The following is a 144,179-nucleotide window of genomic DNA, read 5'->3' on the forward strand; positions in this document are numbered from 1 at the left end:
CAGATAGAAGATATAAGACTAACCACTTGTCAGAGTGGCCTTTAAACTTGAGTAAAAGAAGGCTAATTAAAGAGTTCCTCAATTTAGTATAAAAAGTACAATGAAGCAAAACATGAGACAAAAATTCAGGCCCTCCAGAGCTACACGGGCAGAGCCTTTTCTCAAGAGTCTGCCATAAAGGACCAAAGGCTGCTTGGGCACAGAAATGGCAGCACAAGGTGGAGGTCCTCTCTGCTGGGTGGTGGAGAGGAGTCCAGAGGTAGATCAACCGGGATTTGTACTCAAAACAGGATTTGATCCTTAGATGCAATAAACTGACTGTGGTTGCTGAACCCTGGCTAAAACAAACTGCAGTTTATCATGATGTCTGAATGCAAGTTTTATGTCTTCATGAATAGGATTGTCAAGAAATTTAATAAGCCTAATTGCAAACCAGGCCGGGCCATTCAATTAAGGCTTCACACAGTTTCTATGGCTACGCCCACCACTTGAAAGCTGTGTTGATTATTTCCAGTCTTCTATAGCATCTCTTTTATTTGAGATCAGCAAACGGGAGATTTGGCAGTCAGTCAACTTAATCAATCCAGACCGCATTCATTTATCATGACAGAGATCCACACTCCTTACATAAGGAAGTTCAAATGAGACGCTGAAGCCTGTGAATGATACAGAATCTCAGCTTGAAGGGAGGAAATGTAATAGAGACATGGTGCTTCAATCTGCCTGCAATAATTCAGTCAATCTTGGGCAGGATAGCAGCCATTTTGCCAGCATGTTTGTGGTTTCTTCAGCACTTTAAATGCTAACAGTCCCCCGAAAAATCAGCTCCCACCAGTTCACAACTGGAAAACCCTAAGGATGCAGTGACATATGCCCCCAAACCCCTGAAATCAGCAAAGAACAAGGAAAGAGAGCCTAATTAAAAAATGTGGTGAAATTACAGCCCACTTACAGCCCTCCGCCGCATATCCCCGCCCCCTCAGGAATCTTGCAATTTTTGTTGTTGCAGCAGTTGGCTACCTCTCTGACATTACACAGTTACCTGCAGACATCCCAAAGAGCCAACTACAGAAGGGCCACTATTACATTGCAGAAGATACGCTTTGCATGCAGACAATCCCAGGTTCAGTCTATGGCATTTCTGGTTATAAAAGGAAGACTACCTGAAACCCTGGAGAGCTGCTGCCAGTCAGAGCAGACACTACTGACCTTTATAAACAAATGAACTGACTCAACATAAGGCAGTTTCATGTGTTCAACTATCATAGTTTTCTATTGCCAAGCAAAATACCAGGAAGCAAAGCAACACAGGGAATTGAAGGAGCCATGGAGGCTTATTTTTTATTTTTATTTTTTGCCCAGCCCTTTGCCTCTCTGAAGGTTTCTGTTCCCACAAATTACTTTTGGCTGATAGCGAGTTACTATAGATTGGACTGTTAAGAGCCTACGCTTAATTTAATCCTTGCTTTATCAACTGAAAAGTGCAAAATATAAAGATGTCAGAGGGACATGGTAAATATCCCACAAGACTGCCTTATAATTAGATCAACAATGAAAAATCAATAGCAGAGCTAAGGAATGGGAAAACTCACGCCAGAAGGGAGGGACCGAGAGTTGCCTTCCAAGATCAGGTCTTGTCTATGAGTAATTACTGGAATGCATCGCTAAAACGACAGGAAATGGGAAATGTCATATGTAGTGTCAATGCAATGAATTAATATATCACTTCAGTGCAAGTTGCCCTGCATTGCCAACTATTGATTCCCAGGTATGAGGCAGGCTCCAATGGCAATAATAATCCATAATGAATTGGTGGTAGCAATGTTACAAATGCCTTTATAATGCATTGGAACCCACTTGGGAAAATGATATATATTTACTCTTTTGATCAGTGAGAAACCAAGGAGCTGCCAAAAACCAGACCTGTGTACGTAGACACAATGAAATGAGTAGAAAATACGAAGTTAGAATTGAACATATGAAGCTCCCTTATATCTGTTGAGAGCATTTGGCCATCTGTATTAAGAACATCAGAATGTAAGAATAGGCTTTCTGGGTCAACCAATAGGGTTGCAAGGTCCCTCTTCGCCAATGGGAGGTTTTTTGGGCAGAGCCTGAGGAGGGTGAGGTTTGGGAAGGGGAGGGGCTTCAATGCCATAGAGTCCAATTGTCAAAGTGGTCATTTTCTCCGTGTGAACGGATCTCAATTGGCTGGAGATTAGTTGTAATAGCAGGAGCTCTCCAGCTACTACATGGAGGTTGGCAACACTATCAACCAATGGTCCATCTAGTCCAGCACCCTGTTTGGCACAGTGGCCAATCAGCTTCCCTGGAGAACAATAAATGGCCGTAGAGGCCTAGGCCTCCCTCGAAGTTACCTCCTAACACTGCTAGTCAGACGTTTACTATTTATGCATTTATTTAAGCCTTTAAACTCTCCTTTTCTTCCCAGTGGGGGAATCAAAGAGGTTTACAGTTACAAAAAAATGCCATATAGCCATACAAACAGAAGGAGGACAAAGGGTTCAGACAGAGTGTAGGATAGGGCTTTATCTTTCTGTTTCCAGCATATCTTCCTTCCAGCTCTAGGTTATGACACCTATAGAGACAAAAGGCAAAGGTCAAGAGCCCCTTTGGTTTATGCCCTTTGGCTCAAAGCACAGGCAGCACCACTGGGTCATCTCAGACTTTAAAAGATTACCTGCAAGAAAAAGGCAGCACCAAGGCATTGGCTACAAGATCTGATGGCAGCTGTCCAGTTTTCCAAGATCGTCCCCTCTTCTATCTCTAGATGTGGAGGTTCTCTTTAATCTTTGTTAGTAGCCATTGATGGAACTATCCTCCATGCATCTGTCTAATCCACTTTTAAAGCCATCTGTGTTTGGGAATACCACTACGATCACTGGCAGTGAATCCTACAAATTAGTGCTTCCTTTTGTCCACCCTGAATCTATTGCCCATGAACTTCATTGGATGTCCCTGAGTTCTAGTATTAGGGGACAGATTCTGGTTGGCAGTGGCTGTCCAAGCTTTCAGGCAGAAAAAAGTCCTATTGCAGAAGAAGCTGTTTTATATCAAGTTAGATCATTACATCCATCTACTTTGTGGTATTGATTCTGACTGAGAGCCAGCATTAGGGTTTCCATGTCCCTCTTTGCAATTGGTGGGAGGTTTTGGGGGCGGAGCTTGAGGAGGGGTGTGTTTGGGGAGGGGAAGGACTTCAGTGCCAGAGTCCAATTGCCAAAGTGGCCATTTTCTCCACATTAACTGATCTCTGTTGGCTGGAGGTTGGCAACCCTAACCAGCGTGGTGTAGTGGTTAGGAGTAGTGGACTCTAATCTGGAGAACTGGGTTTGATTCTCCTCTCCGCCAAACGAGCAGTGGCCTCTAATCTGGTGAACCGGGTTGGTTTCCCCATTCCTATACAGGAAGCCAGCTAGTCACAGTTCTCTCAAAACTCTCTCATCCCCACCTACCTCACAGCCACACCTACCTGGGGAGAGGAAGGGAAGGAGATTGTAAGCCAGTTTGATTCATCTTAAAAGGTAGAGAAAGTCAGCATATAAAAACCAACTTCTTCTGATTGTGAATTTCCAGGGTCTTAGGCACAGACCTCCAGCCTCTGGTATCTGAGATCCTTCAACCAGAGATGCCAAGGACTGAATGTGGGACACCATGCATGCAAAACATATGCTGTACCATGCAGGCCCTCTCATTTCATGCACTTAAAGGCCTCAAGACATGCTCAGGTGCACATCTGGGGGCTTCAAAGAGCACATGCACACCATTAACTACCGAACTGGGAAACAGGCTTTGCGTATATCCCTGTTGTACACATGAAATTTTTTTTCCTTATGTTGCAGGGAGCTCCTTCTCCATACCTGCTGCACCCCAGCAACAAATTCTGGGGCCAAAAGAGAAAGGTCTAGAAATAAATATGCTAGGGATGTTGCTCCAGGTTGCTCAGCTCTGTCTGTGAATGTGGAGATCATCTTACAGCTTCAACTTTGCATTCATAACTGAAAGAGACAGCAATGCTCTGAGGCTCACTAATTATCTCTCCACTGAAATGTAATGATGGAGTTCAATTCATCTCTGTTGCCTCGCCAAGACCTGTTTTGCAGCATCAAAGAATTAAAGATCTTCTCTTCCATAGCTCTTAGCAAGAAAGGAACAGAAAGAAACAGATGCCCTGCAAATCTATGCCATAAGATAAAGATGCAGTTAACTGTAAAATTTCCCGAACGACAATAACAGATCCTGAGTCGTACTCTAATACCACAGCTGCTGTCTGAAAACTGGCTCATGAGCATCCTTCCCCGGTATGAACAAAAGGGTGATGTGGCCTATTCAAATGGCAATGTTAAGTTTTTGGAACAGTCCTAACAATACCAAGTCCCCCCTCCCAGTTGTCTAGGGTGCCAAGACTCTGCCCTCCACTCCCTTTGCCTGTTGCTGCTCTGAGTGATGGAAAGAAGACCCCGCCCCCCGCAATGCTGGCTGTGGTATCCTGGCACTTTCCATAAAACACCAGAAGTGATATAGGAATTGCCAGAAACTCTTATGTTTCAGGTCCTAGAGCTACTTATGTCACTTCAGTTTTAACCAGAAGTGATGAGACACTGCAGCTGGTGTTGCACTCCCCCCCATACCCCCATCTACAGTCCTCCTGCCAGTTGCCAGGTACTGCTTGTTCATTCACAGTGCTGTCTAAGCAGAATTACAACCATCTAATGCGGCTGAACTGGAATATCTGTTGTCTGATAGGGGTATTCTTCACGGAGATTTGCTGCTGTTCCGATGCTGATTTGCATCGGAGTCAAATTTTGGTTATTCACTGCAGATCCGTGGTTTCCCCCCCTTAGCAAAATAAGCCGGGTTAAAAGAGGCAATCCAAACCACTTTTGAAACTATCTTTCCTGTGGACACGTGTTTTCTTGCGCGGATGCCCATGAAAAAATGTTTGCTTCGCTCCCTGGGATGTCTCCTTTCTCCTCCCCCAAGAACGGTGATTGGCTGGGGGAGTTTTGCGCTCGGACAAGAATACCGTCCCTTTGGCTGCCTGCCTGCCTAGAATCCTGGCAGTTCTCTCCCTCGGTCCCCGCACGCCTTCCCCGCCCCTCGCCCGGGATGGGTCTTGGGGCTGGGCCCACACCTCCAAGCCCAGGGGGACGTTGGACGGACGGCTCCAGGGGGAGACTGGTGGGGCCACGCCATGTGCTCCTCGCGCGCTGGGGGTGGTGGTGGTGGCAGCTCAGTCTAGGGCAGTGGGGGTGATCTTCAAGAGAAGGGGCTGTTGGCCCTTCTGCCCCAAAGGGGAGGGGGGATTTTTGAGAAATCGGATGGGGAAAATGTGCATCCTGAGAGCGGAAAACCCAAGTCAAAACTCCCTCCCATCACTTTTCTGAAGAGGGGCGGCCAGCCTCCTCTTATCTCCCTCCTCTCTCTCGATGCACTGTGGCCGGATCATGGCCAGCGCGCAATCCAGGGGCCTTCTTTCCTCTCCCCCCCTCGCCATGCACACTGGCTGGATCGGGGCTGGCACACAAGCTAGGAGCCCTCCTATCTCTCACGATGCAATGTGGCCGGATCATGGCCAGCGCGCAATCCAGGGGCCTTTCCTCTCCCCCCCTCGCCATGCACACTGGCTGGATCGGGGCTAGCATGCAAGCTAGGAGCCCTCCTGTCTCTCACGATGCAATGTGGCCGGATCATCACCAGCGCGCAATCCAGGGGCCTTTCCTCTCCCCCCCTCGCCATGCACACTGGCTAGATCGGGGCTGGCACGCAAGCTAGGAGCCCTCCTGTCTCTCATGATGCAATGTGGCCAGATCATGGCCAGCGCGCAATCCAGGGGTCTTCTTTCCTCTCCCCCCCCCCCCCGCCATGCACACTGGCTAGATCGGGGCTGGCACGCAAGCTAGGAGCCCTCCTGTCTCTCACGATGCAATGTGGCCGGATCATGGCCAGCGCGCAATCCAGGGGCCTTCTTTCCTCTCCCCCCCCTCGCCATGCACACTGGCTGGATCGGGGCTGGCACGCAAGCTAGGAGCCCTCCTGTCTTTCACGATGCAATGTGACTGGATCATGGCCAGCGCGCAATCCAGGGGCCTTTCCTCTCCCCCCCTCACCATGCACACTGGCTGGATCAGGGTTGGCACGCAAGCTAGGAGCCCTCCTGTCTTTCACGATGCAATGTGGCTGGATCATGGCCAGCGCGCAATCCAGGGGCCTTCTTTCCTCTCCCCCCACCCCCCCATTCCCACTTTCAGCTAAACACTTCTCTGGGCACATGGATTCAATTCTTGCCCCCCCCCCCAATCCTGTCCATCATTAAAGGGCAATGGGTTCCACACCTATAGAAAATAGAGGGAAGCTTTGAGGAAAGCGCTGCCTTGCCCCCCCCCCAATTTAAAATCTGACTGTTCCAAAAGCAGAACAGAGGGAGGGTGGAAGAAAAATGGAGGAGACCAGAGGGACTGGGGCTTGTTTTTTGCGCTGGGGCTGGTGAACCGTACGAGGTAATCTGCTGGGTGGAGTTGGGGCGGAGCTGGGGGCAGGCATAAACAATGAGCCTGTTGGAAGGGGAGGGCTCCTGCAAAAGGGACAGACCAAACCGTTGTCAAATACAGCATGCTTTGTTCCCATGAAAAACCAAAACTACAGATAATTGATGGGGATAAATCGTGGCCATGAAAAAAATATTTAAATCGTGTTTTTCTTTAGTCCGTGGCAAAACGGAAGCAAAATCTACCATGAAGAATGCCCCATAGAAACCACAGGGTATCCAGACAAGTAGCCAATTCTGTCTAGGGATATGCAAGACATGGGGAAACGATATTAAAGCTGACACAAGTTTTAAACCCATTTGACTAGCTCAAATGTTTATGCAGCTATTTTTGTTGTTGTATTGAACGATTGTTGTTTTAATGATGTTTTAACTTTGTAATACTGGTCAAGGACTGCAATAAATTTTAATGAAATGAAATGAACCATTTAAGTTTATTAAAAAATTAGAAGTAGGATTGCCAGCTCTGGGTTGAGAAATTCTTAGATATTTTTGGGGGTGGAGCCCGGGGAGGACGGGGCTTGGGAAGGGACCTCAGCAGGGTATAATGACATAAAGTCTACCTTCTGAAGCTGCCATTTTCTCCATGGGAATTGATCTCTGTAGCCTGGAGATCAGACGTAATTTCAGACGATTTCCATCCTCCACCCTAGTTAGAAGGGTCTAAGTGTGCTTAGGATGATGGGAGTGTTAACAGTCACAGATGGCAGTCACAGATAAAACTGAAGGGGAACATCTCAGAACAATGCGGTCTGCCTATTGTGGACATCTCTCAATTTTCTTGCTCTCTGTGTTCCTTTCTGTTCAAGATCTGCCATATTTCCACAGGTAGGCCACAGGAGCGTCACATAGGGTTGCCAACCTCCATGTGGTGGCTGGAGATCTTCTGCTATTACAACTGATCTCCAGGTGACTGAGATCAATTCACTTGGAGCAAATGGCTGCTTTGGAACATGGACTCTATGGCACTATGCCCCATTGAAGTTCCTCCCCTTTCCAAACCCCACCCTCCTCAGTCTCCATGCCCAAAATCTCCAGGTATTTTCCAACCTGGAGCTGGCAACCCCAGCTTCACACCATCTCCAAGCAAGAACACTCATGGTGGATGATGAACACATGAAGGGGAGGGGCTGTGGCTCAGTGACAGAGCATCTGCTTGGCATGCAGAAGGTCCCAGGTTCAATCCCCGGTATCTCTAGTTAAAGGGGCCAGGAAAGCAGGTGATGTGAAAGACCTCTGCCTGAGACCCTGCAGAGCTGCTGCCAATCTGAGTAGACAATACTGACTTTGATGGACCAAGGGTCCGATTCAGTATAAGGCAGCTTCATGTGTTCATGTGTACTGAGTCAGACCATTGGTCTATTAAGTTTGGTATTGTTTGCACTGGCTGGCAACAGCTCTTTGGGGTCTCAGGTGGAGGTTTTTCATATCCCCTACTACCCAACCCCCCTTTTAAACTGGAGGTGACAGGAAGTGAATTGGGAAATTTCTGAATGCAAAGCTGATGTTCCACCACTGAGCCATGATTCCTCACCCCAGATTAGCCTGCCTTTGAATACCAGTTCTTTCTACCTGCCAAATAAATCTTGCTCCCCTACCTTTCTGCTTCTGTTGCCGTGTGTGTCTTGTCTTTTTAGTTTGTAAGCCTGTGGGTGCAGTCTGTCTCTCTTGATTGATGAGAGCTACTTTGGGAGACAATTGTCAGAAAAACAAGGCATAAAGATACTAACAGGCCTGGATTCCATTCTGCTCTCACCACTTAGCCAGCATGGAAGACAGTATTTTTTTTAAAAAAACAAATGTTTTTGAAACATTTGGTGGTATTGTTGACTACAGAAAATTTTCTGTATGTATCTTTCTTTATGACTGTTTTAATTCTTATATTAAAGTTCTTATTGGATTGTGAGCCTCAGTGGAGAATTTTTTATCTCATAAGTGAGCTGTAAATATAAATATGAGCACACCAAATGCAAAGCTGTTATTTGAGTGGGGAAAAAATCAGGATGCAGAAAAAGGGAGTAGCTCTTTCGTTGATTTTCTGTGGTGAGAGATGCCTGACATTCACTGCCACCAAAAGAAAAAAACCCGGTATTGGTAGTGCTGATTAGACAGTACTGGGGCTGGAATACCTGGGCCACCATATCTGTTACATTCTTCTGTATAGCACAGTTCATGCTCACCAGTAAGGAAAATTAGACCCTTTTTTTGGTGAAATTCCTGGAAAGATGGGGCTTGGGTTCCCAGACCTCTGTTGGGGTTGGGAAACCCACCGCTTAGGGGCCATCTCCCTGGCACCATTCAGCTGACCAGTGGGGTGACTTACCAGCAGCAAACTGAGCCCTAGGCCTCTGTCACCATTGATTTCACTTCCAGTACTCACTCGAAGTAATGCCATTACATTGCTGGTGATGTGTGGACGCTCTGGCATTTGGGGAAAGTACTCTATGGTAAAAATAGCTTCTACCATAGAGTTTTTGCTCAAATACCAGAGCGTCCCTATGTCACCAGCAACGTGATGATGTCACTTTCAGTGTGCACCAAAAATGACATCAACATGTTGCCAGTGACAGAGGCCTAGGCCTCAGTTTGCTGCCGATAAGTTCCCCCCTGTCCCCCATCCCCTGGGGCTGGGGTCAGTAGAGAGCAGGGTTTGAGGAGGGGAGGGATCTCAGCAGGGTATAATGCCACAAAAGCCATCTTCCAAAGCAGCCATTTTCTCCAGGGGAAGTTATCTCTGTTGTTTGGAGACCTTTTGCAATTCTGGAAGATCTCCAGGCTTCATCTGGAGATGGCAACTCTAGGTGTGCCTCTATGCTCCTTCAAGGGCTAATGCAGGTGAGAGCGTTTAATTCCTACATGAGGCCAAAGGTGAGTTCAATTTCAGCTTATAACCTCTTAGCAGGACACTTCATAGCATGGTGTCATCATGAGAACATCATGCCTGAACAGTATTCTCGTAAGACCCAGTTCATACTTGCTAACAGCAACCTGGTTCTGCTCGAGAGACATCCATAAGTAGGCAGTTCCCTAAAATAAGCTGTTTGCGTGAAGCGTGTCCCCGTGCAATTCCAGCCATGTCATAACAAAGCATGAAAAAGAAGATAGCTGGAGGCATCTTGTTACTGTTACAGAAAATCTTTGGCAGAAAATATTAACCCTTTAACCAGAAAGCATCGATTAGGGCTTCAGTGGAAAAGCATAAGAATAACAAATTCCCTCCCTCTAAATCAATTTTTCATTTCTTATATGGGTCTTATACAGTTGCCAACAAGCTTGGAGAAAAATGCCCTGTCCCTTTAACAGAGGCATAATGTGTGGGAATGGGCTTCTGAAGCTTTTTAGGGGAATGAAGATAAATAACATCCCATTAAGCGTCTATTAAAGGGACAAGGCTTTTTTTCCCTCCAAGAAGTCGGCAACCTTAAATTCTTAGGGCAGTTCATGTGTAGGTGAATTACAAAGGTGATAAGGTAAAGGTAAAGGTAGTCCCCTGTGCAAGCACCGGGTCATTCCTGACCCATGGGGTGACATCACATCCCGACGTTTACTAGGCAGACTTCGTTTACGAGGTGGTTTGCCAGTGCCTTTCCCAGTCATCTTCCCTTTACCCCCAGCAAGCTGGGTACTCGTTTTACCGACCTCGGAAGGATGGAAGGCTGAGTCAACCTTGAGCCGGCTACCTGAAACCAACTTCCATTGGGATCGAACTCAGGTCGTGAGCAGAGGTTGGATTGCAGAACTGCAGCTTAACACTCTGCACCACAGGGCTCCGACAAAAGTGGTAGGTTACAGTTTTAAAACAATAAAGACATGTTGGCTCTTTGTACGGGGAATACCCACCTGGTGCTCTGCCGGGGTCCTGTCCTAAACCACTGGGCTCTGCCCTTGATTCATTCAACACAGAGGGGCTGCCCCCTGCTCAGCTTTTGGTCCCTTGGCTCAATCTCTGGACCCAGGCAATTTTGCTCCTAGGAGAATCGATTTCAAGAGGTGGCAGCCCTAGATAGCAGGATAAGTTTGCAATTTCACAGCGATGGTTTCCTAAGGTTGAATTAGAACCCAGAAATGTAGGTTCCCATTTTGACCCACTCAGAAGATCTGCCAGAAACAATGAGTTATTTGTTGTGTACCAGGCATATAGTAACCTATGAAAAAGGCTATTTGGATTTTACATAGGAAACGTTTATCAGGAAAAAAAAGATTCAGATAGGTGGCAAGAGTGCAAGAATGTTGTGAGGCACCTTGTGAGGTAGATGAGGCTGAGAGAGTTCTGAGAGACTTGGGGCTAACCCAAGGTCACCCAGCAGGCTGCATGAGGAGGAGCGGGGAATTAAACCCAGTTCTCCAGATTAGAGTCCGCCGCTCTTAACCACTAGACAACGCTGGCTCTCGGAGCCATTGTGAACCAGATTGGAACTCAAATGAATCTGATGTAGGGAAAGCGTATGCGAGTGTTGTGAGTCCAGTTTTTCAGCTGCCACCAAGTGGATCTGGATAACATCTCCACTTCTAACTGTGGCTGACCTAATGTAGAATGCATATCATCTTGCATTCATCACCTTCACTGTTGCTTATATTGTTCAGGCTTATCTACAGGCCAGTTAAACAGTTTTAGGATTCAAGCCAGCTGAGTCTTGTCATTTTCAGTGGGGTTAAATTGGCTTATAGCTCATGGCTTTGGCTCTAGCGCTGAACGTATAAGAAATGGAACTGCTTCCACGAAGCCTTGTGTTGATCAATACAGTTCCTTGTATAGTGTCTTACCTGCAGTGTGTGTATTAGGGTAATTGAAGGGCTATTGCTGTCTCTGACAAATCTTTGTGTTGTTGAAAGTTCAGTTGACACTCTTTAAAAACACTCGGGGCCTAGCAGAAGTTCATAAAGAGCTTTCAGCACACACGGCAAAAATATGTTCATAATCTTGTGATTGTTGGTTGAATTTCATCAACCTAGCCATCCCAAAGCTGGTTCCACGGCTTTTTTTTTTTTTTTTCTGACAGAGAGGGAAGTCGATACAACAGAGTAATTTGGCTTGTGCCTACATTTGGTGCCAAGCTGTGTTTAGAAAGGAGAGCTTATTGGATGAAAAGCAACAGCAAGTACTATGTTTGAATATCATGCCACATTTCTGCTATGTATTTTCCTGGCTAGGGTCTCCTTGACTTTTTTGACCTTGATACACTGAACACTACACAATAGGTTTTTAAACTGTGCTTGTTTTATGTTTGAGAACAGCAGCAGATAGCTAGTGGAAGGCTGTTATTTGGCCCTTGAAAATGAGAAGAATATTTGTTTTTAATACCCCACTTTTCTCTACCTTAAAGAGTCTCCAATCAGTTTATAATCACAAACCCTTTCTCTCCCCACAACAAGCACCGTGTGAGGTAGGCAGGGCTAAGAGAGTTATAAGAACACAAGAAAGGCCATGCTGGATCAGACCAAGGTCCATCAAGTCCAGCAGTCTGTTCACACAGTGGCCAACCAGGTGCCTCTAGGAAGCCCACAAACAAGACAACTGCAGCAGCACCATTTTGCCTGTGTTCCACAGCACCTAATATAATAGGCATGCTCCTCTTATCCTGGAGAGAATAGGTATGCATCATGACTAGTGTCCATTTTGACTAATAGCCATGAATAGCCCTCTCCTCCATGAACATGTTCACTCCCCTCTTAAAACCTTCCAAGTTGGCAGCCAACACCACATCTTGGGGCAGGGAGTTCCACAATTTAACTATGCATTGTATGAAGAAATACCTTTTATCTGTTTTGAATCTCTCACCCTCCAGCTTCAGTAGATGATCCTGTGTTCTAGTATTATGAAAGAGGGAGAAAAGCTTCTCCCTGTCCACTCTTTCCATACCATGCATCATTTTATAGTTCTGAGAGAACTGTGACTGGCCCAAGTTCACCCAACGGGCTTCATGTGGATGAGTGGGGAATTGAACCCAGTTGTCCAGATCGGAGTCCACCACTCTTAACCATACACCACACTGGCTCTCTTGAGCTGAAGACTGATGTGTGTGTGTGTGTGTGTGTGTGGGGGTTCTCCTTTCCACACTCCAATTGGAGGCCTGGTGGGAGATCCACAATATATTTTCAGGGTACCAGATATTAGCCGCCTTTCTCCATTATGCAGCACAAGGTCGGCTCACAATAGGTCCAATTGGACCTATGGAGCCAAGAACATGGGAACAGCAGGTACAACTCCACTTCCTCCTCCGTCTACCTACTCAGTGAATGCTGTTTGTTATCCAAGTAGGGCTTTTGTCTTGTAATTGGTCATCCCCCATATTTTCAGGCCTTAACACAAGGCTTATATAGTCATTACAGATTCTTTCAGAAGAGCATGTGTAGGAAAAGGGGCAGGCTGGTGGACACAAAATCACAAATCACAAAATCACACAAGGTTAGAAGAGACCAGTCCAACCCCCTGCCATGCAGGATCCCACAATCAAAGCGCTCCCGACAGATGACCATCCAACCTCTGCTTAAAGACCTCCAAAGATGGGGACTCCACCACACTCTGAGGCAGCGCATTCCACCGTCTAACAGCCCTCACCATCAGAAAGTTCTTCCTAATGTTTAGGTTGAATCGCTTTTCTCTTAGTTTAAATCCATTACTCCGTGTCCTAGTCTCTGAAGCAACAGAGAACAAGTTTGTTCCCTCATTAACATGGCATCCCTTCAGATATTTAAACATGGCTATCATGTCACCCCTCAACCTTCTCTTCTCCAAACTAAACAAACCCAGCTCCTTAAGTCTCTCCTCATAGGGCATGGATTCCAGACCTTTGACCATTCTGGTCGCCCTCCTCTGGACACGCTCCAACTTGTCAACATCCTTCTTAAATTGCGGAGCCCAAAACTGGTCACAGTATTCCAAGTGAGGTCTTGGAATCCAGTTCCCCCTGAATACACTGCTTATTGCACACATAACATAGTGTAGTTATGTGGTATGTGCACATCACCTGCAATGTCTTCGCCTTTTGTCAATATCCCTTTGCTACTTTGGCATCAGACATGTGCCACGCACACCCCTGCATTCCAGAAGGCTTTCACAGTTGCGATGGCCATAAAAGCTGAAGAATGAATTGCCTTTTCTCAGTAGTGATATATTGTAATTGGTGCACTGGGAACATGGGATATCCCCAAAGCAGCAGTGTTTCCTTGAGAGGAGACATATGGATCTTCTGCCACAAGGGTGCATTTGTTGCACTCTAAATGAATTCTCTGGAAAGGCCTGTTGTGCTGCAAATACCAGTGAGGGTGGGATTTACAACCGAGAGAGGAAAAAATCGCCTTGATCCTCTTTGCTGCCGAGTTTCTCGATTTTGCTGCCAGCGATGACTGCACCTGCCTCTTTTCTGCTTTGACAGTGGGGATGCAATTTCGGGATAACATCTTTCTAATGCCACCGCTCTCTGAAATGGTCCTGGAGAGTGAGAGCAAATTTGCAGGGGCCTTTTCTTTGTTTTGTTAATAGATCTATTAGTCTTGATTGCCGCCTCTAAGGAGCTCATTGTGTTGGGATGAGATCTGTCTGTATGTCTCTCTTTTCTTCTGCTGAGCCGATGTGTCATTTCACTCTCTCCGTCAGCTTGCCCTAGAAGTTACAGCTGTTTTGCTCTTGCTAGGGTAGCTTCCCAGCTCTGCTGCGGAATTTCTCTATGGCCACTGTAATTGCCAGAAGCTTTTCATGTAACGCCAATGGATTTAACTCTTCCTATGCTCGATTCTCCTTTCTCAGGTGGTCAAAATTCAGTGCAATCTTAAGCAGAATTGTGACCATGGACTTGAATGAATTTAGAAGGGTGTAACTCTGCTTAGAATGGCACATCAGATCCCCACCTGCCTTGCAAACTGCTACTGCAAGCTGCCACCACACACTGTATAGTGAGTAGCCATGTTTACAAGTTACATTGAATACACATAGATCCTGCACATGCATGCATAGCTCTATGTGTAAGAAACAGCCAACATGCATTTGCTTTATAAATGAAACCGGGGACTAGAGTCATACAAAAAAAAAAAAAAAAGAAGTTCGGTAAATTTTGGGTTCAGGTTTATTGGGCCCCGTTTTTCCCGTAAACCCAGAATAGACAGAATACTCATACCGGTAAATATCAATATTCGGCTTATTTCTGGGTTGACCAAAAAACCAGGGACCATTATAGTCTATGGGGATTTTTTTGAAGCTCCTGGGGGAGCATTTTTGGAGGTAGAGTCTCTAAATTTGCAGCGTGGCTGCAAGGGACTCTCCTTTGATGGTCACCAAAGTTTGTTGAATTTTGGGTCAGGGGGTCCAATATTATGGTCCCACAAAGGGGTTGCCCCCATCCTCCAGGCACTTGCGAGCCAAGCTGTCCATCGGTTTTCAGGTTCAGAAGTCCAGCGTTGCTGAGGACTGGCTGAAAAAGCCAATTGGCAGGCTGGTGCCTCAAAGTCTGGGGGCTTTGTTAGTATCTGGGGCGCATAGCATGATGTCCATGCAAATTAGCTTCCAAACTGAGGAAAACAGCTTAAATGCAAGAAAAATAAGGCACAAAAATATTTCTTTTGGTGGCAAATGACATCCTGTGAACAGTCCTTTATTGTGGTCATCAAAAATCTGATTTCAAGAGATGGTCACGATGTGGGGAAATGAAGCTCTTCTCAGGGTGACCTTCAGTTTGACAGCAGGTTTTCATGGGGGTAGTGGTGGTGATATCAGAGCCAGCTGAAGTCTCGACCATGGGGGCTGTCTGAAGGAGATTGCTCATCTGCATAGGTGAGGAAGTCTCTTTTGGAAGCCTGGTGGTGTGAGCAGCTGTTGCAGCCGGTTCTTTTTAGTTGGGGGGTATATCCTTTAGGATGGGACTTGGTGAGTTCCGTCTTTTAAAAAACCCTTATGCTTGATCCATGGCTGGTCAGAACAAGTTGTCTCTGATTACACGACCCTGTCTTCAAAAGGGCCCCAACTAAGGGGCCCTAACAAAACCAATTTTTAAAAAAAGATAGAAAAATGGGAGAAAACACAGAACCGTGCCTCTGAGCAAAGGCAAATAGTCAAACCCGAAAAGCTTAATATTTATTTGGCTTTTTCGGGAATCACTTATTCGGTTTTAGGGAGATTCCCAGGTTTTGGCGTTCATTAAACCCAAAACCCGAATACTGCCGAAACAGCTAATTTCAGGTTTATTTCTGGTTCGGGTTTATTGATATGCACAACCCTACCGGGGAACAGTACCTGGATAAATGTGTGGTTTCAATCACATGTTCTACTGTATATGTGCTGAATGTAACCTGAGAATTACTTGTATGTGTAAATAAAAATAGAATGTACACTGTACACGAATTGTATGTGTGTTCTCTTTTGAAGAGGGCTAGTAGGTTGTGGGAGAGGAGAAATAAAGGAGTCTGTTGCCTCCCGTTTGACCTCCTTTAACTTACTGCCATGTTGCAAGGAAATGAATAATACTAATTCAATTGTCATTTATTTTTGTTATCTAAACAAATGAAAAAAAAATGGAGGACTTCTTGTTTTGGGGGGGATGGTGGTGGTGCAAGTGAATGCACAGCCTTAGTCCAGTTATTCCACCATGCACATTGATAAGAACCTCTGTATAGCCCCAACAATTTTGACAAAATGCCTACATTCATTCCCTCACATTTGGAACAGAAAAAAACAAAACGTGTCATATTTTTGACCTTTCTGATTCACCAACACCTCCTCCCTGGATTTTACACATTTATCCTTATGCATATATTTATATTTATGCATATCTTTACCAATAGGAGACCCACTGTTGTGACTTGACACATTCTGATGTGGAATTGGCTGCTGTCTGGCTGGGATTTAATGCCAAAATGCAGCAGTAATCTTAAAGCTGAACTAAGAAATGAAGCAGACAACTTTAGATTCCCCTGAAAATGCGTTGGCTGGTCGCAGCGTCCATAATCGGAAATTCGGAATGCCCATGAGAATAATGGTTCCTTGTGAATATGTTGCTTTCACCTTACTGGGAGTGAGTGATCGAAAGCAGTAATTGGAGGAAAAATTGGGGACCACGGGGAGGGAGGGCTTTGTTTAGGACTGCTTATAATTTGTCTCTAACAAACCCAACACTGCATGTATCATATTCACAGTTAATGCAAATCAATCAAATGGAACTAAATATGCTTATTTTGCATTAACAGGCTTGGGTTGTCACTCTGATATTTGAGCTCCTGCAAAAAGAGAATGGATTTAAAAAGTAATGATGGAAAGACAGGAAACAAAATATGGGTAGGTAATGGGAAGCAGGTGGTAATGAATATACATGGAACTTTTTTATATAGGATTGCTATATGGTCCTTCAGGGGTTTTTAGGGGAAAAATGTATATGAAACTTTTTTACAGCTCTAAGTGATGTACAAAATCATGATATATTTAGGGAGGAGCTGTTGTTCAGTGCCAGAGAATCTGGTTCACATGCAGAAGGTCCCAGGTTCAATACCCAGCATCTCCAGTTAAAAGGATCAAGTAGCAGCTGATGGGAAGAACTTCCATCTGAGACCCTGGGCAGCCACTGTCAGTCAGAACAAACAAAATTGACCTTGATAGACCAATGGTTTAACTCAATATAAAGCAGCTTTGTGTGTTCAAGTGATGTGTTCAAGTTACTAAAATAGGGTACAGTACAATTCATAGTGATTACATCCAGTATTCATAAAACCACATTAACCAAATGCCCGGCGGGAAAGAATACTTTCCATCCCTTATGAAAAGGTTGGAGGGATGATGCTTCCCAGACTTCTTCAGGAAGCAGAACCAGGAAGGTGATTGCTAAGTGTAGGTGCTACCACTGAAAATGCAATGCTGCAGTTGTTCTCAGATTTCGGAATGGCTGCACCCCCATTACAGAGAGATGTTTTTTAGGGCGTATGAGTCTCACACCTGAAGGGTGTGAAGGTTAAGAAAGACCTCAAATTGAACTTGGACGCATGTCATGCATATCATACATTTGCATTGCATTTATTTATTTATATCTTGTTTCACTCCCCACAGTTGGGACTCAAAGCAGCTTAGAATATTGTTATCCCCTGCTCTGTTTTCCACAACAACAACCTTGTGAAGTAGGTCAGGGTGAGCGTTTGTGATGGGCCGAAGGTCAGCCAGCAAGCTTCTATGGTAGAAGTTGGGATTCAAACCTGGCTCTTACAACCACTGGCAGTGGTGCAGATTGTGAAAATGTCACCATATGCCAGAATGTCATGTACGCCAGAAAAGATGGATGGCTCCAATATGCACCAGTTGATTTTTCCAAGGTGTTTTCGAGGGCAACTCAAAGTAGAATGTGGAACGTATTATGTTATGGAAGGTACAGAAGCATGTGAGACCATGTGAGACCATGAATATGCAGAGTTCTTTCATTTGGACCCAAACAGTCCCTTGAGTGACCATAGAGTCAGGCTGGCAGCCAAAATAAGCACTGACAGACTAGTGAGAAAACCATGACTTTATCCCCTCCAAAGGAACAAAATTTGTTGTATATATTTATCACATATCAAACACGTGAGTATTTTGGGCTGCATTAGGCTTTGGGTTATCATTAGAGAGAGAGGCAGGGTATCAATGACGTAAACAATTATAAAATCAACAAAAATGATAATGTTGACAGCAAAAGTAACAACAACATCCACATGAGAAAATGGAAAAAGTCCCATTCCATTGATGGCGTTCACTGCTGGATCCCTCTCCCTGCTTAGTACACACATTTTCAAAGTTATCTTGATCAATGTGAACTAGAAGCATGCTTTTAAAAAGAAATCTGAGGTTGTCATGTCAGTGTACTAGCAAACACATGGGTGCAATCTGCTTGCAAGAGTATGAATAGGGCTGCCAACCTCCAAGTAGTGTCTGGAGGTCTCCTGGGATTACAACTGATCTCCAGGTGACAGAGATCAGTTCACCTGGAGAAAATGGCCATTTTGAAAGTCAGACTCTATGGCATTATACCCCATGGCAGCCCCTCCCCTCCCAAACTCCTCCCTCCTCAGGCTCCACCCCCAAAATCTCCAGTTATTTCCCAACCCGGAGCTGGTAACTCTAAGTATAAAATATATAGAAGGAGAAGAAGAAGAAGAAGAAGAGTTGGTTTTTATATGCCAACTTTCTCTATCACTTAAGGGAGAATCAAACCGGTTTACAATCACCTTCCCTTCCCCTCCCCACACCAGACACCCTGTGAGGTAGGTGGGGCTGAGAGAGCTCTAGGAGAGCTGTGACTAGCCCAAGGTCACCCAGCTGACTTCATGTGTAGGAGTGGGGAAACCAACCTGGTTCACCAGATTAGTGTCCACTGCTTATGTGGAGGAGTGGAGAGTCAAAACCGGTTCTTTAGATCAGAGTCCACCGCTCCAAACCACCGCTCTTAACCACTACACCACGCTGGCTCCCAATCCCAATATACCGATCCTTCTGACAGTCTCTACTGGTTGCAGCTCTCCTGAAACTTCCTTTCTCTTGTCAGCACAGAGTTTTGGATTCTCACATCAAAATATGCAATCATTTTTTTTTATGTTGTTACAATCTCTCTCTCCACTTTCCATGCAAGATAAGGGAATCCTTTTGTTGTATGTTATCATTCAGGAGCTGTATTAAAAAGGAACAATCCAGGAAATTGATCGACAACATTAAACATCACAAGACACTTCATGTTTTACACAATTTCTAGTTACACCGACTTTGCTTTTATGCCTTCTGGTTAATAGCCTCTTCATTACTTGCAACAAGATTTCAATGGCTAATCAATAGTCCCGAGGGGTATCAGCACCAGTTCAGAACCTACTGGGGGACCAGGCTGTGAGGCCATGTCTGGTGTAAAGCTCGCATCGCTGTTAGCCGGGCTGATTTACACCACTGAAGACTTTGACCCCCTTCCTTGGTGTACAGAAACATCTATTAAAGTAATAGGCATGTGAGACCTGAGGCATGAAGTGAGCGCCAGCTAGCTCACAGTGTGTGGATAAATCGCACACAGTCCCAGCCAATAGGTTTGTACATCAGAATAGATTGTAATGAACGGCAGCAGGCAGGCAAGAGTACCACAAAAAGAAAAAAAGGAAAAAAAAGGAAAGTGCATTATAAATCTGCTCCTTATTGCCAACAGCTTTAGGCTGACTTAAAAATAAACTTTTATTAGCTGTGTATTAGAAGACATTTTAAAGATATTTGATTATTTTAGGGGGACATGTCAGAAATGCACATTTCCATATAGATAGAACTTCACTGTTTGTACAGCAGCTCTGCATTCTAAAGAGGGAAAAGGCAGTTCTCGTTGGGGGCGGCTGCAAGGAAGGTTTGCGCAGCGGTTCTTGCAGCGATAATCGAGGCTGCGATGAACTAATGGGGAAAGTCTGCCTAATATGTCCCAAATTCACAAGCAATTACGTAGGTTGCAACCCGGAATGACGGATACCGTAACTCATTAATTCCTAGTTTGCATGAGTTCAGGCTGCTTCTCTCCATCTGAGAGGGATTGTTCATGCAGCATCTGTAGGACATGGTTTCAAATCTGTTTTGGTTCTTGTTGGTTAGGCAGCCTGAGGATGCTTGATGGACTTTGGAGGGCTTAACAAGCAGTAATATTGTCCTCTGAGTTGGCAGTTCAGCTAAGACCATAGTCCGTGTGGTGTAGTGGGCCTGCTGCTTATCTCTAACAGTAGTTTCCTGCATCTAAGAATATTTTTTTTGGCAAAACAGGCTTTTAAAATTTGAGATGGCTATCACTTAAAGAATGAGAGAGTCTTTTAGAAACATAGAGGGGTGGGTTTTTTTGCAAAATGCTAGAGGGTCTCCTTGTATCACTTCCAGTTTAAACTAGAAGTGACATTGGAGCAGAAGAAGAAGAAGAAGAAGAAGAGTTGGTTTTTATATGCTGATTTTCTCTACCACTTAAGGAAGAATCAAACCGGCTTACAATCACCTTCCCTTCCCCTCCCCACAAGAGACACCCTGTGAGGTAGGTGGGGCTGAGAGTGTGTGACTAGTGCAAGGTCACCCAGCTGGCTTCATGTGTACGAGTGGGGAAACAAATTCAGTTCACCAGATTAGCCTCCGCCGCTCATATGGAGGAGTGGGGAATCAAACCCGCTTCTTCAGATCAGAGTCCACCACTCCAAACCGCTGCTTTTTACCACAACACCATGCTGGCTCTCATTACGGTTGCCAGGTCCCTCTTTGCCACCAGTGGGAGGTTTTGGGGCGGAGCTTGAGGATGGCGGGGTTTGGGGAAAGGAAGGACTTCAATGCCATAGAGTCCAATTGCCAAAGCGGCCATTTTCTCCAGGTGAACTGATCTCTATCTCTACTAGCTGGAGATCAGTTGTAATAACAGGAGATCTCCAGCTAGTACCTGGAGGTTGGCAACTCTAGCTCTCATGATGGCTGCACACCAGGCCCCACACCCAATTGCTCCTGGAGGTTGCAAGCTGCGGTCTGGCAACTCTACCTGTCAAAGGTGTGGGTCTAAAGACAACTTGCTGATCTGTTCTGAATTCAAATGTGGGCGTCCTTTCCCTTGTCTTTCTAGTGCGCAGATCACCACAACATGATGCCCTGTGGCAAACTTTTCAGGCTATGAGTGTTGCATAATGTGAGGCACTGCCCTTGAAACATAGGGAAGGAAGCTGGCAGGCAACAGAGCTGCATGAGGGAGCAGAGGAGAGAATGTCGCCCTCATTTTGAATGTTCCCGAGTCTCTAATGAGTGTGACTCGAGTCCTGCCATTTTCTCGAAATCATTTTCCCTCTGCAATAACTGCGAGCCTTCTCTGCCTTGAGATTTTCAGAGTGACAAGTGGAAAATTGCTCCATTAGCAGAACAAGGGGAAATTAATCCCTCCCAGCACTGATTTCTTTTTTTTATGGCCATGAAAACTTTGTATTGAATGTGCAATAATGAGGAGGAAAAAATTGATTAAAAAACCCCCCATACAGGACTCGAACTATTCCAAATTGACCCCTCCTACCCCCCACACATACACTTGACTCTTGGACTAATTTTTGCACCTATTTGATGCAGCTGGAAAGAGGTGATTTTGAATAGAAGTTAATTCCAGGAAAATATGCCAGCGGGGTCTGACTCAGGGAAGGTGCAATGAGCACAGGACATATTGAATGGGAATTTAGGACTGGGAGCTTGCTTTGAGTAGATTTTCATTGTTCGGAACTTAAATTCTCCCAACAGGGCCTTGTAATAACCAATTGTCACAATCCATGGTGGAGTTAAGTGGCTTTATGGTCACTGAAATCAGTTTAGGTCGGGGTAGAATTTAGGGTGGGCTTGACATACTTACTTATTTTGAAAGGTGGGCCCAGCCTGCCTGGTTATTATTATCTTGGGGGGAGTGTCACTGAACTGTTCACTTATGTTAGGTTCTCAGAGGTTAACCTTTTACTTGTGTTAGGTGAACAGGAAACAATTGAAAGGTGAAGAGAATTAAATTTCAGTTTACTTTTTATTTTGTTTTAACCAAAAGGCTATACCCACACACCATTAAATCGACTACAGAGTTATTGGCTGGGCATGTGTTTCTAGTTCTTGGGTTGGATCCACCCAACTTCTTTCTTGGAGAAAAAGGAAGGAAGGAAGGAAGGAAGGAAGGAAGGAAGGAAGGAAGGAAGGAAGGAAGGAAGGAAGGAAGGAAGGAAGGAAGGAAGGAGAAGAGTTGGTTTTTATATGCCGACTTTCTCTTCCATTTAAGGGAGAATCAAACTGGCTTACAATCACCTTCACTTCCCCTCCCCACAACAGACACCCTGTGAGGTAGGTGAGGCTGAGAGATTGTGACGCACCCAAGGTCACACAGCTGGCTTCATGTGTAGGAGTGGGGAAACAAATCCGGTTCACCAGATTAGCCTCCACCGCTCATGTGGAGGAGTAGGGAATCAAACCCGGTTGCTCCAAACCCCCGCTCTTAACCACTACACCACACTGGAAGGGTCCCATCTGACTGACCATCTGACAGAGTTCAGAGAGAATTGTGACTGGCCTAAGGTTACTCAGCAGGCTTCGTGTGGAGGAGTGAGGAACGAACCCAATGCTCCAGATTAGAATCTGCCGTTCAAATAGGGTTGCCAACCTCCAGGAACTAGCTGGAGATCTCCTTGTATTACAACTGATCTCCAGCCGATAGAGATCAGTTCTCATGAAGAAAATTGCTACTTTGGCAATTGGACTCTATGGCATTGAAGTCCCTCCCTTCCCCAAACCCCGCTCTCCTCAGGCTCTGCCCCAAAAAACTCCTGCCGGCGGCGAAGAGGGATCTGGAAACCCTACACTCAAACTATGTAAGTGAAATCACACCATTAGCAAGATGACACCAATAAGGAAAATTCCATCTGCAGCTAGATAACTAAGGCTGAACTCTGGCTTCAGGTTCCAAAGGTAAAACATGAACTATAGACTCCAGCTCCTAAAGCTAAATCTCACCTTAAATAACGTGGAAAAGATTGAGCATGGTAACATGGAAGACCAACTATTCAGATTTCAAGGGGGTGACGATCTATGGCTGTGCAGTTTTCACCCCTTGTTTGAATAATCTATATTGACATCAACTGAATTTCCTTTAATACTATTCACAAACCTGAGAGGCATGCACAATGGCATACGTATGCACACAGAGGCTGCTCACAGTCCACCCTCCCAGCAAAGAATCTCTGGACATGATCTGCCCAAATTAAGCACCTTTTGCCCTCTCATTTTCCACGGAGAACTTTAAGATGATCTTAACTCTCCCACAGGAATGTGCACAATTTATAGAATACATTTTGTCCTTGGCTTTGGAATGAAGATACAAAACACCAAAAGGTGGGTTAAACTAGATTTATTTACTGCTGATCTGCATCACTATAAACATCTCTTAAATTTTTTAGCACAGGTTACTCCCAACAGCAAGCCGGCTCTAGCTGCCAGAATTCGTGGCTTCAGCAAAAATCTGCCTGCCGAAGTAACTTTATATGGGGGGGGGGAATGGGGGTGCTGTGGTTTGAACAAAGTGGTCTGAACAGATGAGCAGAGCTCAGTCCTGTCCGTTTGCCTTACTTTACTGCATTTGGAGGATGAACATATTTTTTTCTTGCAGCCTGGTTGACGCTGGGTTTCAAATCCTGTGAGGAAGAGCAATGCTCACATCTTTCTACTGAACACAGTGTGGTAAGGCTTATGAGGTGGCAAGCCTTTGCTCTCCCAGAGCAGGTTTCTGAAGCGGTGGTATATGCATTTTATAGATAAATAAACAATGTACAAATAGAGAAAGCCCAATTTGAACCTGAATTAAAATGGCTGCCTGTCTTTCCCCACTTTCGCTGGCAAACAGTGCGAGCATTTTGAGGGTGGGGAGTGACACTGCGTGATGATGGGCAATGTCGAGGCATCACTTCTGGTTTGTACCTGGAAGTGACGCCATGATGCTCTAGGAATTCTAGGAACTAATCTCAATGGTCTTCTTGGTTATGGCACCAAAACTTTGGAACTCCCTCCCCAGGGAGATTCGTCTGTCTCCTTCTATCACGGTGTTCTGCCGGTAGTTAAATACTTTTTGTTTTGTTGGACATTCCCTCACTAACTCTTATTAGCCATATAGGGTTTTAAAGGTCAATACCAGCACTTTGAATTGAGCCTGGAAGCAAATTGGAAGCCCGTGTAAGTGGAACAAGACTGGAGTGGTATGGTCCCTACAACCTACTTCACTCAGCACTCTGGCCACAGCATTGTGTACCAACTGTATTTTCTAGACAGTCTTCAAGGGCAGGCCCGCATAAAGCACAATGCTCTAATCTAATCTAGATGCTACCAGGGCATTTGATTTATGTTACCAGAATCTGGCCAAATGAGATAGAGAGACTGATTTAATTTGTTGGGGAGTTCCTTTTTCTTCCTGCTGCCCATCAGAACTCTTCTGTTTTCCCCCACCCCTGAATTAAATGTGTGTGTTTATATGTGTAAAGTGCAGTCAAATTGCAGACAATTTATGGCAAGCAACCCAGTAGGGTTTTCAAGGTAAGAGACTAACAGAGGTGTTTTTCTATTGTCTTCCTCTGCGTGGCGACTCTAGTATTCCTTGGTGGTCTCCCATCCAAGTACTAACCAGGCTAGCTGGGCCATCCAGGCCAGGGCCCTGAATTACATACCTTACCCCAAATTCCCCACTTCCCTTTTTGGAATAGCAAAACTAGGCATGAGGTACCAGCCCTCAAGAAAGGTAAAAGGATTTGCGGTCAAAATCATGCCTCGTAGCTGGGATTTTTGTCCTCTGAAGTGCAACTGTTGCAGCAGTTCCGGTGTTCTGCTGCCTCCTGGTATCTCATATTCAACCAGTGTCTGCTTTTGACTGAGATTCAGTGTGATACAATGAGATGTTCTGTTGCTGTAACCAGCATGACTACAGTGCAGGGATGAAGAGGAGACCACAGTTTGGCAAAGTGCGCTGTGGCCTCATGCGGCGTATGCTGGTTCATCGGGAAGGAGGGCAATCTTCCAGGCAGTAAACAAAGCAGGGTGGGAGTTTATTTGGGTAAAAAAGGAGGGATTTGGCTTTCATATATAAATTGCCAGGGCCTTGTTAGACGTACATACAAAAGCCGTTTACGCGACAATCTTAGCTACCCTGCTAAGCTCATTGACTTCAGTGGATTTGTGTGTGTGTGTGTGTGTGTGTGTGTGTGTGTGTGTAAAGTGCCGTCAAATCGCAGCAGACTTATGGCGACCCCTTTTTGGTGTTTGCATGGCAAGAGACTAACAGAGGTGGTTTGCCAGTGCCTTCCTCTGCACAGCAAACCTGGTATTCCTTGGTGGTCTCCCATCCAAATACTAACCAGGGCTGAAGGGTGTAATTCTGCTCAGGATTGCACTGTCAATCTACAGTGTAACAGAAGGCATAATAAACAGGCACAAGTACACAGCCTATTAACCCTGGCTGCTCAGCTGTGCCACAGACTGCATAATAAAACTACAGGAATATGTCAGACTGAAGAAATCGTTGGGCACAGTTGCGTGGTGCTCCTCTGTGACTTGCACAGAAGACCTTTGGTGGATTCTGACAGTTGGCTTGGTCCTTCTGCAAGGCTCCCATTATTCAAGTTTCTTTTGGAGCTTCTTCAGACAGGAGCATCCCATTCTACATCACTTGCTGCCTCAGAGCTGAGCTGGGAGTAAGGAAAGCAGTAGCGCACCTTGAGTCTGGTTTCAAAAAAGGAGGGCTAAAAATGCTGTTATAAGAGCCCCATGGCGCAGAGTGGTAAGCTGCAGTACTGCAGTCCAAACTCTGCTCATGACCTGAGTTTGATCCCAACGGAAGTTGGTTTCAGGTAGCCGGCTCCAGGTTGACTCAGCCTTCCATCCTTCCGAGGTCGGTAAAACGAGTACCCAGCTTGCTGGGGGTAAAGGGAAGATGACTGGGAAAGGCACTGGCAAACCACCTCGTAAACGAAGTCTGCCTAGTAAACGTCAGGATGTGATGTCACCCCATGGGTCAGGAATGACCCGGTGCTTGCACAGGGGACTACCTTTACCTTTACCTTATCACCTTTGTAATTTGTAGTCCCTCATCGCAACTAGCAGGAGGATTTGGGGGTGGAGTTTAAGGAGGGCGGGGTTTGGGGAGGGGAGGGACTGCAATGCCATAGAGTCCAGTTGCCAAAGAGGCCATTTTCTCCAGATGAATTGATCTCTATCGGCTGGAGATCAGTTGTAATAGCAGGTGGTTGGCAACCCTAATCACGCCAGCTCTGTGGGCATTTGACCCCCCTTTAGGAAGGGGCTGTTAATCTCCAAAACCTTGTTCCTGTGGGTTAAGAGACCTTCATGAATAGCATGAAGGAGCAAAGTGGGGAGGGAAGAATCAGTGAAAATAGAAGTGCTCTTCTGCTGGTGGAAAACAGCGGTTGAATACAGCCATCCAAATGAAGTCCTGCTTTCTGTGCTCACTTCTGTAATCCAGTAACAGTTGCTTAAACTGTGCATTTGCAAATAAATAGGATTGTTAGAAAGGCATCAAAAGTCTCAAATACTCTCTTCTCCAAAGAAAAATTGACCCTGGAAAAGTTGCCTTGAACTCCCCAAACCTCAGGGAAGAGAAAGCAGGAGATACATTAAACCAATGCATTTTGAGTCCTGACAAAAAATCTTGTGCAAACATGTCTTCAGTGGCATTTGCTTTTTCAGTGAGCTATAATATATTTTCCTTCAGGTCAAATGTTTCTTCATGAATAAAAATGTAACCCTTTCAAATAAATGCAGTGTAGCATCATTTCCTATCCTGCAGAGTTCTGAGTGCAGAAAAGAGGAAGCAACGGGACCGTTAGAACTGATCATGAGTTTACAGGCAGGTATGAAAGGCAGGTAAGTAAAAAGGTGTTTCAGCAGTAGCTATAAGAACGGACCTGCCTTGTGCATTAACCCTGTGATCCAGAGAGACTTTCCCAGGCAAGTGGGAAATTATATTCAATTATGCTCCATGTTTTGGAAGTGTTGTTTAAGCTATGAAAGTAGGGGCAGGATTAGATTTACCAGGTCTCTCCTCTCCTCTGGTAGGAGGTTTTTTGGGTCATGGTGAGGTATGATCATGTACGTGCGCTCCAGCACCGACACGATCACGTCACTACTGGTTTACACCTGGAAGTGCCGCATCACAAGGGGCCTTTTCCACTCAAACTAGGAGTTTGAGTGGTAAACGGCCCCTCGCGATGTGGTGCATCCGGGTGTAAACCGGAAGTGACGCAGCACCGTGGGTAGGCGTGTGTGCATGCGTTGCCCGCCGACCTTCAGCTGGTCAGCGGGCAGCCAAGTTTGCCCACCACCACCTGGCACTTGGCAACCCTAGGCAGGATACTCACAGATGTTAGAGTGCCCCTATTTTGTAGAAACTGTTGGCTGTTATAGAATTTTTGGAAGAGGCAATGAGTATCACAACAAAATGGCTGCTATGGGAGCTGGGTCCAATCGCAAAATGTCTGCCCACATGAAGGATGTTTGGATTTGTCATGTGTATGGGTCTCATAGAAATCAAATCAATGAGAATGGAAACCTGGCATTCCTATTTTCAGTATCGAAGAGGAACTTAACAATCTCCTCTCCCTGCTTGTACTGATCCTCTGTGAGACTGTACAATTTCAGTAAAAGAACACATTTCGCAGTCTTCTAAATGGGTAACCTCTTCCTCCCCTTCTTCAGGTCCCTGATCCCTGCTTACTGCCTTCAAGAGATCTCAGTGGCTTTGTCCACAAATAAAGCAGTGAATTCATTTGGAGTGTGATATGTCTTTTAGGGTATACAGGGAGCATCACTGGATGCTTTTGAAGGCCCCACAAATCACATTACAATGGCTGCAGGGATTTAGTGACCTTCGCATGCATCAAACTGGGGGACAACCGTTGCTTAAAAGACTCAGTGATGCAGTAACTGGAAGACTTTTTGACTTAACCTTCCAGTTAAAACTTTGTTTTTTTTGTTCATTCTGTACACCATCTGGGAACAGCAGGAAGGTGCCTTGAGGTGAACACATAGCACAGATAACAGTGGGGACCTTCCCTTTCTTGTTTGTAGAATGGTACTGCTTTGTAGCCCATTTTCATATTCTTTCATGGTGTCTGTTGCTCCAAATGTATTTATCTACTCCTAGACCCCATCAGAAGGAGATTGAGACTGGAAAGGGCAGCCATGAAGGTAACCAAGATCAAGTTAATTCATGCCATCCTATTCCCTATTACTATGTATGGGTGTGAGAGTTGGACAATGAAGAAAGCTGATAGGGAGAAAGTAGATTCCTTTGAAATATGGTGTTGGAGGAGAGTGTTATGGATTGCCAAAAAACCAAATCAGTAGGTTATAGATCAAATCAAGCCTGAACAGACCCTAGAAGATAAAATGACTAAACTGAGGCTGTTGTACTTTGGTCATATAGTGAGAAGACAAGAGTCACTGGAAAAGACAATCATGCTAGGAAAAGTTGAAGGCAGCAGGAAAAGAGGAAGACCCAACAAGAGATGGATTGACTCTATAAAGGAAGCCACAGCTGTCAATTTGCAAGACCTGAGCAAGGCTGTTAAAGATAGGATGTTTTGGAGGACATTGATTCATAGGGTCGCCATGGGTTGGAAGCGACTTGATGGCACTTAAAACACACACAGAACCCATAATCTGCTATAATTTCCATCCTTCCAATTATTAATAACAGATATTCTATGGTGGCAAAATAATATGATCCAAGATGGACCTCTTGGGGGCTTCTGATAACATTGACCATGGTATCCTTCCGGATAGGGCTGTTGGGAAAAAAATTCGGTATAGTTCAGATTCGGCAAAATTCGGCCTGTTTTGATTCGGGCTGTACCGAGGTCCGAACTCGCCTGCTTCGGATCCCTGAAATTCGGGCGAGATCCAGAGTTCGGGGGAAAATTCGCCCCCCGCGTGCCTTCAGGGGGCTTCCCTGAAGGTGCGCGGGGGGCCCTTTAAACAGATCTGTGCCTCCCGGCCGGGAGGCACAGATCTGTTTAAAGACCCCTGCACTCCTTCAGGGGACTCCCCTGAAGGCGCGTGGAGGGCCTATTAAATAGATCTGGGTTGTTAAGCCCCTCTGCGCTGTCTGCGCAGGCAGGGCAGAGGGGTTTAAAGACCCCCACCCCTCTTCCCGGAACTCCCGGGAAGAGGAGGGATGGGTTGTGAAGCCCCTCTGCGCTGTCTGCGCAGGCAGTGCAGAGGGGTTTAAAGACCCCCGCCCCTCTTCCCAGGACTTCCCTGAAGGCGTGCGGGGGCCCCTTTAAATAGATATGTGCCTCCCGGCTGGGAGGCGCAGATCTCCCCACCCGCGCGCCTTCAGGGAGCTTCCCTGAAGGCGCGTGGGGGTCTTTAAACAGATATGTGCCTCCCAGCCGGGAGGCACAGATTTGTTTAAAGGGCCCCCCACGCGCCTTCCCTGAAGGCGCGGGGTGTGTGTGTGTGGAACAGATCTGTACCTCCCGGCCGGGAGGCACATATCTATTTAAAGGGCCCCCGAGCGCCTTCAGGGAAGCTCCCTGAAGGCGCGCACGCGCGGGGGGGGGGGGAAACAGATCTGCGCCCTCCAGCTGGAAGGCACAGATCTGTTTAAAGGGCCTGAATTCACCGAATTTATTCGGGAACACCCCAAACTCGCTGAATTCGGTTCCTTGTTTCCCCCCTTTTTTGAGTTCGGTTCAATCCGAACCGAAAAACCGCTGAATCGGGGGAAATTCGGCGGTTTTTCAATTTTGGCCAAACCGAATTGACAGCCCTACTTCCGGATAGCCTTTCAGGGTTGGGAGTGGGGGCCTGTTTTGCATTGGTTTTGCTCCTACCCTGAAAGTAAGTTTCAGAGTGTAGAGCCAGGGAACCGCTGCTCAAACCCTTGGCCTCTGGCCTGTGGGGTCCCACAAGGTTCCATCTTGTCCTTGTTATTCAGCTCTAGCTTGCACTTGCCGCAGATCTTAAGGAAGCTGTGGAAACTGTGAACAGCTGCCTGGAGGCAGTTTTGGGATGGATGAAAGCTAACAAGCTGAAACTGACAAAATGGAGCTACTACTGGTGTGGGGGGAAGGTTTTACCCAGGAATTGGGGTGTCTCCTGTTCTGGATAGACTTGCACTTCTCCTAAAGAGGAAAGTTTGTAGCCTGTGGGTGCTCTTGGGCCTGATCCTCCTGTTGGATAAATAGGTGGCAGTGGTGTCCAGAGGTGCCTTCCACCAGCTTCAGCTGGTGTGCCAGCTGTGGATCTCCCTAGGCAGGACAAATATTGCCACTGTGGTGAATGCCCTGGTAACATCCGTATTAGATCACTGCTACTCGTTGTATGTAGTGCTGCCCTTGAAGACTGTTTTGAAGAGACAGTTGGTACAGGATGCTGTAGCCAAAATGTTGACTTGAGTGGGTTATAGGGATTATATAATTCCAGTATTTGTTCTATCTTCCCAGTTTGCTTCTGGCCCTGATTCAAAGTGCTGGTATTTAATTTAGAGCCCTCTGTGGCTTGGGGCCAGCATAACGTAAGGACTGCCTACTCCCATAAGAACCTCCCCGACCACTGCAGTCATCTTCAGATGCCCTGCTTTGGGTTTCCTGACCATCTGAGGCCATAGGTGATCTTCCTGGTTGTGGGGCCAAAACCTTTGGAAATCCCTCCCCAGGGAGATTTGTTGGTATCCCTCTATTGTTGTCTTCACCAGCGAGTGAAGACTTTGTTTTGTTTGGTGTTAGAGTTGCAAACCTCCAGGTGGTGGCTGGAGGTCTCACGCTATTACAACTGATCTCCAGGTGATAGAAATCACTTCCCCTGGCTGATTTGGCAATGAAGAGTCCATAGAATAGAATCATAGAATCATAGAGTTGGAAGGGACCACTAGGGCCATCAAGTCCAACCCCCTGCACAATGCAGGAAATTCACAACTACTTCCCCAATTGGCACTGAAGTTCCTCCCCTCTCCAAACCCTGCCCTCTTCAGACTCCACCCCCAAAATCTCCAGGTATTTCCCAACCCAGAGCTGGCAACCCTATTTGGTGTTCCCTCATTAACTCTTATTAGTCCTCCTCCCTGTTTGCTTATGTATTTATGTATTTATTTGTTTTAAATAATTTATACATGTTTGTATTTCAAATACTGTTTTTAATGTTCTGAAATGGTTTTAAGGTTTGAAATGTTTTTTTTTTAACATTCCAGTGTCCCCCACCACGGGGACCCTCAATTAGGTGGAAAGGTGGCATAGAAATGTTTTAAATAAATAAATTGTAACATAACATGCCTGAGATCTCTGGAACTCCACAAAAGAGGTTTAGTCTTTCTGCAGTAGCTCCTCATCTTTTAAAAGGAGAGTGCTGATAATATTTATATCTCTTACAAATGAGTGGAGCTGGTATGGAATAATGCACGTGCCAAGCCCATGAATATATAAATGAAAGATTCTGCTCTTGAGGGTTGTCAGTCTGATGTGTCTTGTCAGCAACAGATTCACTGGAGAGGAAAGGAAGTAGATATCTGAGGGCAAACCTGCCCGTCACATGTACTTAGACTTATATTTTTCTCACTGCAATGGCTATTGGAGCGACACATTGATGCCTCTTGTCCTTTCTCACCATAGCGCATCCCGTTCTCATTTCCACTGGCTTCAGTTAATGCTTCTTCAGGGAGTCAAATCTAACCATCAGGTTTCTTCTCCGATGAGGTCTCTGAGCTGATGCTGTTCATCATTACCAGATGGCTTGAAAAAGGAGCATGAAAGGTGTTTCTCCTGACATTTTTACAAGCCCCTATAGTTAGTTTTTGAAACTGAGATTCAGCTTGCAGATGATCACTCGGATCAATAAATGCTGGTTTCGTGGCCTTCGCTCAGGTAAGACGTCTCTATAGCTGGGATGGCAGCACTGGCAAATGAGCCAGGGTTAGGCCTGGATGGTCCTGTTCATATGTCATAGTCTTGCTAGTTCTCCCACTATAGTGAGAGCTCCTGCCCAAGTAGGGTTGCCAACCTCCAGGTGGTAGCTGGAGATCTCCTGCTATGACAACTGATCTCCAGCCGATAAAGATCAGGTCACCTGGAGAAAATGGCTGCTTTGGCAATTGGATTCTATGGCATTGAAATCACTCCCCTCCCTAAACCCTGCCCTCCTCAGACTGTGCCCCCCAAGCCTCCTGCTGGTAGCTAAAAGGGACCTAGCAACCCTATGCCCAAGGCCCTGCTGGAGCAGAGGGAGCAAAACTTCAATGGAGCAGGAGGAAGCAAAACTGGGGCCAAAAATGGGTGGAAATTGGTGTCACCCCAATGACACAATGTCATTTCCAATGCAAACCTGGAAGTGATGCCATCATGTTAGAGCAGTGCTCTAGGATGCACCTGAAATGTCGAATCTTACAGTGTTACCCTGATGCAGTGACATCACTTTTGAGTTTGCACCAGTAGTGATATGATGGTATCAACACAACACTGATTGTCCAGAATCGGCCTCCCTTACTCTCTGGGGTTGCCAGCACTGGGCTGGCAACCCTGATATGCCATGGCTAGACAGGGGCTATGGAGCCACCCTTGAAATTGCTGTGGTGACTAGGCAGGCTGGTGGCAACTCCTTAGTAGGGAGGGGTGACTGGCATGGGGCTTACCTCAAGCTCTAGAGGGGAGACAGGCAGTGGGCTCAGCACCTGGGATGGCCTTCTACAAGAAAGCAGAGATGAGTGGCAGGTCTGCATCAACTTGATCTCAAGGCCAGACAAGTCAGTAATAGAGACTATGCTTCTGTAGTACAAAGGTGGCCGGAGACGGCAAAGGAGGGTGCCAGAATAGACTTGGCCACTGGGGGTGCAGGCCAACCTCAAGACTTTTCCTGGGTAGGGAGACAGCACAGGGGATTGGCTGGGCTCCTGCAAATCAGGGAAGGGCCTTGTAGGGACTATAAGGAGCTGATTAAGGTCTTCTAACCCAGAGCTGAGGAGGAGATGGTTGGGGCTGCTCCTGTCCCCTCACAGCTAGCACAGAGACAAGGGCAGGAGAACAAAGGGAGAGCCTCAGTGGGAGGAGACAGACCAGGGTGAACGTTCAACCCCCTTTCCCCCAAAGTCTGAAACCTCTGCAGTGGTGGAAGGTAATGCCAGTATGCTGTATAGTAACCCTATTGATGAGGAGGTTGAAAATCAGTGTCTACTTCACAAACCCATCAGCCGCAGATAGAGTTGCCAGGTCCCTCTTCACAACCGGCGAGAGGTTTTTGGGACGGAGCCTGAGGAGGGTGACATCTGGGGAGGGTATGGACTTCATTGCCATAGAGTCCAATTGCCAAAGCAGCCATTCCCTCCAGGGGAACTCTCTATTGGCTGGAGAACAGTTGTAATAGCAGGAGATCTCCAGCTAGGACCTGGTAGTTGGTAACCCTAGCCACAGACCTTCAGACAGCCACTGCTCCATGCTGCTAGTGCCGGTTAGGGATGTCAAAAAAAAAAAATCGGTACAGTTCGGATTCGGCCGAATTTGGCCCTTGTGGGTTCGGTACGTGCCGAAGTCCGAACTCCCCCACTTCAGATCCGTTCAATTCGGCGGGAATTCAAAGTTCGGAAACAAATTTGGCCGAATAAAGCCATTAAAAACATAACCGCGCCTTTCCGCGGCTCTGGGGGGGGCATTTTTGGGCTTAGAGGTCCCAAACTTTTGGCAGAGCTTCAAAGGACGTTTATTGAAAGACTCCCCAAGTTTTGTAAAGATTGGGTCAGGGGGGGCTGAGATATGGGCCCTGAAAGGGGTCCCCCCAACCCTTAATGTGCATCTCTCAGCAGAGCTTGCCGCCCACGCACAAAGCTCCCAGCCCCGACAACAGCGGAGAAATTAGCAAAACAACTGCAAACACAACCTTGTTAAACAACACCTTTGCATCACACAACTGAAACCTCCCCCCTCAAACCAGGGAGCGAGAGACTCGAGGGGGAACACACACCCCAGGCAGAACCGACGAAAGCCCCCTTTGGCTTCTCCCCCACCCACAGAAACTGCTCCCTCCCCACACACACACAGACTCTGCTTCCCCCCCCCCACACATACACAGGAGAAAAATTATAGATTAAAGCCCCCAAAGGGGTCTTACTGTGGCTGTCTTCTGTTCCATCAAGAGGGGCTGTAATCCAAGATGATTCCAATTAGGCTCGGAACGTTTTGCTCTGGAGAGGAGATGCACACAGGATCGGCTGCTCCATTCATCCCAATAGGGAAAAGGGGAAAGGGGAAAGGGGAAAGCCCATATCTCGGGACCCCCTGACCCAATGTTCACAAAACTTGGGGGGTATCTTAAGAACACTGGTCTGAAACTCCGCTCAAAGTTTGGGATCTGCACCCCCAAAAATGCGCCCCCTGCAGCCATGGAAAGAGAAAAGGGGGGAGGCGATATTTCTGCCCCCACTGAACCCATCTTTACAAAACTTGGGTAGTATCTTAAGAATAATTCACTGAAGCTATGCTAAAAGTTTGGGGGCTATATCCCCAAAAAAGCGCCCCCTGCAGCCACATAAATGGAAAAGGGGGGGAGGGAAAAGGGGGAGAGCCCATATCTCGAGACCCCCTGACCCAATGTTTACAAAACTTGGGGGGTATCTTAAGAACACTGGTCTGAAACTCCGCTCAAAGTTTGGGATCTGCACCCCCAAAAATGCGCCCCCTGCAGCCATGGAAAGAAAAAGAAGGGGAGCCCATATCTCGGGACCCCCTGACCCAATGTTTACAAAACTTGGGGGGTACCTTAAGAAGCTTCATCTGAAGTTCCAGTGAAAGTTTTGTGTCTGTACCCCAAAAAATGCACCCCCTGCAGCCACAGAAAGGAGCGAATGTGCACAAGCACCCCCCCACACACACACGAGGATTTCGCTCTCTCTCTCTCTCTCCCTGGCCGGGCCGCACATCAGCTGATTCCTCCAGTACTCAATCCTGACTGATTGGCCAGAAGAAGACCCAGCTTGGCCACCGATTGGCCAGGGGAGGAGAATGCTGCTTACTGACGGTTATGCTGCTTACTGATGGCCGAATTTGCCGAATTTATTTGCGAACTCCCGAACTCGCTGAATTCGGCCCCCCCGGTTGCCCGCCAGTTTTGAGTTCGGATCCGTCCGAACAGAAAAGCACCGAATCAGGGGAAATTCGGTTGATTTTCAGTTCGGGCCGAACCGAATTGACAGCCCTAGTGCCGGTCCACCTCCTCACACAGTTACCGCAGAGCTGGAAAAAGTACAGAAGAAGGCAATCAAGATGATTCAAGGTGGGTTGGAGCACCCACCTTCCTTATGAGGAACGGCTAAAGAGACTAGGACTTTTCAGTTTACAGAACAGGTGATTAAGGGGGGAGGTGAGAGGATTATAAAATTCTGCATGGGTTGGAAAAAGCAGGTAGAGGTTTTCTCTCTCCCTCTTCCATAGTTCTAGAACTGAGGATCGCCCAGTGAAGCTGATGGGCAATATGTTCAGGATGGACCAAAGGAATATATACAGAGGGGTAAACCTCTGTATACCACTGTTAGGAGGTGGCATTAGGGTCAGGCCTTGGCATCTATGACCTGCTTGTTGGCCCTCAAGGGCAACTGGTTGGCTGCTATGAGAAACAGGATGCTGGGCTAGATGGACCCTTCTTCTGATCCAGCAGGGCTTTCCTTGTGTCTTTATGTATTTGTCTTCCCGTTGAGATCAGCATTGTAGTTTCTGGTCTGTGTGACCCAGTCTGTTTATGATCTTATATTGTTTTAAATGGACACAATTTATTACTGATGTTATTAACTTTTGGTTGTTCTTTGTTTTTGGATGTTTTTTTTATTAGTTTTATTATGTTGTTATTTTATTTATTGTAAGCCACTTTAGATATATTTATGTAGAGGAGCAGGATCAATTAATGAATAAATATTGGTATGAAGTGCAGGATCAAGGAACTTGGTATGATGGACAGGAAGAGAGAGGAACTGATCTCTACTAATGACTGTCCTTAGCTGGGCGTTCAGACATGGAGACTGAGTGCATTCCAGAAGCTCTGGCTGGATAATTTGGCATGCTCCTAATCTTGAGATATAAAACTTCACATCATGGATACTTTCTACAGGACTTCAGTGACAAGTGCCAACACAGCGTGACGGATGTCAAGTTCTCTGAGAAAACCTGACCGCAGATGTCACGGGCTTCTGCCCGCGATCCAGTTCTTCTCTGCAAGCGAGTATTGAAGCCTTTCACAACATTGGCTTAAATGGCATATTCTCACTTTTTTCTTCTTCAAATTTATAGCCCGCCCTCATTCCCAGTCAAACCAGGCTCAGGGAGGGTAACAACCTCTAAAACCACATAAAACCATAAAACATCAAGAATAAAATACAACAATCATAACAGTTTTGATGTTTCTCCAATAAAACAGAATATTAGTACTCTTTGGAAATCATATAATAAGTGGAAAGAAGTAAAATAGAGGGGAGGTGGTGGGCTGACAGACAGACAGATGCATAACGGTGCAGGATGCAGACTTTTTTTTTGCATGGCAGTGTAGCTCAGCTTGCTTGATAAACAGTGCAGAGATATGTCATGAGTCCTGTCCTGGTCTCCACAATTCCCTGTTTTAATTAAGCTCTGAAATCAGGCAATCCCGTTGCTCAGTCTCTCTAGTAAGAACAGACTAGGATAGCAAATCATAAAGCCCCAGCTGAAAGGGTTTCTCCTTCAAAAGTGATCACGTGATTGGCTTAGCACCAGCCAGAGCAGGAAAAGAGCACCTATTCACGCAAAGTTGAAGAAGCTGGGTATGTTTAGCCTGGAGAGGAGACGACTGAGAGGTGATATGATAACCATCTTCAAGTACTTGAAGGGCTGTCATATAGAGGATGGTGCCGAGTTGTTTTCTGTTAGCCCCAGAAGGTCGGACCAGAACCAACGGGTTGAATTAAATCAAAAGAGTTTCTGTCGAAACATCAGGAAGAACTGTCTTAACAGTTAGAGCGGTTCCTCAGTGGAACAGGCTTTCTCAGGAGGTGGTGAGCTCTCCAGATGGCCATCTGTCAGCAATGCTGATTCTATGACCTTAGGCAGATTGTGGGAGGGAGAGCATCTTGGCCATCTTCTGGGCATGGAGTAGGGGTCACTGCGTGTGTGTGTGGGGTGGGAGGTAGTTGTGAATTTCCTGCATTGTGCAGGGGATTGGACTAGATGACCCTGGTTGTCCCTTCCAAATCTATGATTCTATGAGTTAGGAAGCAGGTTGGTCTGGTTGCACTTGCTTTCTGAATTTTTACTCTGTTGTGCCCTCTCCCATGTGTCCTTTCCTGTTTTTTTTTTTGTTCTTCCACTGCAAGGAATTGCATACACCTTCCTGTCTTACTCTGTTTCCCCAAAATAAAGTTAAAACTTGTGATAAGAGAGCCTGTGTCCAGATTGCTCAGGTATACAGTGACCAGTTTATGTGCAGGCCAACTCTGAAGTGAATCAGGCTGTGTTTGGTTGGACAAGGTGTGTATGTGGGGTGTGTGTGTGTGTGTGTGTGTGTGTGTGTGAGAGAGAGAGAGAGAGAGAGAGAGAGAGAGAGAGCTGTGGGCCTGTCACATTCTGCTTCAGGCCTTGAAGTGACAGGTGGTGGCAGCTACCTGGTGAGAGTATGTGGGCTATTGTTTCAGGGGCAAACAATAGCCTAAAGGCTTCAGGGAAGCTGGGGAAGCAGGGTCCTCCATCTCTGTTTTTACTCTCATACCTGCTATTTTTATCTGCAAAATCACCATTCCAATTTCACTCCTCCCTTGTGTAAATTAAACCCGATTATTTTTGCATCGCTTTCTGTTTTCTCACGCTGAATTTTTTCTCATAATGTTGCACATTTCCCAACTTTATTTGTGTAGTAATAAATCAGCATTATACATAATATCTCTGCGTAGGTGTTAGCTATTTCATTATCAAAGGCTGTGACTACAAGACAGGGGTACAAACTTTCCTTGCACCAGCTAGCAGCTAGCAGGGCAGGCAGAAGAGGTGGATAGAGGCAGAGGCAACAGACTCTCAAGGAGAAGCAGAGATCTGTGGACATTTCAACCAGTTTTTTTTTAATCACATATGGGAATCTAATTACACAAACACTCATATAGCATGTAAACATGAACAGATTCACAGGTTAGTAAGAATGTGGGAAGTGGCACTTCCTTTCTTGTATTCCCTATGAGAATATTCACTCTGGAAAGATTTAGGAAGAAGAAGAAGAGTTAGTTTTTATATGCTGACTTTCTTTACCACTTAAGGGAGACTCAAACCCGCCTTCAATCACCTTCCCTTCCCCTCTCCACAACAGATACCCTGTGAGGTAGGTGGGGCTGAGAGAGCTCTAACAGAGCTGTAACTTGCCCAAGGTCACCCAGCTGGCTTCATGTGTAGGAGTAGGGAAACAAATCCAGTTTGCCAGATTAGCCTCCGCCGCTCATGTGGAGGAGTGGGGAATCAAACCCGGTTCTCCAGCTCAGACTCCACCAACCCAAGTATGTTTTGAAGGAGTTGGAACAAGGGGTGGTGGTGGGTTGGCTTCCTTGATCACAGAAAGATACTCCATAGCTTGAAATGGGATAAAACAGGCTGATGGGAAGTCTGTTTGGAGATGTAAGGAGATTATATCATATATAAGGGGAGAGGCTATGCAGGTGAAGGGCTGTGACTTAGTGGCAGAGCATCTGCTTTGCATACATAAGGTCCCAGGATCAATCACTGGCATCTCCAGTTTTTTGAAGAAGGATTAGATGGTAGATGATGTGCAAGACTTCTGTCTGAGACCTTGGAGTGCTTCTGCCAGAGTAGCCAACACCAACCTTGATAGACCAGTGGTCTGACTCAGTATAAGGCAGATGTTTTAATCTATTTTGCATGTATATAGGACAAAACTCTAGGCCCATCTTATATGGCTTCAAATCTTCTGTCCCAAAGAGTCCTGTGCATCAAGGTGGATTCCAAGGTGGTCCATAAAGTGAGATGGCATATACTTCTGGACTGCCATCTAAGGAGCAAGAGTGCTCCATGGCCTTACTGAAAGGCAATGTGTGGCATCAGAAAAGAATGGGTGGCGTTCTGGATCAGCATCACACAAGCATACAGCCACCAATTGACCAGCAGCATTCAGTACAGGCACAGCCTGATGATGTCACTGGGCTGTGCCAGCATTGGAAGCTGCCATTCAGCAGCTGAGAATTTGTATTGTCCTGTCCCATTCATCCTTGCCTTTGCTGCTATCACTGACAAGTACAGTTGCCAACTTCCAGGTGGGACCTAGAGGTAGGGTTGCCAAGTGCCTGGTGGTGGCAGGTAAAATCCTGCCAAACCACCGGGCTGCCCGCTGACCACCTGAGGGCCGGCGGGCAACATATGCCCGTGCAACGCGCCCACATCACTTTCGGTTTTATCTGGAAGTGATGCAGCAACCTCCACCGAAAGCCGAGATTGATAGAGCATCCGCGTCGCTTCTGAGTAAACCCGGAAGCGATTTAGGTGTGTTGCGCAGGTCGTGCATGTGCATTGCGTGGGTTGTGTGCGTTGCCTGCTGCTGAAGAGCTCCTGCTGGTGGAGCAAAGGGACCTGGTAAGCCTACCTAGAAATCTCCCGGAATTATAATTGATTGCCAGACTACAGAGATCAGTTCCCCTTGAGGGTGGGCTCTATGGCATTATATCCTACTGAGGTCACTCCCCTCTCCACAACCCCCCCTCCCCAGGCTCCACCCCCCCCAAATCTCCAGGAATTTTTCAACCCGGAGTTGGCAGCCCTACACAAGGTGATGTGCTCCACCCCATTCGTTGCAGCCAGATACTACATGTCACCTCACTTTGGCAGTGGCCACAGCTGACATGCCAATAGAAAACCTCTGAATGTAAAAGCTAATTCTTGCTTCTCAGGATTTCTCCCCCCCACCCGTCCCCAAATTCTTTGCCTTCCAAGGGAGAAACAGTAATTGAAATTCATGCTCTTGGTTCTACAAACTATTCAGAAGAATAAAAGCGCTTAATCGTTTAATGAAATTATTGTCTCCACAAGCGTGAAAAGGGAAATGGGAAGAACATAAACTATTTTACAGGGAACCCTTTGAAAACACATTTCACTGATGTTGCCATCCTTTTGTGGACTTTGTAACTCAATATGTTCCTTTCTTTCACGCTTCTTTATACAAAGAGTGATTGCTAATGGTATTGATATATTTATCAGCTGTGCTATTCAGCAATCATATACTTCCCCAGGGCTACAATCTTGCATGCTAAGGAACTTTGCTCCAGCATACTTTTCAGCTGGGGGAAAAAATGGCACGTTCATTGGAAATTTGGCAACTTTTTTCATAATTCAAAACTTGGATTTTTCAATGTGAATTTTTATCTGTAACGTGGAAGTGAATTTTGCAAAGTCCTTCACACCCAAATCCATGTCAGCTTTTATCAGAATTCTGTGTGCAACATAATCATACCCCATTTTAAAATTTTACTTAACCATTTATATTCAGCGTGGCATAGTGGTTAAGAGGAGCAGACTCTAATCTGGAGAACTGATTTGATTCCCCACTTTTCCACATGAGCAGCAGACTCTAATCTGGTGAACCGGGTTGGTTTCCCCACTCCTTTACATGAAACCAGCTGAGTGATCTTGGGCTAGTCACAGTTCTCAGAAGTCTCTCAGCCTCACCTACCTCACAAGGTGTCTGATGTGGGGAGAGGAAGGGAAAGTGATTGTAAGCCGCTTTAAGACCCCTTAAAAGGTAGAGAAAAGTGGGGTATAAAAACCAACTCTTCTTCTCTCCCACAGGAATATGCACAATTCTTCTCCTTCTCCTTCTCCTCCACCTCCTCCTCCTCTTCTTCCTCTTCCTCCCCTTTAGTGGGGACCCAAAGTAGCTCATGGCATAAATCTACAAAGTAAGCAAACTAATGTAGGAGCGGGGAGGTTTAACCATAGAGTTTTGGGTGAATCCTAGAGTGTCACCCCAGCATGGAGCCTAACAATGGCATGATTTGCTATATATACGTGAGACCTCTGATCTTTGCTGGCTTCTTGCACCTTATACATCTGGGGCTCATGGCATGGGAATAATGAAAATCTGCATTCGTGATGCACAGCTATCAACCATTGCTGTGACAGCAGAGGTGCAACATATTTCAACAAATGGTGCTGTTTGGACAGCTCTCTTTCCTTGCTATAAAACTTTGAATGATGCTAACTGTACTGTGATAAGATCCCAAAGGGCAGTTAAGCTAACAAGGCTGAGATTGGCACATGCTTTCAAGTGATGCTATTATGAATGGTGGAATGTTTGGATCGAGGCAGGAGATGAGCAAGCAAAGAGATTGCTTCTTGTCGGTGTCTAAGAGCTCAGTGCTTCGAGAAGAGCCTGTCCTTATCTGATGGCCCAAGGCCAGAGGAAACATATTACAAATCCTCCAGGTGTTGAAGCTTTCCCTGCGAGCCCCTTTCATGTAACATTAAGCAGAAATTCTAATCTGCCGTAAAGTAGCTTTGATAAGTGTATAAGACCATTGAGAAAGACCAAATGGGGAAGAGAAGGAAGCGGGCAGATTTTATTTATTTATTGTATCAGTTTGATTCAATTTGTACACTGGCTTTCAGTCCCAAAGGGCACTGAACACAGCTCACAAAACATAGAAAATAATTACAACGTGTGAGAGAACGAGTGCAGTGTACCGTCTGTCGGTCCCTGATGCAGCAGCGTCACTGAAGCTAAGGTAGTGTGGATCTGATTGGTTCCTTGAATAAGAGACCACTGGGAACTCCAAGAAAGAATGGGATGGAACTGAAATCCATAAAGGTATAAAATGGGCAAAGGACACAGGTACGCATGTTGTGGATGGTGCCAGTTCACGGTTTTTCAAGGAATTGTACCTGTATGACTCTGCTTTTGTGTTGTGTGTGTTTTTAAAGGAAAGCACCAATACAGGAATTAGTGAGGGGTGAATATTCATTTCGTTCAAACGTAATTTGAAAGCAGATTGCCAGCAGCAGCCGTCAACACTAAAAAATAAATAAAAATGCTTGCAGTGTTGTAAACTTGATCACAAATAATTTGCGTGTAAAACATTCTTGCACTTCTCCTGTGATTTGTTTGTGGTGGAATGCACCTGTGAAGAAAAAAGCCACACGGCTTCCCAAGTTGTCTCACCCAGCCACCCATCCAACCCTAGGAATAATATTTACGGAAGAGAAGCTTCTTCTGTGGTGGTGTCTTGACTTGGTTATTTTACTTGCGTGTTCCTGCTGGGGCAGGGGAACCTTGGCTTGCTAGGGTTTTCTTTTTTTTGTTTGGTTTGCCCATTTTACTTACCAGCATGGTGTAGTGGTTAAGAGCGGTGGTTTGGAGCGGTGGAATCTTATCCAGAGAACTGGGTTTGATTCCCCTCTCCTCCACCTGAGTGGTGGAGGCTAATCTGGTGAACTGGATTTGTTTCCCCACTCCTACACACGAAGCCAGCTGGGTGACCTTGGGTTAGTCACGCTCTCTCAGCCTCACCTACCTCACAGGGTGTCTGTGGTAGGGAGGGGAAGGTGATTGTAAGCCGTTTTGAATCTCCCTTAAGTGGTAGAGAAAGTCGGCATGTAAAAACCAACTCTTCTTCTTCTTACCTGAGTGGTGATGTTGCCTGTGTAAGATGCCAGGCACTCAAACCCAGCCATTCCACAAGTGGCTTCTATGAGAACTGCAGCTTAGACCAGCTGAGCCGAGGCAGGTGACTGCGAGAGCCAATCAGGGCAAGGTCAGGCCTATATAAACTCAGCCACTAATTCGGCTCCTCAGTTCCAGCAACTTGGTTACTGGGACTCAGCTCTGCACTGATAGTTTACTAGACTTTAATTTCCTGCCTGAAACAACTACACTTCCTGCTACTGGCTAGCCACGGAGCTGGGGGAAGAAGCGTCCGAGGCAGGGGAGAGCGAGAGGGTGCGCCATGTGTGTTGGAGCCAGGCGCCAGTGGCTCTGGTGCCCACTGGTTTTCATGTTGTGCCGGCCTAGCTGGCTGGGCCACAGCGAGTTTGGGCGAGCTGGTGCAAAACATGAATGGGCAGCTCATTCCCACCACTGGCCTGGTGGGCGTGCTGATGTGGGAGGTGGCTGGGCTGGCCCTGCCGGAGAAGGAGTGGGAAGCTGCGTGGCGGAGGCGCTGCTGCAGCGAGGCTGCGCCTGGTGGCAGCCAACCCTGCCCGAGGCGCTTCAAGCTGCCTCTTCTCTGTAGCAGCCAGGCGGCAGCCACAGCCTCCGACCAATGAGTGCCACCGTGGCCCGTGCTGCCCCCTCTCTGCCACCGCCACCCCCTCTCCTCCCATGCCGGGGGTAACCGCTCCCCCCAGCCCCCTCTAGATCCAGCCCTGCTGCTGGTCCTACTGACCGCTTATTAGATGTGACCTCCTGGAACAGATAGACCTTTGAACTGATCCCATGTGGCTGTTCATAGAGGATGATGGTACTGTGTCTGGGTTAATATTTAACCTTACCCTAATTCTAGCATCTACAGATATTCATCTGTTTACTGCTCCACAGATATTATTGGAGAGAGAGAGAAATAAGAATATTTGCAGAATAAAGGTGGAGAGACTAAGGATTTACCTTGAAGGCAGTTTTCCCACTTAAAAGGTGGATGCCTAACAGCTCATCCCTGAGCCTTGCAGCAGCCAAGGATGGCGTGGCTGAGGCATTGCTGCCGTGCCTCCAAAGAGGTTTCCTAGCCACTGCAAGGTTTAAAACCCCCTTCAAAAGAACAAAAAATTTTAAAATGGGGAAAAGCCCCATCAAAAACAGCGATGCTGTGCCAGGAAAAACCTGACGCAGCAACGCTGTTGCTGGAGTGAGAGTCCCTGAGGAACTGCACAGCCCAGGAATGCCCCCCCCCATGCCACTGCCGCATTTCTTTTCTGGGATTTAGGTCCTGGAAAGACTGTGGCTTCGAAGGAGTGGCGTGCAGCTCTGCGGCACCCAGGCGCCAACAGAACTTCTCCTGCCACCAGTGTAAGTGCTTCTTTTCCGTGATAAGAGGCCACTTATGCTGGCGGCAGGGTCACGCCGCCTCCAGAACACTTTCAGCCCCCCCACCTCAGGAATGGGCTGTCGGTGTGGTAGTTTAATCATGTAAACGATGACCTAGAAGTTCAAATGTTAGTGCAATTGTCAATTGTTTTGTTTGTTAATTTATGCCTTTGGTCCAATGTAGTGTATTTTTATACATAGCTCTCTGTTATTTGCTTCTTTACTGAATTCTTACAGTTATAATGGTCAACGTTCTCTGAGTTTCATAGTATCATTCCTGCTTACAGCATTATTTCGATAGCAAATCTCAGCTCAGCCATAATCTCATTGGGTGGCTTAACAGAAGCCACTGTCTCACGATCCCTGTTTGCTATAACACGGGGTAATTATTCAGACCGAATTTAGAGGATGGTTGTAAGGATTACTGTGGAATTACTGTGGAATTCTATGGCTTCTTAGGAAAGTGCTATGGAAATGTTTAGGATTAGTCATAGACATAGACCATTCCCAGGAGGCAGATTGCCTTGCAGTAGCTCCATGGCAGAGTATATGCTTTGCATGCAGAAGATGCCTGGTTCTGTCCTTGGCACTGCCAACGACATTTATTTGTTTGTTTGTTTGTTTGTTCGTTTATGTATTTATTGTCTACCTTTCTTGTTGAGACTCAAGGCAGATTACAAAATTTTAAAACATTGTGATAAGAACAGTATAAAATATATATCAAACAATGTAACAAAATTGGATTGCAGGATTAAAAAATGATGCAATAAAAACATATATGAAAAAATGCAAAAACTGGAGTACAGAAATTAGAAAACAACAAGTGAGGACCCACAAGGAACTTGTTGGGGTGGGGCAACCCATTCCCTTGCTTTTCCTTCCTCCCCTCTCCCCTACTGCACCTCACCCTCACTGCTCTTCCCTATCACCCTTGCTGTTCTGCCTAACCAACCAATTCCCCCCATTGTTGGGGGACAAAGAAATAAAGAGCTGGGTGTCATCAGGATATTGATTACAGCCAACTCCAAAACCATGAATTATTTCTCCTAAGGGCTTTACATAGAAATTAAGTAGCATGGAGAATAAGACAAAGCCTTGTGGGACCTCATATGGCAAGTCCCACCCTGACAAAAACCGATCTCCAACAGCAACCCTCTGAGAAGTATCTAGGCAGGCTTCCTTGAAGGTCATGTTTAGATGTACATCCAAAAGCATGAAATATTAATGCTGTCCCTGAAAAGGGGAAGCTGTGCATTAAAGTAGATAAGTAGAAAAGCATTCTGATTGTATGGAAGGCCGGGGCTTCTCTGCCAATGGCTACTTGTTTGGCAATACAGGGGGAGTCAGAGGCCCTGAGGAACTGCACAGCATGTTGGGCAGACCTGGCTGGAAAGTTATGGTACTGACTCCTTAGGATAGTTTGCATCTCCCTACCTGGGCATATTAGAGACACATGGCTCTATCTTTTTCTTTTGCAACTGTCAAGGTCAAACTGATTCCAGGAGCTGGTGATAGCTGCCTTGGACATGATCAAAGTCACACAGTGTGTCTTGATGGTTTAAAAAAATAGCATGCCTTCACCGACACGTTAACCAGGAGTGCCTGAGCATCTGAGACACGCACTACTTGCTGAAGTCTTTGGGCACGGAATCAGAGAGACCTCAGCTGGCTGTATCTGGGGCCTCTTTGGAGGCCTTCGCCTTCCCCTCCCTGCACAAAAAGTGGAGAGCGCCATCTGTCAGTTATGCTCATTAGCTGTGCAAGTGTGACTGCCATTGCCTTGAAGGAAACAACAAAGCCCCTTTCATCATCCTTCACTGGCAACAGCAAGTCAGGGATTCGGGCAAAGCCAGAGAACAGCAGCTGGGCCTGCGATGGTCACACTTGCAGAAGCAATCGCTTGTCCACACCTTCCCAGGGGGGGGGGTCTTCAAAGTTTTGTTTTCTGGACCAAATCTGCTTGGCAAAAGACCGTTGTTTAAAAAGTACGTGGCTCGAAGATTAATTAATTATGGAAATAGATCTAGGAAGAAAATTCTCTTGCAAATTTTTCTCTAAGCTCCTTGAAAAAAATGTGATTTTGTTCCCAGTATTCTCCACGTATGCATACTTTTGGATTTAGTTTTTTGGGGTGTGTCTGTGCAAAGGATTGAATCTGATTTCTTTAACAGTCTTCAAAGTAATCATAGAATCATAGAGTTGGAAGGGACCACCAGGGACACCCACACCCCCAGTGACCTCTATTCCATGCCCAGAAGCGGCCAAGATGCCCTCCCTCTCGTGGTCTGCCTAAGGTCATAGAATCAGCATTGCTGACAAATGGCCATCTAAACCTCTGCTTAAACACGTCCAGGGGAGCTTACAACCTCCTGAGGAAGCCTATTCTACTGAGGAACCACTCTAACTGTTAGAAAATTCTTCCTAATGTCTAGACAGAAACTCTTTTGATTTAATTTCAGCCTGTTGGTTCTGGTCTGACCTTCTGGGGCAACAGAAAACAACTCGGCACCATCCTCTATATGACAACCCTTCAAGTACTTGAAGATGGTTATCATATCAATCATCAAATTCAATTAAACAAGTTAAATCTCACCTTTGGCTGGCTCCCTCAAAGCTGGCTCTCGGATGCAACCTCTTCAACATGTTAGGATTAAAATATACACCTTCTGAAATGCTACCACATTTTGAATTTGGGCAACATTCTATTCGTGAACTGGTGTAACATACCAGACTTTGAGAATGACGTACAATTGCAGAGGTCATTGGTTCTTGTAGGTTATCCGGGCTGTGTAACCGTGGTCTTGGTATTTTCTTTCCTGATGTTTTGCCAGCAGCTGTGGCAGGCATCTTCAGAGGAGTAACACTGAAGGACAGTGTCTCTCAGAGGTCCCTAACTTGCAGAGGTCCCTAACTTAAATCTCACTTCTGCTGCAGCCATTTTTGGCTCTTGAAAGTGTATGGGAGTGGGAAGAACCCCTCATCCCCTTGCGCCACAGTCCCTGGCAGGATTGGGTCCCCACTTTTAAAGTTTAAAAAAGGCTTTAAAATCCCCCCTGACCCCATGGCTCACTGAGGGATGCCATGTAGGTGGTCTCAGGCAAGCCACTCATTCTCAGTCACCTCCCTGGGAGGTGGGGAGATGATGACCTAAATCAGTAATAGAAATAAGATAAATTATAATACTGTTCAGGAGCAAGAGGATGAAAAGTCCAACAGACACCCAGCAGATTAAAATCAAGCACAGGAAAAAAAAATCACTAGGAAGAAGAGGGGCTTTGGTTCAGTTTGTAGAGCATCTGCTTGGCATGCAGAAGGTCCCAGGTTCAATCCCTGGCATCTCCAGTTAAAGGTCTAGGCAAGTACGTGATGTGAAAGACCTCTGCCTGAGACCTTGGAGAGCCGCTGCCGGTTTGAGTAGACAATACTGACTTTGATGGACCAGGGGTCTGATTCAGTATAAGGCAGCTTCATGTGTTCAAGACTGGAGGAGTAAGAATGTTGTGTCCTGGCACATGATCAGTCTAGTTGTCAGATGGATAGATGTGAACACATGAAGATGCTGTATAATAAATCAGACTCTCGATTCATCATAGTCAGCTCTCAAGTGTCTCTGGCAGAGGTTGTTCACATCATCTACTGCAAGACCCTTTTTAAAAAAATTGGAGATGGCAAGGATTGAACCTGAGACATTCTACATGCCAAGCAGACACTCTTCCACTGAACCACAGCCCCTCCCATGTGGTGAGGGACCTCCATAATGTGAGCGCCACTTCAGAAAAAAGTCCTATCTCCAGCACCCACATACCTTGCCTTTGAACATTGGGGCACATGGAGAAGGGTCTCCATGGAAGATCTTAATTGGTAGATGGGTTTGTATGAGATCAATTAATCTTGTACCTCACAGTGTAATCTTAAACCCATTGGCTCTGAAGGGTGTAAACATATTTGAGAATTTATTGTCCATCCATCCTATCCATCCATTCAAGATAATAAACTGAGAAAAAAAAAACAAAAAATAGAACCACACGCTGATTACTGGAGCCCTAAAGATAGCTTAAATACTCTGCTAAAATCCCAATTGGCTCGATTACTTCCTGAAGTCAGAGAACCATTCATGGACCTTGTTTAGCCCTTGAGAAATGCAATCAACTTTCTTAACAAATTTCACTTCAGAAGCCACTTTCTTTAACTGTCCTTTGAAACATTTCTTTTTAAGTACAGCGACCCTAAGGTCAGAGTGAGAGTTTCCAGGGAGATTGAAATGTTTCTTCTGTGGATGCAAAACCCTGCAGTTTTCTCAAGAGGCTGTGTCTCACTTTTCATCCTTGATATCCCTATACAGATAGTGATTTGAAAGATGTGTACATGAAAGCGTATATGTGTGGGACATGGAATCTACTGGCTGATACTTGACCTTCATGTGTTCGATGTCCCATCTGCCAAGGGGCCTACATACAAACAGCCTAAGGTGTGGTTGGTGTTAGGAATATGTAATTTTTAAATTTCTTTTCATTTTTATGCATAGCCAGGAAGTTTTTAGTATAAATGTATCTGCCTAAGGGGTAAACTCTTCATGCACCTGTTGAGTTATGATTCATGAAAACTTTTGCTGGAATAATGCTGCTGGACTCTTATTTTCCATTTTGTTTGTTCCTTTTATTGCATTTTATGCTCCTCTAGCAAATGTGATGTTGTGCATGGCTTGAATGTCAAGGTGGTAACAGGTAACTTGTATGCATTTGTATGTATCTGAGCTGCCCTCTGCAAACTTTCCCCTTGGCTGCTGATTGCCCAGAGTGGAGCAAAGGCAATGGACATGGGTGAGCATCAGCATCTGAACCATCACCTCACTCTCACTAATCAGCAGCTGAGGGGAAAGTTTGCAGAGGGCAGTTCAGGTGATGGTGCTATAGGTGGGCCGATAGGTGAGGAGGCCACTCAGGTGGCTGACCTGGAGGCGGCTGGCCTGGTCTCTGCCGCTCCTCGTCCTCCCCTTGCTACCAACATGAGGGGGGACACAACTGCTCCCTTTAAGTATTTGAAGGGCTGTCACTTAGAGGGGGGCAGGGAGCTGTCCCTGTTGGCAGCAGAGGATAGAACATGCAATGATGGGTTTAAATTGTGGGAGGAAAGGTAGCGGCAGGATATTAGGACTTTTTTTAAATGGTAAGAGTTGTCCGACAGTGAAATTGGCTACCTAGGGAGGTGGTGAGCTCCCCCTCACTGGCAGTCTTTAAGCAGAGGCTGGACAAACACTTGTCAGGGATGCTGTAGGCTGATCCTGCATTAAGCAGGGGGTTGGTCTAGATGATCTTTGTGGCCCCTTCCAACTCTATGATTCTATGAGATCTATGAACCTCTGCTCTTGGAAGTCACTGCTCCCCCCTCCCAGCACTGAGGAGACAGCCCAGGAGGTTGGTAGGTGAAAATGTGTGGGAGTCATTGCTCCCCCCCCCCCAAGTTCTGAGGTGGCAACACTAAAGGGGGTGGGGGGATGAAGAGCAGCCTGATCTATGGCAGCAGCCTAGTGAGTTGGGTAGAAATGACAGTGAAGCTGGGGAGGAAGAATGGGGGGAAGAGTTACAGAGAACTGTGGGGTAGAAAGAAAGGGAGTGTCAGGGAAAGGATGGGGGGAGGTGGAAGAGTGACTGAAGAGGTGGGGGAGGGGGATGAAGTAAAGATGGGAGAATGGTATTCTCTCTCCCCACAAGTTTGTTGTGGGTCCTCACTTGTGGATCTACCCATTGGGATGAGGAAGCATTCCTGATACAGACCCAGGCCTGGTGATGATTTTGCTGTATTTTAAAAACGCAGCTAACCAACAGCAACATTCCAGCACCTGCAGCATTTCTTGAGGCGAAAATCAAATGGTCCGAGTAGATATTCAGAACTTCCAAAGAAAAATACAAAAGGGCGGACGATGTTTGTGCAGCGCTCGGTAGTGAGTCGATTAGCATTTCAAAGACTCGGCCAAACAAAGGATGTTAGTTTGGGGAGAGGTTTGGATGGCCATTCTTGTTAGGAATCATAATCTTGTGGAGCTGCACATTCTATTACTTTCCCTCTGTTCAGACAGCAGGGTCTTTGTTCTGTGCACAGAACAGGGGAAAAGAGCAAGGCAGGGCCCCCATGTAAGTGGCCGTGAATTGCCCCCTAAGACCCGCGACCGAGAGTATTCTCGACCGCAGCCTAAGTAACAAGCTCTCCATTGGGATTCTGTAGCTGCAGGGGAAGGGAGCTCTGTTTTGTAAACCTCGGGCTAATGCTTTAAGCATACATGCTCTCCCATTCAGCCCCAAGTAATTGGAGGATGGACGTAGAAAGGCATGTGGCGGAGGGAACATTTGGCAGGGCTTTAACAGCACTCGAGCAGGGAAAGCTTCCCGGCGTTCTTATTATGCAAACTGTGTGCCGCTCGCAGTGAAAGAGAAATGTCAAGTGGATTCAAATCCATAAAAGCACAGGCGTTATTTGATGGGGAGAAAAAAATATTTTCTGGCCTCACCTTTAGACACCTTTAATGGAAGTACCTCAATAGCATCAAAAGGAAAGTATATCAAAGTTAAAAGAACTCGCGCCCCAGTCCTGTGGATCTGCTGGAATGGCAGAGGAGCAAGGACTGAGTCGAGCCGCTGCAGCTACAGTGCTGTGAAGATCAATGGGAGGGCTGCTTCTTGGGGTCTTTACCTTCAAAACATGTCACATGGCCAGCACCACAAAACAGGAGGATGAATGATAATTTTCCGGGTGCTGGGGACAAACGCATTATATAATAGTGTAGTTCTCAATCCATTGGGGGGAGGCCGTAGTGCACATTCTTTGCCGGCAGATGGTCCTAGGTTCAGTGTCTGGCAAATACAGTTAAAAAAAATGAGTAGTGGGTGATGTGAAAGACCTCTACCCAATGTCCCAGAAAGCTGCCGCCAGTCAGAATAGATAATGCTGACCTTATTGGCACACTGGTCTGACTCAGCTTCCTATATTCACATTTTGAGTCAATTAGTTCACCTTGTGACTCACCCCAAAATACACAAATAGTTAAGAACATAAGAAAAACCTGGATCAGACCAAGGCTCATCAATTCCAGCAGTCTGTTCACACAGTGGCGAACCAGGTGCTTCTAGGAACCCCACAAACATGACAACTTCAGCAGCATTATCCTGCCTGTGTTCCAAAGCACCTAATATATCTGGCATGCTCCTCTGATCCTGGAGTGAATAGGTATGCATCCTGACTAGTATCCATTTTATTAGTAGCCATTAGTAGTGTCTGCTCCAAAGTCATGGGTTAGGCGTTTCGTGAGTTCAGCCACCGAGGCCGTGGCCGAGGTTAGTCCTACAAACAGTACGGCCGTCCGGGGCGCCACATCCTGTGCTTCCTTCAAGCACAGGTTGGGATCAGGAGCGGTGGGGATCGGGGCCTCCTCCGGCCGCGTTCCCGCCATGGTCCGGGGCGGAGAGGAGCGGATCGGGGCCGCTACCGGCTCTAGTTGCTCCTCACGTACAGTTAGCCCCGCTAACAAATGGGTCAAGGCTGCTAAATCCTCCTGCGCACTTCTTCCACCAGACAGTCCAGTAGGCGGAGGTCGTGCTGGGCACTTTGATCTGCGTCGGGGTTTGCCAAGGGGGTCGTGTCAGCCAGGCGATGCCACTGAACTTGAATGAGTACAATCAGGCGATTGATCTCCGCATCTGTCCGCAGCGCCTCAGCAAGAATGTCATTCAGCAAGGAAGGGTCGTCGGGGTACTTGTCCGACGGTTTCAACGGAGGGTACCAAGGTTCAGTACCCTCCAGGGTTTCGGCCAGAAACCCTCTACCCTGGGAGTGCTGTTTCAACTCCCACCCGGGACCCAGGCGAACCCTCCGGAGCTCCAACCACAGGTAATTTACTTGGAGAGCACGTCCCCTGCTCCAATCTGAGACCCCGGTGAACCCTCCAGGGCTCCAGCCAGGCAGGTAAAAAATTGAGGAGGGATTCGTGCCAAGATGTGAGCACTTGTCCCTGTGGTAATCCCACAAACAGCATCCACAGACGAGGAGTCCAAAAGAGAGCTGATTTATTGGAAAACATACAGGTTTGCAGAGCTACAGGTAAATTGGCATGAATGGAAACTGGGAGCACAGTGCAGGGCCTATAAGGGAAAGTACTAGTCACAACGGGTCATGGCGAGGAGCCGTTCCCACGGGAGATAGCGCTTGAACAAGAATTCAGCAGTTAGCAAGTCTGACCTTGAGAGGCACCTGGTGGAATCGAAACTAAAACAGTCACAGTCTGACAGGCTGCTGAGAGCAGTGGAAAGCAGGCCTGACAGCCATGAATAGCCCTCTCTTCCATGAACATGTCCACTCCCTTCTTAAAATCTTCCACATTGGCAGCCATCACCACATCCTGGGGCAGGGAGTTCCACAATTTAACTATGTGTCGTTTGAAGTTAAACAACACTGCGTCCACATGAAAACTACGAATAAGACAGGAGATATTCACCTTTCTGCAAGACATCCAAAGCAGTTTTCAATTTACAATGAGAAGACACAACAATAAACAGTAGGAACTGACTCAGGCTATTTGTTGTCTTCTTGGGAGTTAATGGTATGGATTCCCTGGTTTGGGCATTTCTCTTACTTACCCCTAGGGTGCAGTAGCCCAGAGAAGGTAGAGAGAGGCTGTATGAGTAGGCTTCTCTCAGGCCCTTGGTGGTTCCTTCAGGGAACAGATAGCATGGGTTCCTTGAGGAGAGAGCTGCTCTCTTTCTTAAATTGTTACAATTTTCCTCCCTAGTGGTGGTGAAGTGAAGGGGAAAGATTTCCTCTCTTACTGAAATTTATATTGGTCTTAATAAAATAGGGAAAAATAAAATAACAATAGTATAGGGTCCACATAACCAATCCAACCTTCATCCACACCCTACCCCACCCAACAGCCTTATGGAGCTAATGTATGGTGTAGTGGTAAGAATGTTGGGCTAGAACTGGGAAGACCTGGGTTCATACCCTAATTCTCATGAAGAAGAAGAGTTGGCTTTTATATGCTGACTTTCTCTACCTTTTAAGGATAATGAAACCAGCTTACAATCTCCTTCCCTTCCTCTCCCCACATCAGACACCTTGTGAGGTAGGTGAGGTTGAGAGAGTCTGCTGCTCATGTGGAGGAGTGGGGAATAGTATCCGCCCCTCTTAACCACTCCACCACGCTGGCACTCCTAGAAACTTCTTGGATGACCCTGGGCCAGTCATTCTGAACGAGCTTCACAGGGTTGTTTGTGGACAAAACAGAAGATAGGAGAACCAAGAAACCCACCTAGAGCTCTTTGGAGGAAGAGAGTGATAAAAATGCATTTGAATAAAGGAATATTGGCATGGATATAAATGAGCACAGAGGGGGGATTAGTTGTGAATTTCTTGCATTGTGCAGGGGGTTGGACTAGATGACCCTGGTGGTATCTTCCAACTCTATGATTCTATGATTCTAAGTGAGATGCTGTGAAAATAATGAGTCCAAAAAAGGAGCCTGAGAGATTAGGCTGAGAGGTCTCTAACTTCCTGACCTCTTTTCCCAGGTGGATTTTTTTTGCTGGCTTCTAGGCTGACACACAAAGCTACATACAGCAGATCATGGTCTGATGTCAAGGCATATTTGCAAAGAACGTGGTGGTTCAATATCTGAGGATGTCCAGTTTTCCAAAGCCTGTTATCTCCTGTGGTTCATATATACTTCATTCTATACTTTAAGCCTCCAAGATGTTTTCCTGTCATGAAAGGTATGTTTCTTCACCCAGGACCTGACACTGGTTTTCTAGCATGTCCTGACAAAAATCAAAGCAGGTGGCAACTCTAGAGGGAGGTGCAAATGGCATGACATCCATTACGTTGCTACATGCTGCCATAGTGTTGCCAGTAATTAAAGAAGAAACTGTCTCTGAATCTCTAGGAGGCAGGCAAGCATCACCGCAAGAGACTTCTAACATTTTCAGAGTTGTTTTACTGAACAATCGATATGGCTATGAAAAACATTTCCCACCAATTCTTGTATTGACCTTATTGGAAAAAGAAGGGTGGAAAAAACTTGGTACATTTTGCAGAACACCTTTGCTTTTTCCTCCCATTCAGTTTCTATTACTTGAAAGTTTACCAAATGTTGCTTTCAAAATACTAGACCAAAAGAACAGTATTTCTGAACTATAAACCCAAGAGAATATACTATTAGGGCTGTCAATTTGGTTCGGCCCGAACTGAAAATCAGCCGAATTTCCCTTGATTCGGCGGTTTTTAGTTCGGGAGGAACCGAACTCAAAACTGGCGGGCAACCGGGCCCCCCGAATTCAGCGAGTTCGGGAGTTCGCGAATAAATTCGGCCAATTCGGGGCCGTCAGTAAGCAGCATAACCTTCAGTAAGCAGTATTCTCCTCCCCCGGCCAATCGGTGGCCAAGCTGGGTCTTCTTCTGGCCAATCAGTCAGGATTGAGTACTGGAGGAATCAGCTGATGTGCGGCTGGCCGGGGAAAGAGATAGAGAGAGGGAAATCCTCATGTGTGTGTGAGGGGGTGCTTGTGCACATTCGCTCCTTTCCGTGGCTGCAGGGGGTGCATTTTTTGGGGTACAGACCCCAAACTTTCCGGGGATATTCAGACAAGTTTTCTTAAGAGACCACCCAAGTTTTGTAAACATTGGGTCAGGGGGTCCCGAGATATGGGCTCCCCCCTTTTTCTTTCCATGGCTGCAGAGGGCGCATTTTTGGGTGTGCCAACCCCAAACTTTCAGCAGAGCATCAGACAAGGCTTCTTAAGATACCCCCCAAGTTTTGTAAACATTGGGTCAGGGGGTCCCGAGATATGGGCTCCACCCCTTTTTCCTCTCCCCCTTTTCCATTTTTGTGGCTGCAGGGGGCGCTTTTTTGGGGGTGCAGCCCCCAAACTTTTATCATAGCTTCAGAGAATCCCTCTTAAGAGACCACCCAAGTTTTGTAAAGATGGGTTCAGTGGGGGCTGAAATATCGGCTCCCCCCTTTTCTCTTTCCGTGGCTGCAGGGGGCGCATTTTTGGGTGTGCCGACCCCAAACTTTCAGCGGAGCTTCAGACAAGGCTTTTTAAGAGACCACCCAAGTTTTGTAAACATTGGGTCAGGGCCCCCCGAGATATGGGCTTTCCCCTTTTCCCTATTGGGATGAATGGATCACCCTCGAGAGATGCATACATATGGATCTTATATTGGATACAAATGGAATCATATTGGATTACCCAGCCTCCCAGCCCCTCCTGCTGGAACAGAAGACAGCCACAGTAAGACCCCTTTGGGGGCTTTAATCTATAATTTTTCTTTTCTGTGTGTGTGTGGGGGGCGGGGAAAGCAGAGTCTGTGTGTGTGTGTGGGGAGGGAGCAGTTTCTGTGGGTGGGGGGGGAAGCCAAAGGGGGCTTTTGCCGGTTCTGCCTGGGGTGTGTGTTCCCCCTCCAGTCTCTCTTTCCCTGGTTTGAGGGGGGGCTTCATTTTTATTCTTCAGGTTTTTCCTCATTCATAAGATCAGTTAGGTTATTTTGATGCTTGCTCAAAACTGGTTTTCAAATGGTGACTTAAAGAATGCATCTGCCTGGTCCCAAGTCCAATGCAAAAGGAGAAATTCCACCCCCTCCTGCTCATTATGCATAGCTAGCTGCCTCTGTCCCTTTCCATGGTATGCAATCTCCCAGGTGTCAGGTGTTGCTTTGCACTGTTGCAAAGGTGTTGCATTGCGTGCTTGTGTTGCTTTGCAGTTGTATTGGTTTGCAAAATTCTTCACACCTGCCCCGCCCTTTGCATGTTTGCAAAGGTGTTGCTTTTCAGTTGTGTTGCTTTGCAAAGTTCTTAGCACCTGCCCCGCCCTTGCTCTTTCACATCACCTACTTGCCTAGTCCCTTTAACTGGAAATGCCGGGGATTGAACCTGGGACCTTCTGCATGCCAAGCAGATGCTCTCCCACTGAGCCACAGCCCCTCCCACTTCCTGCAGTGCCCTAGAAGGTCATGGGTGAAGGTGACAGACATGACTATGGCTTTAGACTGCATTTGAGATAGGTCCCTTGCTGAGCCAGCAGGTGATCATTACACTGAGATCATGTGCCTCTTTCTTTATGACCCTTGGGTGCCTGGTGTGGGAAATGGCCCAGCAAAACTCATATATGGCTGTGTATATGAAGTCATAGGCTTGTTATTGCCCATATAGGATTATGATTTCAATCACTCCAACCTCTCTACAGTTTGTTTAGAGAAAAGAAGGGACTACACCCCAAAATAACATGTTGGGATGTGTTCAACGTTTAAACCAATAAATGTCACCAGATGTAAAGCATGAAGATTGATAATATAGCTCTTTGGTTTTAAAGTGTAAGCATTCTGAGCAAAGAGCACTGGAAATTCAATTCTTAGCCCCAGTTTGTTCTTGATGGAAGCTGACATGTCTTCTTGGACAATAGTATTTGTGACATAAGCAAAATAAATGCTTCACCAATCCCAATTTACATGAGCAGGCTGTACTCCTGGAACAAGATGTTTCCAGTTTGAATGCATCTCCCAACCTGCTGGTAGTTCTTGGCAGAACCAGAAATTCAGTAAGAAGTAAAATTTTGAGATCTTTTTTTGGGGAAAGTGTGAAAATATCCACAAAAGCATTCCAAACAAATACTCCTCCTTTCCCTAGGCAGTAGACCTATTTCACAGGTAAGGAAATGGAAAGGACCAAAGGTAGCTTAAACGGCAGCACTAATCAAACTACCTTTTTCAAGAATCCTTGGCGTTAGCCAGTGTAAGGGATGCTGAAAGAGATGCCCAATTTGTGAGTGGAGAAACTGGGAAAGAGGAAGTACTGACTTGGATATGTAGGCAAAGGATGGGGCTGCTACATTCTGGTTTTTTTTTCCCCTTGGCAGGAACTCTGCTTTGCAACAGCTGCCTGAATATGTACAAATTTAACAACCAAATATCTACCTACCTTGTTCATCACTGCACTTCCATGCCAGGAAGAGCTTTGTCCATTGAAACTCCATCTGTTACAAAGCTGTTGAAGACCCTTGCCCCCAGTTACCAAAGAGGCAACCGCAGGAAGAAAGTAATGTAGTTCTCTGGGTGGGTGGGTTGAGTGACAGCATGGCTAGGTCCAGTGGGGAGGAACAGACCCCCCCCCCACTAGAAACACAATGATCTTATGCATTCCTCGTGTCCAATCAACAAATCTGGAGTTTAATATCACATGAATGTCAGTCTCCAAGACTGAAGTATCATGGTGTGAACAAGCCATTTGCAGTTTGAATCCCACAGAATCTCAAACTCAATGGTATTAAACAGTGTCCATTCACTTAGTCTATTGAGAACCATCTAGTTTGGAAGAATCAGGTTTGAGAAATGGCGTGATCACGCATGTGAGAACAGTCTCTAAACATCCTTGAAATATCTGATGTAACAAAGTTAATGACAATATCACAAGGCAACACTTCCCCTTTATTTATATTTGTGTGATTATTCTCAGTTCCCACTTTTTCTTCATCCTTGTTGTTGTTTTTTCTGTAAAGGATAAGAGTAAAAATTGTGATGCCCCTTTTTGAGGACCCTGGTTCAGCTGCACTATTTGCAGTTTTATTTAATATTTATTTATTTCATTGCATTTTTACCCTGCCCTCCCCAACCCATATGGTCCGTGTTAAATATGGCAATGGAAAATTTCTGTGGTGCCCCCTTCCCTTGATGCCCTGAGCACGTGCTTATTTTGCTTAATGGTTAATCCAGCCCTGACTATGCCACTAAGTTCTTTTTTTTTTTTCTTGTTGCTGTCATGTTTAAATGAGACCTGAGAGTTGAGAGGCCAACGTTGATCATCAAATAGAGACATTGCTTCCAGGCCTTCAAGGTGTGTATTGTCCAGGTTCCCTAGGCAAAAGAGGGGACTTAACATGCTCTTCTGTTGTTGAGATCAAGCTCCAAGCAGCGAGACAGCCATACAAATGTGTTCCAATTCCCCCCCCCCCACACACACACACTGGTGCATATTGCACATTATGGCCAGGTTATTTTACAGTTCTAGGCCCCTGGCATTCACCCTTTTATTAGGAAGCCTAGGATGGATGTCAAAATGCCAGCACTCAGAACAAGAGGAGGAGGAGGAGGACTAGTTTGTGATTCAACTTTTGCTGTAAGCCGCTGCACAAACAACAGAGCCTTGGCCTTTGCAAGACCCTGTCTCCTCCAGTGCTGAACGATGTGTGGCTTTATTAAATATAATGGGCACCAATTGAGGAATATGCCCTTGACAGATAAAGTACCAATTTTATGAAGAGCTCTACTAGGTTGAGCCACAGGATAGCAGCCTCCTGCAGGCTGGTCGGCTAGGCTGTCCTTTCCCACTGGCGATAAGATGTCATTTCTGACGGTCTCTTTACACATTCATTTCTTAGTTCTACAGGCGGGAAAATCATCCTTTCAGAGTGCTGCTCTCTGTCTGTTTTGAGGGTTTTCCACCAATACCTGTGATGCGCATCAGTGGTGTGCACATATGCATCAGGTGAGAACAAGGGGGGTATTTCCACCAACAACTTAGTAACCGTGACACTTAAATGACCATATTAGCGAAGCAACTCTGCAAGGCTCCAGTTCATATCTCATTTCGGCTATCAACTCACTGAGTCGGGGACAGGATTGGAAAATTCCTGGAGATTTGGAGGGGGAGCCTGGGGATGGCAGAGTTTGGGAAGGTGGGGGGAGAGCTTAGCAGGGCACCGACCCCTCTGAAGCTGCCATTTTCTCCTGGGGAACTGATCTCTGCAGTCTTGAGATCAACTGTCATCCTGGAAGAACTTCAGGCCCCATCTGGAGGATGGCAACCCTAGTGGCACTGCATAATCCTTTTGTCACAAGAGCAGACATACTAACTGCCTTGAACATACTCTGATGAAGACCATGGGTCAATGAAGACCTTGGGTCGAAACAGGGTGATAACCTGGACCCCTGTAATACACCCTGGACTGTGAAATGTGTATGACCCCAACGACTCCATGATGCACCTCAAAAACAAGGCACCCAATTGCAACAACCTTGAAAGGATTATATATGGACAATGATTCCAAAGACATTAGTTCTAAAAAAGAATGCATAGCTTTTGTATATAGTTGTTTTGTTTAGATAACATCACTATATATATCTGTTCACTGTATTTGATCACTGCACATAGAATATAGCACACTTTGCATAGTATGATTATGTGTTTTGTTGTCTTATGCTGCTGTGTTTATAGGATTGCAACTAACATTACAGCAGGCTGATTACTTATTATCCACATGATTGCTGGCTGATTAATACAGTACAAACACATGGGAGCAAGTTAGGTTTGCCAGGTTTTTGGGGTGGAGCCTGAGGAGGGCAGGGTTTGGGAAGGGGAGGGACTTCAATGCCATAGAGTTCAATTGGCAAAGCGGTCATTTTCTCCAGGTGAATGGATCTCTGTTGGATGGAGATCAGTTCTAATAGCAGGAGACCCCCAGCCACCACCTGGAGGTTTAAACAAACAAAAAACCTGTGCTGACAATGTTGATTTAAACAATAATAACAGCACGAAAGCTCACATATATATCAAGTTACTGAAGTAGAATTCATAAAGTAACAGAATCAAAAATGATACTTCACGGAATAGTCCAAGAAAATCATATATTCCTAGGGTTCTAACCAACACAAATTTACAGGTTAATTCACCAATTAACAACAAAAATAAAGGATAAATACGAATTCTTCAACAGCAACAAGACAACACCTCTAGTTTGGTGGTCGTTTCGCATAAACAAAGCTTCTTCAGTTATTCTTCTTATACAATCAATACTTTTAATAAAGTCCAGTAATTCCAAAGTTAGGGGTGGGAGGCAAAGATTCCCCAGATATTTAATTTTTTAGTTCTGTTTTTATTTCCGATAAGAAAAACAAAGGGGTTCTTGGCACTCACTTGGATTTCGGAGGATGAGGCTTTCGTTTCTTTAAGGTGGTTGCTTAGATGGTATTGGGTGAGGGAGATCGAAGCCTTAAGCCAAAGATAACGCCATCGGTGAATGAAATCCCCTCAAGCCGGCGGCGCCAGCATCTGAGCCTCCGGGAGTCCTAAAAAGGCACTCTCAGAGAGCTCAGGAGTCTAACCGCTCTTCTTCGGCAGCAGGAGCTTTCCTGTATCCCGATTCACTATTTAGAATCGGGGGGGGGGGCAATTAAGCACCCCAATGTTGACGTTTCTTGGGTCTCCGACCGGGACAACCCAGGGAGACACAGCACTTCAGTCAGCAGCCTCACTGGAAGTCCTATTTTTTTTACAACCTCTCTCGAGGGCAGGAGAACCCGTCGGGTCTTTTTCTATTGAGATAAGGGTAAGCTTTGTTGCTCAGTTTCTCTGCCCATATGCTCTTCATTAGCATTTTTTGGCTGTTTATTAAATATGCTTTAATGTAATTACAGAGGCATTTTTGCCCCAAGGATTATATACTCACGTTGGAGGTGAACTCTTGTAATCTTATTTCATGGCAGTGGTAAGAATATTTCTAACTGACCATTACCACAGTATGTAAAAATTTTTGTGTATTAAATGTATTTTCATATATTTTTACAGAGGCTAGTATGCCCAATTGTATAAGAAGAATAACTGAAGAAGCTTTGTTTATGCGAAATGACCACCAAACTAGAGGTGTCGTCTTGTTGCTGTTGAAGAATTTGTATTTATCCTTTATTTTTGCTGTTAATTGGTGAATTAACCTGTAAATTTGTGTTGGTTAGAACCCTAGGAATATATGATTTTCTTGGACTATTCTGTGAAGTATCATTTTTGATTCTGTTACTTTATGAATTCTACTTCAGTAAATTGATATGTATGTGAGCTTTCGTGCTGTTATTATTGTTTAAACTACCTGGAGGTTGGCAACCATAGAGCAATTGTCCACATCTAGGCTCACTCCCCATGATGAGCAGTGCTGCTGTCTGAATGTTGCTTATCATGGGGAGGGGGAGAGAACACATGCAGCCACTTCCTCTATGTATTTGCACCATGCAGATGACCTTGCAAGCACTTGGAGGTGGGTGGGGCAGGGCTAAGGTCTATGTGTACAATCGCCATCCTCACACATTGAGTGAACACGCACAGGGCTGTCTGGATAGGGTATTGAGTCAGACCACTGGTTTACCAAGGCCAATACTGTCTAACTGGCATCAGCTACCAGGGTATCAAGTAGAGGTCTTTCATATCACCTCTTTTCTGGTCTCTTTAGCTGGAGAGGCTGGGGATTGAACTTGGGACCTTCTGCATGCAAAGCAGGTGCTCTGCTGCTGAGCCACAGCCCATCTCCTCCCTCCTTTTATCATCTTTGACCCAGGTCATCTTCACTACCAGAAGTTAATGGAACCAGGGAAGTCAGCACTCTTGTACCTAACTAGTACAGCCTCCAAGAGGAGTAGATTCTGTGAATACACTGTTGTGTGTATGCATCTTGTGGAAATAACTGCAATTCATCCCTGCTTGGCTAATGGCTCTCTTCCATTTTGCTCTCCCCTGTGGTTCGATTAAGAATTTCAGTGATTTGACATTGCAGGGTTCTTTCTTTTTTTGCTGCCTTTGTTTCTTCTCAGCACCCACACATTGGACTCCTTGCTCTGTCCTTGAGCGCAAACACTGCTCATCACAAGGGAGAGAAAGAGAGCTGTCAAGCAGCAGGCAGCTTGGACAAGAAGAGGCTGCAGGCTCCGAATACCCAAACATGTTTTCGTCGAGGCTAAAGCCGTTCAAATATCAGGGCGACTTGTGCTATGGGAGGAACAGAAGCCAGGGATCGGAGGTCACGGCAAACCTAATTACGAGGTACTGAAGTTATGCTACTGAAATCTGATTTGGCAGGTTGGCTGTACAATCTGTACTTTCTGTCTTCGGAAAAGTACAAGCAGGAGACCCGGCTCAGAGAGGAGCTGGGGAAGGGAGACTGAAAGAAAAGTGCACTTTTTAAAATTTTAAACAGTACAGACTGGATCTGTCTGCAGTTCACTCCCTAATGAGAGGACGCTGGCATTCTCTTTTCCTCTCCCCACTAGTAAAGCAAGAAGGAGCATTAAACAAAAGAAAAAGAAACCCACAACGAAGGTGGAAGGTCTAAGCTGTGCAGGGGATTTGGCTCTTCTTTGCAAGCACAATCTTCGTATGCTTGGGAAGCCCACAAGGATTTGTCATCTTGATGGCCTTGTTGAAGAGAAGGTCACACAAGAGTATGCACTGAGAAAAACAGATGCAGAGAAGAAGAGGAGTTGGTTTTTATACTCCGATTTTGTCTGCCTTTAAGGAGTCTCAAACCGGCTTACAATCGCCTTCCCTTCCTCCCCCCACAACAGACACCTTGTGAGGTAGGTGGGGCTGAGAGAGTTCGGAGGGAACTGTGACTAGCCCAAGGTCACCCAGCAGGCTCCATGTGGAGGAGTGGGGAATCAAGTGGTTCTCCAGATTAAATTCCACCGCTCTTAACCACTACACCACGCTGTCTCTCTTGCTATCCAAGCAACCCATAAAAATATGTTCCATACTATAAGGTAAAGGTAAAGGTTCCCTGTGCAAGCACCAGGTCATTCCTGACCCATGGGGTGATGTCACATCCCGACATTTACTAGGCAGACTTTGTCCACGGGAGGGTTTGCCATTGCCTTCCCCAATCATCTTCCCTTTACCCCCAGCAAGCTGGGTACTCATTTTACCGACCTCAGAAGGATGGAAGGCTGAGTCAACCTTGAGCCGGCTACCTGAAACCAACTTCTGTTGGGATCGAACTCTGGTCGTGAACAGAGCTTGGCCTGCAGTACTGCAGCTTATCACTCTGCACCACGGGGCTCTTGTTCCATACTATAGGCATTGTGAAAAGCCATATGTTCCACTCATTCCACTTCTTTTAATGGACAGCCAAAGAAACATGTCCATTTAATTTATTTCCTTAATCAGGGATCCTGAAAATCATATAATTTTAATCTATCAGAGTGGTGTAGCTGGGAAAGTGTTGAACTAGGACCAGAAAACCTAGATCCAAATCCTACTTTGTCATAGGGTTGCCAACCTCCAAGTACTAGCTGGAGATCTCCTGCTATTACAACTGATCTCCAGCCAATAGAGATCAGTTCACCTGGAGAAAATGGCCGCTTTGGCCATTGGACTCTATGATCATTTGCCTGCAATTCACTTCCTTTATTGGGGAAATCCGCCAAAAGAACCCCCCCCCCAAATGTGGCTGTGCCCTGCACTTGATTTCGGCACATATTCATTAGAGATCCTCAGCCCTGTTTTCAATGCCAACAGTCAGCCAAAGCTGTAACCAAAGGGAGGCCAGTCAGGATACACCCAGCCCGGAGCACATGTGTGTCCCACTTAAGCCTTTAAAAATACATGTTTTTAATTTTATACATTAAAATTTGATTTTATACATTATACATACAAATGACCCTATCTCTGGCAGTCTTCAAGCAGCAACTAGACAAACCCTTGTCAGGGATGCTCTAGGCTGATGCTGCATTGAGCAGGGGGTTGGCCTAGATGGCCTGTATGGCCCCTTCCAACTCTGTGGTTCTGTGACCCTGTATGTATAAATTCCATGGACACTGCATATCAAAACCATACAAGGTGGGCGCACAATATGAAGAAGTTGATAAATCCAACAGAGAAAAGCAGAGAGCAAAAAACATTAACCCCCCCCAAAAAGCAAGCAAATATCTAAAGAAATGAAATAACACACATTTGCTCATCTTCTTCTCTGAAGAACTTAGGGAAATTCCTGGAGTTTTGGAGGCAGGGCTTGTGGAAGGTGGGATTTGGGGAGGGACCTCAGTGGAGTATAATGCTATACAGTCCACCTTCCAAAGCAGCCATTGTCTTCAGGAGAACTGATCTCTGTAGTCTGGAGATCAGTTGTAATTCTGGGAGATTTCCAGGCCTTACCTGGAGCTTATACAAAAATTACCTCGTGCTAAGGGAAGGTTGTAAAGAAAACAAAGACAGCACTGATGGCTAACTGGACATATAATCAATACCCAAAGGCAATAAATGACAAGAATATGAAATGTACAAACACACAATCACAAAAGGCACAAAAAATGGTACACAAAGTCCCGAAAAATAAGTCCACACTCCTGGTGAAATGCTCAAGGCGAGGTGAGTGTAGCTCCGCTCCGGGTGTGAAGCATCCACCCGAGTTGTGGATCAGAGTGGAGTTGAAAACGTCCAACAGCGACTGGAATGGTGACAAGGATCACGGACGTTGTAATCATATTGAAGATTCCCCAAGATGGGAACCCGGTATGAATCCCATTTCGCTATTGCTTTGTCTATCGGGAATTAGTCGCAATGGATGACTGTCTATCACATTGCTTGGTGTATACACACGCTATATTCAAACAGAAGGCTTTTAGCCTGTCTTGATAGCTTTAACATGTGAATGATCAACGCTGCTCCATGGCCCCCTATGGTTTCATCATACCTTCCCTTCCTTTCTGCTGTGTTCCCCATTCTGATTAACATGTTTTCAAGCAATAAAACCCGATCAGTACCTTTCTGCAAGTCATACACATTTAAAGATCTAAGACACTGATATAGTGTCAGTTGAAATCCTATTAATTACCGTGGGTGCCAGACGTTTCCATATGCATTTGATTCAAAATAGCAGAGTGCAATTTTAGGTCGAACGTGGCTTCCCCACATTATTTTCCCGTGGAAAAGTTCCCAGTGCCTTTAAGGCCTTTCTAAAATTAATTGCCATTTTCAGAATCCATTCCATGTAGCTTTGAGGAGTCAGAGGGATGGACAGCTGCAAAGTATTAAGGAATTAATTAGTGCAGAACAAAATTGTTGCTCTCCTTTGGCAGCATCCCATGACTCTGCACCATCCAGAGTGCCAAACAAAGCCTTGGATCTGCTTGGGGTAAAGAAGAAACATTTATTTCTACTTTCTGGAGACGGAGGTTGCAATCCATCTCCCTCTGAAGTTAGCTGGAAAAATTCCCATCCATTCAAAAGGCAGCTGGAATCCCGAGAGCTCTTCTACTTAATTTTGCAAATAAGTTGAGGGGAAATCCTCTTTGCTTTATTGATCTGTGAATATTTTCTCTTCGTTGATTCTTACTCATCAAACATTTGAAATAGGAAATAACCCCTCCTGAACTGAAATTCACTGGCTGGGAAAACAACACAGAACCTCCCTCTTCATCCTTTCTTTCATGTGTTCCAGAACAAAATGGGACACAACTTTGGCTCATATGTGGACCGGTTGTCCATGGGATCACAGAGACAATGGGTGAAAACGCACGGTCGCTTTAGCCTCCTTTTTCCCCTGTTTCAGCCATGATTCAGCCAGGATCGAAGGCACGTTTGGTGAAACGCATGCGTTCAATCCTGGCTGAATCCTGGCTGAAACAGGGAATAAAGGAGGCTAAAGCGACCATGCGTTTTCGCCCAATGGCAAAGGGACAACCATGAATCCTCACATATACCTTTACAAGTGCATTCTGTACAGGCTGTTTCAAAAAGTGCAGCAGTAATCAGGAGAATCAAAACTGACACACATCTGGCCATTGGTAGGAATCAAGCCCTCCGGCTAAATCAGAATCAATTATCTGCATGTGTATTTCCAAGCTCGGTTGGTCTCCAAGAAATTGGATGTGGGAAGGAAAGGGGATTTAGAGCATTTATTGTGGTGGTAGAGAAATTAATGAGGTATCAAATTAAAGCATAGAATGTGTAGATTTGGAGAAAAACAGTGCTTTCCCCCCTTTACTCCTCTAAATCTGATAAAACTCAGCAAAATAAATAAAAGCTGAGATAAACGCAGGATACACATTTTGAAACCCCTGTTGCCATTGCCTGTAAGCCCTTTGCCTTCAGCATATGGAAATAAGAACTTGCAATTAGTTAGTTAGTTAGTTAATTAAACACAGTTCTATTAAGCACTGTCAAAAGGACCAGTGGATGGATCCGTGCCAAATGTCATGCATTCCATTGGGAATCACATAAAAACAAGACAGTATGGTAGAAGGGGGGAGGAGGAAAATGAGAGCTGAGATCCAATAATGGAGAATGGTGGTGGAAAGTGCCGTTGAGTCACAGCTGACACATGGCAACCCGGTAGGGTTTTCAAGGCAAGAGACGTTCAGAGGTGGTTTGCCATTGCCTGCCTCCATGTGGGCTGAGAGAGTTCTGAGAGAACTGTGATTGGCCCAAGGTCAGCCAGCAGGCTTCATGTGGAGGAGTAGAGAATCTAATCTGGTTCTCCAGATTAGAGTCCACTGCTCTTAGCCACTACACCATGCTGGCTAATGGAGAATGGTTGCAGCCCACAGTTTTAAGAAGCTTTGTATTAGAAGATTAAAAATAGTAGCCTCTCAATATGCCGGGCCTAGAGACAGAAAGGGTTAATATGGTATCTGGTTGAAACACATGCTGGAAAAAAATGAACCTTGCACTGTTATTGCAGCTCACTGATCTTCATGAATTGTGGCTTCTCAGAGTGAAGAGACCTTGAGCAATGACATGTGTGAGGTATGCTGTGAGAAGGGGGAATTGGTGGAAATTGCCAACTTAATCTGGATCCACCCCTCTGAGTGAACATTGGATGCAATAACAGGGTAGGCAAATGGTATATGTGAGAGTAGAATTGGTAAATTAAGTATTAACTATGAATAATTTGGGGGCAGAACTACACTCTAAATTTGGCTTCTAAACCCATGTTTGGGAAGAATGTACAAATGCAGCAGTGGGAGGCATTTTCACATGAACACGTGAAGCTGCCTTCTACGGAATCAGGCCCTTGGTCCATCAAAGTCAATATTGTCTACTCAGACCGGCAGCGGCTCTCCAGGATCTCAGGAAGAAGTCTTTCACTTCACCTACTTGCCTAGTCCCTTTAACTGAAGATGCCAGGGATTGAACCTGGGACCTTCTGCATACCAAGCAGATGCTCTACAAACTGAGCCACACCCCATCCCTCCATGAATGCTCTCATGGAAGCATTCATAAATGGTTAACCTTTATTTGACGTACTAATTACCTGTGCCCAAATTCCTTTCCCTGGATGTCCCCTGTAGCTAGGCATCTTCTCATCTCAGAGGCTGACTGGAGAGAAAAGAAGTAAAATAGCTTGGGGAAGATGACAGAGAATGGGTGGGTGGAGATCATGAAAGACTGAAGTGCCTTAATAAAGTAGCCTCTCACACAAGGACTGATGGTTCAAGAAAACGCTGTAATTGTGCAAACTGGATGGATCTAAATCCACTTGGGTGCATCTGAACAGCTTGCTGAATCATCAGCTCCCCATTCCTGTTTCCCACCAGCAAGGGGGAATTTAGCCAAACCAGCAGGAGCTTGAACATAATTAGTTGAGATTGCAGTAAAACTTTAAAGTTAAAGTCAGCAAGCAGCGTAGAATTTTAAGATCATAACCAGAAATCACCACTGTAGGGGTTGTGCTAGGTGGGAAGAGATCCAAATCCAAAATCAAACCTGCAACGAAAATCTCACCCAAAGGCAAATGATGCAAAAGCATCTTTGGGACTTGGGTGACAGTGAAGGTGCCAGGTGGACTTCTTGTAGAAGGGTATTCCAGAGACATAGAAAAAAGGCCCTCTATCTGGTCAACACCAGCCTCACCAGTTGAGAGGGGTACACAGAAAATAAAATCTCAGTCAACAATCAGGTTCATATACGAAGCGAGAGTGTTTGTTAAATTATTGAGTGCCCAAATAACTTGGGGGCATTCTCTCCTCCAGAGGCCCAGCTGCCAGTACATTAGTGTTATAAAGCAAATATGAGATCTTAGAATCTCACGTTTGCCTTGGGATATGTAACTCCATCCTCTTAGCATATGTCTCTCTCTCTCTCTGTGGCCATTTTTGCGTGGTCAATTTTGATGCTCACTCAAAGCTCTTTTTTTAAAATGCCTTTTCATTGTCCTGATGCAAAAGAAGTTCCACTCCCCCCACTCGCCTGCTCCTTTGTTCCTGCTTGCATAGCCATTAGCATCTGCATAGCTAACGCGCCTCCGTTGTTTTGCATTGTTCTTTGAGGGGGAATCTTAGCGGCAAACACCAAAGGTCACGTTAAGAGGGCTGTTTTGTAATGTGAAGCAGGTATGCGCCGACTTCACAGTCACTTCTGGAATGACGGCTAATTACCATGCAAAAATGGCCTGTGTGTATGGAGAAGTAACTGAAAGAAAAGGGAATGGATCCAAATCCAATAAAGTTATCATACTCCCCCCCCCCAAAAAAAATGAATCTGAGAACTTTCAGGTTCTCCTATGCAGACCAAATCTGACTGGAACGTTCAAATGGAAGGGGGTTGTCAGTGCACCTGTCAACAGGAGCATAGTCCTATAGTGGGGGAATGGCAAGACTTGCAGGGGGATTCCCCTTTCCCCCTCACTTGCTCAGATGATCTCTCACCAGACTGCCTGTTTGCCCTCCTGCAGTGCTGCCGACTCCACCTTCCTAGCTCAGACAGCTGCTATTGCTTTGGTGTTGGTGGCTGCAGCGGCTTGGGGAACAGCAGCTCCCATTCCCCTACATGCCTGCTTGCAGCATGCAGCTTTCACCCACCTTGCTCATGAAGAGGCAGGGATAGTGGCGGCTCTCATTCTTCCTCAACTTCCCGCATTAACCATGGCAGGGGGGCAGCAGCTCCTGCTCTTCTCTGCCTGTAGGGTTTTTGGGGTGGAGCCTTGGGAGGATGGGGTTTGGCGATGGGAGGGAGTTCAATGCCATCAGTCCAATTGCCAAAGCAGTCATTTTCTCCAGGTGAACTGATCTCTATTGGCTGGAGATCAGATGTAATAGGAGGAGATCTCCAGCTAGTACCTGGAGGTTGGCAACCCTACCTGCCCATGGCAGGTCTGCAGAAGAATATGCCCTATCTAAATCTGGTCTCATTGTCTGGATCCATTGATCTACCTGGGTGCCAGGTTCAGAATTAAATAGAGGACATCGCTGCCTGTATCAGAAAATCCCCATGCCTCCCTGTACCAGTGTTGGACACTCACGCCTTGTCTAAGCTGACAGAAGTTTCCACCTGCCTTCCCTTCTCGGCTGAAATTAAGAGACATGACAAAATAAATAAAGAAGCGCATTTGGGAAGGAGAGGAATGATAGAGTGCCTCTTGGTGGCAATTCAGCCAAAACAGGCCCATCTGTTCTTGAGACATGTGTGGCTGGGTCGTTTGCATAATCATTAATCTTGGAGGCCAGTGAAACACAAGTTGGGGGGGACTTCAAGAAATAATGACCTGCGAATATTGTCTTTGACAAAATGCTTTGCCCTTCCCCACCTGTCTGGCATGAAACTTTTCCATCGCCTGGTGCCTTACAAAGGCCTTGTTAAATGCCACTGAATAGCGAGGGGGAAATTCTAGGTTTTTGGGTCGCTTGCCTGCCTGGGTCTTGGCTTCCCAACTGGTGCAAAAGAAACAGCATACATTTCTCCTGTGCCTGGAACAGCTGCTTGGTATGCAGGAATCAGCAGGTGAAGCTTTTTTTATGGCCTGGAGAGCAGCATTATCACCTGCTAATGTCTGCCCATCAAGCTGCTGTTAAAAGCACAGGACAGAAGCCAGGCACCAAAGTTGGCAGCTTCAGCTGGTCTTCCTCCCTTTGTTACCTTTTTGCATCACCTGGCCAATTGTGTGCTGATTATAAGGGTGACAGAAGACTGTCCCACATTGTAACAGAAAATGTGCGCCCGCATAGGTCTTTTTATGCACGGGCACTTTGACTTACTTTCTCTGCTGGTCCAACTCGTTTTTTCGTCGGGGTTATGCATGAGTTTTCCATCTCTTAGAGATGACTTCACGCCCAGCCCACACAATGTCTGGGTCTTCCTGATCCTGTTGTAACATGATTCTTTGATCTCCCCTGAGATTAGCCTGGGTCAAATTGTCCCCATTTCCATGCATAAGCCAAAGTGTGGGAGAGGGGAGCTGGGGGGGTGGGGGATGTTTTTCTCACAGTAAGCACTACAGCCAATTACAAAACAGCGTTTTCAAGGGGCGGGGACTCAGATGCTTCCAGATTTCTGCTGGTGATTCTGCAGTACTCTGGAAACCCCAGGATTTTCTCCAGGGCAAACAACATGCATAGCATTTTTAGGCTTCGGAACAGAAAAGTGTGGGTCAAGAGAGCCTCGAACCCCAAGTAAAACTCCCATGCATAAAAGGCCATAGGAATCTTTATAGAATGGGATCTTCATTTTGAACATCTCAGTGTCACTCACAGGTAATGGGTGACCCCGTTTGAACTGCAGGGAGTTCCGCCGGCGCCATCACTTAAGAGGAAAGATTCCCTCTTCAGCAGAGGGAAGATTTGCAGAATGGGCTCCTCCCAGCTATCCTGGTGTTTCTTATATTAAATGGGTGGTGTGGGAAGGAGCACATTAGTGGCACCCATGCTGTCGTAAGGGGGATACAGTTAGTCTGGGTAAAGACTATAGCCCTGTTCACATGTTACAGTGGACACACACATATCTTGCATCCACCTCCATACATCTGTTTGGAAGAAAGAGTGAATGCACATTCACTTTGCAATGGAAACCAAAGACCAGCACCTGGATCAACGTGGGTTTTTTATCACACATTCAGCTGTACGTGTGCATTGAATGTAACATGAGAATTATTCAATGCATGTGTTAACAAAATAAAAAATATACTGTACACAGACTGTATGAGCATTCACTATAACTTGTGAACAGGGCTTATGATATACACGTGAATTGGTATTCAGGGTGACTCAATGGCCATTTTTGCATGGTCAGTTTTGATGCCCACTCACAGCTCTTTTTTAAAATGCGACTTTAAAATGCTTATTCACGGTCCCGGCACAAAAGGAGAAATTCCACCCCCGCTTGCTTGCTCCTTCATTCCTGTTTGCATACCCATTAGCATGTGTATAGCTAATGTACCACTATTGTTTTGCATGGTTCCTTGAGGGGGATTCTTCGTGGCGAACACCAAAGGTCACGTTAAATGGGGTCTTTAGTAATGTGTAGAAGGTATGCGCCGGCTTCGCAGTCACTTCTGGAATGACGGTTCAGCGTGAAAAATTCAAAAAAATATGCGGGGCAATTCAGCCTGGAACGCGCTTCTAATTACCATGCAAAAATGGCCTATATCTCATCTGCAGTCCTGTAATTTTTTTAAAAGGTTGTTTTCTGTTTCATTAACAACATATAACCTCTGTGATTAAGATTCGAAGGGGGAGACAGGTGCAGAAGTGCAGAGAGGCACAGCCAAAGCATCTACCACTTTCCCTATCAGGTTCCAATGAGCAGTCATTTAGACCCAGTAAATTCCAGTCGTGTGGCTGTGGTATTTGTCACAACACTGTTCCTGGCCCTGGCTTGTTATTTTAGACTGTCTTGAATTAATCACATGATAATCCACTTCAGAATTTACAGTGGACTGGACGGACAAAAAAAAAAGGAAGTTCTAGAAGCAAATTAAGTTAGTTGTCGCTGCATATTTTTGCAGAGGAGGAATGTTTTTAAAAATGAAACTTTGCACTTGTTTAAAACTGCTGCATCCTGATTTCCATCTTTGATGTTCTGGACGTAACAGTGGGAGGAAAATGAACGTTACTGAGAAAAGTTATGTCACCACTGGACTGCGGTTTCCTTGTATTGCAAGATTGTTTTGGGCAGATGGGCTTCCTTTGCACATTTATGGTTTAAATGAGTAATTGCCCTATCTGGGGTCCAGGAAGAATATTTTCTCTGTTCAGACTGGCAGGTGACTGACCACTTTGCGTAATTTAATTGACAAAGCCATCTGGATTAGCATTTACTAAGCTCAGTCCTTTCTCCAAAGCCATTTCAGTAATGGCTCTCTTCATTTGCTCCTGCCCTCTGCTCTGAATACTTATTTATGTTTCCATTGGCTACCATTTTTTAAAGAAAACAGGCTAATCTGCAAGGCCTATTTGGCTGTTGATGGCCTCGCCCCGACAGAGAGAGATGGATTAGATGACTTTTAAACTAATGTCTCCCGACGATGATTGGAAAAGATCACAGGATTCCCATCCTGACTAGACTTGGGTTGCTTGCCAATGAGTCTAGTCTGCCTGTGCAGCAGCAGCAGGATCACATAAAACAAACAAGTGAATAATGCCAATCTGAGCTAATCTTTGAAATGATCCTTAGTTGAGGGGGGGGGGGGGAAATCTATGACCTGCCATTTGGAATTTATATCAAAATACTCCAATTAGACTGGAGAAGAGTGCCAGTTGCAACTGACTTCCTGTGGAGATCTGAGAACTTCAGAATGTAGATGAGTAAGAATGTAAAGGAAGCAGGCAGATACTCAAGAGCTTCGAACATTAGATTTCTGACCCCATTCTTTAACCATTCACAATTTAGGGTCACAGGAACATAACTTTTAATTTCCCTGTACTTAGCAACTTTGAGAGTCAGCGTGGTGTAGTGAGAGCCAGCGTAGTGTAGTGGTTAAGGGCGGTGGTTTGGAGCGGTGGACTCTGATCTGGAGAACCGGGTTTGATTCCCCACTCCCCCACATGAGTGGCAGACGTTAATCTGGTGAACCGGGTTGGTTTCCCCACTCCTACACACGAAGCCAGCTGGGTGACCTTGGGCGAGTTACAGCTCTTAGAGCTCTGTCTACCCCACCTACCTCACAGGGTGTCTGTTGTGGGGAGGGGAAGGTGATTGTAAGCCGGTTTGAATCTCCCTTAAGTGGTAGAAAAGTCGGCATATAAAAACCACCTCTTCTTCTTCTTCTTCTTCTTCTTCTTCTTCTTCTTCTTCTTCTTCTTCTTCTTCTTCTTCTTCTTCTTCTTCTTCTTCTTCTTCTTCTTCTTCCAGATGATGAAGAGCAGATCCCAGTTACACACAGTCCTTCTAACCTTGATTGCATCTATGCTTTGCCCTTACCTATGACTTCCCTCTTTGTTTCCTGTTTCACACTAACCATAGTTTGCCATTACATCAGAACGGTCCATGTATTTTTAGCATTTGCCCTCCAAGCCAGAATCAGAAACCCATGAACTTAGCCAACCAGGATGGACAAAGCACAAAGGATATTCCTTACTACTCCAAGGTCCTTGCTGACATCCTTAGATAAAACATATTGAAACCTACCCCAGCAAAATGGTGTACTAGACACTGCTGCTACAATGAGTCTGTAGTGGAATTTAATGTCAATTACAATATGCAATGTAGTTTATATATGAATGCCTCTAGGTTTGCTCCCATTTGATTAATATCAGTAGGCTAGAACTTACTTTGGTTCTTAGGATTGCTTATGAGACTTCCTGCAAAAATTGCGAGCAGGCGTTCTTCTTATCAGTGTGCTACATTTAGCGTTGAACAAGATAACCAAGCTGAACTGTGTGAACTAGATCTATTGTTCACCGTTAAAATGAGTTATGAATAGTTCATTCTATGCCCAGATAAATCCCAGGAAAGAACAGTACACAATTGGCTACTTGTATTTAGCTGGGAAGTATCATTTGCATGCTTAGAGGAGCACCATGCTTTAGCAGGTAAAAATCAGGCCATGAAGTAGAGTCAATGTGTTTGCCTACATAAGCACGTTCTATAAAAGCTGGTCATGTGCGTGTGTGTAAAGTGCCGTCAAGTTGCGGCCGACTTATGGCACGCCAGTAGGGTTTTCAAGGCAAGAGACTAACAGAGGTGGTTTGCCATTGCCTTCCTCTGCATAGTGACCCTGGTATTCCTTGGTGGTCTCCCATCCAAGTACTAGCCAGGACCAATCTTGCTTAGCTTCTGACGACATCCGGCTAGCCTTGACCATCCAGGTCAGAGTACAAGTTGGTCATATATATTGAATCTCTCAGATCTGGAATTCAGTGAATCTGCTGCTTTATTTTTTTTCTGCAAAAGCTCTGGGTAAGAATCTTAGAGATATACATTTGTTCTTAAATTTAAATTTAGGTAGAGTAGGTGTGGTCTGAAGGTGAAAGGTGGAAGTCTCCACTTGTAAAAAAAACTGAAACCCTTGCACATACAAGTCTATCACATAAGAGAAATGGCTATCCTAGAACGTTCTTTTTGATATGCTTGCTCAGCATGTGGAAGGAGTATTTTTATAAGGGAGGGAATGTTCAGACATTTGACCCTCAACCTAACACCAACAGAGATATCCCGGAGGAGTTCACTGATCTAAATAAGCTCTGAGACTACAGAAACTGTGGCACAAACCTGCCGGGGCATTAAGGCATAGGGAGTTAAATCTATTTTTTCCTTTTTTGCATTATTTTCTTCCACATTGTATGTTAAAATTCTAAGGGCTGGATCCAGACTAGATTGTCCACCACTGGAATGGATCCTATGTCTCCAACTACAACTCACTGATCTCCACAAAATGTTGGATAGGAAACCCCAAGGAACATGGGGGGCATCTGCAGTGGGAAATCAGTAGAAATTGCCAATTTAGTCTGGATCCAAGACTAGTATTGACAAGGCTTGGAGATGTTACAGTGCAAGCCTTTGCAGAGGAACACCCCCATTGACTTCAATGGACTCAGAATAATAGAACCACCAGGGTCATCTAGTCTAGACTTGGAAGGGTGTAATTCTGCTTAGGATTCCACTGTTAGCCTCAGACAAGTGATCACATCAGGTGTTTCCTTCACACCTTACTCTGGTCCGAGATCTAGAGTCCTTCTTGGCCTTTCGGATCCAAGCTCCACAGTTTGATCATAGACTCAAAGTGTCCGGATGTCCCACTGGTTCAATGATTTTGATCCCGGATCTTCTCCCCCTCCTTTGCGAATTATTACCAGTCAAACATACAATATTCTGGCAGTTTTATCTTTTCCCTCAATCCACTCCAAACTCCTCCTTTCAGTTGTTAACTGGAGAAATAATTTCTCTAGGGAAAAATATCCAAATAATGAACAAGTCTGCTTCTGTTGGAAGCTGCAGTAATAGCCTTCCTGTTAATTTGGGATGATTGCACAGGTACAAGGATAAAATATACCCTGTGTTGGCTTGATAGATGTGATGAATCACTTACTCCTGTTTGAGAGGTCACTTTATTGCCTGATATGTTCAGGTGAGAAGAGATGGCTCCAAAGTGCAATAAGAGAACAATTTTCACCCATATACCCAGAGGACAGTATGTTGATTAAGTTCAATTATTCTTTCCGGGAGAGAGAATCATGCCAGGTAATTATGTGTCTCTTGCTTGGCGGTCCCTGAGAGGTCTTTTGACAGATAAGGTGCCAATTATATTGATGGATCAGCTCCTGGAAGTCTGGAGTGGCCAAACGTCTGCCTCCTCACATCCACCTGCCAGGCTAATCCTTTTAAAGCAAGGGGAAGCGAGAGCACCCCTAGAGAGACAAGGCAGAGGAGATAGAGCAAACAAGCTACCTTCCTAAACTACAGCAACTGGAATTTGGTTTTCATCCATTCCCCATTAACTGCATGGGATAAAGCGAGAAAGTTTTGAACAGAAAGTATCTGGAGAAAGGGTCAGACTGACAAATGGAAAAGGTGGTCTTGTTCAAAATATATAAAATAGGGCCCCTATGCCTCCAATGCCCTCACCTGGATGGCCCTGGCTAGCCTGATCTCGTCAGATCTCAGAAGCTAAGCAGGGTTGGCCCTGGTTAGTATTTGGATGGGAGACCACCAAGAAATACCAGGGTTGCTGTGCAGAGGAAGGCACTGGCAAACCACCTCTGTTAGTCTCTTGCGATGAAAACCCCAAAAGGGGTCGCCAAAAGTCGGCTGTGACTTGATAGCAGTTTACACACACCCACATGCCTCCAATAGAGAGCCAGCGTGGTGTAGTGGTTAAGGTGTTGGACTAGGATCTGGGAAACCCAGGTTCAAATCCCCACTCTGCCATGGAAACTTGCTGGGTGACCTTGGGTCAGTCACACACTCTCAGCATCAACCCTGGCTAGTATTTGGATGGGAGACCTCCAAAGACTACCAGGGTCGTGAAGCAGAGGCAGGTAATGGCAAACCACCTCTGAATGTCTCTTGCCTTGAAAACCATACGGGGTCACCATAAGTCAGCTGTGACTTGACAGCAAAAAATATATATGTCTCCAATAGCTGTGCTGTAGGGAGGCTTTTGAATGGGACCACCACATCTCCAAGCTTAGGTCCGCAGTCATGGGGAAAGCTGCCCTTGCTGAAATTCTCCTGTTTGTGCAAGTATTAAAGTTCCCAGTTCAAGTGTGGTGGGAAAGATGCCCCCCTTGACTGGGTCCATCTCCTTGCTGCAGCTCATGCCATGGGGATGGGCCCCAGAGGGGAGAGATGAGTGGTGGTTTGGAGCGGTGGTTTGGAGTGGTGGACTCTGATCTGGAGAACCAGGTTTGATTCCCCACTCCTCCACATGAGCGGTGGATGCTAATCAGGTGAACCAGGTTGGTTTCCCCACTCTGCCACATGAAGCCAGCTGGGTGACCTTGGGCTAGTCACAGCTCTTTTAGAGCTCTCTCAGCCCCACCTACCTCACAGGGTGTCTGTCGTGAGGAGGGGAAGGGAAGGTGATTGTAAGCTGGTTTGAGTCTTCCTTAAGTGGTGGAGAAAGTCGGCATATAAAAACCAACTCTTCTTCTTCTGGTAGATAGGGATCCTGAGAATTTCACTGCAAACACATTCAGTGGTTGGACTTACCATGTCTGAAGGTGGAGATCAGATGTGAGTCAATCACTCAGCTTGTTTAGTTTGTGCTGAGCAGCCGCAAATGCTCACTACATCAAGTGTTCTCAAGAACTGCCCATATGCAAAGCCACTGCTGGTTCTAATTAATTGGCAGCCATTAGTGTCACTAAAGACTACTTAACCGAACACTGAAGGGTAAGATTTTATTGAAACACAGCATTTATTGATGACGGGTTTATATGATTTGTGAGTGATCTAATTCCTTATTTAAACAATTATCTATTGAGTGGACCACTTATGCTGCAAGAATGGGGGGGGGGAGTAGAACTCAATTGGGCTGTGTAAGAATGCGCGTGCACAAAAAGCCATTTGTGCTATACAGCATGGTTTGTAAGGAATACAGTGAAGCCACCTGTAAAACACTCACAAGCAATTGACGAACTAGCGAACTGATAGTCGACAAATCAGGTCTCTGTTCGCAACTGGCAAACATGGCGTGAGCTGAACCGGGGTGGGTGGGAGTTGGGGTCTCTAGTGGTAGATATTCTAGTGGTAGATATTCCTTCGCTTCACTCCTGTTCCTGCTCACTTGCTCAAAGAGGGCAGGTGAGCCAGCAGCTACTGCAAAAAGGGAAAGCAGCAGGATCAAGGGACTGGCAGTTTAATGTATGGACACAGTTTCCGGTGAGCTGCTGCCCTGAAGGTAGGGTTGCCAGGTCCCTCTTCACCACCGGAGGCTTTTGGGGCAGAGCCTGATGAGGGCAGGGTTGGGGGAGGGGAGGGACTTCAATGCCATAAAGTCCAATTGCCAAAGCGGCCATTTTCTTCAGGTGAACGGATCTCTATTGGCTGGAGATCAGATGTAATAACAGGAGATCTCCAGTTAGTACCTGGTGGTTGGCAACCCTACCTGAAAGGCCCCTTGGCAGCCAGAAAGAAGCCTGGCCAAGATCAAGCAGCCCCACCAGTGCTGCAGGGGTTGCTTGGTGCAGATGCTTTGCAGCAACAATGTCAGTTCAATTATTGCCTCCTTCTGTACTATCATAAGACCATAAGAAAAGCCATGCTGGATCAGACCAAGGTCCATCAAGTCCAGCAGTCTGTTCACACAGTGGCCAACCAGGTGCCTCTAGGAAGCCCACAAACAAGACGGCTGTAGCAGCATTATCCTGCCTGTGTTCCACAGCACCTAATATAATAGGCATGCTCCTCTGATCCTGGAGAGAATAGGTAAGCATAATGACTGGTGTTGGAGGAGAGTGTTACTGATACCGTGGACTGCCAAAAAAACAAATTTTGGTCTCTGTTGCTCTAAATGTATTTATCTGCTCCTAGACCCCATCAGAAGGAGATTGAGACTAGAAAGGGCAGCCATGAAGGTAACCAAGATCAAGTTAGTTCATGCCATCCTATTCCCTATGACTATGTATGGGTGTGAGAGTTGGACAATGAAGAAAGCTGATAGGAAGAAAGTAGATTCCTTTGAAATGTGGTGTTGGAGGAGAGTGTTATGGATTGCCAAAAATCCAAATCAGTGGGTTATAGATCAAATCAAGCCTGAACTGACCCTAGAAGCTAAAATGGTTAAACTGAGGCTATCGTATTTTGTTCACATTGTGAGAAGACAAGAGTCACTAGAAAAGACAGTCATGCTAGGAAAAGTTGAGGACAGCAGGAAAAGAGGAAGACCCAACAAGGAATGGATTATTGACTCAATAAAGGAAGCCACAGCCTTCAATTTGCAAGACCTGAGCAAAACTGTCAAAGATAGGACATTTTTGAGGACATTAATTCATAGGGTTGCCATGAGTCAGAAGCGGCTTGACATCCCTTAACACACACAATGACTAGTATTCATTTTGACTAGTAGCCATGGATAGCTCTATCCTCCATAAGAAAAGCCCTGCTGGAGAAGACCAAGGCCCATCTAGTTCAGCAGTCTGTTCTTACAGTGGCCAACCAGTGCCTCTAGGAAGCCCCCAAACGACTGTAGCAGCATTATCCTATCTGTGTTCCACAGCACCTATAATATGCATGCTCCTCTGATCCTGGAGAGAATAGGTATGCATCATGACTAGTATTCATTTTGACTAGTAGCCACAGATAGCACTATCCTCAATGAACATGTCCACTCCCCTCTTAAAGCTTTCCAAGTTGGCAGCCATCACTGCATCCTGAGGCAGGGAGTTCCACAATTTAACTATGGATGCATCTCCTGACTTCATCAGCTGTGAGGGAGGGAGGCAACTATCCCAGGTAATCGGATCAGATGTTAAAGGGAGCGCTTGCACTGTCTGCCCAGTCATAAGGACATAAGAAAAGCCCTGCTGGATCAGACCAAGGCCCATCAAGTCCAGCATTCTGTTCACACAGTGGCCAACCAGGTGCCTCTAGGAAGCCCACAAACAAGATGGCTGCAGCAGCATTATCCTGCCTGTGTCCACAGCACCATCAGAGGAGGCAGTGGGTGAACTGGATGCCCATTGTCACCACAGTGGACTGGATCTGAGCCGAGCCTCCCCTTCAGTGCTGGCCTGCAGCTCCACGGGGATTGCTCAACTTGATTTCTTCCTGGGCCGCTTGAGCTTCTCAGTCCACCTCCGGCCTGGAGGCTCCAAGAGTTGGCAGCGGGTCCTCTGCAGGGGTGTGGGCATTGTGAAGGAACTTATGAGGCAAACCCTGGATAAGACTAAAAAATCTGACACTTAGATCTGGAAATCTTTCAGAAAATATGGGGCTGATTCATAAAATCTGTAAGCTCTTCGACTTGCGATGAATGCTGAATCAAGGAGCAGCCACCTGATCGCTTCATGGCCTGCTGAGAACATTAATAACCAATCACAACTCATCCCTGTTTCTGTGGGGCTTTTCAGGGCCTGTGCCAAAGCACCGATTTAATTCTTCAAAGCCGTGAAAGCCTGCATCCTGCTGAAAGGGGTGCATGAATCAATTCATACGGGATGGTCAATATGGGATCAAATTACATGAGAGTGGATCCATATGCCACATCCCTTGTTTTTTCAAAGTAGACCTGCACACTCTGTTAGAAGCATATGAAGCTGTCAAACCTTTGGATCCAGCTAGCTTAATATTGTCTGCCCAGGCTGACAATGGCTCTCTAGGGTCTCAGGCAGAGAAAGGTCTTTTTCAACATCTGCTGCTGGAGATCCTTTAACTGGGGATGCTGTAGGTTGTACCTGGGACCTTCTGCATGCAAAGCAGATGCTCTAACAATGAGCCATGCCCCCTCTCCATTTTTTATGTTGCAAAACCTGCAGGGTATTTTGATCATTTTGATCCTTGACTTTTTCTTGCATATTTTAAACCAGTCTGGCCTATTTTCATATTCATCCTATTCAAGTTAACGTTTGTTTTAACTGACAGTATGCTTAGGGGGTAGGTATTCCATTTCTCTACCTGCTTGCCCTGCTATTTCTTATTTGGTATTCCTGCTCTTTACTTTTTGCTCTAGATACCATTTTTTATGTAACACATAGAATGGATATAGCACAAATCTATCTGCCCAGGTATATATGAGCACAATGGCCAACACTGAGTCTAGATGTCACTCACATTAACTAGGACTGCACATTTTTTCTGTTACATTGCTTGAAATGATTTATGGCCCTTTGCAATTGCAAATATTTGCTTTTCATGTCCATTTCCCATTAATTTTTGTAAAAAACACATGATACAGCAACCTTTTTAAAAGTAAGTACCGGTAGGTGTGGGTCTGATCAGTGTCTGGATAACTGACCACTTGACCACTTCATGTCACCTTGAATTCCTTGATGGAAGCAAGGTGGAATGCAAAGTGAATAAATGTACAAACTAAGCATATTTGGATTGTTTTCACCTTTCATCTCGAAGAGAATTGTATTTGCAATATACAATGAGGAAACAAACCGGCCTCTCCATTTACAGTTGCAGTTCATGGCCATAAAGCATAGTTCATGACATCAGAGGCTATGCCTCTACTCCCTATCCCAAATATGAACTTCTTAATATAGACCTTCCAAACTGCATAACCTCAGTGTGACACTCAAAGAGAGAGAGAGAGAGAGAGAGAATAATACAGTCCTGAACCATATGAAATGTCACTCAATTGGGTAAAGAAGGAGCAAAAGAGTCCTCCAAGAGATTGTCTTTTTATAACGTGAATTTATATGATCTGACAGTCACACATTCCAAAACTGAATTAATAAATCATTTGCAGTCCTGGCTGGAATAGTTAATACACTTTTCGGTGCCCCAGCAGAGAGAAAAAATACCCTGCTTTCCTTAGCTTTATGACACATTATGCCTAAATAGAATTAATGATTAGGCACTCTAACCTTATTTACTACCGCAATGTACTCCTTCTCAAGGAAAGGTAAGTTAAAAGCAAAAAACATACAGCAGCAAACAGAATCTTCCCTCCCCACAGCTCATGGGATTTGGGTATCTTGGAATTACATTAGTGATTGTCATTGCTCTCTGTAGGATGGTTTGGAAGAAATAGATGGTGTTTTATGCTATGATTTCAGGTTCTTGGCAAGTTTTCATTTCATCACCTCTTCATCATAATGATCCGTCAAAGAGTGCCAAATCTCTGAAGGTTGATATGCTGATAGAAAATCTCTTTCTGGATAGCACATGGATTTTTTCGGCTGTCTTAGTAGCCCGACATCTTGCTGCAAGCCACCACAAGTAGTTTCCATAATTTAAGAAGCAGCAAATGCCCCCCTCTTTTGTTTCTTTTTATACTCATTCCTATTTTAGTCAAAAGATTTATGAGTTTTCGCTATTGGGTTTCATGGTTTCGTTTGTATTGTGTACATGTCATATGGATTTTATATGCTGTTTATACAGTAATGTATATATGTCGATCTATGTGGTTGATTTATTGATACAAAAATTCAATTGAAAAATGAATCCATTTTACAGGGGGAAAATTGTTGTGAGAAAAGAATAGGGTGAAAAAAAGACACATGGGTTTAACTTTAATCAGGGAGGAGCAAAATTGGAAGGGGTATTTGAGGGATGAAAGAGCAGGAATGAGAAACTCAAAATAATCACTGATGTAATTACCTAGTTCTGAAAAGGTGCAATGAGAGACTTCTCAGGAACGCAAGAATCTTTTAGGGCATCACCCCTGACAAACATGGGGGCTGAAAAGGCCTTATCAGCAAAGAGTGAAGCCTTCTCCTCAGCCTTCCTCCAATGGAAGGGGTTCTTCCAGAAAAGTTAGAACCACTTAAATTGGAGGAAATCTCTTTAGGCTGGAGGAAGGCTTCAAAATTTCCTGACTGGAGTGGTAGGATGCAGGCCAGTACATATAACTTGCCATGCTAAGTAAAGTCAATAGTAGGGATGTGCACAGAGATATTTATGGTCCATATATCTATATCTGTCTATATATACTTATTTGTATTTGTATATATCTATTTGGATATCCAGAGTGATATTCCGGTTTTCTGGAATACTGGTAATTGGGTCCCAATTTTTTTTGGATATATTTGTGAATGTTCGAGGCCAGGATTTTAAAGCACCCAGGCCTGTTTTTCTTCATTCCCAGACAACCAATAGGATCAGATGTTAAGGGAGCACTAAAATTGTCTGCTCAATGATGATGATTCTCTCACACCTCTCCATGGCTCTCTGAGCATGGGCAAACAAGATAAAAAGCAGGCCTGCAGCTTAACTCCGTTTCAGGGCTAGATTTTTTGGAGTGATGCTGCTTGCCGCTCTGGTCTCTGCCTTAGGTTTCTACTGCTGTTGCCTGCCTGGGAAAGTCTTCTTGTTCTGTGCCTGCTGCACATCTTCAGGACTAGTTTTCTCATTGTTGACTTTATTTTAAAATACTATTTCAAGTCTTTCTCTTCTTTTTGATATTGCTGGGGGTGGGTTGTAGTTGGGGAGAGGGAGTATTTTTTTCCTCTTTGTGGTTCTTTTAAAAATATTGTTCCTTAGTTTTGTTTTGTGCTGTTTTTAAAAGGATTTAAAAGGATTAAGAACATAAGAACATAAGAAAGGCCCTGCTGGATTAGACCCACCAAGTCCAGCAGTCTGTTCACACAGTGGCCAACCAGGTGCCTTTAGGAAGCCACAAACAAGACGACTGCAGCAGCACCATCCTGCCTGTGTTCCACCGCACCCAAAATAATAGGCATGCACCTCTGATACTAGAGAGAATAGGTATGCAGCATGACTAGTATCCATTCTAACTAATAGCCATGAATACCCCTCTCCTCCATGAATATGTCCACTCCCCTCTTAAAGCCCTCCAAGATGGCAGCCATCACCACATCCTGGGGCAGGGAGTTCCACAATTTAACTATGCGTTGTGTGAAAAAATACGCCCAACAGCCTAGATGCTACAGAAGGAGATTATAAACAGGACAAGATGATGAAATCTTTCCATGATTCCTGAAGCTAGTGACATTTATTCTATGGAAATGGAATTTGGGGGATGTTATCTCTTTCCTAAATGTTGTGCACTTTGAAGAAAGGGTATAGAAGCTTGATGAAGATTTTTTTTTTAAAACTGATGTTTTGGTTTTGATGGGAACCCCAAAGGTCTTTATCAACCTTTAGACTTGGCTGCAGGCAAATTGAATTGAACAGGAAAACAGGATGAAAGTAATGGACTTTGCACAGGTAATGAGGCCCAGAGGGACAGATTTGACTCTTAAAGTGTGTCACCACAAGCTGTTTTGTTCCCATTGATATGCCCCAGGACATACTGAGAACAGCTGGTAAAGTCCACACCTGGTTCTGGCTACACCTCTACGTTCTGTTTCAGGGAAGTCAGCTCTTTTAGGAAATATATTATGGTGTTTCTCGGGATGCCTGATCAGACATTGCAGCATTTTCCCCTGCAGTCTTGCTGCTTGGGGTACTTACTCGCAAGCTGATCAGTTTCTGCTTAACTGTACTAGCCTGCAGCTTGAAAAAGAACAGAGCAGTGCACTTTTCTAAGAGTAGATCAAATTATGAATCAGCACCCCAGCTTGCTGTATCGATTGTGTATTCGTGTGCTTGAACTTGCACATTTGGGCTGCAGATGTGCAAAGAATAGCAAAAGTACGTCCTGCTATTGATGATCAAATCAGAAAGGAAGGAGAGAGGCACACAGGGCTTTTCTGCACTGGATTTTTTTGCTGCAGCTTGGTTTCTGAACTGAATGGTTTCCCCTTTCCCTTACATGCAATATTGTTTTCCAACTATTACTCTCCTTGTTTTTCATTGAGTTTTCCCCATGTTTTTTCAGACCAGCTGTCATGGCCTCACCTGTGAGTGACTCAGAGGGGTCAGCTGTTCCAGCAATTCTGCTGACCCCTCTGAGTCACTCACAGGTGAGGTCATGACACCAGCTTTGCAGTGGTCTGAAGAAGCATGATCAAAACTAAAACAAACAAAAAACTGGGAGAACAATGACTTGTAAATGATACTGCAAGGTTGCCAGGAGGGAGGGAAGGTAACATGGTATAGAATGATCTCATCAGATCTTGGAAGCTAAGCAGGGTTGATACTTGGATGGGAGACCACTAAGAGATACTCTGCAGAGGAAGTCAGTGGCAAACCACCTCTGCTTCTCTCTTGTCTTGAAAGCCCCTTGCTGAGGTTGCCATCTGCGACTTGATACCACTTTACACACACATAGGTTTGCCAGGCCTCTGCTGCCAATGCCTGGGCGCTTTTTGTGGGTGGAGTCTGGGGAAGGAGTGCATCATGAATGTGTCGTATCACTAACAGTTGAGCAGCTAGAAGGGATGTCACCCTGTCCGTGACACTCTAGGATTTTCTCCAATCTCTGTGTTAAATATGTCCTGCCAATGTCTCCCTCATTTTCCCCTCCTGCTGCTCCATAGAGTGAGGGAAGGAGCTGGAGTATGGGGTGGTGGCCAGCCTGGCAATGGGGAGCAACTGATGTAGCTAAGAAGCCAACGGCTAGTATAGAAAAGCTCACAGAGTTGTAGTGCAGACCAAGTCATGTAGCCTAGTCTTATGTTGCCGGGCCTTACAGTGCAATCCTAAACACAGTTTCATTCTTCTAGATCCACTGAAGTTTATTGGCTCAAAAGGGTATAACTCTGTTTAGGATTGCACTCAGTCACAGGAGCATGAGACTGCAGCCCAGTACAAAGCAAAAGTATCCCAGATAATCAATAATTTATTATTTTCTCCAGCCACAAGAGATTTTATTTCATTTGTTTATTGACTATGCATTGCTAGGGTTGCCAGGTCCCTCTTCGCCACCGGCGGGAGGTTTTTTGGGCAGAGCCTGAGGAGGGTGGGGTTTTGGGAGGGGAGGGACATCAATGCCATAGATGCTAAAGGTGGACCTGCCATTGTTAAACCTGCTGGTGGTCAGAAAGGAGACACACAGTCTGGTCTTGTTGTAACTAGGGTTGTGAATATCAGTAAACCCGAACCGAAAATAAACCTGAAATTAACAATTTTGGTAATATTCAGGTTTAGTTTTGGCCAAATACCAAAACCTGGGAATCTGCCCGAAACCAAATAGGCTATTCCCGAAAAGCTGAATGGATATTCAGGTTTTTTTAGTTTCATCTATTCGCCTGTGCTCAGATGCGCAGCTCTGTACCTTCCCCCATTTTTCTATCTTTGACTGGTTTTGTTAGGCTGTGTAATTTTTGAAACCCACCAGAGTTAGCCTCCTGCTATGGGTGGAAGATAGTGAAGTGGTAGCACGGTGCTGAGAAAAATTGCTTTGAGGATTTGGCAGAGGTTCAGAATGAGGAGGGAATGGAAAGACAGCAGGAGTCCCATGGCTAATCTGGGTAGAGACACTGTGGTTATGGTTACCAGTGGTTTTGCATATCTGTAGAGAAGATACACTTTGGAAGTCAGCCATCAGACCTTTTCCTTGCAAGAGGTCCATTCTAATTCCCTGGCTTCCTACGGTGTTTCCATGGGAAACCAAGTCTGTGATTAAAGAGCAAAGGAAAGCAGCAATCTTTTTTAAACTACGTAAAGCAAATTTCAGAGTTTAATTCTCATCGTTCTCTAGGTCTGAAAATCTGGAGTTTGGTGTCTAGGGCTGGCAAAGGTCTCCCCACACTTTCCTTCAGCACTGGGGGCTAGCCACAGTGACTAAAGACAATCTCCACATCCAAAGGCAGTAAACCTCTGAATGCCAGTGCTAGGAGGCAACATCAAGGAAGGCTTTGGCCTTATCAGCTGGGACCTGGGGATCCCCTGGAATTACAGCTTATCTCCAGACTACAGAAATCAGTTCCCAGGAGAAAATGGATGCCTCGGAGGGTAGACTTTATGGCAGTGTACCCCGCTGAGGTCCCTGTCCCCCCCAGGTTCCATCCCCAAATCTCCAGAAGTTTCCTAACCTGGTGGCTGGGGTGACCTGGCAACCCTACCTCTAGGAAGAATACCAGCAAAGGAAGATCAACTGGGGCACAAAGGGATAAAAAGCCATTCTGATCTTGTCATACTGATCTTCCAGCTCATTTTCCTTCACCCCCCTTCCCATGTAAGTCTGTAAGCTTTTCAGCAAGGGGTGGGCTTCTTAAATGATGTGAACTGTTTGGGAGATAATTGCCTGGCAAGTGGGATACAAGTATAATATCATAAAAATATACAAAAGTGGTAATTATTAAACACACAAAAAGAAACTAGGGGTTTCAGTAAAATATTGTACTACTCTGTAGAGACTGCATTAGTCTGTTGTAGATGAACTGGGCTAGCTTATAAACTTGTATCAAGCTATGTTTAATGAGATGGCCTCTCCAAAATTTGTTTCACTCTATTGACAGGTCCGGCTCCAAAACGTGTATCTCCTTAATGAGTTGGACTACAACAGGGTGTCAGTCTTTTCCCATTTGGGCCTCTGGTATGATTGTGAAATGTACATCAAAGTGATGTACAGGGGCAAAGATACTATTCACAAGATGCCATACAATTAATGAATACAGTCCAAAACATGAATAATTATAGACACATCGAAATGACATCTCAAATAAAGCTGGAACAATGCATGTCACTTTCCTCAAGAATTTCAAATGTGGTAGAATTTGCATTATCAAAAACTCTCTCTGGAGCCAAATTACAAATATCTGCCAGATGGACATTTTCTTTAAATTTATATTAAAATATCTGCCTGTCTTTCTGAGCTAGCGTCACCTTTATCATTGTGACACAGCCACAAAATTACTGCCATATAATTAGGGTTGCCAGGTCCCTCTTAACCACCAGTGGGAGGTTTTTGGAGCAGAGCTTGAGGAAGGTGGGGTTTGGGGAGGGGCTTCAATGCCAAAAAGTCCAATTGCCAAAGTGGCCATTTTCTCCAGGTGAAGTGATCACCATCGGCTGGAGATCAGTTATAATAGCAGGAGATCTCCAGCTACTACCTGGAGGTTAGCAACCCTACATATAATGTCTGCTGCAGGAGGTGGAGTCAGCTACAAAATGGTTGCCCCAGCTTACCTTCAGTCACACAGTGAAGATCCTTGTACTGTGGTGACAGCTGCTGCTGAAGAAACATTTCTAAAAATCTGCATAGCCAATCAAATCTCCAATGGCTAATTAGAAGCCTTGCTGGTCAAAAGTTCCACCTGGTCTTGCCTACTTTCTAAAAACACTTGGCGAGTGCCAGAAAAGTTGTCAGTGGGTGCCATGGTGTCAGTAGGATGTGCAGTGGTGCATAGGATGTGCAAAGGTGTGATATAGCCCAGTCTCACCAGATCTCAGAAGCTAAGTGGAGTCGGCACTTGGATGGGAGACCACCAAGGAAAACTCTGCAGAGGAAGGCAATGGCAAACCATTTCTGCTTCTCACTTGTCTTGAAAGCCCCTTGCTATGGTTGACAAAAGTCAATTGCGATTTGATGGCACACACACAGTGATCTATAATCAAGTACATTCACAATGGACTGACTGAAATAACTCTGTGTAGGATTGCACTGTAAATAGCATAGCTACTGTGGTCATAACCCCAGTACACAGATGTTCTAAAGCCAATCAGTTACATAATATCAAACTTTCAAGCATTCAACACTTCACTTAAGATATTATTTAAAGATAGTCTTCCAATCAAAATATCCTTATTTCCAACAAGTGCCCAAATATGCATAATGATAGGCAGAGTTACAAGATATGCTGATAAGTGATCTTCATTTTTAAAATTCACAGTGTGAAAAATGACTGGTCAATGGACTCATAATGCTCCCGGCGACACAATACAATCAAGCATTCTGACATACAGTGACCCCTCCCCCGCAAAGATTCAGCAAGATCTAGGATGCAGTTCTCTTTTGTTTTGAAGAGTTTTACTTTGCATTTCCACCGTACATGATTTCATAAGATTCAAGGACACTTACAAAACCCATCACAAATACAACAGATTAGCTACGCCCTCCAGAAGCTGGTGGGCAGATGCTGTTTCAAAGTCATCTCTCCAGTTCTCAAGGTCTTCCTGCCACTGCTGCTATGATCAAATAAAAATACTCATCCTAATGGATTGAAATTCAGGCATGATCAGGGTTGCCAACCTCCAGGTACTAGCTGGAGATCTCCTGCTATTACAACTGATCTCCAGCTGATAGAGATCATTTCACCTGGAGAAAATGGCTGTTTTGGCTATTGGACTCTATGGCATTGAAGTCCCTCCCCTTCCCAAGCCCCACCCTTCTCAGGCTCTGCCCCCAAAACCTCCAACCAGTAGTGAAGAGGGGCCTGGCAACCCTAGGCATGATGGATGGTGCTCCCTGATGGTCTCAGCAAAGGAACATTTAGTGATTCGGTCTTCAAGTGGAACCACAGTTCCCTTGTGAATAAACTCTTTGAAGAAATGCCAATGGCTCCCCAGAATTTCTACTCATAGTCCAATGTAGTGGGTCTATACTACAGGGTTATTGTGAGGAAGCAAAGGTTGGTTGATATACCAGGGAAAATCAGCTTGGACTTGACTCATTTTATAGGCACAGAACAATTTGGTACCTTACAAATGCTAATGTCATAAGCTTGGGAGGACAGGGAGATACCAGCTCGCATCCCAGCTAGATAGTCCCACCTAGGAATACAGAGTTTAAATGACCAAAGGGTAGAGAGCATCTCTTCCCTTTGAACAAAAAGAGAAGGATGACCCACATAGAAGAAGTGCTTAGCTGCTCTTAGCCATTTTGTCTCTAGCTATAAAGGAAAAAGCCACCACAAAGGGAATTCATTTTGACCAAGTGTCAAGGGACAGTGGGAGAAGTCCTAGCTTTGAGGATTGAGGTAATGGAACTTGAGTGCAGCAGAACTGACCTTTCAGTAAACATGCATAGATACTGTCACATGAAGCTGCCTTATACTGAATCAGACCCTTGGTCCATCAAAGTCAGTATTGTCTACTCAGACCGGCAGCGGCTCTCCAGGGTCTCAGGCAGAGGTCTTTCACATCACCTACTTGCCTAGTCCCTTTAACTGGAGATGCTGGGGATTGAACCTGGGACCTTTTGCATGCCAAGCAGATGCTCTACCACTGAGCCACAGCCCCTCCCTCAATGCAATCCTAAGCAGAATTACACCCCCCAAAGCTGCTCTTTCCTCCAGGGAAACTGATCTATGTAGTCTGGAGACCAGTTGCAATTCCAGGAAAATTCCAGGCCCTAGCTTAAGGTTGGTGACTCAGCATATAGATAGAACATCCACATAGACTCACAGATACATTGTCTCTGAACATGGAAGTTCCATGGAGGAACACTCTTGGTTAACAGCCACTGAAACACCCAAATTCCAGGCTACATCTAGAGGTTGGTGACTCTAGCTGTTACTAGAGTTGCCAGCCTCCAGCTACTGGCAAGAAGGAAACAGTGCAGGCAATTGTATCACAAAACATATATTCATGAAAAAGTGCAAAACATCAAATGACAACAACAGTGCTTATACAAAGAGATAATCACAAATATACAACTATGTACAAGGCCATTCACAATGTGAAAAGCAGTATTTCAATAAAGCCCAATGGCTATCTTCCAACGTGACAAGTTCAAAAAACAAGTCCAAAATCACACTTCAAGAGTCAATGACTGCTGGAACACCTCTTGCTGCTCCAAAAAAGGTGACAGAGGGAACGCTATCCCGGATATTTGTAGTGCTTTCACCAATTATTTGGCTTCATCAGCCTCAGCAATAAGGTTTAAGCCCGCTAGTATATATTCCTTATAGGAGATTGTTCAGGTTGAATTCAACAGTTCTTCAACTTATTCCTTTTTTATCTATTACTTTTCTATTTCCTTGTTGGCTCCCAACAGAATGGGCTGCTGGAGATCTCCTGCTATTACAACTGATCTCCACTGGTAGAGATCAGTTCACCAGGAGAAAATGGCCGCGTTGGCAATTGGAGTCTACGGCATTGAAGTTCCTTCCCTCCCCAAACCCCTCCCTCCTCAGGCTCCGCCCCAAAAATCTCCAGGTATTTCCCAACCCAAAGCTGGCAATCCTACACATATGTGATTAGGGCTGTCAATTCGGTTCGGTCCGAACTGAAAATCAACCGAATTTCCCGATTCGGTGATTTTCTGTTCGGACGGATCCGAACTCAAAACTGGCGGGCAACCGGGGGGGCCGAATTCAGCGAGTTCGGGAGTTCGCGAATAAATCCGGCAAATTCGGCCCCCCTTCAGGGGAGCCCGCTGGAGAGGCTCGGGCTGTCATTTAAACTGATCTGCGCCCGAGCCTCTCCAGCGGAGCCCGCTGAAGGGGGGCGGGCTGCCCTTTAAACTGATCTGCGCCTCCCGGCCGGGAGGCACAGATCAGTTTAAATGACAGCCCGAGCCTCTCCAGCGGAGCCCGCTGAAGGGGGGCGGGCTGCCCTTTAAACTGATCTGTGCCTCCCGGCCGGGAGGCACATATCAGTTTAAAGGGCAGCCCGCGCCTCTCCAGCGGAGCCCGCTGAAGGGGGGCGGGCTGCCCTTTAAACTGATGTGCTCCTCCCGGCCGGGAGGCACAGATCAGTTTAAAGGGCAGCCCGCGCCTCTCCAGCGGAGCCCGCTGAAGGGGGGCGGGCTGTCCTTTAAACTGATCTGTGCCTCCCGGCTGGGAGGCTCAGATCAGTTTAAAGGGCCCCCGCGCGCCTTCAGGGAATCCCTCTGAAGGCGCGCTGGGGCCGAATTTTCCCCCGAACTCCGGATCCCCCCGAATTACCGGGGATCCAAAGTGGGGGAGTTCGGACTTCGGCACGTACCGAACCCACAAGGGTCAAATTCGGCCGAATCCGAACTGTACCGAATTTTTTTTTTTGACAGCCCTATATGTGATACTTAGCCTTGGGTCAAGTTAACTGATGGAAAGAGGCAGCTGAATTTTACCCATGGACACCAACAAAGCTTCAGTCCCCTTCTTTTTAGCAGAACCTATGAGAAAAAACCACATGCATTAAGTGGTCTGCTGGCAAAAAGCCATGGCAAGATCGGAGGGTTCAGCAATCTCTAATGGCCCCTAAAATGATCACACTTAATTCCCCCTGTAATTGAATTCTAGGCAGTTTTAGCACATCAACATTACACATGGGAAGGGCAGGATTTCTTTTAATGTCCACTTAACTTGAAAACAATCCCCTCTCCAAATAACTCTTTTTTAAATCTTGGTTTTAAAAACATATTTGTCACAGGGAGAAGAAGAATTATATGTTTCGCCGATGGCATTGTGCAAATATATCCATCTTCTTCAGTGTTTTGGCCTGCTTTTAATCAGGTTATTTTAAAAACATATACGCACATACAACCTTTTGCCAACTTTATTAATCCCTTTGAAGTTTCATCCTTGATCAATTTTCTTTCTTTCTCCCTAATGATGAACTAAACGCCAACCTGAGGAGCTTCTCCAATCCTTATCTCACCACTGAGGAACATTTATAAAGGGGGAAAAATGAACCTATTTAGGCCATAAATATTAGTTTAGAAAAATGGAGCAAGGAGAACACTTAGGCAAATGGAACAGCCACATCTAAAGTTGCAAATGATCTGCTCTGAAGTATGTTAGTGAGGTCTTGTTTTTATGCAGTGTGCAATAGTACTTGGGGGGGGGGCATCAATCAAGCATGCAACCAAAATGCACCACAATTAAGAACATAAGAGAAGCCATGCTGCATCAGACCAATAGTCCAGTCCAGCATCCTGTTTCTAACAGTGACTAGTTAGACATCACAAGGAAGCTGATAAGTAGGGCCCACAGACAACAGCTGTCACCTGCTGATGGCTCTCGAACGTCTGAGGTTCAATGTTATTCTGCCTCTGAACCCGGAGATCTCATTCTGCTGCCATGGCTAATATATAACAATAGACACCATAAATTTATGTAGAACTCCTTTCAAATCGATCTGAACAAGTGGCCTTTTATGCATGGGTTGTTTCCATGGCGATCACCCCCGACTACTTCGCAGCTTCATTTTCATTATGCAAGTCTTTCCTGACCATTAGAAGTCACCTCATTCTCTCCCCGCGTTTTCCCCACTTTTTCTGGATGCTGACAGAAACAGCATCCAGAAAATCCGGGGAAAACAAGGGGAGAGAGCAAAGTGATTTCTAAAGGTTAGAAAAGATGTGTATAATGATAATGAAGCCACGAAGTAGTCGGGGGGTGATTGTGATGGAAAAAACCCATGCATAAAAGGCCAGTGTTTCATGTTGTCCATCTTGAATCTGCTGCCAGTGTTTCAAGGGGCCTAGCATTATGGGACCGAGACAAAAGTTTCTTGCTATCCACTTTCTCCATACCATAAATACTTTCTCCATCTATCCTGTCAACTTTTAGTTACCTTTCTTCTAAACTAATAACTAGCATGAAGTTGGGGCCTATAGTATGAGTAGGGTTGCCAGCCCTGTGCTGGCAAATCCTGGGAGATTTTGGGGGGTAGTGCCTGGGAGGATGGAGTTTTAAGGGGTATGATGTCACATCCTCCATGGCCCTTTAGTAATTTCCTCAAACTCTATGGTGAATACCATAAAGATAGGGAAATTCCTAGAGTGTCAGGGAGGATGAGATGTCACTTATGAGTGGAGGTTTTTTTTTGGGGGGGGGTATGATATAGCTTCTGGGTGATGCTGTAGGAACCCCTCTAATCTCTATGGTCTTTATCAAAGAGTTTGGGGAAATTCCTAGAGCATCACTATTGAGGCCCACTCCTCAAACCATCAAGGGCAGAGGATTGAGGGTGGGGTGCTTGTGGGGTTGCCTGCTGTCAGCGAGCAAATGACAAGCCTAAGTATGAGTCCTCTTGGAAAGGTATTCATGACCCAGTATGATCTCATCAGATCTCAGAAGCTAAGCAGAGTTGGCCCTAGTTAGTACTTGGATGGGAGACCACCCAGGAATGCCAGGTCACTATGCAGAGGAAGGCAATGGCAAACCACCTCTGTTAGGATCTCGCCTTGAAAACCCTAGGGCCGTGTTGGAGAACCTATGGCACGCGTGCTGCAGCCGGCATGCCGAGCCCTCTCTGTGGGCACTCGCGGACCCATCGCGTCTGTTGCCGTGGTGAGGGCGCTGAGGGCAGTGCTCCTTCTCCCCAAGCCCATGCTCCCCAAGCCTGCGCTGGCGCCCTCCCTCTCCTTGCACCCGAGGCAAGACCATCCCTCTCTCTGTTAGAAGGCTCCTTGATTTTATGAAGGAAGGAGAGCCCAGTATTTGGGATGCCAAGTAGAATTTGACCCCCCTCGACTGTGCACCAGATCAGGGATTGAGGTAAGCCTATAAATATTATAATTAAAGAAATGAATACATAAATTGCAGCCTGTTTACCACATCTAAACTATGACAGATGTCAGAGTCCTTGCTTTCCTCACTTCTTAGAGTGTCTCTGCCTGAAGGGCAGTTTCCTGGTGAAAGAATGTTTCCAGCTTTCTCCCAAAGCAAGCACACTTGCCTGCCCTAGATAAACCTTTGGGTCTGTTTCCAACAAGACTCTATGGCTGCTTTTCTCAAAAGAGATTGGAGACTGATGGAGGAGAGGAAAAGAAAGACTCACATGTGAAATGAACACCAACATTAACCTTTGCAGAGTAAATTAAGCTGGAAAAACTGCACAAGGGGACGAGTTACCCCACCAGGGCTCAGTTCTTCCCCCAAACTCATGGAAGATCCCGATCATGGATCTTCTATGTCATGTCCTGCTTGGTCTTTTAAGAAACAAGGCAGGCTACAGAGGTGAAAGATTTGGTTCAGTTCTCATTTTCTCCCTCCCATTGAGTTCTATTAAATGGGCCACAATCTGGAACAGACTCAGGAACGAGTGGAAAACAACTTGTTACTCCAAGCTCCAGGATCACCAGAGCAGGGGAAGATTTTGCACCTGGTGATTCACAGTGGCTGTGCACGTCAAAGGAAACAGCCAAAACTGGATCTGCAGCTTTGGAAACTAACTCAGTTTGTTTCAGAGGGTCGCTGTGCTGGTTTGAGTACAGTAGCACCTTAGAGACCAACAAGATTTTGGGGGTTTAACCTTTCAAAAGTCAAAGCTGACTCTCAGATGAGGGGAGCTTTGACTCTCAAAAGCTTATACCCTGAAAATCTTGTTGGTCTCTGAGGTGCTACTGTAACTCAGTTTGAAATGTTATGCAGCACATCCTTTCAGAGGGCCTTCAACTATCTCTTTGTCTGTATGAAAAAATGCTTTTCTTTACTATTGCTCCATACTTGCCATTCATTGTGGGTAGATTCTCTTTTCTACAAGGCTGGTCTTAGTAATTTTGGGCCCCCAAGCAAAACTCAAAGATGAGGCCCCAGAATCACTCAGGTGGGAGTAGGTGATCAGCTGGTGGTCGGGGGCTTGACTGCCCTACAGTCAAGCTGTAGCCTGACAACCCTATAGCTCATTGCCCTTCCCTCTATGAAGGCTGCAAAGCAGTGGAATCTCCCAGCTGGAAAAGCTGCCCTGAATGCCCTTTGGCTAAGTCTGCCCCTGTCCACTGAGAAAAGCTAGGATTGGAAAGAAAGAGCAACTCCCATACTTATGACTGGGACCAAGGAGACTCCTGTGTTTGCAAAGAAGGCAAGAAAACTGGGTACAGCCAAGCAACAGAACTGCGAACACTTCGGTGTGATGTTAATTACCAATGCACAGTTAATAAGCGCCTGTAAGTTACCTTCCAGCATAAATTAAAGCATCACTCTTTGATAAACGACACATGTTTAGTAATCAATACAAAGCTCTAATTTTCTCCTGCTAATGCTTTCCATGACAGCTTCCCAATGCACTCAGTGCACAGTACATGGGAGATAATAAATTGTAAAGATGTCACAACATTGAATTATTCATCTTTGCTCTTCGTGGCATTATATAATTTGTAATGACCATGTTGGACCAACTGGTGGGAGCGAGGATGGGTTGGAAGGAACAACTGGCAACAAACAGAAAGCCCAGACTGATATATAGAGGTTTGGGATAGGCTGTGGTGATTTTAACATGTGGTTGTAACAGCTGAATACATAAAAGTAGGGGGTCCCTGTGAGCCACATGGAAATGAATCGATGTCGTGTTCCCAAAATGCTTGCAGATCTTTGCCCACTTCATTTGATATGGATGTTTTAGGAAGAAGTCATTTGCTCTTTCGAGTGGCAGCAGTGATATATATGGGAACCTCCCAAATGTGACAGCCCCTCCCCCATCTGTTATTCAAATTAGGGATAAGTATTCCCCCCCCCATTCCATTCCTTTATCGTTTCAAAATTTCACGCTGCGTTGTTTTTCATTCCTTTTTAATTTTGGTTCATTAGGAGAATTTCTGAATCACAGTGTGCCACACATTTCATTTTCTTCAGTCCATGGAGAATCTTTAGTACATGAATCTTCAGAGGGGGAGAAACCCTTGTACATGCATCTCCAGAGGAGATGGGCAGGCTTGCTTTTGATCTCTGCAAAAAAAAGTGGCCATAGGAAGCTCCCCCCTCCACAGCTGATGTTTTCTTTTTGAGGCCACCAAAAGCCACTTGTAGGCTTGATCCCCCAAGGCAAAGTGTGTTGAAATTCAATGAAAGAAATATTTATTTAAGAAGAAAGAAGCAAAATACCACCACAAAGGGGGGGGGGGAAGAGATACCTGAACAATGAATTCTTTATGTGCCTTATGGTGCCTTTGGCAAGGGTGCCGGTACTTTAATGTATAGAATTTAAATTGCAAATCTTCCTTTCGGTGCAAATAACTATGCTTGGCACTGACATAATCATGAGTTGATTAATCATAACCAAGAATCATGAATGTCTCTCTACCGACTATCTGGCCAGGCAGTGGCCTCCCTGGAATAGCTACTGTTGGCTTTGAAGTGGAAATAAGATTTACTTTCCCCTGCAGACCAGAGCAGGCCAACTGCAGCCTGAAATCTGAATTTAGCTGGCCAGATATTTTTTGTAGACTGTTTGTCTCCACCCTTTGTCAGCAGAAGTTCTCCACCTGCCCACATCTCCATTTGTAATGTGATGAGCACCAGTTTTCTTGTCTGTGAAATCTTAATTTGGCAACAACTGGGCAGGGGGACAATGAGACAAAGGAATGGCAAGAGGGGAGGGGCTTTCGGTCAGTGGTAGAGCATCCTGCTTGGCATGCGGAGGAAGGTCCCAGGTTCAGCCCCTTAGCATCTCCTTTTAAAAGGACCAGGTGGTAGGTGATCTGAAAGACCTCTGCCTGACAGCCTGGAGAGCTGCTGCCAGCCTGAGTAGACAATACTGACCATGATGGACTAGTTATCTGATCCAGTATAAGGCAGATCCATGTGTTCAGGAAGCATTGTTGAGTTAGGAGCATCATGGAGGGGGGATGAGAATAGAACACATAAACACATGAATCTGCCTTATACTGAATCTGACCCTTGGTCCATCAAAGTCAGTACTGTCTACTCAGACTGGCAGCGGCTCTCCAAGGTTTCAGGCAGGGGTCTTTCACATCACCTACCTGCCTAGTCCCTTTAACTGGAGATGCCGGGGACTGAACCTGGGACCTTCTGCATGCCAAGCAGATGTTCTACCACTGAGCCACTTTCCCCTCCCTTACTCGGGGACATGTCTGCCGCTACATAAAATCTCGGCTGAGCTTCTGTTTCTCATCCTGTTGGAGGCATTTAAGCCTGGGGAGGGCCAGAGGCAATAGCCTGTGGCCTTAAGTGATGGGGCCCAGTAGGTCCACAGCCAGCCTAGGATGTGAGATATTGTACTCTTTTCTGTTTATTTCACTTTCTGCTTTTTTAATTGCTGGCATCACTGATTCATTCTTTCCTTTCCTTTGAACAAACATAAGTTTTAATGGCAATATTTTTATTAGATTTCAATGGTATGTAGGATTGCCAGGTGGCTTGGAATGGTGGGCAATTGCCCGCCAATCCATCGGCCGGCTCACGGCAAGGATCATGTGTGTGGCTGCAAGCAACGTGATCCCGTTTACGTCTAGAAATGCCGCAGTGCGAAGGGACCATTTACCACTCAAATGGGGGTTTGAGTGGTAAATCGTCCCATTGCACTGCGGAAGTAAACCAGAAGTTCTTGTAGGTTATCCGGGCTGTGTAACCGTGGTCTTGGAATTTTCTTTCCTGACGTTTCGCCAGCAACTGTGGCAGGCATCTTCAGAGTAGTAACACTGAAGGACAGTGTCTCTCAGTGTCAAGGGTGTAGGAAGAGTAATATATAGTCAGAAAGGGGTTGGGTTTGAGCTGAGTTGGGTTTGAACCCCTTTCTGACTATATATTACTCTTCCTACACCCTTGACACTGAGAGACACTGTCCTTCAGTATTACTACTCTGAAGATGCCTGCCACAGTTGCTGGCGAAACGTCAGGAAAGAAAATTCCAAGACCACTGTTACACAGCCCGGATAACCTACAAGAACCAATGAACTCTGACCGTGAAAGCCTTCGACAATATTTTTAAACCAGAAGTGATGGGATTGCGGAAGTAAATAGGAAGTGATAGGATTGTGTTGCTCGCCACCACACATGTGCAATCCCCGTCCCAAAATTCTTCTGCCAGAGGAGTGGGGGACCTGGCAACCCTATTGGGATGGTTAGGAAAATGGTGCCTGCAGAACCAGTGTGGTGTAGTGGTTAGAGTGCTTGGACCCAGATTCAAATCTCCACTCTGCCATGAAGTTGCTGAGTGATCTTGGGCCATTCACTCTCTTTATTAGCTTCACCTGTCTCACAGGTTGTTGTGAGGGTAAAATGAGGATTAAAGAACCATATACGGCACTCTGAGTTTCTATGTGCTGGTAACAGAAGATCATGCTATCCAGGGATGCTACAGAATACATGCCTGAGCTGGTCCCCAAGCTGACAGTCGCTGTACTTCATCTCCCCAATGTTCTAGAGATTGGCCATCCCTGCCGTTGAAGATTTGCTGTCCTAAAGTGCAGCAAGTCAGGAAGGAGAGGCCATACCTTGAAATTAAAACTCTTTAATTATTGGGCTCGTTTTATGTCAGCTGATGACAGGAGCTCCCAGATTACATAAAGTCAGGGTGACTAATCAGGGGAAATGTTTAAGTAAATAGTAATTATCATATGCAAGGTTTTCAGACAAGGATGGGCAATTAGCAACAAGCTTCCAGAGGTGTCAGATATTGCATGTCTGAGAGAGAGCGTGTGCGTGTGTGTGAGAGAGAAAGACACGCGCGCACACACACACACACACAGATCCCTAAAAAAGCCAGGAATGGAGATTTGCATTTGAAAGGCACAATATGTCAGCGTGCAACTCCCATTAGATCCTAAGAAGCATTTGAAAAACTATACAGTTTCACCGCTTTGGCGCAACGAGACATTTAGGTTCACACAGCTTATTGATCGATTGCTGAGACAAACTGCGGCTGACCACAAAAGGCCCTGTACGACAGTGACATTTCTATCTTCCAGTAGCCTAGGACTCCTGGGCAGCAAGGAGGAGGAGGACCTGGAGAAAAATAGAGGAACTTTTGATGGGATTGGGGCCAATTTATACCCAGTCCCCCCACCAACTGCACAGAAAGCTGTTCCTTCCTCATTTGGGAGACATTCTGAATAGGCTGACATCAGGTTAGTGTGTATTTGTGTGTGTGTGTGTATGTGTGTGTGTACTTCTCTATCAGAAGCTCTTATTAATCTGTCAAGTAGCCTTGGCTTCCTATTTTGAGACAAAAGGGCTTCTTTTTATACTACATTTTTATATGTACACTTGACATCTTGTCATAAAGCTCGGGTCAAACACATTTTCACCTCGAGTCTGGATTTCAAAGCTCCTCTTCAAAAACAACCACCTGTCTGCTCAAAGCTGGGCTAAGGGAGAAATATTGACTACGTGTCAGAAGGTCTAATTTTGACCTTACATAAATTGCTGTAATTTTCCTCCTTTCTTCTCCTTCCTTCTAGAATGGAACAGATTTTGCTAAAAGTACATTACTTAGTATCCCAACTTTATTCATCGGATTTTTATTTCACACTTTATACCAGGTATACGGTTCTTCTTACCCTTGTCCTCACAACAACTCATTTGAGTTAGGTCAGGCTTAAATGCAATCCTAAACAGAAGTACACCTAGGGAAGCCAGGCCTCCCCTATAGAAGGTGGCCTCCAAGCATTTTGCCTCCTTTTCATGGAGGAAATGGGGGGAGGGATGTGCTCCAGTTTCTTGCTGGCACACTTATATCACTTCCAGTGAAAACCAGAAGTGACATGACACATGCTCTAGCATTTTGCAAAAACTCTATGGTAAAACCATAGTGTTTCTGCAAAATGCTAGAGTGTCCATCATGTTACTTTTCACTTCAATGGACTTAAAAGGGTGTCATGCTGCTTAGGAGTGCACTGCTAGAGGCTGGCCTAGGGTTACCAGCTCCAGGTTGGGAAATACCTGGAAATTTTTGGGGTGGGACCTGAGGAGCGTGGGGTTTGGGGAGGGGAGGGATTTCAATGCCATAGAGTCCAATTGTCAAAGTGGCCATTTTATCCAGGTGAACTGATCTCTGTCGGATGGAGATCAGTTGTTAGGGTTGCTAACCTCCAGGTACTAGCTGGAGATCTCCTGCTATTACAACTGATCTCCAGCCGATAGTTCACCTGGAGAAAATGGCCACTTTGGCAATTGCACTCTATGGCATTGAAGTCCCTCTCCTCCCCAAACCCTGCCCTCTTCAGCTCCTCCCCAAAAATCTCCCATTGGTGGCGAAGAGGGACCTGGCAACCCTATCAGTTATAGGGCTGTTAAAATTTTTTTTTGGTAAAATTCAGATTCGGCAAAATTCGGCCTGTTTTGATTCGGGAAATGCTGAAGTACAAGCTCCCCCGATTCGGATCCATGCAATTCGGCGCGAGATTCAGCGTTCGGGGAAAAATTTGGCCGTTTAAAGCCATTAAAAACACGTCCATGCCTTTCTGTGGCTCCGGGGGGGGGCATGTTTGGAGGTAGAGGTCCCAAACTTTCAGCGTAGCTTGAGGGGACCCTTCTTGCAAGGACCCTCAAGGTTTTGTGATGATTGGGGCAGGGGGTCCCGAGATATGGGGCCCGGATGGGGTCCCCCCTCCGTCCATTGGAATGAATAGAAATAAATAGACCGTTTGGACTCAGAGTTTGCTCTGATTGGCCAGGAGAAGACCCAGCTTGGCCACCATTGGCCGCGGGAGAATGCTGCTTACTAACTGATGGTTATGCTGCTGATTCTGAGTCCCCGAATTTGCTGAATTTATTCGCCGTGCCCCGAACTCGCCAAATCCGTCTCGTCATTTTCTCGCCTTTTAAAAAATTCGGTTCCATCTGAACTGAAAACCACCGAATCGGGGGAAATTCGGCTGTTTTTCAGTTCGCGACGAACTGAATTGACAGCCCTAATCAGTTGTAATAGCAGATCTCCATCTAGTACCTGGAGGCTGGCAACCCTAGGCTGGCCCAAGGTCAGCAGTGAGCTTTGTAGGCTAAACAGAGATCTCCTTTGGCGCTCAAGCTACTACACCTTCAGGGCACATTCTGAATAAATGATGAAGTCTGTTCCCACCATAGAGTGGAATCCACAAACACTACTCTACACATGAAATGAAAAGCAGAGAACAATGAACTGCCCTGACAAGGTTTTTGTTTCAGTTTTATAAATAAATGAAAACAGGTTTTCATATTTGTCCTTCCTGTACCTAATTGCTTATGAACCAATTTAGCATCAGTTCAGATGTCTTGTGACTGACCTTTTTGCACAAGGAGTGTAACGGCAGAGAAGCGTTACGTGAGACGACAGCTCTTTCCCTCTGAAAGAATAGACTGCCAGCATGCACAGTTCTTTGAAGAAGGAACTTGGCTGTTGGAATGTCTTATTGGGCTCCAACATTTATATGATAAATTTGGGATTAGGACATGCCCTGAGAGCACTGCTGAAATAATGCAGCTAATTTTATGAAGGCATCTATCTGTTAATGTTCATTTTGCACACTGGTGGAAATCTATTCTAATAGCACTTTGAGGAACTGGACACTTTTGTTTACGAAAGGATCAAAACAACATACTCTTCATTTTTTCATATTTTCTTGTACCCCCCCCCCCCCGAAATGTACCAGTTATTCAACACTGTACATATCAGAAAATCTGAAATCTGCAGTGGCATGGATCATATACCTTGCTTCTACTTGTAATGAACCCTCTTCCATTGCAGGGACAGTAGTCCACTGTGGTGTGTGTTCCTCCAATGCTAAGAGCTTCGGTTAATGTAAGAGAAGCACCACCAGCAGCAACAGCAGCACCACCACCAGCAACAGCACCACCACCAGCACCAGCACCACCACCAGCAGCAGCAGCTCCAGCAACCATTGCTCTTCTGTAGACGGCTCATGGCGGCCAAGAAGAGGCACCTGCCGGATTTTGTAGTGGAGGTTGCTCAGGCTGTTAGAAGGTGCCCCGTGTTGGTGGCAGCCATGAAGGCAGCAGCAGCTGCAGCAACAGCAACATCAGGAACATCACGATCAGCAACTCTGAGCAGGAAGGGGGGGCTGCACTGGAGGGGCTACAGTGACGATGGCACAAGCAGCAGCAGCGGCAGTAGCAGCTGCAGCAGGAGAAGTGTGGCAGCCGCCTTATATTGGAGGCTTTTCCAGGAGGGCCGCGCCAAGCCCTATGACCAGGGCCGCAGGCTCAAGGGATCACTTTTGGCCTACCTGAGGAGACAGAGGTTCCCCCTGGCCACGTTCACGGATAGCAGAGTGCCCTATTTCCTCTGGGACTTACAATGGAAAGCGTACCACCAACTGCTGGATGTGGGCGTAGTCAGGGCAAAGAGCAACAAGAACAAGAAGTACAAGAAGAAGAACGAGGAGCAAGAGGGACAACAGCTAGAGGAGGAGGAGGCCCCAAGGTGCTCAAGGCCCGAGTGTGTCACGGCTTTCGCGCAGTGAGAGAGCAGCAGCCGGCGGACAAGGTGGCCCATGCAGTTAAAGAATGTCTGGCTGTCAGAAGGGAGTGGGCGGCGGTGGCGAGGGCCTTGGGCTGCTCTTTCCTCACGAAGCAGGCCTGGGAGACAATTGTCTCGGGCATGGAACCAGAGGGGGGCGAGGGGCATCCGGCACACAGGGCCGGAGACACAAGGGCCAGGTGGGTGCCATGGGGGTGGTGCGCATTATCAATCTCCTGGTCCTGCAGACAGTCTTCTGCAACAGGAGGCAAGAGGAGGGAACACGAGAGCCAGCGTGCTGTAGTGGTTAAGAGCGGTGGTTTGGAGCGATGGAGTCTGATCTGGAGAACCGGGTTTGATTCCCCACTCCTCCACATGAGCGGCCGAGGCTAATCTGGTGAACTAGATTTGTTTCTCCACTCCTCCACATGAAGCCAGCTGGGTGACCTTAGGCAAGTCATGCTCTCTCAGCCTCACCCAACTCACAGGGTGTCTGTTGTGGGGTGGGGAAGGGAAGGCGATTGTAAGCCGGTTTGATTCTTAAGTGGTTTGATTGCCTTAAGTGGTAGAGAAAGTCAGCAAATAAAAACCAACTCTTCTTCTTCTTCTGGCACTGAACTGCCAACTCAGAGGACAATGTTACTTACTACTTGTTAAGCCCTCCAAAGCCCTCCATCCACAGGCTGCCTAACCAACAAGAACCAGTAGTGGTGTAGTGGTTACGAGCGGTGGTTTGGAGCAGTGGACTCTGACCTGGAGAACCGGGTTCGATTCCCCACTCCTCCACATGAGCAGCAGAGGCTAATCTGGTGAACTGGATATGTTTCCCCGCTCCTACACATGAAGCCAGCTGGGTGACTCTGGGCAAGTTACAGCTCTCTTAGAGCTCTCTCAGCCCCACCGACCTCACAGGGTGTCTGTTGTGGGGAGGAGAAGGGAAGGTGATTGTAAGCTGGTTCTCTACCTTAAGTGGTAGAGAAAGTTGGCATATAAAAACCAACTCTTCTTCTTCTAGATATGGGTCTTATTGACGTTTTGTAGTTTTATTGTTCAAGACCTCAGTCTAAGAGCAGGCGGTTTTAGTTAAATAGGTTTAAAAAAATTGAGCCCTAAATGAAAAACTCCTTGGATCTGGATTCTTAATGACTGTGTGTATACAACCAGTGGTTCTTTGAGGTTTAGCTGCCCTGAGCAAGTAATAAAGGGTTAATAATATCATGGCTAACAAATAGAACTTGTTGATGCTGCCATTAAGGTAATGGCATCTCTTCATTCTCCAGCGGCTGCATGTAGTAATGTCAAAATAACCTTATAAAAGAGCAAAGCTTAACCTGACCTTCAGAGCTCTTGGGCCTTTCCAATGCAATACCCTTGATTCATTGCTCGACTTGTCGCCTGGAACTCTGCAAATCAGTACAAGCGGTTGTAGCCACGGTGATGATTTCTTAAAAAACTAAAACTGAATTATATCCCCCAATGACTTAATTCTATGCATTCTAATGCACGGGCATCTTTTAGACCGGGAGAAATTGTTCTCCCCACACTACGTTCCAGTCATTGCACAATTTATCTGCAGGAGCATGTAAATCTCCCATTATTACGAACGATAACAAAGTCCCCACAGCAAATACTCTTAAGAGTACTTAGTGTTTTTGCAAAGCGATGCTGATTATTCCAAGCTTACAATGAATTTTGCCCCACCTCCACTGGGGAAAAATGTGGACTTTTCTCAAAATGTGGTTGACTAACTCTGCATATTAGGTTTCGAGGAATTAGAGAATATGGCTTAGCCCTAGAGCACTGGGCAAGTTTCAAAGAGAATTTGTAGGAAAAAGTATATATTCCATTTCTACCTGTTTAATTTAAGTCCCCCCCAGTACAAGAACTATTAACGTACATGCACCAAGTGTAACAAAGTACTGGCAGAGGAAATCGAAAATAAGGTTTGAGGCAGCGTGCAGAGGAACTACATGATCTTCTTAGATCCGCACACATTTTATGCTGGTATATAGTTAATATAGGGTGTGGAATGGTATAATGGAGCCCACTCTCGTCAGATCTCAGAAGCTAAACTGGGTCACTCTGCAGAGGAAGGCAGCAGCAAATAACCTCTGCTTAACTGCTTGCCTTGAAAACCCCACCAGGGATCGTTATAAGTCGGCTGTGACTTGATGGCACTTTACACACTCATAGTTAACGCATTTAAAGAGGGCAATAGGATCAGGTCTTCTTGTGCCCACTATAACTTCTCTTTCACCCCTAGGGTTGCCAACCTACAGGTTGTGGCTGGAGATCTCCCGCTATTACAACTGATCTCCTGGTGATAGAGATCAGTTCCCCTAGAGAAAATGGCTGCTTTGGCCACTGGACTCCATGGCATTGCAGTCCCTTCCCTCTCCAAACCCTGGCCTCCTCAGGCTCCATCCCAAAATCTCCAGGTACTTCCCAACCCAGTCCCTCTTTGCTACCAGTGGGAGGTTTTTGGAGCGGAGCCTGAGGAGGGCGGGGTTTAGGGAGGGGAGGGACTTCAGTGCCACAGAGTCCAATGGCCAAAGTGGCCGTTTTCTCCAGGAGAACTGACCTCTGTCTGCTGGAGATCAGTTGTAACAGCGGGAGATCTCCAGCTACTACCTGGTGGTTGGCAACCCTAATTCACCCGCTATGTCTGGGGCGCCCAACTTTGTTGAATCTGTGGGCTCACCACAGACAGTCAAATCAGGTAGTGGGCATTACCACAAAATGGCTGCCATGTGGCGGGGCACAGCTGACCACAAAATGGCTGCCATGGGGCCAACCACAGAATGTTGGGAGGTTTTAAGCTAAGTGTCCTCTTATGATGGAGTATCTGTTTCCAAATTATGGATACAGTGGACTGCCAAAAAACAAATCAGTCGGTTATAGATCAAATCAAGCCTGAACTGACCCTAGAAGCTAAAATGACTAAACTGAGGCTATCATACTTTATGAGAAGACAAGAGTCATTGGAAAAGACAGTCATGCTAGGAAAAGTTGAAGGCAGCAGGAAAAGAGGAAGACGCAACAAGAGATGGATTGACTCTGTAAAGGAAGCCACTGCCCTCAATTTGTAAGATCTGAGCAAGGCTGTTAAGGATAGAATGTTTTGGGGGACATTGATTCATAGGGTCACCATGAGTCAGAAGCGACTTGATGGCACACACACACGCACACACATTTCCGAATGAGCTCTCCCTGCAGACATGAAGGTGATTTTTCCTGGGCTCTTCTGAAGCCCCTCCTGTTCCCCTCAGATGGAGGAAAGCCATGACTGGCTGTTTGAGTTCAGAAACAGATGCTTTTGGGAAGAAGGAAGCAGGCACCAGGAAATACATTGGTGAGCACCATGGTCCCATTGGCACCACACTGGGGATCACTGTCCTATGCAATATCACTTGTACAATGTAATTTGTAAAAAGAGCCAACATGATATGGACGTGCTTTTCAGGCAACCAGGGGCCCCTGCAATCATGTGAACAGTCTACATCTATACATACATGTGCAAACAGCCTGCATGTACTTAGCCATTTCTTAAAATTATGGTAAGTAGAAGAGGCAGTGAGGGAGGATATTGATGCACATTGATAGCTGTAGCCCGTTTCCATCTTATGTGATCATGTTTCAATCTGTGTACACAGTACATACCTTGACTGGTCCCTGGTCCAAAATCAGAAAGGACACATCAAACATTCAGGCAAACAATGGGATCAACGTGTATCCATACAGTGGCTTAGATCCTGCCTAAAATTTCAGTGGAAGGAAGGATTTCTACCTGTGTAGTGCCTCCCCTCTCTTGCTGCAGCCCCTTAATAGTTTCCTGTTTGCTGATTTATGCAGTATTTTTTTCTGTAGTAAGCCACCTTGGGACCCTTGGGGAGGAAAGTGGGATGTGTATATTTGTGTGTAAAGTGCTGTGAAGTCATGGCTGACCTATGGCGACCCCATAGGGTTGTCAAAGCAAGAAGGAGAAGGAGAAGGAGAAGAACTGGATTTTATATGCCGACTTTCTCTACCTTTTAAGGAGAATCAAACCAGTTTACAGTCTCCTTCCCTTCCCACAACAGACACCTTGTGAGGTAGGTGAGGCTGAGAGAGTTCAAAGAGAACAGTGTCTAGCCCAAGGTTACCCAGCTGACTTCATGCATAGGAGGTGGGAAACCAACCCAGTTCACCAGATTAGAGTCCACCGCTCATGTGGAGGAGTGGGGAATCAATCCCAGTTCTCCAGATTAGAATCCACCGCTCTTAACCACTATACCACACAAGAAACTAACAGAGGTGGCTTGCCATTGCCTTTCTCTGAGCAGTGACCCTGGTATTCCTTGGTGATATCCCATCCAAATATGAACCAGGGCCAACCCTGCTTAACTTCTGAGATCTGACAAGATCAGGCTAGCCTGGGACATCAAGGTCAGGGCTGGAAAGTAGGATACAGACTTAAAAAAATAAATAATGAAACGAGCCCTCCAAATGCGGCTCCTGGGGGATGGGAGGAAGTTAGACATCTACCATGGGAGGGGGGAATCAGCGAAAATCACTCCATTCCAACTGCAGAAGTTTTAGGCAGGATACAAGAAGAAGAAGAAGAAGAAGGAAGAGGAAGAGGAGGAAGAGAAGGAAGAAGAAGAGTTGGTTTTTATATGCCGACTTTCTCTGCCACTTAAGGGAGAATCAAACCGGCTTACAATCACCTTCCCTTCCCCTCCCCACAACAGACAACCTGTGAAGTAGGTGGGGCTGAGAGAGCGTGACTAGCCCAAGGTCACCCAGCTGGCTTCATGTGTAGGAGTGGGGAAACAAATCCAGTTACCAGATTAGCCTCCGCCACTCATGTGGAGTGGGGAATCGAACCCGGTTCTCCAGATCAGAGTCTACTGCTCCAAACCACCGCTCTTAACCACTACACCACTACAAGCCAATATAATGTGCAAAGGCCCTTGTTCATAAACATAACATATATCCAGTCCTCTTGTCCTCTGTTTCATATGTCTTTTTTTCCAGGGCAAATCAATTTGATAGGGACCACATCTTGCTCACTTAAGGGATGACTGCATAGAGAATCTGTATAGGAATGTCTTATGTGGGGAGGTGGGAAACCAGCAGAGCTGAGTGAGTATCGCTATAATTTCATAACATGCAGGAGAAAAAAATACTCTGGATTGATTTACTCAGCTTATCTCAGCATCATTGCCTGGGAAGGTGTAACATGTCTTTAAAATTAAATCAATACCTCAAGTTATATAACCTTCAGACTCCAGATAAATTAAGCCCCAATTCAAGAGGGGGCTTGGGGGTTAGGAATAATAAATCTATAAATCTCAACCAGATGGTTTCGAATCCAGTTGGATTTGTTTGTAGTCTGTAACTTATATTATTAGGAAGAGAAAGGTGATAGTCTTTGATCCATTTGGAAATAGATTATGAAAGTAGTTGTAAGCAAATCTACTCACAAGGAAGTCTTATTTTATTCTGTGGTGCTGCTTACTCCCAGGGAAGCATTCTCAGGACTGTATCCCCTGCTAGGCATTGAACATCTTAACAGTAAACTGATGTTCCACACATTATCGGGGTAACCTGAGGCTTGTTAATTAACCACATTTAACATAGCTCCATGTGTGTGGGTTTTTTTGGCTGTCAAGCCATAGCTGACTTATGGTGACCCCGTAGGGTTTTCAAGGCAAGAGCTATTCAGAAGTCGTTTGCCATTGCCTGCCTCCATGTCACGCCCCTGATATTCCTTGGAGGTCTCTCATCCAAATACTTGCCAGGGTTGAGGCTGAGAGTGTGTGACTGGCCCAAGGTCACCCAGCAAGTTTCCATTGCAGAGTGGGGATTCGAACCTGGATTTCCCAGATCCTCAACAGACACCTTAGCCACTACACCACCCTGGCTCTCCGTAGGTATGTTATAATAATAATTGTGTGCAGATGCATGGTGAGCTCTGGACCATGAGGTTTTCAAGGCAAGAGATGAGTGGAAGTGGCTTTGCTATTTTTTCCCTCTGCGCAGCGCTTCCAATCTCCCTTGGTGGTCTCTCTTCCAAGTACTAACCGTGGCCAACTCTGCTTAGCTTTCAAACTCTGACAATGGCCGATCTCCAGACAATAGAGATCAGCTCCCCTGAAGAAAACGACTATGTTGGAGGGTGGAGTTTATGACATTATGCCCCACTTAGATCCCTCCCCTCCCCAAACCCTGAAATCTCCAGGAATTTTCCACCCAGAGTTGGCAACCCTACCAGTGGGGAAACGTATGTGTAGTGAAACACTTTTGTAACCCATCAATACACAGAAGTTTCCGAAACAAAGCTAATAGCAGCTCTTAGAGCCATTTCAGGTTGGGAAAGTGATATGGGGAGGAAGGCCTCCTCTCCCCATGCATTGCGGTCCTGATTTATCCATTTATTTAAAATATTTATATACCTGCCTTTCTCCCAGGCATCCCAGGACCCATCCCAGGAGCCAAAGCATCCCCTACACCTGAAACATCGAAGTTTCCACTGGAAACTCCCAATATACATCTGCTCAACAGGACCCGGAGTTGGCCCTGGTAGCATGTTGTGCCAGAGAAAAATTAATGCCTTTTAGAAGTGAGAAAAATAGCATTTTTTAGTGGGGGAAAAAATCAACATGCTGCACTTAAAAAGTCCCCGTTTGTAACAACACAGACTACAGATGAACTGAGCGTTTACCTCAAAGTTTGTTTTTTGACTGGTCTTATTGATTTGCATCAGATATAAGTCTCTCACTTCATGTGTGATGCCTGACATTGAAATGTACAAAGGGGGGGGGGGGAAGTAAGGCAGACACACTGTGAACCTTCATAACACTCGCTTGGCAAGGAAAGTGCAATAAGCAGGGGCTGGTTGAGAGGAGATGAACACCCCCCTCCCACCCAGGAAATCCCTCAGCACTAGCATTTTTTTCTTTAAGAGGGAGCTGCGAGATAAATGCTCAGTAACAGCAAATAAAATGCAGAGGAAAGGAAGGAGTTGAAATGGCACAGGAAGAAGAGAAGTGCAGGCAGAAATAACACAAGGGCCATTTATGCTTGGTAATTAGCAGCGCATTCCAGGCTGAAGTGCCCCTGTCAAAGAGCTCCCCAACCTGTCTCCACCAGTTGGAGGCTGCTTTGGTTTGGTCAAAAGTTTTCCAAAAGACAAAACCTTGAACTCCAGGCTTTCGCCCCGAGTCCAAGGAGTAGCTGCCACCAGCCCTTTCAAAAGGTTGAGCTCCAGGGGGAAGATAAGGGCAATCCTCTCCCAACTCACTCCAAAATTGAGTGTAACGCTTACCCTGCAAGGTAGAGGCCTGCCAGGGAAAGATTACACTCCCAAAATGTCTTAGGTTTTTGGTAGGTGGTTTTTACACTCAAACAAGGCACTTAGAATTTAGGCTTGGAATCCCAAAATCACAGACACAAGCCACTTAAAGGCTAACAATTTATTTATAAGATTCAAGCTGGTTTACAGGAAAGAAAAAGTCATGAAGTGTTAAGCAAGAAAACAATAAACTATTTAGCATAGCTAGCTTGTACATTCAAAAGCCTTTTTTGGTTCAAAAGGATTGGCAAAGGTTTCTTGCATCAGGTTTATAGTTACCAACTTCCCAAAGATGCTTCCAGCATTCAAGTTTCAAAAGATTGTCCAAAGGTTTCTCCAAGCAGGTCAGCTTGACCAGAGTTTCCCCGTAGGGCCAAAATCAAATGGGTTGTGATGCAGCCAGCACAGCTCTCCTGCTGTACCCCAAAGCATGCATAGTTTTCTCAGGGGTTGGTTTGTCCTTATATTCATTTTCTCAGTGGCATGAGCTCATAGAGGCCATTTGAGAAAACGCAAGCACTTAGCTGTTAATTAATCACTTGGTCAGAAATTGCTGACTCATTCAGAGATGTGTTCAGGTGAGGAAGCCTGCAGAACTACCTACACCTGGACATTGTCATGATGGCTGACCATTTAATTACCATGGCAATGCACGGCCTTGCATTCCAAAAAGGGGAAAGGTTAACTAGCACCAGCTGGGGCTTACTCCCTCCATAGAAGCAGTTTTCAAAAGGAAACTTATTTTTCTGGTCTAAAATCCCAATAACACAAAATTCATAGGCCTCCCAGGCCTGAACCAAAAAAATCATGAAATCCAAGAAATTGAGAGACCTCAACTTCTTGACATCCTTCCCTTTATTCCAGGTGAAATTAGGGGTACCTTAATTTTACCTAAAAGCTCTAATCTACCATGACCGAGTAAATATTAAAACCATATATTACTCTGTTCTAAAACCTCACTTAAAACATATTATATCAGACAGTCCTTAGGTAGACAAAGTCTATTTTCAGATTCATTAGCCTTAATAGGATACCCAAAACTTTAAAATCAAATACAGAAAGGAACAAATGGTTAGAGCAAACACATTCTATTCCACAAAAAACTAAAACCATATACAAAAGAGAACCAACAGTTAGTTCTATACTTAACCCATATATATATATATATCTGAATTCACACAGGCCCTCCAAAAGATACTACTGGCTTCTTCAAGGCTCCTAAGGTGGCTTATGAGACCCTGTGATCTCTAAGAGGCCTTTAGTTGATGTTTTCTTCAGACCACCATCATCCTGTTCAAGGAGGAATTTACACAAGCCCACAGCCCAAGACTTTGTGCCACCCCTTGAAACCAGAAACACACTTGGGTCAGCACAGGTTTCTTTCCCCAGATGACCAGAGGTACTACTTGGGAGGGGATCAGTCAGCAGGGCACCTCCTCCATTTGTCTCCTGGTTGGGCACCTCAGTCTTACCAGGTAGGCTGGTCAGATCTTTTCCCAATTTTCCCAACCCCACACACAGTTGTTCAACACTCAAAGCTGGGCTAGGTTCCAGCATTCTCAAATCTCCTGGTTGTTGGCAAGCAGAAGACTTGTCAAATGGTTGCTCTTTCACCTCTGTCTCTGCTGAATCTATTCTAGGGGCAGGTTCAGTTGCCACCTCCCCAGGGTGAAATTTCCTAAACAGGGGCTCATTATCAAGAAACAGACGAAGGCATCTTTCTACAAAGCTCTCAAATTCACTGTCTGCCAGGTTTTCCTGACTGGCTTCAGCAACACCAGTCTGCTGAGTCTTTATGGACCCATCAGAATCATTTACCATTACCAGGGGCGGCTTTATTCTCCCTCCCCCATCCAGCACAACATTTACATCCACAAGGCAGACTGCCGTCTGTGACTCAAGTTTTACTGACAGCATTGAAATGAAATCTCCCCCCACCTTCTCCTGCTCCAAAGTTGGCTTAGCTGCTATATCCTGCTCTAAGCATTGGGTGTCACAGCAGCAAGTTTGGCAACAATCAATCACAGCCATTTGCACCTCTGTTGAAACAGGCGCAGTTTCACGTAGCTTTTCTCCTGAGTAGTCTGGCTGCTTTTGGTCCCTCTGCCGATTCGTTCTCAATTTCTCTGCACCCTCAGCAGTGCTTGCTAAAGTCAAAGGGTTCCCATCTCTCACCAAAGCTCCAAGTTCCTCTGGCACAATATCCATACCATCCTCATATGAGGGCAAAAGATCTTTGTTAGCTTTCCAAGTGGCAAGGGAGTCCCTCTGGCTTCTGGCTCTGTATGGGGAGAAATCTTCCTCACCTTCATACACCAGGTCATTTCTCCATTGGACCCTCCTCGGCCTCAAACGTCTCATGGAATTATAATCCTCCTCCCGGCCTGCCCACTCATCTCTCCATCCAGCCTTGCTCCGCTCTGCTCGGGCCCAGGCATGGTACTGTTCCTCCTCAAGAGTCAGGCGGTCTCTGGACCGGGGAATTCTACTTTCTCCATAGTGTGGGGGCCTCCGCTCTCTCTCCCATTGTCTAGCATAGTCTCCATGGCTGGGCTTTCCCCCCTCCACAAAACTCCAATGCCATTCTAAACGTCTCATGGAATTATAATCCTTCTCCCGGTCTGCCCACATCTCTACGTCCAGCCCTGCTCCGCTCTGCTCGGGCCCAGGCATGGTACTGTTCCTCCTCAAGAGTCAGGCGGTCTTTGGACCAGGGCATTCTACTTTCTCCATAGTAGGGGGGGCTCCACTCCCTTTCCTGTTGTCTGGCATAGTCTCTATAGCTGGGCTTTCCCCCCTCCACAAAACTCCAGTGCCGTTCTCCCAGGGAAATTTCTTGGGGAATCTCCTTCCTCCCCCTCCATTTCTCACCCGTGTAGGCTTCTTGGCTGTAGCCTTGACATCTCGGTCTTTTTGGCAGGTCATAAAACCGGTCATCCCAGTCAGTATAAGCCTCCAGCTCCTTTCGTCTCCTCTCAACAATTCTCTCCCATTCCTCCTGTCTGCTTACAAATTCCTTCGCTCGGGGAATGACCAGGATGGCTGGAGACCGCTGGAGCTTATCTTTTCCTCTCAGGAATTCATCTCTCTCCCTCCTCGACCAAGCGTCCGGGAAGCCAGTCACATCCATCGTTACAAAGCTGCTGCTGCCTCTCCTTTCAAAAGACAGTCTTTCCTTTGCCATTTCCAAAGAAAATAATCCTAACTAGCACCTCACAAAATAACAAACACGCTTGCCACTTCACGCTGTAAACCCAGCACAAAAGAAGTGTAAAATGACCTTTAGGATTCCAGTCCAGATCACACCACTGCCCACCATGTCAAAGAGCTCCCCAACCTGTCTCCACCAGTTGGAGGCTGCTTTGGTTTGGTCAAAAGTTTTCCAAAAGACAAAACCTTGAACTCCAGGCTTTCGCCCCGAGTCCAAGGAGTAGCTGCCACCAGCCCTTTCAAAAGGTTGAGCTCCAGGGGGAAGATAAGGGCAATCCTCTCCCAACTCACTCCAAAATTGAGTGTAACGCTTACCCTGCAAGGTAGAGGCCTGCCAGGGAAAGATTACACTCCCAAAATGTCTTAGGTTTTTGGTAGGTGGTTTTTACACTCAAACAAGGCACTTAGAATTTAGGCTTGGAATCCCAAAATCACAGACACAAGCCACTTAAAGGCTAACAATTTATTTATAAGATTCAAGCTGGTTTACAGGAAAGAAAAAGTCATGAAGTGTTAAGCAAGAAAACAATAAACTATTTAGCATAGCTAGCTTGTACATTCAAAAGCCTTTTTTGGTTCAAAAGGATTGGCAAAGGTTTCTTGCATCAGGTTTATAGTTACCAACTTCCCAAAGATGCTTCCAGCATTCAAGTTTCAAAAGATTGTCCAAAGGTTTCTCCAAGCAGGTCAGCTTGACCAGAGTTTCCCCGTAGGGCCAAAATCAAATGGGTTGTGATGCAGCCAGCACAGCTCTCCTGCTGTACCCCAAAGCATGCATAGTTTTCTCAGGGGTTGGTTTGTCCTTATATTCATTTTCTCAGTGGCATGAGCTCATAGAGGCCATTTGAGAAAACGCAAGCACTTAGCTGTTAATTAATCACTTGGTCAGAAATTGCTGACTCATTCAGAGATGTGTTCAGGTGAGGAAGCCTGCAGAACTACCTACACCTGGACATTGTCATGATGGCTGACCATTTAATTACCATGGCAATGCACGGCCTTGCATTCCAAAAAGGGGAAAGGTTAACTAGCACCAGCTGGGGCTTACTCCCTCCATAGAAGCAGTTTTCAAAAGGAAACTTATTTTTCTGGTCTAAAATCCCAATAACACAAAATTCATAGGCCTCCCAGGCCTGAACCAAAAAAATCATGAAATCCAAGAAATTGAGAGACCTCAACTTCTTGACACCCCACATATTATTTTTTTTTAGTTTTTCACACTGAACCGTCATTCAGGAAGTGACTGCGAAGCCGGCGCACACCTGCTTTGCATTTCTTAAGAGCCCCTTTAACGCGACATTTTGTGTTTGCTCCGCCCCTGCCTCAAAGAATCCCCTCAAGGAAGCATGCAAAATCACAGTCACGCATTAGCTATGCAAACGACAGTTGCTAATGGAAGAAATGAAGGAGCAGGCGAGTGTGTGTGTGTGTAGACTTTCTCCTTTTGCATCAGGACCGTGAATAGGTATTTTAAAGGTTACATTTAAAAAAGCTTTGAGCGAGCATCAAAATTGACCCTGCATAAATGGCCAAGGAATCAAAAGAGATACCTAGTTTACTGGAACTAAAAAGGCAAACGCAGTCTTGGGCTGCATCAACAGAAGTATAGTGTCCAGATCACGCGAAGTGATGGTATCGCTTTACTCTGCTCTGGTTAGACCTCAACTAGAGTACTGTGTTCAGTTTTGGGCACCACAATTTAAGAAAGATGTAGACAAGCTGGAACGTGTCCAGAGAAGGGCAACAAAGATGGTGAGGGGTCTGGAGACCAAGTCCTATGAGGAACGGTTGAAGGAGCTGGGTATGTTTAGCCTGAAGAGGAGAAGACTGAGAGGGGATATGATAACCATGTTCAAGTACTTGAAGGGCTGTCATATAGAGGAGGGTGCCTGTTGCTCAAGAAGGTCGAACCAGAACCAACGGGTTGAAATTAAACCAAAAGAGTTTCCATCTAGAGACATTAGGAAGAATTTTCTAACAGAGTGGTTCCTCAGTGGAACAGGCTTCCTCGGGAGGTGGTAAGCTCTTCTTCTCTGGAAGTTTTTAAGAAGAGGTTAGATGGCCATCTGTCAGCAATGCTGATTCTGTGACCTTAGGCAGATGATGAGAGGGAGGGCATCTTGGCCATCTTCTGGTCACTAGGGGTGTGGAGGGGGGAGGTAGTTGTGAATTTCCTGCATTGTGCAGTGGGTTGGACTTGATGGCCCTGGTGGTCCCTTCCAACTCTATGATTCTAGAGGCTGAGCATTCCCACCGGGATTTTTGACTTTTTCATTGAATTGTAGGTCACCATACCTGCCCACAAGTTACAGTGAACACATGTGCAATTAGGGTTTCCAGCTCTGGGTTGGAAAACACCTGGAGATTTTGGGGGTGGAGCCTGAGGAGGGTGGAGTTTGGGGGAGGGAGGGGCTTCAGTGGGGTATAATGCCATAAAATCAATCTTCCAAAGCAGCCATTTTTTCCAGGTGAACAACAGATCTCTATCACCTGGAGATCAAAGGTAATCCCAGGAGATCTCCAGCCACCACCTGGAGATGTACAATGCCTATGTACAATACCTGTTCAATATATGTGCATTGAGTAATATATGTTTATTGAGTCATTGTGTTCTATTCAATGCATGTACAGCTCACAATGTGATATGAACCCCATATTTATCTATGTACTGGTCCCCAGTTTCATTTGTAAAGTGAACACATGGCGTTTTCTTACAGCTGTACACATATACAGGATGTACGTGTGTTCACTGTAGCCTGTGGACAAGGATGTACATGAAATCACTATAATATTTGAACAAGGGCCTTTGGATTCGGTAGTGGTTAGGTCAGCAGCACTCCATCCTTTCTGAATGCGGGTTTGCCTAGGAAAATCTCTTAAATAAATTCTAGAATTGCAGCATGCATAGTTTGCTGCATTTTTCAATCAGTTCTTTGGAGTGTAGCCACTGAAAATTACAAAAGCCTCTGAATATCTTCATATAAATGGACGCTTCTTAAGAGTATATGGCTTCTTTATAAAATTTTAGCTATTAATTTGACTTCTGTCCCATTTGTCTTCCAAGAATCTCAAGGCAGCACGTGTGATTCTCCCCTCTGCATTTTATCTTCACAATAACTCTGTGAGGTAGGTTAGGTTGTGAGAGATAATGACTGGCCCAAAGGTCAACCTAGTAAGCTTTATGGCATAATGTCTCCCTAGCCCTCGTTCAATATGGCGCCATAGCAGAACCCTGCAAGTACCCTGTGTAGAGAACGGTCCAAATTGCAACTTTCCATAGTGAGGAAGGCCAATGCCCCCTGTACACGGCACCTTGTACATAGCGTTGTGTGTGTAAAGTGTCGTCAAATTGCAGATGACATATGGTGACCCCATAGGGTTTTCAAGGCAAGAGATGAACAGAGATGGTTTGCCGTGCCTGCCTCTACGTAGCAACCCTGAGTTTCCTTGGTGGTTTCCCATCCAAATAAAACAAGGGCCAACCCTGCTTTGCTTCCGAGAGCTGACAAGGTTGGGCTAGCCAATAACACAGTGTTATCTGGCCAAAAATACAAACAGAACAATACCACATGAAGCCTTAAGTCATTGTGAGATCCAGTTCTAGGGTTCCAAATAGTAAAGCGGGGATGAACACCGGACAGCCTGTTTGGCTCTTGCCCTACCTGAATCTTCCACCTCACAAGTTCCTTTGCAACATAAAATATTGAAACAAGTGCAATGCATTGATTTTTCTATTTTGTCCTGCAACTGCTAAGAATCATATTGAGTTTCTCTTAATTAGGAAGGCTCATTAGGATAATGCCTGAATGTCTGCTTTCTTGAGTTGCTGTAGGGAGATGAAAAAAAAATCTGGAAGATGGAAAGCCCACTTAATGAAATGCCACATGCTTCCTGGACCGTGAGAACTACCAGGATTGTTAGATCAGCCTGTTGTGGAGGACGGGTCAGTTTTTCGGAAGACAGGGGAAGATATGAGATGACCCACACATGGTGGTGCACCTTGGCAGAGGCTGCAGCTGTGACCATCCATCACTGGTGGTTTATTGAGGTGTTGCTTGGGTATTAGCATAGGTTACTTTCTTGCTTTGCTGTAACAATAGGAAACCTTTCCACGAGTGAATAGGGATGTGTGGTTGCTTTGTGGAGGATAGCATAACAGTGCTATCAAGTGGCTCACATTAGTTGCTCTGTGAGGTAGGTGGTGCTGAAAGTGTGTGACTAGCCCAAGGTCACCCAGCTGACATCATGTGGAGGAGTGGGGAACCAAACCCGGTTCTCCAGATCAGAGTCCACCGCTCCAAACCACCACTCTTAACCACTACACCATGCCAGCAGCAACACAAACACACACACAAACATCCTGTAACAGATGAGAGTATGAAGCAACTAGTGGGAAAGAAATTTAAGAGAAATGAAAGATGAAATATGTCATGCTTTCACCTTTTCTCCATTTACTGTAACCTGGACCTTGAAATGAGCAATTCTTTGCTTCCAGCAGGATCTTGTCATTTTTACCTCTTATTGGGCTATAGGAAGAACACAGATCAGCGGCATTTCAAGGTGTATTTTAAACAGTTTTTGTTTATTCTTTGGTTCCATTGGGACTGCGTTTGATCAGACCCTTTCCATTAGGAGAGGATGAAAAAATTCCTGGGGCCTTTTCCAAAGGTTGATGTCAGTGGGGTGATTTTCCGAGAGGCGATGCAAGGTGAGCTGACAGCAAAACTCAACTAGAGACTAAATAAGGTCTGAAAGACAGACACAGAAAGGTCATTTGACTGGAACAATTACAAGGATGGATGATGGGTAGAACAGTGCATTTTGAAACAGTGAACCAAGCAGTGATTTTTTTTAAGTCTACGTCATAGTGTACGTCATTGTATACAACTAGTTATCTAAAATGTGATTATCCAACACTAAGAGGAAAAGCATGCATAGGAGTATTCATGCTGTGTTTATGCTTTATATGGTCCATAGCTAATACATCTTCCATGCATGTTGAGTTTAGGCCATATGATACAATAAGGCCAGCTTTAGGCATCTGAAATCAAAGGTACCGTATAAAGTGATGGCCAGTGTAGTATAGGGGTAAGAATGAAAGGCTAGGACTGGAGAGATCCAGGATCAAATCCCCAGGCACCCAGAGTGACTGTAGGCAAGTCATTCTTCTTCAGCCTAACCTACATCAGACATTTGCTGCGAGGATATAAAGGAGAAGGGAAAAAGCCTGTATGCTGCCCAGAGCTCCTTGGAGGTAGGATGAAGAAAATTGTGCTGGCAATCTCTCTCCTGTTGCAGTACTTTGCTTGGTTCTTTGCTTTTTCTTGTGCCCCAGATCCTCCATCCTTTCCTTCAACCATTGATGAGCAAGCAAAGCTTACATACCTTGATGGCACAGGCAGCGAGGAGGGGAAAGTAAGTTGCCGTTGCATTGATATAACATATATGAACACATTGGATTGTAACATACTGCTCTGCTTGACTAGGTGTCAAGACTTCCTCTAGTGCAAAGAAGAGTTTGAGCCTCTTCTGATGGAGAAAGCCTCTGCAGTTAACTATGTTGAGTGGTGGGATACATCTCATTATTTCATTGTGTGTGTGTGTGTGTGTGTGTGTGTTAAGTGCCATCAAGTCGCTTCCGACTCATGGTGACCCTATGAATCAGTGTTCTCCAAAACGTCCTATCTTTAAGAGCCTTGCTCAGGTCTTGCAAACTGAGAGCTGTAGCTTCCTTTATAGATTCAATCCATCTCTTGTTGGGTTCCTGCTGCCCATCTTTTCCTAGCATGAGTGTCTTTTCCAGTGACTCTTGTCTTCTCATAATGTGACCAAAGTATGATAGCTTCTGTTTAGTCATTTTAGCTTCTAGGGTCAGTTCAGGCTTGATTTGCTCTATAACCCAATTTTTTTTTTTTGGCAGTTCACAGTAACACTCTCCTCCAACACCACATTTCAAAGGAATCTACTTTCTTCCTATCAGCTTTCATTATACATTTATGTTATTCTACACATTCTTTATATATTTTTATCATACCATCTTCCATCCGCGGGCATCAGGGCACCCACTGATGGGTTTCCTGGGACCAATTTATAACTGCCTCTGGAATGGCAGTAAGGAACTGGGAGGAGAGGGGCTGTCAGCTGGAGCTGGTTCCAGGCATGATGGAAGGATGCCTGGCTGCTACTTCCTCCCCCTTTAGACTCATGAGTGGCAGCTGGTAAGTGGTAACTGGGAGGAGACAGGCTGAGCTGGAGTTGTGTCCAGGCAAGATAGAAGGATGCCTGGCTGCCACTGGTGAGACTTGGCTGGCAATGGCACAGGCCTCAGTGGAGATGGGGATGACAAAAGACGAACTGTCCCTGGAAATGGCTCCAGAAAATAAATCAAGGAGACAAAGAAGGCATCTACAGAAAAACCCTGGTAACATTATGAGGTCTTCTAGATGAAGCGGCTGGACCAGAATGCTTATATTTGTCTTTCAGCTTCAGAAGGTAGACAAGATCATAACTGCATAGAATTGATGCAATATTAACCTCCCTGCAATTAAACAAAGGTTGATTAAAGTATGGCATGTTGCTGAAATGTCAAAACTCCCAGAAATGGCTAAGCTTAAAGAGAACATAAAAAAGTCACCTGAACTAGGTGACTATATAGTATCCCCCTGAGTTTGGAAGCCCAACTATAATGTCTGCATAAATACTTGTGTGAGTGCTCCCGTCTCTGCCATCATGATTTCTTCATTGGAGCTCCTCAGGCCTCAGAACTGGGGAAGATAGGACATTGGTTGAGCACCGCCGGTCCCTCCTTTCCTCCCCTGGAGCAGCTCTCTGCTTTTCTGTTGCTTCCTTCTTTCCTGGCCTGTCAATGAATCCCACCTTTTATTTCCCTCTCTGGTCTTACCCCCTCCCCCTATGGCCCTGAGGAGCCAATCATCCACCCCTTCCCATTCACCCAATAGCTCTACACCTGAGCCCAGCCTTGCCTGTTTCCCTGGTCCAGTTGTCCCTCTTCAATCATCTGCTATCTGGCTCCTGTAGATTCCCTTGTCTGACTTACAAGCCTGGGGCTTTTCTCTCTCTCTGATGTCTGTGGACCAGGTATGTATCCCAGCTCTGGGGCCTGGGGGGCGAGGGTTTGAGTCTGAGTGCAGGCTTGCAACTGGACAACTTGTAATTGATGGGGAAACTTTCTTGTAGCCATGAGTACATGTAAGCTTCTCTAATGGGGCAAATTGTAGCTTCCCACCCCTGTTTCATGTCAGGGAAACAATGCAAGGAGGAACACACTCTCTCCCTGCATGTTATAGTACTGATCTGAAATGGGCCTATGTGCACCTAGGAAGGCATGGCACTCCAGAATAGGCCATTGCAACATATGACTTGGCCACCAACGGTTCAGTCGCGTAAGAGTACTGTTCTGCCAATTGAAGTCCCTCGTTTTAATTTATATTTTTATTCGCTTTATTTTTATTTAGACACATATACCCCACTTTTCTGCCAGTGGCACCCAGTGAGCTTCCATGGCAGAGTGGGGATTTGAACTTGGGTTCCCCAGATCTTAGTGCAACACTTTGACCACTCAACTGCACTTGACTCATAGTTCTTAGAACCCCCACTCCCTCCATCAGCAGTGACTTGATGGGGAGGCCACTTTGAAAAGGCTGGTTAGCCAAGTGCCTAGAAGAAGAGTTGGTTTTTATATGCCGACTTTCTCTACCACTTAAGAGAGACTCAAACCGGCTTTCAATCACCTTCCCTTCCCCTCCCCACAAAAGACACCCTGTGAGGTAGGTGGGGCTGAGAGAATGAGACTAGCCCAAGGTCACCCAGCTGGCTTCATGTGGAGGAATGGGGAAACAAATCCAGTTCACCAGATTAGCCTCTACCGCTCATGTGGAGGAGTGGGGAATCAAACCCGGTTCTCCAGATCAGACTCCACCACTCCAAACCACCGCTCTTAACCACTACACCATGCTGGCCGACACCATCACCAAATGAGGACTGCCAGTGGGTATGCCTGCTGCTTCCCTAGGGCTGGCTGGTGTTCCTCAGAAGTCTCTCAGAAGCCTTCAGTTGCTGATCCCTTCCTTCCAGTGACTGAGCTTTGCTTCTGGTAACATTTACAAAAGAAAACTGACACATCTCCCCAGGGAGGGGGGATGCCTGAGCATCAGACATCTGTTTGTGGGGAGATACACCATTTTTTTCTTTCTTTTTTTGGTGCATGCTACAAGGAGCAGCAGAATGCAAAATTAAAGTGTATTCATGCAACTGCTTTTCTCTCGTTCTCATAACATACAAAAATGGCCTTGAGAAGGACCAAGACTTTCAGAGAGAATAAGGAAGATTTCAGATTTCTCATCTCTGCTGTTTCAACCTGTAAAATGAAAATCCCAATTTTGGTTTTGCTTCAACCTCGGTGAATCAAAGCCATGTTTTCTTTTTTTAAATCACATGAACTTTCCCCATAAAATGTGTATGTCTTCATTGTTTTACGTGCCTCATTAAACCAAAATAATACATGATACATTGCATGTACACATGGCACATAACATATGTATATAAACTGCATTTAAAAACTATACCAGGTACATACATAATTCAACCAAATCTACAAAAAACAACCGTGAAAAGGAGACACAAATATCCATGAAGATAAAAAGAAACAAGGGAGCTAATCAGAACTCCTAGTTCAACTTGAAATGAGGTACACCCTCAAGGTAATTTAGTATGAATTTATTCCTTCTCATTTAAGTCGCTTGTTTTCAGCTCATGTCTAGGATGCTTTAATGAACAGTGAGAATACAGATTATTTATTCACTCTTTCAACGTATAGTCGTGAGTGGTATCTAATGTATGTTGTGAATATGGAACATAAATAGGGAGGCCAGGTCTCCCACCCCCTGCCAGTACTCCTTGACAAGGAGTTCCAGCCCTCAATGCCTAGCACCGAGGAGTGGGAGGCTCCTATCTGGGTCAGAATGCAGACAACCTTGCCACTTGCAGGGCACCTTGCCAGCCTCCGCCAGGCAAAGGGGCCCAAATAGGCAAATAGACAAAAGTTGCTGCTCACACAAGACGCTTCACTCCGAGAGCTTCCCCTCTGAGTTTAGCGGGTAGATTTGCCACCAGCCCTTCAAAAGGATTACACTTAGCAGAGCCTAAGGGCAAAGCTTCTGCCAGCTATTTAGCACCACAATAGCAAACTCGCCCTGCAAGGTAGAGACCCAGCAGGGGAAGGCTTTACCTTCAAAAGAGATTACAAAATGCGGTAGCTGGCTGAAGGCTTCAGACACTCAGATTTAGCTTGGAACCACCAAAAGCAAAAGTCACAAAGGCCAATTTAAAGGATAACAATTTTATTAAGAAGAGTGCAGTTTCACAGCAAAGGTTCAGAGAAGCAAGCAAGCAAAAATAATAAAGCTTATTCTAGCTACACATTTCAGCTTAGGCAAGTTTGACAAGGCATTCAAAAGTATACAATACCAGTTCCACAAGAGGTTTCAAGTCAGCATAAGTTGGTTGTTTCGAGTTCCAAATCATTCCATCATAGGTTCCCCCTCAGAGGACAAAAAAAACCCCCCAAGTGTTGGTGAGCTCAGGGAATGGACCAGCCATATCCCAAAAGACACACACTCTACAAGGCACCATGGTCTACTTTTATGCTAGAACTTCAAAGGCCTGGCCAGTACCAATTGAAGATCAAACCATAATCATAAACCATTGGTTGATTGGATTGCAAATCACATTCAGCTGGCCATGTCAAGAGTGCAGTTTGACTCTGCAGTATCAAAGGCACCTGTGACATGTCAGCCGAGATAAGAGTGATTTGTTGCTAGGGAGACAAATGTCCTTCAGATGTCTTCAGGATGAGGCAGGAAGGGAGTTGGTGATCTTTCACAGCTGGGTGTAATCTCCCCTCCCTAACTATCTCTCTCAAAAGTGAAACCTTTCCCACGGTTGTAAAAAGCCGTAAAGCGTAAATTAGCCGAGGCCTGGTTTCCTGGCCTCCCAACATTTTATATCGAATCATAGCAGGCCACAAGCCTGAACCAATGTTTTCAGGACACAAAGGAATCATGGGAGCCATGTTCCTTCACACTCCTCACCACTGCTCAGCTGAGTGGTGGTAAACTCCAGGGTAAATTGGGCGTCTATTGGTGTTTCCAGTGATTCCATGAAGTCACTTCCAGTGTGACCCAGAAGTGATGTCATCCTGTTGGGTAATGTTAAACCATAGAGTTTTGGATGAATGCTAGAGTATAGCCACTTATGCGATGATGCCCCTTCCAGGTTGCAGCAGAAGTGACGTCAAGGCCCCAGCAGTGGAAATCTGCCAGTTGCTAGCCTCAGGAATTACCCCACGTCTGTATGGTGTTTACCATAGTGACATCACATCTTCTCCAAACTCTTCCCTCTCCAGGGAATACATTCAGCTGCCTCAGGATGGCAACTCTAAACCTAAAACGAGTGGAAACATTTTTCTCCAGATTAATCTGGAATATCATGTAAGAACTAAATTAAATATGGAAGTAGTAAAACCACAAATGGATACTATGTTTCTTTAAAAGGTTTACAAACAGCCGAGAGAGAGAGAGAGAGAGAGAGAGAGAGAGAGAGAGAGAGAGAGAGAGAGAGAGAGAGAGAGAGAGAGAGAGAGAGAGAGAGAGAGAGAGAGAGAGAGAGAGAGAGAGAGAGAGAGAGAGAGAGAGAGAGAGAGAGAGAGAGAGAGAGAGAGAGAGAGAGAGAGAGAGAGAGAGAGAGAGAGTTCAGATCACTGCCAAAGAGGCTGTATGTGGGCTTTTTAACCCTTTCATCCCATGTTATTTTTCCAGTGCAAATTTCACCCTCCCATGTAGTATCTGCATGGGACTGTGCTGAAAGAAAGGAGAGGATGGGGTTAGTGAAACAGCATGGGGAAAGGTTAAGCACCCTCTTTGGCTCTGTGCCCTTGACCTGAGTCACTATCCTCTCCAGCTGCTTTTTAAGTCTAAAGAATGCTGAGATCATTCATGTATTTCTGGCCAACCAGTGTCTCATCTCTCTCCAGCCATCCTGTCCAGTTTGACCTATGAAGGTGTCATTTCTGGGGTGCCTAATATTGACAACTTCCATCAAAATTTTCGCCACCTTTAAAGTGACTTCAGGAATAGTATCATTCAACCAAAACCGGCATAGAGATAATCCTTGGTTAGATTTCATTTTATCTATCAAGGAGATTGGAATCCCCACTTGGTCATGGAAGCTTTCTAGATGACTCTGGGTCAGCCACACTCTCTCTGTTTAATCTACCTTACAGGATTATTGTGAGGATAAAATGGAGGAGAAGGATATAAACCTCTTTGGGTCCCCATTGGGGAGAAAGGCAGGTTATAAAGGAGGCAAATAAATAAATAAATAGAAACACTGCTTGCATATGTGCAGCTCTCTGTATGTCCTGCAGTTGCTGAACATGGCGCCATTTCTGAACTGAGGTTAGATTTAGTGAGCATTTTTTCACAGCCATTTCTCAATGTGATGGATTAACAAGACGTAACTGCTATGTTAAAACCACCAGCTTTCAGGCCTTGAGTGCTGTTGTCCATGCATGATTCCTGGCAATTCTGAACAGTCTGCCATCTCTGCTTGGTGCCAAGAACTATTGAAATGACATATCCTGTGGCTCCATACTGACCATGAAAACATATGACAGCCACTATGGCCTCAAGCTTGAGGACCCTAAACCAGACCAGCATCCTTCACATGTGTGGATGGGATGAAATCTCTGCCATGTAGCACAAAGTAGGGTGGGTGAGTAGATGGGTGATGATCTGATTCATTCTGGGATATGGCTATGATTGCCAGGTCCCTCTTCACCACTGGCTGGAAGTTTTTGGGGTAGGATTGCCAACCTCCAGGTACTAGCTGGATATCTTCTGCTATTACAACTGACTTCCAGCCGATAGAGGTCAGTTCGCCTGGAGAAAATGGCCGCTTTGGCAATTGGACTCTATGGCATTGAAGTCCCTCCCCTCCCCAAACCGCACCCTCAGGCTCCACTCCAAAAACCTCCCACCAGTGGCAAAGAGGGACCTGGCAACCCTATTTTGGGGTGGAGCATGAGGAGGGTGGGGTTTGAGAAAGGGAGGGACTAGGGTTGCCAGGTCTCTCTTTGCAACCGGTGGGAGGTTTTTGTGGTGGAGCCTGAGGAGGGTGGGCTTTGGAGTCCAATCGCCAAAGCAGCCATTTTCTCCAGGTGAACTGATTTCTATTGGTGGGAGATCAGTTGTAATAGCAGGAGATCTCCAGCTAATACCTGGAGGCAGGGCCATCTTAACAGCATTATGGCCCCCTGGGAAAACCAGTGTGCTGGGGCCCCTATGACAACCACTCACAGGAATAAAAACTAAATCAGAGACAAATCACAATGTCCATTTGTAACACAATAACATTGCAGCAAATATTATTTTATAGTTTAGTATAGTCTAGACTACTCTGCAGTAGTATTTATTTATGGCAAGTCACTTAACATACACAGATTAGCATAGGGCCCCTATGCTCATGGGGCCCCCGGGCAAGTGCCCATTGGGCCTATGCGTTAAGATGGCCCTGCCTGGAGGTTGTCTACCCTAGATACAGCTGGTTTAAGGATGCTTTCAAGTCCATCTCAGTACTGATGATGCCATTGGGAGTGCAATACTGACCTGTCATCATGTTATATAACTCCAAAGGTCCCTTAGGAATCCCTGAGAAGAATTCCTTTAAAAGGCTACTGTATACAATGAATTGGATCCTATCAGCTTTTCTGCTGGTGCAAGAGAAAAAACCCCTTTCAACAAATGGAAAAGCCAAGGATTATGGGACCTATGTGAATAACAGGCCATTGCAGGATCCCACCCCCAATATCTATTGGGTGGCCATTGCCTGCATATTTGTTGACATGATTAAAGAATTTTGGAAAGGTGAGGCAGTACTTCCTGTTTTAGAAGCTGCACTACTGATTGCTCAGCAAGGCTTGATATCCCTGCGTGTGAAAAGCCTTTAAGAATTTTGGCAATTAACCTGGGACAAAAGTCAGTTTGAAAATTTAAACATTTCCAGAGTCCTCACCTCCATTATCTTTGAAGACTGGTGTAATTTTTAAAAACTCTTTGCCTCTGGGGCCCACTCAAGGCTACCCACCACCATATTCTGGTTCCCACTGAGACTTATGGCCATGTGTTATCTACCAGTATTCCTCCTGCTGTTGCATCCCTATGATAGACACCTGGTAACAGAGACCTCCTGGAAGCGCTGTATATACCGCCTTGATTTCCATAAGGGAAGAATGGAAGGACGGAACTGCAGTGAATAAACCAATCAATATCTAAAACCATAACATTCTTTACATTTTATACTACTTGACTTAAAACAAAATCTCCAATGGAATTTGAAGCTACACCATGCATTGGCCTAATCCAGCACGGCTGTTGAGAGTTTATATTATCAGGCCTGTGAATCCTCTCCCATTTGCTTGTCAAGGTGTGACAGAAGGCTTCTTCTTCCAAAGAGACCCAGAACCTCTGATCATAGGCAGTTTGGAGTCACCGCATCAGATAGAAAGCAACTTCAGAGCCCGTCAAAGTCAGGAGGCGCACAAAGCCCCTGTCAAATTGATATGTGCACATGCCCAACCATAGGTGGAGAGGCACAAAGATAACTGGGTAGAATTCTATTTGAAGAGGGGAGAAAAATGAAATAAAAATGCTGGAATGAATAAAGCAACGCTGTGTATCTCAGGTTTCTCAAAACACTGGAGCTGTCACGGATTTTTCAGCTCTGTTGTCTTTTGATGCGTATGGGGGAAACTTGATCCTTACAACCTGAACCTTTCTCATCTTCTCAACAACATTACATTACTTTGATTGTTGAATAGTCAATAGGGAATGAAAAATTCGGTTCTACTGATCTGACACTTGCTTAAAGTCAGTTCAATTGTAGGGTAGTAAAGTTTGTCAATTTACCTGATAAATTAATCAACCAAGCCTTTTGCAGAACTGTAATCAGTGGAACTAGGATGACAGGGCAAATTTAATGCTTTAACAGTGAAATCCTAAGCAGAGTTCTATCTTACTATCCAACTAAAGTCAATGGGCTCAGAAGGGTATAACTCTATATAGGATTGCACTGTGAGATGCAATTAGGAATGTGTCTTACAGCTAAAAGTATCCTTGAAGTTCCTCCTACAGCAAAATTCAAAGGTAATTTCAGGATTCAGACAGACCAGCCAAGGAATTTTGAAAGCAGCTGAGAAGCCAACTTTTCATTTTATTTAATAAAGACTAAAGAAACCTCTGGGGAAGGGGTTTTAACATCCCTAAGAGGACCCATTTGAAGATGGGCAGCACTGTTTGTTGACCAAGAAGCTTAGCATCTAAATTCCCAAGCGTATTAGGGCTGTTCAGCTGGCTTGTCATAAACCTGTATTACACAGAGAGATTCCCCGAGACCCCGATTAATGCTTGTGCAGATGGGGGAAATATTATGGGAGATTATTCAAATGACCAAATTGAGTTCAGGCAGATTTACTGCTCCAAGGATTACTTTGGTAGGTAGAAGACATAGTCTGAACTGACAGAACCAGCAATGAGGGCCAAATGAAAAAGGTCAGGGCTAAGAGAACATATTCAAAGACTGATGATTATTGTATTTTTATCTTACCCATCCTCCAAGGCTTAGCATACATAGCTTTCCGCTTTTATCCTCAGGTAGTTGGGGGTGGGGGAAGGGGCAGTGGAGATCACAATCTAGTGAGTTTATGACTGAGCAGGGGGAATGAATTGTGATCTCCCTGATCCATCTTCATTAGTTGAAGATTTTCAGTCCATTAAAATATAATTCCAGTTGACCTTAAGAATATTTGAAGAAGCCCCCTCCCCCTTCACCATATGTTAGAGATTGGTGCCTTTGTATCAGAAGTAGGATGCATAAAAATGGAAATATTATGGGGATATTTCTGCATCATTTGAAGAAGTTATGGCTTAGAGGGAGCAATGCAGCTTATGCTCACCTCTTATGCATAACTTCCATACGCAAGCAACAGTGTACATGATGGGGATGAGACTGCATTTTGAAAATGAGCCAGTTCCATTCAAATATCCCTGAAGTTGGTTTTGTATCTCCCTTGCAACAAATGAAGCCTTCATTTTTACACCACTTTCTCTTTTTCTTTGCTGGATTTTTTCCCTCTTAGACAGATTATTTTTGAGTTAATTGGATATGAAAGGTGTCAAACTAGCATAAAAGGCAGAAAAGATTCTCCAGTGTAAGTGAACTTGAGCTAAATAGAAACAGAAAATAATGACAATGTATGAAATAAAAAAAAAATTGGTCATAGCAGCTAATTTTTAGCAAACTAGTGACTAGAAGTGAACATACCTCTATAACAAACATTCTAGCAGTTAAAACAGCAAAAAAGGTGATATAAATGAATGTCTGCCCTGACCTAGATGGCCCAGGCTAGATCAAACTCATCAGATCTCAGAAGCGAAGTAGGGTTAGCCTTGTTTAGTATTTGGATGGGAGACCCCCAAGGATTGCTATGCAGAGGCAGGCAATGGCAAACCACCTCTGTCAGCCTCTTGCCTCGAAAGCCCCATAAGGGGTCACCATAAGTCAACTGTGACTTGACGGCATTTTACACACACACAAAAGAAGGTCTCACATTCTCTGATCCAACTTGAAATTTGATGGTTCAAGTGCCTTGTTTTTCACTAAGGAAGGAAATTCTGCTGTTGTTTAAATAGACCGGTGAAATTTCAGCTGCTGAACAGGCAGATCTTGACAGAAGGTGGGTTCTAGCTTCTGGCCAGGTGCCATCGTTTGGTCTCACCCCACTTTGAAAAAGAGCAACAACTGACCATCAGTCCGATGCAGCCTGGCCAATAGCTTCCCTACTCAGTCTGGCCAGACTTCTGCTGGTGAATCTCTCCCACCCTCCATTCGTAAAGCAGTATGGGATTAGTCAGTGGCTCTGGGCGGAGAAGAATTTCCCCCCTGACTTTTTGCAAACTTGCTGCAAGAACTGCCTTTTTGAGGTCTGCTTTCCATTGCAGGTGTTGGTCAAAATGTTGCAAACAGGCCTGGTCTTAGGGTACTTTCTCACATGTTGGATAATGCGCTTTCAATGCACTTAGGAATCAGTTGCAACTGATCACTAAAGTGCACTAAAAGTGCATTGAAAGTGCATTATCCAACATGTGTGAAAGCAGTCTTAGTGACGATTCGGTTCTTGTAGGTTATCCGGACTGTGTGACCGTGGTCTTGGTATTTTCTTTCCTGATGTTTCGCCAGCAGCTGTTCCACAGCTGCTGGTGAAACATCAGGAAAGAAAATACCAAGACCACGGTCACATAGCCCGGATAACCTACAAGAACCAATGAACTCTGACCGTGAAAGCCTTCGACAATATTTAGTGATGATTGGTTAGGCCTTAACAAAGGAAGCTGGCTGGATTAAGGTGTACTAACTGTTCAAAATAATTAGATCAGCAAGAAGAACCCTGAATTATCTAAGTGTGTGGAGAGGTAACCAAACCAGACATTTCAGGATGGCTGGCCCAAGGATTCAGGGTAGGAACTCTTTCTGTACCATACGTCATTTCATCACCTGCACAGTGACTGGCATAGGAGGGTAGTGTTGATGGACAACATCTCTTGGCACACTTTATTGTGCAAACAAAGATAAGTGAAAAGTGGCTACTTTACTGTCCTGAGCTTGCAGCCAGCATGAAAGTACCCAAACACTGCCAAATCTAGTGGGTAGCTTCTTAGGAAATTCTCACTGAATGGGAGAGAAAGAGTTAATAAGTTGCAGTGCAGGTGTATCAGTGGCAGGTAAATGGGAGGTGTACTATTAGGCTTAGGCCAGCACTCGCCTGCTGTTATCTGCTCTCATAGTGGGGGAAAACATCGTGGATGTGGCAACATCACTTTCAGTCACTGTGTCCATGGTGCTCTAGGAATAGCCCCAATCTCTATGGTCTTTAAAATATTTTAGTTTAATTCAGTGCTGATGTCTGTGTCTAACTTTGGAGGTGTTGGCCCAAAGAGCAGAGATCAGTATTGATGTCGGCTGTTCAAGGCTTGGGGAATAAGTAGTTTCCTCCCACCCTTAAACTGACCTCAGTTATGTTAATGAAACAGAGACAATGATAATATTTAGTGAAAGGTAAAAGAATATGACATCGCAAGCAGCAAGAACTCAACAATTTTGAAATGTTTGACTTAAAGAAAAACACTTTGAAGTCAGCTTGGGATTTTCTAGCTTTTAAAATCCAGTCATCTTCACTATGTCTCTAACCCCTTGTTGATAGTATGGGACCTGCTAAACTGCAAGCATCTGACAGGAATTGGAGGAGCCAGAGTTATGATGCCACCGCCGGTGTCAAGGCTAGGACAGTGAAGAGCAGACCTAAAGAGCCAAGAACAGGAAACCAAGCAAAACACCTGGAGATGTACTGTAGTGACGTAGAAGCCAAGGGTTAGAGCCATGGAGGAATTCTCTCCACCACTGTGTAACTTTGCCTGGCTGCTGCTGCCAGCTTCCATGAACCCTTAATGTGTAGGTTTACTACCGGTAACTAATAACAGGTGCTTATAGAAAACAACAAAAGTATGATAGATCTAAGGGGGCTTGAAACCTAGCAGGTTGGTCTCTGCAGCCCATCCTATGGTCCTGACCCAGGGGCTATGGACCACTTGTTGCTTTACATAACTTGTTGCCATCTCCTGTTGCCTTTGCAACTTTGGTAAAATTTCTTATGCCTTTCTTCTCGGCTCAAGGATACCATACCACCTTCAGTCTCCACCATCTGCTTACAATTTCTTGAACAGTCAACAAACCTGTAGATAAAAATTACCTCCCCCCCATAACCTGACCTCAGCTGGCTCTTCTGCTGTCAACCACAATCTACCAGTTGAGAACAAGAGGGAAAATTTAATCTGAGGAATCAAAACATGTAAGAATCTCTGCTTCAGTTGGCACAAGATGGAAGTGGATTTAACACATGGATTTTCTTGTTTAAATAACAGGAAGGAGAAATTTGAAACCATCCCTGTCTCTCTCCCCCGCCACGTCACAACCCCATAACATAAGAGGAGCATAAGCTCTTTTGCTATTATCATTTTTTGCAGCAGTCAAAAGGTTCACAATAAATCCTCCATCCACTGATTGAACAGAGTCTTTTAAATAACCCAGTAATGTCGCAATTGGGTCATAGCTCAGTTTATGTCTTTTTATATGGACTCCAATAATTTTATATCTGCATTCCAAGACAAGCAATGAAATGTCTCGTATGTGCTCCTGTCTCCTCCTAACCACTTTCACTACTGTGCACATCTGTTGTTTTATCTGAAGGGAATTTAACCAACTTTCATATATGTGTGTGTGTGCCTAATAGGGTTGCCAGCTCTGGGGTGGGAAATACCTGGAGATTTTGGGGGTGGAGCCTGAGGAGGGTGGGGCTTGTGGAAGGGAGGGACTTCAATTGGGTATAATGCCATACAGTCCACCTTCCTAAGCAGTCATTTTCTCCAGGGGAACTGATCTATGTCACCTGGAGATCAGTTGTAATCCCAGGAGATCTCCAGGGAAGCTGGCAACCCCAGTGCCTAAATTGGAGTAGTGGAGAATGGGGACCAATAGACATATGTTCACTTAGAAGCATATGAAGAAGAAGAAGAAGAGCTGGTTTTTATATGCCGACTTCCTCTACCATTTAAGGAAGAATAAAACTGGCTTACAATCACCTTCCCTTCCCCTCCCCACAACAGACACCCTGTGAGGTAGGTGTGGCTGAGAGAGTGTGACTAGCCCAAGGTCACCCAGCTGGCTTCATGTGGAGGAGTGGGGAAACAAATCCAGTTCACCAGATTAGCCTCCGCCGCTCATGTGGAGGAGTGGGGAATCAAACCCGGTTTTCCAGATCAGAGTCCACTGCTCCAAACCAACACTCTTAACCACTACACCACGCTGGCTCTCAGAGGTCTTATTCATGTACAGATCTAACCCCCCCCCCCCAACCAGGAACCTTTCTTTTTTAGGACTCAGGTGATACCTACAACATAGGTTCTTTTCACACTTTTTAGGCAAGGTATATATATTGGTTCTTGTAGGTTATCCGGGCTGTGTAACCGTGGTCTTGGTATTTTCTTTCTTGACGTTTCGCCAGCAGCTGTGGCAGGCATCTTCAGAGGAGTAACACTGAAGGACAGTGTCTCTCAGTGTCAAGTGTGTAGGAAGAGTAATATATAGTCAGAAAGGGGTGGGTTTGAGCTGAATCATTGTCCTGCAAAAAGTATCAACGGTAATGTGCTAATCATTGTCCTGTAAGTATCAAGAAATTGTGCTAATGAGGGTGTGGTATGTTAATATGGAACCATTGTATCCTGAAGTGATCTGTTAATGTGTGAAATCCAAAGCTAATCTGCATGGCTATTGTTAACTGTAGTCTTTGTTAGTCTGGAGGTTTTCAGGACAGGAGCCTCCAGACTAACAAAGACTACAGTCAACAATAGCCATGCAGATTAGCTTTGGATTTCACACATTAACAGATCACTTCAGGATACAATGGTTCCATATTAACATACCACACCCTCATTAGCACATTGTCTTGATACTTACAGGACAATGATTAGCACATTACCGTTGATACTTTTTGCAGGACAATGATTCAGCTCAAACCCACCCCTTTCTGACTATATATTACTCTTTCTACACACTTGACACTGAGAGACACTGTCCTTCAGTGTTACTCCTCTGAAGATGCCTGCCACAGCTGCTGGCGAAACGTCAAGAAAGAAAATACCAAGACCACGGTTACACAGCCCTGATAACCTTCAAGAACCAATGAACTCTGACCATGAAAGCCTTCGACAATATATATATTGGGGTTACAGTTTACTATTGTGATGCAGCTTCCCCCTACCAAATATGTTCTGCAGCCACTATGGATATGTTGTATGGAAAAAGATAGAGTTCTGGTGGGGGAAATCTGTAGTGGTTGATTAATGGAGTGCATATTTTGCATTTTGGTGAGGGCAGGTCTTGGCATTGAGTCAATATCACCTAGTGGTTACAGTGTCAGACGGGGAAATGAAAGGTCCAGGTTTGAATCTCCCCTCTGTCATGGAATCTCACTGGGTGACCTTGAGCCAGTCACTCTCTTTCAGCATGAACTTCCTCACAGGGTTGTTGTTGTGAGAATAACACAGAAGAAGGGAGAACAATGTTGAAAGTCACTTCAGGTTGCCATTGGGCAGAAAAGCAAACTATAAATATTTAAATAAGTAATAAATCAATGCCTTACACACTAGCTCACGTTTCAATGCTGCATTTTCATCACCTCAACCCCTCCAGAGGCCCTTCATTTCCAGGAAGAAAACATCTGCAAAGTAGCCCAAAACATCCATAAAGGTTTTTTTTTTCAGGAGCTGGTTCAATAGGTTTTCAGTGTCAGCACCTGGGTCCTGTTTCCTCAGTGCACATTACAAGAGATAAAGTCTTTAGGGGAGAGATTGTGGATAAGGAGGCCCTAGTTTTTTAAAAAAATTATGATCTCAAGTGACAGGAAGGAATTTCTCTTGCTTTTGCTTAGAAAGTTTGTGTAGAAAATACTGGGCTACTTGGACGAATGGTCTGAGAGGAGTGGCCAGTATGAGGAATGTTGTGAACTTTGACATGAATGCATTTAATATTCAGATGTACCAGGAGTGAACTACTGGTTTACATGAAAGTTGAGCCCCTATCAGATCACCTTGATGGTTAGACTTGAACACAGGGGAGCTATCCAGGTGAATAGGGTGCCTTCTATAGGTTCTCCTGCATAAATTGTGTTATATGCCACATACCAAGGGCAGGTTGTGCCTTTGTAAATAGGATACAAGTTACATGAGACAGTGTCAGGAAGTGCATGAACAAATCATTCCCCATCCAAACAAATGCCACATCATTCACAAGTGACAGGCCAAGCATCTGGGGACAACACAAGACACTCAGACCCAAAACACTTCACTTGCTGGATGAAGAGGTTTTAATAATAATAATCTGGTAGATGGTCCCTCTACAATCCTCAGAAGGCAGTGTGCATGAATGAATTGTTCCCGATTGGGACATCTCAGCTGCTTTTGCCGTTAAGGTACCACAAACCTGGCATCCACGAAGAACATGGGAGACACCCCACATCTGTATGCCATTAAGTGTGAAATGTTAACAGTTTGTGTGCATGAAGAATGTGACAGACAACAGATGGGGAGGTGGTGGCACCATGGCAGAAGGTGTGGGAAAGCAGCATAAGTGTACATGCACAATTAGGTTTTCTGCACCGTGGAACATATGTGAACTGTTTAAACACAAGCAAACAGTTTGTCAGGTTTTTTTGAGTGTGCTGATTACAACTTGGAGAGAATCATGAACCAAACTGGCAGGTGATCAAGCACCTTTCCTCAGCATTAGAAGGCAAGATCCCAGGTTCAATCCCCAACTAGGGCTGTTGAAAAAAAAATTGGAAAAATTTGGGTCCGGGTTTAATTGGCCTTTCCCCCCACCCCCGGGAAAACCCAAATGCCAAATTCCCCTATACCGGTAAAGGTGGGAATTCAGCTTTAAATTCAGGATTCCCGAAAATTCGGCCATTTAAACCCATTTAAACCCATTCACAGCTTTCCAAAGCTCGGTGGGGGGGCATTTTTGCAGGTAGAGGTCCCATATTTTCAGGGTAGCAGGAAGGGACTCTCCTTGCAAGAACTCCTAAGTCTGGTGAAGATTGGGTCAGGGGGTCTGAAGTTATGGGGTCTGGAAGGGATCACCCCCTTCCTCCATTGGAATGAATTGAAACAGATTTCAATTCATTCCTAAGGAGAAAGGGGGTGATCCCTTTTAATTGGACCTTCTGCTCCAATTATAGTATCTTTATCAAGGTGCCCAGCAGCTACAAAGCCTCGCAAAGAGGGCTATTGTTCAGAGTTTCTCTCAAAAAATGCCCACTTAGTTGCCAGGCATTTATAACATTCCTGGGAGACTTTCAGTTAGGTATTGCTTTGTGAGGATAAAACAACAGAGTCATCTGTTCCACCTCGTGCTCTTAATAATTGAGATTTTAAAGCCTTGGTGGAATAGAAATGCATCTAAATAGTACATGCATCACTAATGTGAGGTAGTTAAAAAGGTGATTAATTGCTGCAGTGTTAAATCTGGAGACTATTGCCTGGAACTAAGGTTTATTATCACAGAGGGTAGCTTGGCACTGCAAATTGGTGCAAGGTGAGCGATAGCTCTGTGGACCATTGAGCACCACAAAGAAAAATAAAGCATGGCGCAATGTCCACATACAGTATATAAACCATCCAGATAGCACAAATAGGCCATTTCCAGAGCACGGTATAAGGAGCTACGGATAATGACTTTGATGAAGTTTACTCATAGAAGCAGAGCTGGGTTTCTGGAACATCACTCTACGTCTCCTTGCAGGTCACAGCAGAATCTGCACTCCACTGACATCGATGGTGGTGCTAAAAAGGCCTCTTGCCTTTGATGTAGTTTTTTAAAATAAAAAAACCCCTGTGAATATAATAAGCTGAATTATCAGGCAATGGCCCATAGTTCAAAATACTGCAAACCTGTATTGGAAGCTGCTCTCTTGAAAATACACTAAGCACACGTCTTTCCCAGAACTATTGCCAAAAGTACTTTTTCCAGATAAGCTATGGGTTGAGCTACTGTGCTACTGCTCTTCTTATTGATTATATGACTTAATGGGTAAAGTTGCCAACCTCCAGGTACCAGCTGGAGATCTCCTGCTATTACAACTGATCTCCAGCAGATAGAGATCAGATCACCTGGAGAAAATGGCAGCTTTGGCCATTGGACTCTATGGCATTGAAGTCCCTCTCCTCCCCAAACCCTGCCCTCCTCAGGCTCTGCCCCAAAAACCTTCCGCTGGTGGTGAAGAGGGACCAGGCAACCCTACTGAATGGGCTTAGATGGCAATATGGTTGCCATGGCTACTGTGTTATGCAACAAGGGAAACAACTATTTTCGATTGAAATGATAGCCCTTGGAGATGTGGCTGCTTAATTTAATTTGAGTAATTGGGAGGATGCATATTATTCTGTTTCTTCCTTTACAAACTCATACATCCACCAGTCCATTCTGAAAGACTGTGTAATGCACCCATGATCTTTGGGGGCTTCACTTGTCATTTGGCATCTGCCAATCTTGGATGTTGCTAAGAACACTGAACTCTTTTTATACCGTATATACTCGCGTATAAGCCGAGTTTTTCAGCCCCAAAAATGGGCTGAAAAAGCCGGCCTCGGCTTATACGCGGGTCAATACGGGGGAGGGAGGGAGGAGGGAGGAGGGAGGGGGGAAACCTACCGCCGCCGCCGCCGGGCCCGTGCCGCTTCCTGCCGCCGGGTGCGGCCTGGGGCAGCCTTCCTGCAGCTGCAGGATGGCTGCCCCGGCCCCCCCGGCCCCCGCCGCCATTTTTCCCGGGCGGGAGGGGCCATGGGCAGCCATCCTGCGGCTGCAGGAAGGCTGCCCTGGCCCTTCCCGCCCCCCCGCCATTTTTCCCAGGCGGGAGGGGCCTTGGGCAGCCTCCTGCAGCCGCAGGATGGCTGCCCAAGGCCCCCCCGCCCCCCCGCCATTTTTTTTGGGCGGGAGGGGCCTTGGGCAGCCATCCTGCGGCTGCAGGAGGCTGCCCAAGGCCCCCCCGCTCCCCGCCGCCATTTTTCCCGGGTGGGAGGGGCCTTGGGCAGCCTCCTGCAGCCGCAGGATGGCTGCCCAAGGCCCCCCCGCCCCCGCCGCCATTTTTTTCAGGCGGGAGGGGCCTTGGGCAGCCATCCTGCGGCTGCAGGAGGCTGTCCAAGGCCCCCCCGCTCCCCGCCGCCATTTTTCCCGGGTGGGAGAGGCCTTGGGCAGCCTCCTGCAGCCGCAGGAAGGCTGCCCAGGCCCCCCCGGGCCGCGCCGCCACCGGACCCTCGCCGCTGGAGAGCCCTGTCAGATAAGCCTGCGGGGGGGGGAGGGGTTTTAAGCCGACCCTCGGCTTATACGCGGGTGCCTAATTTTTCCCCATTTTTGGGGAGAAATTAGGCACCTCGGCTTATACGCGGGTCGGCTTATACATGGGTATATACGGTAAGTACGTGGGTAAAGTGGGAACATTGTGATGTTGTTGCACACAAATTCAGAAAAAAAATTATTGTGTCTCTTGAAAAACACGTTGACAAGGATGGAGTAAGCCACTGTAGTGAGAGACAAGCAAGGGGGAAACTGCAGTCTTTGTTAGCTGGCTATTAGCGGAATGTCATAAAATCATACCAAATGTTGTTTCTCTGCAGAACAAGGCTTCCACTCCAATATTTCACTGCTGGCTACATCCTGAGCAACCTGGTCAGCATTGGCAGTACTAAATCAGACAATGAGTCTTTTTCATAGCCCACATTTCCAACAGTCCTGTAAACTCAACCTAGGCTTTGCCCAACTCCAGAACAACAACAACAACAATCCTCTGCTATCACTAGGCTTGCCAATTGCCTGGTATTGCCTGCCAATCCACTGGGCTGCCCACCGCGCCCCTCATCTTGTCAGCGAACAGAAGGGGGCCAGCTGAAGTGGGGAGGGAGCGAGCTTCACTTCCGGGTAAAGCCTGAAGTGACACAGATGCTCTAGCACCCCCCAAAAAACTCTATGGTTTCCAGAGGAGATTGTTAGAGTGTCCCCATCACTTCTGGGCTTACCCAAAAGGGATGCAGAAGGTCTAGCACACTCCCCAAAAAACTCTATGGAAACCATAGAGCAGGAGTATCAAACATACAACCCAGGGGCCAAATCTGGCCCCCTGAGGGCTCTTATCTGGCCCAGCGAGCCAGCCGAGGAAGCCACCCTCTTGATCTGGGCTGGGGAGCCCACAGAGGGCTTGCCAGTTGAAGCAGCCTCCACCCACTATTGATCTGGGCTGGGGAGCCCACAGTGGGGTTGCCAGCCAAGGCAGCCACCTCCCCAGCCCTGGTATGGGCTGGCAAGGCATGGCCTGGCCTGACCAATGACACTTATGCCATATCCGGCCCTCGTAACAAATGAGTTTGACACCCCTGCCATAGAGTTTTTGGAGGCAATTGCTAGAGTGTCTGCAACACTTCTGGGTTGCTTCGCCCCAGCCCCAGAAAACTTCAGCCGGTTGCCAGGGGGACCTGGCAACCATAGCTATCATGCTTTCCTGATATTGTTTGGTCTTTCAACTCTGAAAAATTTACAACTTAAATGAGCTCATAGTAACACTGTGATAAGTCCACGCATAACATTTCCAAACCTCCAATCCATCATTTGGAGGACTAGAAATGTTACCTCTGAACTCATGGTTGGAGGACTGGGGACAAGCCTTATGCTCTCAATCTCCTTCCTCTGCATGCATGTTTAGAAATGGAACAAGGGGGTGTTATGCAGACTCAATGAGGTCAAGATGAGCTTGGTGCAAACGGAATTCAGGCTAAAGGCTACAACTGGGGTCCCCAGTGTGGTGGCTGTTGGCACTGTGGCGCCCATTGACATCTTTTCTCGAGCCCACCAAGTATTTTTTTAGCAAGGCTTCTGGTTGGCCATTGGCCATTTGCTTGGCTTTGCATATTTTTTTAAAAAATGTTACTTTGACAGCAGCTGCCACTACAGTGCAAGGATCGTCACTGCATGACTGAAGGTAAGCTGGGGCAGCCATTTTGTTACTGGTTCTACTTCCTGCGACACCCATTTCATGGCAGCCATTTTGTGGCTGCACCCACCAAACTGGGTCAGAAATCCAAAGGTGCCCACTGGCTCAAAAAGGGTTGGGACCTCTGGGCTACAAGGACACATATTGTTGTCCCCTTTGAAATATAAAAACCAGGAACTGCTCAGTTCTGTCTCTAATACTAATTGGAACATGTAGGTCCCTTATGAATCAGATGTAAAGAAAAACACAGCAGTTCTTATGTTAGTAAATCTGGAGATTAGTTTCAGGTGACATACTGGGTCCAAAGCCCGTGGAAGCCCAATTAGCAAGAGCTACCATGTCTAGAAGACATGCTGATTCCCTCCTCTGACTATTTTTGACAGTCTCCGAAATTTGCTTCATGTTCCTTGTTCATCGTGATAAAGGATGAATTAATGTTCCTTATTTCACTTCTTGTTTAGTTAATTTATATACTTGTCATCAGTTTTCGGTTTTCTGCTTTCTGCTGCTGGTTTTGTAGATTTGTTTGTATTGTATATGCGGGTTGCATGGCTTTTATATACATTTCATACGGTGGGCTGGACTCAAAAGTGCCCTTCTTGTGGAACAGCACTTTTATTCCACTTGTGGATCGAACTTCCATCAATTTTCCCTCCCACTGTAGATTTTCACTTGGTTCTCCTGTTCTGTTCCAGAGGGTCCTTTCACCCCCAAAAGCAGAATTTCAAGGGGCTCAGAGTGCTGCAGAAGGAAAGTAAAGGAATCCACAGCCATCTGTACAAATACATACATGCATACATTTTTTGTGTGCTGTCAAGTACAATTGATGTATGGCAGACCTGTAGAGCCAGCGTGGTGTAGTGTTTAAGAGTGGTGATTTGGAGCTGTGGACTCTGATCTGGAGAACCGGTTTGATTCCCCACTCCTCCACATGAGTGGCGGAGGTTAATCTGGTGAACTGGGTTCCCCCCCCCCCACACTCCTACACACAAAGCCAGCTGGGTGACCTTGGGCAAGTTACATATCTGTTAGAGCTCTCTCAGCCCCACCTACCTCACAGGATGTCTGTTGTGGGGAGGGGAAGGGAAGGTGACTGTAAGCCGGTTTGAGTCTCCCTCGGCATATGAAAGTCGGCATATGAAAACCAACTCTTCTTCTTCTTCTGTAGGAGTTTCGAGGCAAGATATGCTCAGAGGTGGTTTGCCATCGCCTGTCTCCCATCACGCCCCTGGTATTTTTTAGAGGTTCCCTTTCCAGGGTAGAGGCTGAGAGTCTGTGACTAGCCCAAGGTCACTGAGCAAATTTCCAGAATGGAGATTTGAACCTGGGTTTCCCAAATCCTAGTGTGACACCCTAACCACTACAGCACACACACACACACACACACATTGCTGATTTATTGCTGTACAAATGATGTTAAGAAACACATAATATTTAAAGGCAAAATTTGAAGGAAACAGTCCAATAATTACAGATCATGAGAACAGAGCAAGAGTCCAATAGCACCGTAAAGACTAACAACATTTTTTACAGGGGATGAGCTTTTTTGAGTCACAGCTCACTTCTTCAGATACCTCTTCCACCTGAAGAAGTGAGCTGTGGCTCATGAAAGCTCATACCCTGCCAGAAATTTTGTTAGTCTTTAAGGTGCTACTGGACTTTTGCTCTTTTCTACTGCTACAGACAGACTAACACAGCCACCCATTGTGAACAGATCATGAGTTTGACTGGTACAAAGGAAAAGCAAAACTGAAAGGATTTGGAGATCAAGCAACAGGGATGAAAAATATGAAACCATCTGTGATGTTCTTTTCAGTTATCCATGTTCAGGGGAAATAAATATGCTTCTGCTTACTGGCTTCTGGAAGTCTACAGTAGTGGGAAGTCTTTGTGCCCTGCTGGTAGGACTTTCTAAAGCATCTGGTTGACCACTGTAGGAAACAGGGGGTTGGATCCTGCTATGAAACAGTGGAAGAGGTTTTACTTAATGCATTTCTGTTTTTGCAAGACACTGTACAAGAGTGACTGTATGAGGGATTGCTGATTTTTCATTTCCAATCAGTGTTGCTGTTGACAAACATCAAAAGGCAAAAGGTTATTTGATGCAGTCCAGTTTGGATGTGCAATATGAATTGATTGAAGAAGGTCATTACTGGGGAGGGGGTTAGCTGAAATGTATCTTCTGTTATGTCTTGTGTAAGCAAAAATGAAAAATGGGATACAGTCATACTGATTTAGCGCAAAGGTTACTTGCAATGACTTCCTTGCGTTTTCATTTGTGCAGGAGCTCTTGCATGAGCAGAAATGTTCTGTGGGATCCAGCCCAGCATTCACAACTAGACTGATCACAGAACTAGACTGATCACTGGAACTAGCAGGGTTATTCTTATGTTCTTACCCCAATAAAACTATTATTATTCTACAGTAATAGGGTTGCCAACCTCCAGGTGGTGGCTGGAGTTCTCCTGGGATTACAAGTGATCTCCAGGCAACAGATATCAGTTCACCTGGAGAAAATGGCCACTTTGGGAAGTGGACTCTATGGCATTATACCCCATTGGAGCCCCTCCCCCCCCCAAATCTCCAGGTATTTCCCAACCCAGAGGTGGCAACCCTAGTCCCCCCTCAATGGTTCAACATGGCTACTCACAAGTTTTGTCCACTTCTGTCAACTACCATAATTAGTTATCATGGATGTCTTACCACATCACTTAATTATCCAGCAGTGGGTGCCAACCTGGGGAGGTGATGAGCGTATTATTCCTCAGCAGTCATTACAACCAAATCTGTGACTTCTCCTAAAAGTCCTGTGATGGGTAAATCCCCAAAGACCTGTCAGGAAATGTGCACCGAGAAGAATTAATGATATCCGGGTTGGGAAAAAGAGAAACACCCAGTTTTTGTTGCTGGACCCACTGTGAAGGCAAATCATCTGTGTTTATTTATGCATACAAACTGGAAGGAGTTTTTGCAGCCTTTAAATCTCTCCTTGTCGTTTTGTGCTCCTGCTGTTAATTTTTTTTTTTTTTTGCTATGTTAATGTCATTCTGGGTTGGTAATATTTATTGCACCTAAATCAACGTTGGGACACCCAGAATACTGAAGGATCAGATCTGCTTATTTCAAATACAGTTTTATGATGGTTGAAGCTGACTTTATGAAAGTTGATAAATTTCATCTTGTAGGTTTCAATTTCTCATTCCTAACAGAGATATGGGGAGAATACATTGATACTGCATTTCAAATTGGCGAGATCAGAAGGAACAGCAGCTAAAATCCATTACAACCCAATTACATCCATCAGCTGAGGCTGTGTGCATTCATTCGTGAACATCAGCATTTAATCCATAAAGAGGAACTAATGAGAAATTTGAAAATGGAATCCACGCATCAGTAACTTTGGAGAGATTTTGCTGGGATTAATGAACTGCCAGAACATCGTCAACACAGTGAAAAACTATTCTCTCTAGGTTTGTTTACTGACCAAAACTTTTTTTTAGAAAGGGTTTTTTTATGTTTCTTTTTTACCTGCTCTTCAAGACATTTCTACCTTGACTTTTCTTTCTTTCTTTTGGTACTGTTTTACAAATTCTTTGTCACGGAAAATAAAATCAGCCTAGCATTCAGAATCAAATCTCTGTATACCACTTGCTTTCCTTATGTAGAAACTCTGTATTATGGGCTCATATTGGGCCTTAGGCTTGTAGCCGTTTACTAGCAGATGGTCACAGTGCTCTCCTGTAATATTATAGCATTCAGGAGAGCCTTTCCTGATGCAACAAGGAAAGTGACTCAGAGTGACTCCAGTTTAAGTTCATTGAAATCAATGGGCTTAGCGGGGACGGGGAGTTGCTCTGCTCCAGATTGCACGGCAAAGCTGTTGAACTGATTCACAGTCAGTGGATAGTTGAGCCAAATGCTTGCAGCCCTCTTTAGTCAGCCCGAACGATTTGAAGTCAGATACAGAAGAGAAAAACGGCTAGATTTCATTCATGAGTCTATAATGTGTTCTTTAGGAGATGCTGCTATATAGTTTGAATTAACATTTCTAGTGTTTGGCATTATTTTTATTGTGGGTATTCAAGGCTGCAATGAAGTATTTTGTGGTCAGTTTTTATCTCAGGATTTGGATTCTAGAAAGGTTATAAATTATGATCAACCAACACCCCGGGTTTGTCTGTGAAGCTGGAGTTGCTTCCTGTTTTGCCTTCACCTTTTGGCATGGCTTAGAATAATAGAATCATAGAGTTGGAAGGGACCACCAGGGTCATCTAGTCCAACCCCCTGCACAATGCAGGAAATTCCAAACTACCTCCCCCCACACCCCGTGACCCATACTCCATGCCCAGAAGATGGCCAAGTTACCCTCCCTGTCATTTCAATTCAATTTGGGAGGTCACAAAAATCAGCATTCCCATCAACTGCACAAGAAGGCATACTGGGAAAGCTTGAGATGAGTAATATACTGTGTAGGCCACACTGAGTGTATTGTGAGGATTTGCAAACATTTGGATGGATTCAGGTAGAGCACAGGGGTAGGGTGCAGCTGCCACGAGAAGGGGGTAATTTGTGGAAATAACCTGTATGCTCAAACCTAGCCAGTCAATTAGGCGTTCATAGGGGCACCATAGGTGGAAGGATACCCAAACCAGCCCTGTTGCTGCCTGGCCTGTTTGTGGTGTAGAGGTCTACTACAAGCAGCAGCCCTGGATGTCACTACGGTTGCCAACCTCCAAGTGGTGGCCGCAGATCTCCTGCTATTACAGCTGATCTTAGGGTTGCCAACCTCCGGGTGGTGGATGCAGATCTCCAGCGATTACAACTGATTTCCAGCCGATAGAGGTCAGTTCACCTGGAGAAAATAGCCACTTTGGCAATTGGACTCTACGGCACAAGTCCTTCCCCTCCCCAAACCCTGCCTTCCCTCAGGCTCTACCCCAAAAATCTCCCACTGGTGGCAAAGCGGGACCTGGCAACCCTAACTGATCACCAGGCAATAAAAAATCAGTTCCCTAGAGAAAATGGCTGCTTTGGCAATTGGACTGTATGGTATTGAAGTCCCTCTTCCCTCCAAACCCTGCCCTCCTCAGGCTCCACCCCCAAAATCTCCAGGTATTTCCCAGCCCGGAGCTGGCAACCTTTGGTGGCACCCTAGGGGCACAGAAAACCTGCTCTTTCCCTCCCTCCATCCCTCTGTCAGGGAGGTGGGGCCATGGTGCAGAACCCTTTTCCAGGGCTCTTTTTGACTCCTAATCTGCCCTACTGGGAGGTTCAGCATCACACCAAGCCACAGCCCTGGCCTCTGTGAGGGTAGCATGAGTGAGGGTGGCAGCTTCATGGAGGGGTAGAAGGGTGGGCAGCAAAGATATTAGCTGAAATGCTCTTTTAAAGGGGAAATTAGCAAGCAAGTGGCAAATTACAATATTTATTTATATAGTGAGGTGCAGCCAGTGTATACCAGAGCCCATTTCAGTGACCTTAGAATAATGACAGAGGCAAAAGGATTCCAAATTAAGAGAGTTTATGTCGTTCAGGCATTCAGTTTTGCAAACACAAACATATAGAGAATCTAAGAATAGAAAGGGAGGAGAAAAGGGACGTTTACCAATTTAGCAGGGAGCCTTGCAGCTATACGGTACCTGTATTGTAGAGGAGGTGTCCTGAGTTCCAGTAGACTAAAAGAGGAATAAAAAGGGGGCAGGGGAGGTCCCCTGCGTGCTCAAGCATGGCTGCCCACACTGACAGAGAGAGTCAGTATGAAAGGGAAAGACCTAAGGAGAGGTATGGACTTTCAGGAGACCTCAGATATACTGTTTTCTGGGGGGTGGGGGTGGAGGGTGATTGGACCTCCTGGTTCCCAAGCTAAAACAAAAGGAT

The sequence above is a fragment of the Euleptes europaea genome, chromosome 14 (genome assembly GCF_029931775.1).
Source record: "Euleptes europaea isolate rEulEur1 chromosome 14, rEulEur1.hap1, whole genome shotgun sequence".
Taxonomy (NCBI): domain Eukaryota; kingdom Metazoa; phylum Chordata; class Lepidosauria; order Squamata; family Sphaerodactylidae; genus Euleptes; species Euleptes europaea.